Genomic DNA, 109352 nt, shown 5'->3' on the forward strand with positions numbered 1-109352 from the left:
TCTCGACGCGGAAAGGAGCCGAAGAAATGCTCGACGCCCAAAAGCGACTAGAAAACGCGGAAATTTAATTTTCCCCCAACGCTAAAGCCCAAGCGTCGAGCTCCTTGCGTCCAAAAATCACGCCTTTTGTAGTAGTGTTAGAGGCCATATATAGACTCAATGTTTAAAATGGTTAAAGGCCATAAAACATAATCAATGTTTTGATGACAAAATTGAAATTTTGTTGATTTGCAAGAATGGTTTACACCTATTGGTTGCAAATTGGTTTTAAGAATAAAAACCATCAAAACATGAAATTGTATTCACACACAAAGCTAGATTGTGTTCATGGTGTGGATTGTGTTGAAACCTCATGCAAAATTGTAATGTTCCAGTCTATAAATCAAGCAATAATTGCATATTGGTACATATAGCAATTGGATGACAAAATGAATGGGGTCTCACCTTTGCGGAAAAAAAAAAGTTTAGGTCCTTAACGGTGAAAAATCGCAAAGGAGACACCATTCTTTATCTTAACTATATATATCGAGCAGTCATTATGCTCACAAAATAGGGGGACCAATATGACGGAGTGATACCGAGGTACTATGTACTCTGGGGTTGTTTGGTTAACATATAAAAGTAGGGGGAAAATCATGAGAATTTATAAATTGGATAGTTGTTTGGTTGACATAAAAAAGTAAAAATGGAGAAAGTTGAAATTCATGGCAAGTTTGAGTTCCTATAAAACATGGGAATTAAATTACTTAGCCCCCCCCTTGATCGATCAAAGTTCATGGGAATTTCTAATTCTCATGTTGTCAACCAAACAACTTTAAGAAATAAGAACTAATTTCCCTTGAATTATGACTTCCTGTGTATATGGGATTGAATATAATTATAAGAAAGGAGATTAAATAAAATTGTAATAATCACATAAGTTCTCTCTAGTTCTTTCTATTTACATATTTCTAGGTAAATGAGTGTAATCAGCATTATTTGAGACATACTAATCTATATCCGAATTTATCTAAACTTATTACTGATCCACAACTAACAAAAACTATTTATTTTAGGAAAATTTGTCAAAAAGATCCTTTTAAAACACAAAAATTGTGAGAAATGACCTTTTAAAAAAAAAGTTGTCAACCAAGGCCCAAATTGGATTTTTTTTTTGTCAATCAGGACCAAGTGTCAATTTCTGGCAGTCAACCATCACTTTCCAGCGTTGACTGGCGCGTGACAAGCACGTGATTGACTTTTAGCCTTTTTTTATTTTTTAAGTTTTTCCCTCCAAATTTATTTCACCTCCCCCACTTACCCCAACTAACCAAAAAAAAAAAAAAACTGAAACACCTCGATTTTCTCTCTCCTGCTGCGCAACTCCTCAGCTTCGTCTTCCTCTTCACATCATTAATGGCAATTGATTGCTTGAGTCAGAAATCATTGAACCAAGGTTGTTGAAGTGTTTATTAAAGGTAAAATTCCCTCTCTCCTCTGTCATTAATTTTCTCATCTGTTTTGCCCTAAAAAAATCGAACGAATATTTCTGAAAGATTCGTCCTTTTTCTGTGCATCAATGGCGAAAGGTAATAAAGGCAAGGCAAGGGGGACCAGAACCAGCAAGGCAAGGGGTAAAAGTAAGCCAGTGATATTTACCTTCAAAGTTATCCAAAAATCAAGGTGAGTATTAGTTTAATTGCATAATTTGGGAATTTAGGGTTTGTTTAATTGCTAGTGGGTTAATATGATTAATTTAACTGATTAGATAATTAATTAAAGTATTATGTATGTTAAATAACCAATTATGTTGAAAAACCCCAAATTTTTGTCCCCAATTGAATTGACAGAAAAATTAGGGTTGCGCAATATTTGTTGTTAATTGGATTAAATAAAGGATGATATGCTTAGTGATTGTTAATTGGATTTATTTGCTTATTTTTTGTTAATTTGATATATATGGCTAATTAGTGTTAAATATTTCCTCAATTAGCTTGTTTGGTTTATTTAGTGGTATTGTATTTATTGGATCATGTTCCTAAATTATGTCATTTGTTGTTTGTTTTTTGGTAATGTGTAAACCAGATTTAACGGGAGGATACCGGTTGATTATCCCGTATATAGAATGAAGGATCCAATAGACATTAGGCTTTATCATGGGGGTAAATTTGTGACTCGTAGTGGGAAAACAACGTATGAGAAAGGTGAAAGTAGTAAGTACGGGTTAACATTGCACCCTAATGTCCAAGAAGTCTGTTATTTTGAATTTGTGGGCTGGATTAAGGGTGAATTAGGCTATAAAAATGAGGGGACAATTTGGTATAGGGAACATGGGAAGACTCTGTATACTGGGAGGAAATAACTGGTGAGTGATGATGATATACCTGATTTTCTTTTTAGTAGGGAGGCAGATGGATGGTACCATCTATATGTAATCGATGAGCCTGAGAAAGAGGTGTTTCAGAGTTTAAAATTTGGTCCAGGTGTAACATTTTACACTGATTCAGAAAGTGAGAGTGGGGGGCCTAGGGGAAGGGATTTGGGTAGCATTAATTCTGGTGACTCATCAATGGGTTGTGAGTCATCAAAGGGTGAGTCATCAGGAAGCATATTTGGGAGTGGGGGTAGTACTAGTGGGGCCCAACAAGATGCTAGTGACAAAAACCCTACCTCTAACCACCAAAACAATACAGCTGCTTCAATTATCACACCACCAACCAACCCCATTCCCACACCAGAAACTATCCCACAGACAACTCAAACCGCTGCAGATTCAGTTCCCACCTCACAAACAATCCCAGAAACTGGAAAAAAAACATCTGCAGCTTCTAAGGCAACTCAAAGCAAAAGGAAATTTGTTCCTAGTAGGGATAATATAGGGCTTGATGCAGTCCCAGAAACTGATGAACCAGGTGGTTTTGGGTCTGACCTAGATTTTGGGTATGACAGTGGGTCTAGCACTGATGAGTCTGTTTATTTGAGTGAGGGAGACTATGAGGATGAGAGTGATGATGACTTGTTTGCTGAGTTTGTTGACACAGAAGTGAGGGAGGTTTTGTCTAGTGGGTTAGTTGGTGGGGTTGAAAACAGACAGCCAGTGGAGGGAGAGGTGCCAGTGGAGCAGGTAGTGGTGCAAGATCCAGTTGCAGGGGAAGGTGATCATGGGGATTATCACTTAGCCAGTGATGAGGATCTGAATGACACTGATGAGGAACTACATAGTCCAGCTGGATCTGATGATGAGGGGGGAAAATACCCAGTTTTTAACCCAGATGTAGATTTTAAGCACAAGATTAACCTAACTGTTGGGCTAAAATTTCCTTCAAATAAGGTTTTTAGGAAGGCTTTGAGGCACCATCAGATAGATGCTGGTGGAAATTATTATTTTTTGCATAACAAGAGCCACAGAGTTAGTGTTTACTGTAAAAAGAAGTGTGGATGCCCTAGGAAAGCTGGTAGGATAGTGAAATGTACTTGCAATCAGAAGAAGAAGTGTCCCTTTAAGGTTCATTGTAGGAAATTAAAGGGTGGGGAGACAGTACAAATTAAAAGCTTAAACCTAAAGCATATCTGTGGTCATCAATATGACAATGATAAGGTGACTGCTGAGTACTTAATTAGCAGAGAGATATTTGGAAGATTTTAGGGATGAACCTTCAATGAGCATGGAGTACTTTATCAAGAGAGTCAGGAGGGAGGTGAAGTCAGATGTGGGATACTATAAATGTTACAATGCAAGGGGATTAGCTAGGAACATGATTAATGGTAGTGCAGCAGATGAGTACAAGAGGGTTTGGGATTATGTTGAGGCAATTAGAACATACTATCCAGGTAGCACAGCTGTGGTCAAGCTTGAGAGCATTGATAACCTCCCTCCCCTGTTCCAAAGGATGTACATTTGCTTACAACCTTGCAAAGAAGGGTACAGGGCTGGTTGTAGGCCAATTTTGGGTGTGGATGGGTGTCACCTTAGAGGTCCATACCCAGGGATATTACTGACTGCTGTTGGGAAAGATGGGAACAACAACATTTTCCCAGTTGCTTGGGCTGTGGTTGAGACAGAGAACTCAGACACTTGGATCTGGTTTTTGGAGCTGCTGGTTAAGGATCTTGGTTCTGTAGCAGATGCAGTTACTTGGGTGCATGAGAAAGGAGATGAAGCTGTGGAAGGAGAAGATGACAATGTGGCCTTCATATCTGACAGGCAGAAGGTATGTGGTTGTTTTTGTTCTTAAATTTGTTGGCTTGATGCCTGGTTGTGTTGTTTTTTATTGTTTTCAGTTGTGAAGCAAGTTTAGGGTTTAGGTGAATTTGTTTCTTATTCACGTTATTGTTAGCTGCACTTGTAATGGTATAACACTTGGACACGTACTCGAGTCTAACACTTGGACACGTACCCGAGTCTAACACTTGGACACGTACCCGAGTCTAACATTTGCTTCACTCACTGTGTCAACTTTGGTTTGGGGCTTCACTCACTGTGTCAACTTTGGTTTGGGATTTATGTGAAAGTCAACTTTGGTCACTATGTGAAAGTCAACTAAGTCAGTTTTTGGAAAGTGTAACACTTGCCTCACTCACACTTGTATCACTCACACTTGCTTCACCCACACTTGCTTCACTCACACTTGTATGAATGGTTCTTTGTAAAAGTCAACTTAGGTCACTGTGATAATGTGAAAGTCAATGTAACTAAAGCTATGTCTAATGCATCTCTGTGACAATGTAGGGGCTGCTTGATGCCTTCAGAACAGTCATTCCAAATGCTGAAACAAGGTTCTGTTGTAGGCATATATGGGCCAACTTCAAACTTAAATTCCCAGGGGAGGTTTACAAGGAGTTCTTTTGGAAGGCAGCAAGGTCATCAACCAAGGTAAACTAATACCTTTACATCCATTTCTTTTGTTGAGATTTAGTTTCTGGAATTTCTGGAAATACTTGGAATTTTTGTTGGTCTTAGTTTCTGGAATTTTTTTTCTGTTTTTTAATGTACAGCATGAATTCCAAGCAAACATGGTTGAGATTAAGAAGCTCAGTGTTGATGCTTTCAATTATCTCACTGCAATTCCTGTTAGTAATTGGTCTAGGCATGGTTTTAGTCCTAGGGCCAAGTCAGGAATGATGTTAAATAATTGTTGTGAAAGCTTCAACAATGTGTTGAAGGATGCAAGGACAAAACCTATCTTGTCTCTGATGGAATGGATCAGAAGATATGTGATGATGAGATGCTGTGCAAAGAGACAAGGCTTGCAAAACTTTGAGGGTACAATCATGCCTTCAGTTGTGAAGATGATAGAAAGGGGGCAGAAGGAAATATACAACATGAGGCTGATACAAGCAGATTTGCATGTTTTTGAGGTTCAACATGGTGGGGACTGTTTTGTTGTGAATCTGGAGAACAAATCCTGTGGTTGCTACAGGTGGACATTGATGGGGATCCCTTGTTGGCATGCCTTGGCTTGTTTAGCCCAAATGAGACTTGATTATGAAGATTATGTTCATCAAGCATATCATGTTGCAACTTATGCCAAAACTTATGCACCCAAGTTCAATGCAATGCCTGGACAAAATCAATGGGAAGTAACACCATATCCACAACCTCTCCCCCCATCTTATAAGATTATGCCTGGTAGGCCATCAAAGAGGAAGAGAAGAAAGGAGCCAGGGGAAGGAAAGAAGGGGAAGGGAAGCAGTTGGGTCAAGAGACCTAAGAGGCAAAACATGTGCAAGAGGTGTGGTGGATTGGGCCACTACCAAAAGAGCTGTATCAGACCCCCCATGGCTGATGGTGTTGTTCAAAACAGAGGGGGGAGGCCAAGAACAAGGCCACTGCCAGCACAGCCTGCACAGCAACATCCATCACAGCCACAATCATCACATCCTGCAGCACCTAGCCCCCAACCCACAAATGCAGTACCTAGGCCACAACCAAGGCCAATGAAGCAGAAGCATGTTGCAGGCAAGAAGAAGGCCACAACAGCTACCACCTCCCAAGCCAAAGGAAAGAGTGCATATGTCCCTAAAAAGAAGAAAACAACCTCTGTGAATGCCATACAAGGCTCACAACCTTCCCAAAAGAGTTGCATCTCTCAAAACAACACCTAAGTTTGTAAAAGTCAACTTTAGTTATGTAGTAAAAGTCAACTTTTGCCTTATTTTGTGTACTTTTGGTTAGTTTAAAACAATCAACTTTTTAAGTTATTTTGTGGTGACTTTGTAAAATTCAGGTTACTCCATCTATAATTCAAGTTCTCGGGTTTTTTTTAAGTTCTCGGTATTTTATTAAGTTCTCGGTTTTTATTAAGTTCTCGTTAATTTTTTTATTAAGTCCTTGGTTGTGTTATTAAGTTCTCGGTTTTTAATTAAGTTCTCGGTTTTTTATGTTGTCCTCGGGTTTTTATGTTGTTCTCGATTTTTTATGTTGTCCTCGGGTTTTTATGTTGTTCTCGGTTTTTTATGTTGTCCTCGGGTTTTTATGTTGCTCTGGTTTTTTTTGGTAAAACCTTGCCCATGAATTAAGATTAAAAACATACTTTACCATAATATTTCTAGAATTTATTCATCAAAACACAAACGCTTACATAACGTTTTCATTAAACTTTTACAACTACGCACTTCAAGCATCTTAATCTTAACCAACAAACTAAATCAACTAGTGACCACAACATTCTTAAGCATTGCTTAACCAATAACCTTAACGTACATTGTACTAACGATAATTGAAACGATAGCACAAACACATATCATAACTAACAAATGATCATTCCTAATCCCTTCCTTCACACCACCTTCTGTCATCTTCTTCATCTTCTCATACTTAACCTTCATCTTCCCATGCTCCTCGTGCACCCGGTTATTATCACGTTGAATACAATATGGAGGAAGAGGCAGAGAAGGGGTTCAGCAGGAGAGAGAGAAGGATCGATTTTTTTTTACAAAGTTTAACTGGTTAGTTGGGGTTAGTGGGGGAGGTGAAATAAATTTGGAGGGAAAAACTTAAAAAAAAAAAAAAAAAAAAAGGCTAAAAGTCAATCACGTGCTTGTCACGCGCCAGTCAACGCCGGAAAGTGATGGTTGACTGCCGGAAATTGACACTTGGTCCTGATTGACAAAAAAAAAATCCAATTTGGGCCTTGGTTGACAACTTTTTTTTTAAAAAGTCCTTTCTCACAATTTTTGTGTTTTAAAAGGACCTTTTTGATAAATTTTCCTTTATTTTATCAGTTTAGATGAACACACCCCTAAAATCACTCAAAACCAACCAGACATTTTATTCTAATCTTTGTAATAAACTAATAATACAACTGCTTCATTATTTGTTGTATTTATCAAAGGTGGGCCATAATGATTGATATTAAGAGCACAAAGGTCAAAAGTTGTCACCATTACGGAGAAAAAAATCAGATAAGGCTAATGTGGAATATAAATATTGGAAGGAATATTACTCCCTTCACCCTTGGTCTTTTCGAACCCATCAATTTTCTAAAACGATTTTTTTTAAGTGTAAGTGTGTAACACTTCTTATTTTAAAGACTTTATGCATTTTATATTATATCTCTTTTTTTTTTTTTTTTTTTTTTGAGGGATTATATCTCTCTTTTTTTTTAACTCGTGATTAATTTAATTTTTCCATCATGGCGGAATGCATTTTAGTTCATCCGTAGAGTGGGCAAAAAGATTGTTTAGTCCCATTATAGGATTTACAGTCTTTGAAACTGACACGACACAAACACAAAATTACTAAGAGAAAACACAGGGTCAACATGAAATAAAATTAACTCGAACGCGACCATTTAACTTAAGTAGACATGTTATTCAATAATCCTATACTACATAATTTTGATAAATTTTATGAAAAACAAAAAATAACTACAAAAGTAAATGTGAACATAACCCAACACGACATATTTGTACCGCACTATCTGAGTATGTTAAATGGACAAACGGATTTTGACCTGCAATTCCACAAAGATTAGGGTGAATTCAGTTGAGGTGATCGATTGCTAAACGAAAAAGGTCAATTAACAAACAAAATCATTTAAACAATTTTTGAATTGGGTTTTTGGAAATTAGCTAGACAAAAAGATAGGGTTTAGTTAATTAGTCAAAGTGACTGGAAAGGTAATTAATTGCCAACTAATTGGACATGCATGTTGTTGCATATGTACGTACGTGTGTGTTAATTTTAAAATTATTAGGAAATTGAACCCACGTCTTTATCCTACGAATTACTATGAAGTTACTGCAAAGTGCATACTTCTTCCTATCTCTAAAAAGACTATTCTAACACAAATTCTTATTTAAGTATAGCATATCATAAATATGGTAACACAAATGTAAAACGTATTCAAAATGTTAAAAATTATTCTTATATGTGTAAAAACTACTCTATATTACCACTTTAAAATCACCAATAATGTATAAAATTAACCATAAACTCTTTAAAAATTAATCGCATATTTGTTTGAGTTTGTCTTTGATGAATTGCAAGATTATTTAATAATAGGCTATCTTGTTAAATCTTTTTTTTTTTTCAAAAGAGATAATGTTATTTATAGACGTTAAGATTTATACTCCGTAGAGTAAAAGAGTCCGGATCCTCTAGAGTTTTAATAAAACTCTACAAGGTATAGTTGTATCTAAACCATACATTTTAAATCAATGGCTCATATTGATGAGAAAAAGTAAGGGGAATTTTGGAAAGATAATGTATGAACCATTGATTTTTTATCCAATGGTTGATATGCTCAAACTTTACATTTTAGAGTTATTTTAGAACTTTAGAGGATAAAAATATTAAGCGAAGCTCCGACCAACGCATGATGTTTTTCTTAATTAAGCACCATTTAGATATCACATTAAATACTTGTATAGTACTAGAACGATAAGATCGCATATATCCTTACATTTTTTTAGAAAGGGAAAACAGAGTGTGTTGTATGATTTATTTTTATTATTATTATTTTATTTTTTTTGGTGAAAGATGAGGGGCAAGCCCTTAAAATAGGATTTTGTTCAATATTATTCCATGTATAATAAGGGGAATAAACTGAAGTTGTAAGAAAAATAAATTATATCCCTCTAAAATTAAGCTCCAAGAAGAAATAAAATACGTGTACGTAGTTAAGAAAAGTATTCCTCATAACATATATGGACCATGCATTAAGTCATGCACCATGCATTTATCGACTTATAGTTATTCAGAGTCGACCTTGCATGATTGCTTAGGCATATAGATCGACAGATTAGAAGATAAAATTGAAGGATCGGGGATGAAGCAGTACGTAGGGTGAGCATGGATCAGGTATCTGAACCGATAGAATTTTCATATCGGATAACCGATTACTAATAATGTTAAAACTGATATCCATAAATCGCACTGTTAAGGTCGGGTACCCAAGAGGTCGAGTATATATGTGACCCAAGGCAAGTTACAAAGGTGTTTGATCGACGGTTCAAGCATATCAACATTGAGCATGTTTTGGCAGATCAAGTTGTAGTTGGTCTTCTACAAGCATGTCAATTGTTGATTATGTTCTTAAACGTATAATCCACATATGAGTATTTATTAGTTATTCCAGATTGGATAAATAAAGGTGGAATTGACTAACATATAAGATTGGTGCACTACTCTCCTATCACCAATTGGTTTAGGTAGGAACCCTATCAAATTTATATGTGGTCGAACTCTCCTCTTGTGGGTATTTGAGTTTTAAGGATCAATAAAGGGAAGGGGACAACCAGCAAGAGTGGTGGTGGTGGTAGCTCATCGATCTTGTGGGGGTTTTTGATTATGAGAGGTTTGGGGATATTTTCTTGAGGTGACCTAGAGGTTGACAATGTCGAAAGGTTAATGAGAGTCAGGGCCGTCTCTAGAAATTCAGAGGCCTTGTTCTTATTTTATTTTATTTTATTTTAATGCGGAGGCCCTTTTCTTAATAAAATGATTAGTAACACTAAAAAACAAATGCGGAGGCCCTTTTCTTAATAAAAAGATTAGTAACACTAAAAAACAAAAAAAAAATGCACATATTGGAGTCGATCTCGCAACCTATGAAATATTAAGAGAAGGTTGTACCATTGATCCACAAATCAATTAAGTATCTTCTATGTGCACGTACCATTTACTATATACCCAATAATTGGGCTATGTAAATTACCACTAATTTTTTTTGGGCCCACAAAAATTTGGGGCCCTGTGCTGGAGGTCCTATTAGACCTCCATATAGACGGCTCTGATGAGAGTGTTTGGTCATGAGATGTTGAGAGTTTCGAGATAAAAAGACTAACCTTGAAAAAGCTCAATATACTCTTCTTCCTTAGTATGACAAGTTTGTCCTAATGTTGCCTAAAATTACAACAATTAACAACCTACCTCACTTTATGGTCAATATTCTTAATGGTCATTTAACATTAAACAACTACCAACTTATTTTTCCAAATACTTTACACACATCCTCAACAAATTAATCAAATTAACTAATACAAACAACTACTTCGTGTCAGATAACTACGTAGAAGTATTCTTGTTGGGAAGAAAGTAGGTGCTTAGGGAGGAAGTCAAAATCGCGGGTTGTTATGTTTTTTTAAAAACATAACAGCAAAATAAGTCAATGAAATGGTACATGTTTTAATCGAAATGCAACTCTGTTTTTAATGAAATGATACTCTTTTAAACGAAATGCTACATGTTTTTATCGAAATAGTACTCTTTTTTTAATGAAACGATACTCTTTTTTAGATAAATGGTACGTAGTACATGTTTGGCGCTATAATGTGTTTGCTCACACATCACAGCATGTCGCCTCGCCGAACTTGGTGCTTAAGTGACGTCACATGTGGTATATGGTATGATAGTTTACAAAATTCTACAAAACAAAGCTTATACTATTTTCCTACTATTAAATACGGTGTTAATTAAGTTGATGTGATTGTCAAACTATACATTGAAACTTTTAACTTTTTTTATTTTTATAAATGTATAGTCCCTAAAAGTTTGAGAAAAAAGGGATAAGAAAGAGATAGTGTTGTGTAAAGATAAAATGAGTTGGCGAAGAGATGAAATGTCACCAAAATCCAACTGGATCTATAAGTCATTCACCTATTATTGGCATCACTATTTATTTGGAATTTTCAACAGTTTTCTTTTTGGTTGGATGGTAGAGATATTCGACGTAAGTGTAGAACTCAACATCATAAGCCCACCCAAAGGATCATGCACACTATTACTCAACCCGAAACACTGAGTTAGGGTTCGGATTTTCGACCCATTTACTTGAATGAAAGTATTTTAAGGCAGTTTTCTGATAACATTCATTTTGTTCCTAGATACACTCAAATGTTTATATGCTTTTGATCAATTTTGCTCATTTACAAAAAATAAATTAGAGACAAAAACTCCATTGAGGATACCGTCCCTTCACCTGCACTCTCTTGAATTTATTTGAACTTATTGTAATTTATTTGACTTAATTCGAAATTAAACCTGATTGAAATTTATTGGATTTAGTTAAAACTTATTTGATCTGTTTGAAACTTATTGATCATGATTAAATCCGATTGCAAGTGAATACGTGAGATTGAAATTTATTGAAACTTACTAAAACTAAATATTGTTTACATAAAAAGTTCGCACCCTTAATTCTACGATGTACTTAAAACAAAACAAATTTGTAATTTCACAATAGGTTACTCCTTCCGCATTTTGTTAAATGGTTCACCTTCTTAAAACGACCTTAGTTTATTTGTTGAACTTTCTATTTGTAGTATGATTTTACAATTTAAAAATATATCTCGATCTTCTAATGATCCATTGATCCCAAATCTCCCCTACGAAGTATTTTATTATTTTTTTATATATTTTACCTTCTCTGAATAATTTAATATCCTTATTATCCTTTATAATAATCATTTAATCTTTCTTACCTCGCTTATATCTTATTTATCGGTCAAAGTGCATCATATATAAAATGTGAAAACCTCTAAACGTATATAGGGGTGTGCAAAATTTGGTCCGGACGGGACCAGACATGAGGCAATCGGTCAGGTCCCGGGTCGAGAAATATCATTTTTTTTGTCTTCGGTCCGTTCCGATCCAAAACCCTTTAAAACCGAGTTATGGACCGGGCCGATTTTTCCTTAAAAAAATATAGCATAAACTATTTAAAAAGTTTATTCTCTCATTTAGGCTCTGTTCTCTTCACCTTATTTTCACTTATTTCAGGTCTGATAAGATAAGATAAGATAAAATAAGGGCCAATAAGATAAGATAAGATAAGATAAGATAAGATAAGTTCAGTGTCAATAAGATAAGATAAGATAAGTTCAGGGCCAATAAGATAAGATAAGATAAGATAAGTGAAATTCAGGTGAAGAGAACACTACCTTAATATGTTGTAAATATTACTATATTGTGATACTCCGTATATTTTATTTCAGCTTCTAAAAAAAGCCTTAAACAATTAGTTTTTTTTAATATATTTTTTCTTTTTTACCATAATTTAAAAAAAAAATAAAAGCTAGTTCTACAACCGGTCTAAACCGGCACGGTCCGTACTTTAGATCGATTTTTCCAATCCAGTCCGGGTTATATTCAAGCATAATCAGTCCGATCTCCGGATCTTAAATTATCAAAATTCCGATCTTCGACCCGGTCCGAATTGAGTTTAGACCGATAAACACCCCTAAATTTACATACATACTTCCTCCGTCCCGGAATACTCGATCCAGTTTGACCGGCACAGGGTTTAAGGGACATGAATTGACTTATTTAATTTAATAGGTAGTAGTTGATAGTGAGGTATTATTTTAATGTAGTTAGTGGGAAATGTGTAAAGGAGTGGGGTTGGGGGAGAGTAGGGGTTAAATTTTTAATTATTTTTTGTATGAAGTATGGGGTAGGTGGGTTAATAGGGGTGGAGTGAGAAATAATATAATATTGTTAGAATATTTTCATTTTTAGAAACATGTCAAGTATTAAGGGACGGTCCGATAAGGAAAACAGTTCAAGTATTCTAGGACGAAGGGAGTGCTCGTTTGGCTCATCAACACGGACACATCCCGAACCCGAACCCGAGTTATAAAATGGAAAAAGAGAGATAGGGGCCAAGCTGACAGTGGGGTCCAGCAAGAACCCCACCACCCATGTGCCCTCCTTCCTGTCTCCACCAGCTCCTGCTTCTCACTCTGTCTCTCTCTCAATCATTTCGCTTCTTTCTCTCTCTTATTTTCTCATACCTCTAATTCCTTCCCTTACATCCTCCTTTCTTCTTCCCTCCTTCACTTCTATACTTCTATCTCTCTCCCCCACTTCACTCCTTTCTCCTTCGTCGGCGGGCTCCCCTTACTCTCTATATCTTATTATTTCCCCCTATTTTGGGCCCCAATTTTTATCCCCAAATTATTTTATTTTATATTTTAATTTCTATTTTTTCGATAAATTCATTTCTTTCACTCTCAAAATCTTTCCCATATGTCGGCGATAGACGGAGCAACCAACGGTGGCGGCGGAGGCGGTGCTTTAATCGAACTCCCTCACTCTCTCTCCTCTCAACAGCAACAACAACAACGCCAGGCAACCACCGCAACCACCACCACAGCGTTAGCCGTTAAGAAAGCCCCCGCCAAAGATAGGCACAGCAAAGTTGATGGCAGAGGGAGGAGGATAAGGATGCCTATCATTTGCGCCGCACGTGTTTTTCAACTCACACGTGAGTTGGGACATAAGTCCGATGGTCAGACAATCGAGTGGCTTCTCCGACAAGCTGAACCTTCAATTATTGCGGCTACCGGTACCGGCACCACTCCCGCCTCCTTCTCTACCTCTTCCCCTCACTCTCTAGCTTCTCACCACCACCTTCGCACGGTGGGGCTGACTACTTCAGCTGACAACAAAGTATCCCCGTCGCCGTCCCCCACCCCGTTTCTATTAGGGAAGCGTCTCAGGACCACCGCCGAGGAAAACGAAGCTCAAAACGGTGGAGTTGAGAAGGAAGACGTTGTTACCACAGCCTCTCTTGGGCCGACGGCTGGATACTGGATCCCTACGCGGCCCGATTTTTGGAGCTTTGCTACCCCTGACATGGTCGTGGGCCCTACTTCTGCCCTTGGACAACAGGCGGCGGCTGCGGCGGCTATGGCCGGAAGGTTTCTATCTCATCAACAGCAGCAGCAGGTGACACTAGGGGAAGCTTCTAGAGTTGGGAATTACATGTCGATTGGTCAGGGACATCATCTTAATCTACTGGCTTCGTTATCGGGTGCTCCAGCTTCCGGTGGAGGCGCTGGTGGTTCTTCCGGCGGTAGGAGAGACGATGATCCTCGTTGATGAATTCAATGGTTAAATTCCTTATGAATTTGCTCCAATTTGGGGATTGTATTGTAAGTAAACAAAAAAAATAATTGTGCATTTGTTGTTGAATTTGGTGTGTGAGAGTAGTATTTTTTTTGGTTTAAACTTAGGGTTTATGATTATGTTTTGAGTGTGAGTGTGTTCGATCTTTCTCGAAGGGGAGGAAAGAAGAACAAGTAGGAGTTTGCTGTTTGATTGATTTAATTCAATTTTAGGGTTTTTAGGGTTTAGGAATCTGTTCCCTTTTTTTTTTTTAGGGTTCCTTGTTTTTTTGCTCTGTTGCTTTGTCAATGGAAGGAACGCGGGAGGATGAAGATGAGGAAGATGAAAGAATTGGGTTCTGAAATTCATTGTAATTGCCAACAGAGTTTTTGAATTTGTTCAACTGAATCAAAAAAAAAATGTGGGGAAATCCTATTGGAAGGTTTCATCCTCACTAATTATGAATATGAAGTTGCAATCTTTTTCTGTAATTCTCAACTTTGTTCAATTGCTTAATCCATTCCCAGCTTAATTTGACTCGCTTTTATCGAATTCACTGGTTATAGCCATTGTTGTCGCAAACAAACACCAGAGTTCATATTTGGGTACTACTGTGTGCTTAATTTTACTAAATTCTTGGCAATCTTGTTATGGAATTTGATTTGATTTCAGTTCTTTGTGATCTTAACAATCAAATCCGTTTTTAGAAAAATCATGTAATGTTTGTACACTGTAACTTGATTGCCTATCCTAATGTTGTTTTTATTGTGAAAGAATTGTGCATGCTTTGAGTCATGGTGAACTGAACTTAGTCTGGTATAAGGTTTAAAGAAAATGGTGGTTATTCTGGTGCAAAGTTTGAGGTAAACTCTGTAACTCTGTTTCACTTGTTCTGGTAAAAAGGGTTGAAAGAAAGTTATGGGTAAATTTGGTTTGGTACTTTACTTTAGAACTGTCATTGTGGGTTATCATATGGGCAGATTCTATATTAATTGATGGAGAAGACAGAGGTGTTGGTAAGAGATTACAATTTCCTGTTTTAGGTGAGAGTGATGATAAATTGTTGATAAGGAATGCTTGGATGATGTAGTTTCAACTTGATATTGTGTTTGTTGATTCAGTCAATATATTAGCTGTCAGGTTTCAGGAATTCAATTACCTTGTTTCTGGTGGCCTTTTTATTTGTGGTTGCTGTGATTCTGAAAATGACACCCTTTTTATGATCTGAGTATGGGAAAACCGACTCGGAACTGGATTATTGGTGTACCTTTGTTTCAACACCCGTTGATGGTTGCGAGGAGGGAGGATAAACCGATCACCCGGTTTTTGGATTGGTGATTTCGTGCACGCATGTGACTATCTGAGCTGATACGTGTCCCTCAGCCCGTGATTGGTTACTCATTGTTCTTTGTAGATTTTTAGGCCTTGTTCTTTTGAGCTGAACTGAATGTTACTGAACTGCAACAAAAAAGAGGTCATGTTCTTTTGAGCTGAACTGAATGTTACTGAACTGCAACCAAAAAAGAACAGGGCCTTATTGCTGTAATGTTTTGCACTGATGCATACAGACCGTGGTTCGGTACGTGCAAAGAAGCAACTTTGATCTGTACCCTTGCCACTCCACGAGGCTTCATGTTCAAGTCTCAGTACTGGAATACTGATAATGTGCATGGGATCATCCTCTTCCATCAACTTCTGACGACAGTATATTTGTGGATTTGTTTAGGTAGTGCCCATATATATTTATGATGTGACCAAATCCCTAATGAACCCATTAGTGGCTACTAATTATATGCCAGCTTTGCACTATGATTATAGTAATCATGTCATTAAGACTTATAATGTCTTAAGTCAATTTGGTAGTTTCAATTAAATGTTCATCTTACACTTTTGAGAGACTAATCGTGCACTGTACTAGATAGATGATGCCGGTTGTTTCAACATTATAGAAGCAACCCCTTCTAAAGTCATTGCACAAGAATTACGTACTTGTATAGCTTTCCGAGAAATTGTTTGGTTGATATAAACCTATTTTACGAATAAAAGTAACTTGTTATGTCCAATTAGATGACCACTTGTATCGGGGAACAATAGTAAGTGAATGAGTTGGAGGCCGGACTTCCGGAGAGGTCATATCAGATATGTGCCTCCAAACACATATTTAAGTGTGGTAATTGCAACATTATTTCGAAAGTGTCATTTGAACTTTTGAGTACCATATTTGAAAAATGAATGCTATATTTGAACTTCTGAATATCATATTTGAATAGTGGTACACCATATATAAACTTATAGTACCATATTTGAAATCCAACTCCATTTCCTAATATATTGTAACACTTTTATTTTATTTTGATCTGATATGTTTTTGTCAAAATATATCTGAGATTGAAATATAGTTTCTCGAATGAGTGGTGGTGGAATGTGTCTGAAAAACACGAGGCATGCTGAGGGTGAGCAGGCAGAAAGTAACTTCATCAGAACATTCAAAACCCCAGTAATCTGCAATGTATTTGGCTTTATTTACATAGTGGTGAAAACAGAAAAAAAGGAGAGGAAAATGAGAGAGATTCAAAGTGGGAAATGATACTCCAATAGTTATTGAGTAGAAGAATAGTAGACTGTGCTTTACTACTTCTTTATTGTTGCCTCTTCAATTCCTCATAAATCATAATCAATGCCAATGATTTTTTACCAGCTCATTTTACTTAAGTTGTTGGTTACTTCCCTCTTTTCCCACTTTTGGGTTGATTTTGTATTTCATTTATTTTCCACTTTTGAAAGTGTATATGTTTGAACATAGAAAGACATTAATTGGGGTAAAAAAAGACTAGTTTTTGTATCTTTATACGATCCATTCATACATGTATTATGAATTATTGACTCGTTTGGTACAGTGGCGGAGCCAGGATTTTGAATCGGGATTTGAATTGGGGCGTCAAAGAGTGGTGTATTTAGTCTGTATTAATTTACTTTTTATAATAAATATAAGGTATAAACGTTATTTTACAAAATTTGGCGATTGGTCGCTCACCCTTAACACACTGTGGCCCCGCCACTGGTTTGATAAGATTTTTACCTTATCTCATAAAGAATTGAGGGTAATTCAAGGTTTGAATCTTCGGATATTTCATGAAATACCCCGAGTTTTGAAGTAATTCACCAAATGCCCACCAAGTTTCAATAATTCACCAAATACCCCTGATAATTAACTTAATACCCAAAATACCCTTATTTTTAACGGTTCGTTAATCCGCCGTTAGCCTAGTTTCATAATTCACCAAAGATGGAGTTGATTGGGTAAATGGCACAATGAAGAATAGAACTGTTTGGTACGAAAGCACACTCACGTAGTGACTTAATTGCTCGTTTCCTTTTCACAAAACAAGTTGGAAAGCACTTAAAATTTAAAACTGTGTACATATATATAGTACCCCTAATTAAGTCGTAACTAACATGTGTGTTGTACTGGATGCATACTATGTCTTCATTGTTGTCCTACTTTCCACAACTTTCTTGGTTGCTACTCATTCATGCCATACAGCCATACAGCATGGCCAGCACGGGGACTGAGGATATGTAGGTGTATGTACGAGAGTACGACTGGTAAAAAATTACTCGTATATTTGTCTATTTATTTTTTATATAAGGAAATAAAATCAGGTCAGACTTTTGTGGAGGGCCAACTTAACTCATCCTTGCAGACGATGGGGGAAAGGAAGAGGTCAAAAGACGAAAATCAAAACGACAAAAACACAGGGGCGGATACGACATTTAGTTACAAGTTTTTGAAGTAGCTTTAGACCAAATAATTAATGAACACAAGAAGTTGGTAATTTTTATTTTTTTAACTAACAAGTTGGTAATTTGAGCGCGATTAAGTGTTGTGTAGCGTGTTCGAATCTGGTTACATCCGTATCCCAACACTTGCATCTTCTTTGTATCCCTTCTTTAATTTGCATAGAAATACAATAACTTCCTTTTGCCTTCAAGAAGTTCGTCGCTTGATTAGTCTCTCAAAAACAATGGTTAATTGAATTAGAATCAAACAGAATAAAATTCGAATTATTGGACTCAAATTCAATTTTTGTCCTAAATTTCCAAAAATTAAATTGGCAACGCAAGATAACATACATTGGCAAAAGATGCAAATATGGCAAAAGTTACTCAAATCTCGAGCTATATGATTCATTGGACGAGGAAGGCTTGAACTGATCTGATTCAAACAATACGGTTGCCAGTTGCCACACTTGCCAGTTTTGAACTATTATTTCTCTTTTTCTTTTTCTTTTTTGTTCACCAAACTTGAATCCATATCTAGTTGGGCCTAAAACCCAATTAATTAGCACCCTTACATGTTTGGTTCAATTAGTGTTGTCAAACCGATTCTGTGGGTTAGGTTCATAGTCATTTCGGATTTGTGTCATGCTAAATCATACGGAGTACTTCCTCCGTTCATTTTTACTCGCAACGTTTGTCACTTTCACGCATGTCAATGCACAACGTTAAGACGAATCTAACAAGATCCTACATGACTATGTTTTATCTTACGTATAAATCACCAACAATGGTCAAAGTATAGTATGTGAATAGAGTATAAATTACAAACGTTGCGAGTATTAAAAATCGGAGGAACTAGCAAACATGCTATCGAAGTTATGGTACACGCCACTTTGATTTTAGTCGGGTCAATTTTTTATTGATATACAATTACTCGGATAACCAAAACGCATCCAATTTTAGTTACACACGCAATTGTCAAGTAATGGAAAATATAATGAAAAACTTAAAACTAAATATTCCCTATTGAAAAAGGAAGACACGCGACTATATTGGTTTGAGTACAAAAATTATTTTGCACTCTATATGCAAAACGGAATCTTATTGTTTAGAATATTTAGTGTTGCAATTTTTTTGAAACAGAGGTTATATAAAAATATATACACTTACACAAATCAGCAAACACAATAAATTTATTGGCTAAGGATGAGTAATTGTGTATATATAGTTTGTTGAAGATTGAAAGAGTATACTTATAAATAGGAGAGACAATTGATTAAGATGTACGGAGTACACAAAATCATCATACCCATGAAATTAGTGGCGTACAACAAAGTAAGTTGAGCTTAGATGGTTGAGGATTGAAAGGTAAATCTTAGAATGAGGAGAGAGAATGAAGCTTATGCTAATAAAATGAGTTAGATGTCCTTTAACTTAGTGTAGTACTCCCTCCGTCCCTTAATACTTGCACCGCTTTTCTTTTCGGGCCGTCCCTTAATACTTGCACCGCTTTTATAAATGAAAATTTATACCAATATTATATTATTTCTCACACTTACTTACTAACCCCACCTTCATATTCCCTACAAAAAATCATTTAAAAATTCACACCTCCACTCACCACATCTTACACATATCCCACTAACTATATTAAAAAAAATACCCCACTATCAACTAACATCCGTTAAATTAATAAGTCAATTCAAATGTCTTAAACTCCGCACCGGTCAAACCGGTGCGAGTATTAAGGGATGGAGGGAGTATACCACTATACCACATAGATAAGATAAAGTATTTTTTAATTTTCTTTTGTTGAATGGCATTGACAATTATTGTTTATTTTTCCTTTGTTAATTGGCTACATCATTTTTTTCGGCAATTAATAATTGTATTAAAAACCAAAGGACCTTGAGGAAAAATAACTCATAGTATAAATATTACAGCCCAAAACCACCTAAACACCAACAACACAAGGCCAGCAACAACTAACTAACATCCACTAATACATAAGCTTATCTCTAAGCTCATCAGAGCATATACAAGAAACCTTAAACATGATTTCTTTTACAATGAGAGGGACAGATTTATTAGCACCATTGAACACAATGAAATTTCTATGCAGCCATATAGAGTAGCTAGATTGTTTCAAAATAGCACGTAGTGTAAAGCTGAGAGCAAGCACCAACTTTCCTACTATGGTGGGCAGTAATATGAAGTTCCTGATCAAAACCATAATTGCACCTGGTGATTCCTAATACAAGCAGGACTTTCTGCCATATTTCAACAGAGAGAGAAAGTACAGTACAAAAAAACAGGTTTTCAACTGACTCTTTACCAGAGTTGCACAAGACACACTGATCAAAACATTGAATCCCCAATGAGAGAAGCCTGTCAGCTGTAGCCAGTCTGTTAAGAGCAGCTAACCAAGTCAAAAAAATACCCCTTGAGCTAGCCTTATTATTGCATATCAACCTATTCCAAGGAACTTTAACATGATCACCTTGGAGTTGCTTATAAACTTTGCTAATAGAGAATTTAATTCCAACAATGGTGTTATGCCAACCTCCAACTTGTTGAATTAGCAGCCAAAAATTTTCTTCAATGCCCAAGAACAAGTGTTAGGAATCGAACAACTCAAAGGGTCTTGTCCTTTCATATAACTATCCACCCATTTCACCAACAATTTGTCTTTTTTATGAGCCAAGCTAGGCCCATAACAATTTACTGATAGCCACTTATATTTGAGACTGCTATGTTCTTGATGTTCCACCCACCTGCTGACTTAGGTAAATAGAGCTTGTCTCAAGCCACTAGAGCTTTCTTGGAACTGATAGTATCTCCTGTCCACAAGAAAAATCCGCAGAAGGCTTCAACTTCCTTGATAATTCTTTTTGGCAAGATAAGGCTACATCATTCTTAGAGAAACATTTATGCCTAACTAAAGCATGATCATTAATATCACAACAAACTAAATTGTAGTAAATATGCCTTAGTTTGGGATGAAAAGATTATAATAACGCGAGGTTGATATGCTAGAAAAAATAACATACTCCCTCCGTATATAATAAATGGTGCACTTTGACCGGCACATAGTTTAAAGGGGGTGAGTAGATTTAATAAAGTATTCAAAGAATGTAAAAGGTATAATTTTTTATAGACGCCTTTTAATAGTATGTATTTCATCTTTGATAAATGTGATTTGAATTAATAAAGTATTCAAAGAATGTAAAAGGTATAATTTTTTATAGACGCCTTTTAATAGTATGTATTTCATCTTTGATAAATGTGATTTGAAAGAACCCAAAAAAAACATCAATGCCCCCATGCAGGATCGAACTACAGACCTTCAGTTTACAAGACTGACGCTCTACCACTGAGCTATAGGGGCGAATGATGCTAATGATCTCTTTTTTAGTTATCTAAACGTTATAGAGTTTTGAAGTTAATCAGCAAATAAGAAAGGTGAAGAGTAATGGAAAATCGAAGGTGAAAAAAGAGGAGAGAGAAAATCAAACACAACCAATCAACAATGGCGAACAAGGGAGGAGGAGCGGCGGCACGAGCGGCGGAGATGGAGAAAATGAGCGTCGAACAGCTCAAAATGGTGAAAGAACAATCAGATCTAGAACTCAACCTTCTACAAGACAGTCTCACCAACATCCGCACTGCTACCTCTCGTCTTGAACTCGCTTCCACTGCACTCCAAGACCTCTCTCTCCGACCTCAAGGCAACTCCTTCTTTCTCTCTCCTTTGACCATTAATGACTGCGTCAAAAGCATGTTTGTTGATTTTGACGAAAACTGATGATGTTGATTATTGTTATTGAGCAGGGAAGAAGATGTTGGTGCCTCTTACGGCGTCTCTTTACGTCCCTGGAACTCTTGATGATGCTGATAAGGTTCTCGTTGATGTCGGAACTGGTTATTTCGTTGAGGTTGGTTTTGAGTTTCTCTCTCATGTTGTTGTTACTGTTGTTGTGATTATAATTTGCTTGAGTTAGGGTTTTTGATTGAAATTAGGCAAATGTGCAATCTTGGGTCTGATTATAGAACTTACAACTTAGTCACTGAACTGTAATTGTTTACTATGATGTGTAGTTTGATGAGCATTGATTATAATGTGTAGTTTAGTGATGATGGTTTCGATTACTCTTCAATTCTTCATATAAGAGCATACATTTTCCTACCTGTTCCTAATTTCTGTTATTTAGAAGAGGTATAAACTATAAAGGGGTGGTTTCTCCTACTCCTTAGTCATAACTTTGTTTTTTCACATCAATTGATTAGTCCCATGCCTTTATATTATTGCGTTAACAGATACTATTGAAACTATGGTCTGGTATTTGTACACTATTTTTCCTGCTGAACATTTAATTTGTGCATTTCATTCACATTCAAGATACAAAAGGGTTTGATTTTTTATGTATTGCATATGAATCAGAAAACAATGGTTGAAGGCAAGGACTATTGTCAGCGCAAAATCAACCTGCTTAAATCTAATTACGAGCAACTTGTTGAGGTATTTACTAATCATCATTTCCTGAGTTCCTTTTGTTGAAGTCCCAAAAATACTTGTTTGGCTGATGGGATCATGACAATAGTGCTGTAGTTTTATGTTGCGGAAGGTGTAGCATACCCTTCTGATGTACTCTTTATCGTTTTTTTCTGTAGTGATTTAATACACACTGAATTACTATTATTTAGAATGTGGGTAGTTGAGTTAGAAGGAAGTCAAGAAACCATGTGGTATGCGACGTATGTCTGACTTGTCTATAAATGATTTGACAACTATCTATTGGAAATTGGACTTTCACATGTCATTTGACATAACATTGTAAGTATTAGTTTAGTACTGTATTGATTTTTGGTATTATGGCCTTTGGCTCTCAAGTCCCAAATCTGATGAAAATCCACAAGCTTTTGTGTTGCCTATTGATGTCCAGTCCACTTACTAGTTGCGATTTGTAAGAATTGGAGAGCCGGGTCATAGACACGCAACTACATTCTAGCGCTGGTTAGTAAAGACATTACACTTTTTATGTTCGGATGAATTTTAGGTTTTTAGAAAGTTGTCATATGACCTAGTTTGTTTCTCATCTTTTACTTGAAATATCATATACTTCCTCCATCTCTAATACTACACCATGTTGACTTTTACACTCCTTAATATCTCGAGTTATGCATAAGTAAAAGTTATTAAAAAAATGATACGAAGTATTTAGAGAGTGTATATCGATAATCTAACAAGATTCCACATGACTTCATTTTTTCTTACGTATAACTAACAAAGATAGTCAAAGGTTATAGTGTGAATAGTGTAAAAGTCCAAATGGCGCAATATTTGGGGAACAAAGAAAGTATGCAATGTACTGTGGTCAATGATATGGTTAATGCGAATGAGTTACGTCAGTTACCTAATACCTACTGGATTGCAGCTAGTCGAATATAGCAACTTTTGGGCTTATATAGGTGTTATTTAGTCTCTTTGTTGATCTTGTAGGTCTGGTCTATTATGTGAGGAACCCAAGATCAACCTTGGTTTATTCTGCTTATACTAGAAGTTGTATCTGAGGAATTAGCTAGTCTATTATCAGTGACTTGATCAGATACTGCTTAATCCTGGCTTGTGAAACTCCATGTCTTTATCGGCCTTGGCTTTGCACCACATACAGTAGTACGAAGTATATTTCAGTAGTTTCCTCTTGGAGCCAGGGCCAATGACTAGTCTTCTACATTGCGATAGTGACTACAATGTAGTACAATCCTTATGACACCATCGACACGGCTGTGCTGCTTGAGAGAGAGGTCATAAGATCTTTAAGAACCTGTGATTTTTGTTTGCAATTTTGATGCTATTCTTTGGATGGAAGAATTAATAAGGTTTTCAATAAACGTACACGTCCGATTAGTCAGAATCAATTATCAACGCAGGGACAGTTTCTGGAAGTCTTGGAACCGTATTTATTGCCTCAAAATGCAACAAATCAACAAGTTGCACTCCTTTAGTCACCAGCTTCAACATTTCTCTACTCACTAGTGACTAACACTAAACCTTGTATCCAGCAACCTCCATTCAAGATTTTCTGCTATTTGATTTTAAGTTGTGAACCCTCAATTTTTTTTATATAGTTGATTCTCAAAGTTTAATTTTCTTTTTTAGATGAATTTTGAATTCTTGACAAAAAATTGTAAAACAGATGGTAGTTGACAAATAATTGCATCAATCTATGCTTTTTTGCCTTGACTTGGTACAAATAAACCATGAGCTTCTAAGTCCTTGACGGTAAAGATGTGCTCCGTAAATGATTTTGCTTATATTTAGTATACAATGACAGAAAATTTCTGAAGTTGACCTAGCAATTAGAAATCTTGTGAGACCAGTGCATTGTCAAGGGATTTATGGAATTCGTAAATCTCTGTGTTTTTCAAATATTCAATTTTATTAAACTCAAACAAAATAGTCCACCATGAGTGTGATGACAGTTATCCTGAGAACGGAACTCTCAGGCCTCAGCTAAGGGTTAATGAGCAATGAGGGCTATGACCACCAAAGTTGTATGTAGCCATATCAGTTTAAGATGACAGTATCTAACTATCAATTGATATGGTGTTTCCATCATTTTTATTGTCCAAAATCCTTTGCTAGCACATCTTATAGTCTGTTGGCCAGTTGGCCACTGTGGTTTTCCACTAATATCACCCATCCATGGCTAGGAACTTCAAGCTACTTATAGATTCTGTATTATCTCTGCAGCAGGAGATTTCTCAAGAGGGAAGTTGTTTTTTAGCTATTCTAAGGTGGTAATTTTTAAGCACGATTTATGGTTTAAAATTTTCTAGCAGTCTAGGTTTCTCGGAGTTACGTTTGGGTATTTTTTTATGCATTACCTGCATCACAAATCGGTGATTAAGAGCTTTAAATCTGGCTTTCATGCAACATTACATAGTCAAATAGCATTGGGTTATACTTATACCTATCAAGATAGTAGGTGAATGGAAGAATAGGATCTTTGTGGATGAACCATAAGTGATAGATTCTTGTTTCATGCAGCTGAACCCATCGTTTTAGGCTTTGGTTTTGTGGTGGTTGTTGTATTCAGGCGGATTTTATCATACCGCTTTCAGGCCTTTCTGATTCTGTCTTGTTTGGTTTCAGACAGTAGCTGCTTGTATATTTTGAGATACTTGGTTTTACGTAGTAATGAATGAACTTCATTATAGCAGTAGTATGGTAGAAAACGACTTATAATGCCATTAGAGGATACAGTTTGAGAAAGTTATCAACGTCTGATGATGCTAGTCAAGCATTACATCTTGGATTGGCGCTAGTTTGCTCCTGAAAGGTTTATGTCAAACAAGCAGGCTTTTGACAATTATATTACCTCTTTCTTTTGTTTCTGCCCTTGGTTACTCATGACTTCTTTTGCATCTTGTTTTTCCTCAATGTGACGTATTGACACTTGATTCGTGTCATTGTAAGTCAAATAATGCTGTCTTGCAATTGTGCTGTGCCTTAATGGCTCGTTTTGTAGCCGGCTATAAATGGTGTCAATGGGAATGAATTCATATGTAAATTTGTAAGGAAAATCAATATCCATTCCAATGGTAATGCTAGTTCACTCAAAGTTATCTCTTTTTCTTTATAAATTTACATTACCACGCATTACCATTTGGGGAGTGGTATTAGGTGGGAATGCAAATAAAGAAAAACACCAAGCTTGAGACAAAATTTCATTACCATGGACATCATGATGCTATTTTCTTGCCAAATTACACTTAGATTTATTTCCATTTCCACCGTTTATTACCGGCTACCAAACGGGCCGTAAAATTAATGGAAATGTAGGGGGAGAATTACTTAGTAAGTCAGTTGGAGCTAATCAAATATATGTTGTATGGAAAAATGCAGGTTTTTTCAAAGAAGAAGATTATAGCCGATGAAGCCGGAGTTGTATTACAGGCCAGGTTAAAGCAGCTAGCACCAACTTCATGAGAATTTGCTTGTAACCTCAGTTTTGTAATTCTGGATTATGGATCTGGATCTGGATCTTTAGAAATGATAGTTTGTTTCCAATTTTGTTTGTGTAACTGTACATTTAGCTCTCCCCTTATATGCTGGCGTGCTGCCTTTGGTAAATTATGAAACGTAATCTACACTGACTTTCGTCTAATATGAAGCGTAATCAGAGTTGTTTGTGTTGCCCAGTTTACTTTGCTGAGAAACAAAAATGTTCCCATCAACGAATTTGGAGCAGTTCTGGTTTGTTTAATGGTCATGTCTCTCTTTTTCTCTGGTTAGTTCCATAGAATTGGTTCTTTTTTTCATATATTTTGCAAAATCATACATATATAACAAAAACAAGGCTCGTCAATGGAGGTGTAAGAATGCTAGTGATTCCATGTTGTATAATATTTGTAAGAGCAAAATGTGTATGCAAGTTGGTTGGTGAGGAAGTTTGGTTTTATACAAGTCTATCGTACATTTGATGTATATTCCTCTCTTTCTACTTCTTTGATGCTATAAATTCTAAATTTGATCAAACTTTTATTTTTTATTTTTTTGGCAATTAAATTTGATCAAACTTTCACAACATACCAAGTACTATTAGGAATTAACTCGAGAGAAAGACATCTTAATCTTAATGGTTGTACCATTCAATTATCAGGAAAAATGGACAATGTCAATTACCGATATACTTTGTATACTACTATACTAGGTATACAAGTGAAACGAGACTATGTTAGCGCATTTAGTTTGGACAGTGCCATGTAGCATCCTACACTACACTGCATGAATTCAATAAATATGCTTAAGGCATCAACGGATGAATTAAGTATTAGCTAACTTGGTCCTAACAAACTTTTATGCGATGTTGCAAATGGTAGCGGCCAGTGGCGGACCTTGAACGATTTTACGAGGGGGCCGGTAGAAAAAATTAAGCAATATATTATGTAATTATACAATTATACACAAATGTTAGGGGGCCGTAACTAAAAATACACTACAAAAATTTTCGGCCGGAGAGCCAGGCCCTCCCCAGCCACAACAAAGATCCGCCCCTGGTAGCGGCGTCAACTTTGGGCTCTCCATTCCATCTCATGTTGCATCAAATATCCAACGTTTTTTCAAGAAAACTAAAAAGGATGCCGAATCGGGCCTCACTCTGCTGCTCTGTTTAAGCAAAATCATCCATTTAAGAAACCTGTTTTTAACAACGACATGATCATAAGGATTTAGTGTCAATGTGTCATAGTGTATTGCAACGACATCCTCTCTACTAAAACGATATCTCATATAATGACAATTAGGTCGATATAAAAGTAATTTTCCTAATAACTAGTTATTTTTTGTACTGTAGTTGCTAAAAGAATGTTTTATTTCTTGCCGTGATCATGGATCAAAGCCTGAAACAAGGGAGAAATTTCAAAACAATCTCCTTAATTAGCATATCAAGTGGCATTTTCGTAAATATAATGAAAAAATATACAATCTAAAGATTGCAATGTACAATATATTTGATACTAGATTATATCCCGTGCACGTACGGATTTTGATATATTTTTTCACTAAATATTTAACTGAATATCTCCCAAACTACTGCATAGTTATAACATTTTTAACATACTCGTTAAAATTTATTCATCTAATATGCATATTTAAAATGCTGCTATAATAATTTGACCAAAATATTAAGTAATATATTTTCTCATTATTAACATAGCGATTTGACTAAAATATTACAAATTCAGAATAATTATTATTACGTCGTATCTATTATTTCCATAATTTATAAACTAAAATTTGTTTTCATACATAAATAGTTATAAAAAAAAGGTGGAGAATAAAAATAAAATAAAACAGATACTCATTTTTTGAAAAGTGGTTTTTGGCGGGAAAAAATCGCACCCGGAATTGACACGTGTCATTCCTGGTGTCTCTTTTAGTATATAGTAATAGATAGATAATAGATTATAAGAAAATTAAAAATAAAAGAAAAAATAATTCTAATATAAAAAGATATTGTATATGTAAATATTTAGATTGTATATTTTAACAATTTATTTACAAAAATACTACTTAATACGCTTACCTTGCTAATCAAGGGAATTGACCGGACAGAGCTCCAAACAAGTCAACAATTTGATGCAGTGACCTCTCTAGTCCTAGAAGAGAACATTTCAGTTTTCTAACAAACGTCCCACTTCCTTCTTCACTTCCTCCGACCACCTTTCCCCCCAAAAAAACATGGAACCACCACCACCACCACCACCACCACCACCACCACCACCACCTTCTCACCACTGCAACCCCACATCCAACACAAACTCGTCCTCACCGTCACGAGTCCCAACACCACCACCACACCTCGCCACACCCCCTTGCTTCAAATGCGGTGCCCCCACCAATCTCCCACCACCGCCACCACCCGACCTCACCTCCCTCCCAGCATACATCCCCATCCGTCTACCCGCCGTTAACCTACCCCCGGAAACCGCCTCCCGCACTCAACAATCCATCATTCTCACCCCTGTCCCACAACCTCACCCGGTTCCACCCCTCTCCCCTCCTTACCACTTCATCACCCCTATCAAACGCATCACCTCCCCTTCCGACGCCTCCCGTTTCGTCGAGTCCAACTCCGGTAAATCATTCCTCTCTTTCGTCGCTTTCCTTTCTTATTCCATCCGCGGCCACAAGATCTCCGATCCTTGCCCCGTTTCCCATACACTTTCCAAGATCATAGCCGTTCTCGACACTTTCAGCTCCTGGGTCGACGAGATTCCCCCCGCCGTGCAATCCGCCAGGTATGGGAATCCCGCTTTTAGGGTTTGGCATGAGAGAATGACTGAACATTCTCATATATTTATGAATGATATTTTACCCCTTGATCAACCCGATATTAGGGATTCTTCAATCGAACTCGTTCCTTATTTACTTGATAGCTTCGGTAATGCATCTAGGATTGATTATGGTACTGGACACGAAACAAATTTCGCTGCGTGGTTGTATTGCTTAGCTAGGTTAGGTTTAATTCACGAGGAAGATTACCAAGCTGTTGTTTCTAGGGTTTTTGTTAAGTATTTGGATTTGATGAGGAAATTGCAGCTTGTTTATTGCCTTGAACCTGCTGGTTCTCATGGTGTTTGGGGTCTTGATGATTACCACTTCTTGCCCTTTGTGTTTGGGGCTGCTCAGCTCATTGATCATAAGTATATGAAGCCGAAATCGATACATAACGACGACATTCTTGAGAATTTCTCGAAAGAGTATCTGTACCTATCGTGTATCACCTTTATTAAGAAGGTGAAGAAGGGGCCGTTTGCTGAGCATTCACCAATGTTGGATGATATTAGTGGGGTGCCTAATTGGAATAAGGTTAATAGTGGTATGCTTAAGATGTACCGTGCTGAGGTACTCGAGAAGGTGCCCGTGGTTCAGCATTTCCTCTTCGGCTCTATCATTCCTTGGTATGGCTTTTTTGTTACTCCCTACCCTGAGATTATTTTTTCTGAATTGTGATCACAATTATATGAAGTATTTAACTTCTGTAGCTCTGTTATTGTGTGTGTGTGTGTTTGTATTTTTACAAGTTGTGGTTTTACTTGTTAATCATAAGTGTTTAGCTTTAGAGGCTGATAGAGTTTGAATTATCTGAGCTTGTGCCTAGTTTTTCTCTGTGGTTTTTGTATAAATAAGTGTCCAAATCAATAGTTGGTTGGATATCTGCTGCACATTTGGGCTTTTTAAGTCAATAGTTTCTTTTGGCGCTTGGGCTACTGGCACATTAAATTTAGGCTGGGCTTTGAGTTGGATATATACAAGTGTCATATGACATATCAATTGCGGGTATGAGATTGTGACTTGCACCCACTTGCTGTCTTTGTTTAGGACTGATTGTTGGATCATTGAAGAAACCGTGTATTTTATTGAGTGCTAGAACATGTATTTCGAGTAGTGTCAAGTTATCTACCTGTGAACATTTCCATGTTAACAAAGTGGTGGTTGACTGAAAAGGGTAACATTTGTTACAATGGAAGGAAGTGTTGTATACATTTTACTTTCCCTTGATATGCTTGCATGAGTTGCATCTAGAATAAGGATGTTAATGATAAACTGAAAATACTTTGGATGGAAAATACTTTTGTATGGATGATTGAAGCAGATAATCTGTGTCATCGATGAAGCTGTCGATAGGGCTGTTTTTACTGCTTCTGCAAGATGTAGACTGTTATTGAAAGCAGATTTTGGTTCCTTTGTCAAGGCCCTGTTTGGAAAAACTAGCGGTAGCGGGTAGTTTTTAGCGGTTGAGTAGCGGGTAACTGTTGAAGTAGCGAGTAACACTGTCAAAGTAGTGGGTAACTAGTATGGGTGTTCGGTAAAAGTAGTGGTTGAGATTTTAAAATACAGTAAAAGCTATATCTATTCTTCTTGTGTCTTCTCTGAGACAAGGGGCCGAGTTCTACCAATTTGGAAATTCTTTTCCTTCGGTTTTTGTCTGGTTGGTTGGGTAAAGGCCATAAAGCTTGGAGTTTTAAGTGATCAACTAGAAAGATGACACTTTTTGTAGCCTTAGGAGTTCCTTTTATGTGGAGTTGCATTTGTAGTACGTTGTTTTTCCCTCTATAGTTTTTTTTTTCTTTTTTCCTTTTTGAGCCAGTCGTAGGCTTTGTTCTTGTTTTCCCTTGTTACTTTATGAGCTGAAATCGTAATAGCTTAACCTCGTGAATACATTTACATCCTGGCTTGCATATTCCCCTCCTCTTGTTGAAGGGGTATGAGTATATGTCCATTTAGAAAGAGAGGTGTGTGCTGTAGGCCTGTACTAATGGAATTAGGGCCCAATGTGCACGATATTGCCTCTGTAGAAACTACTGGTAAAGATTATAACTTGGAATTGTACTTTGGAGAACGATGGCCATACACAGATCAATTTGCAATTCATCATTCATTTCTGGAGTAGCTCATGTCAAACAAATGGACAGAATCATGACTTGTTGTCATGTGTCATTGAAAGAATGCACATATAGTTTGGGTTAACTTCCTCTTTGCAATTGTTGGGGTATGTCCAAAAGAGCCTCCTTGTAATTGCAATGGGTAATCTTCCCCACAGCTGAAGGCCAAAACTGTGCCGAAAAAGCAGCCCATAGCACTTTTCACATAGGGATGCATGCCTTTTGTTTGGGATTTTTTTAGGAATAGTTAACCCTAAACCCCACATGGCGACTTGGTGTTAGGTGGGAGTCCTGTTTAAGGCGTTGTACTTTAGAATATGTATAGCTTGCTAATATGAGTTTAGATGATTCTTGCTAGAGTTAAAAAAAAAAAAAAAAAACTAGCTTTAAGACCAATTGAGCAGGAAGGTAAAATAGCAGATCTTGATACCGGAGACGGAGACGTTCTTTGGGAGATTTTGGTTATGGTATCAAAATGTTCAATTGGGAAACGGAACTATGACCTTTGTTCCGCTCAGCATTTATATGAATATTTCCTCATGATTTGCATGACTTTGTAGGATCATATTTATTGTCATAAGAAAAGCAAAACCTAATTTTGATTTTGTTGTTTTCTTCTACCTTCAGATATCTTGAAATCTAGATAGCTTAATGTGTGATTGACTGATGGGAAGTATTTGAAGTTTCCAATTGTCACATTGTCCGTAAGTCCGTAACGTATTATGTGCTGTTAGCTGGAACCTGTAGTTAGTTACATTGTCAAATAGTGCTACACACTGCAGTCATTTCAAGCTGATCAGACCTGGTCAAGCAAAGTACACCTTCCCATGTGCTTGAGAGTTATCCTGAATTTTTGGCCCAAGTTTTCTGGTGAAGACAATAGTTTGTTTAAACTGAGTACTTACTTCATCATCTGTATCTTACAGCCTGGAGGGTAGGGTAGACTCGTAACACTTGTCATAACCAAAAGTATCTTTAGGAGATACTTGATCTGGACTCTAGAGCTTCGTTTATTTTAACGGAAGACATTTAAATGGAAAATGATTCTCACAATTTTCAAGGGCAAAAACAGTTAAAACAGTTTTCCTTTGTTTGTTTCATTGCAAGAAAAGTTGGAAAATGGAGATAGAAGTGGAAAGGAGAGAATGAATGGGAGGAGAGAAAAAGAGATATAAGGGGGTAGAGAGGAAAATGTGCATTCCTTCCTTACAAAAGGAAAGTTACAAAATGTTTTCCACCTTCGGGGAAATTGTTTACGACTAATTAATAAAACAAACAAATAAAAATAGGAAAATAATTTACTAGAAAATGTTTTCCGTCAAAACAGTCGGAACCTTTAAGTATATCCAATATTCCAATTATCCACTCTGAAATCCTTGCCTTGAAAAAAAACTAGGAATGTTAATAATGTACATATACTATTTTGCATGATTTGTTGAGGATACCTTGTCCTTTTGCTCTAAACTTTTTCTTGGTTGATTAATACAGGTATATCATTCTTTCTTAGTCAAAAAAAGAAAAGAAAACTGTACCATTTGTGGGTTTTGCTGTTCCACTTTCTGGGAACCATTTGAATTTAACAGTGAGTGATGGCAGGTGCATCTTTCATGCCTCCATATACTTCTTCTTACTAGTTTCCAGTTTCATCTTCCCATGTAGCTGTTGAGCTTACTTCGTAGAAATGTTAAATCAGTAGCATTCTTCTTACTATTGGCGATAAGGTTTAGATATACAAGTAATATTTCTGGTTGAAACAAATAGGGGACTGCTGGAATATTGTGATTTGTGAACATTATTCAAGTTGATTTTATTATGTTCTTATTGAGGTCCTCTGGTTAACCTATGTTGCTAGAGATATTGTTTGACACTTAATTGTAATTTTTTTAACCTCATAGTAATCTTGATGCTACCACATGTACACGTGTTGAGAAATGACATTATACGGTTTTTTATTGGTCAATCGTCGTTAGTAACATAGTACTTCTTTAACTCCCATCTCTGTTTCTTCAGATTTTCTCCTCCGATACAATTGTGTGATTCTGCCTAGATTAAAATAAAATGTTGAACATGAATTAACAAAAAAGAAAAAACTCATTTTTAGCTGGGAAATTCTTAGACTTAAAGACTGCTACTGTTGCCCACATTTAGTTGATGGGTCTAAGTCTAATTACAATATATCCCAAATGCTGATATTTGTTTTCTTGTTTGTTCAGGGAATGAGGTGTTGCACCTGTTTGATTTAGACCTTCAGCAAATAGATGGCCTGCCACACATGTATGAATGTTAACTCGAGAATGACCCAGCTGATTGGAATGGAGAATAATGCTTCGGGTAGTATATTCTCTTTGTTTATTTGATACAAATTATTTCCAATTTAGCTACTCCATTATTCGAACATTTTGTAGTTTGTACATGCATAATGATGCCCGTGTGAGCTTGTTATCCCGAGATAACATAAGACTAAAGGCCGATAAGTAAAATAACGACTTTTTGTTGGGTAATAGTGATAGTGTTTATCATCCTCAAAGCTTTCGAGTATTTGGGACACCTTCACACGAGTACCCCGAACTATATGGATAAGTAAACATGCGATTGGTGGCTGCACTCAAGTTCACAGTATTTGTTGATTGCCGGCTCATGATGTTAGTTTCTGGTTTCATCTCTGGCTAGGAAGATTGTAAAATTAGATGCTCCTGTGATTAGTTAACAGTGGTAATGTTCTCCTATTGAGATGTTGATAGTTTTTGAAATGCTAATAAAGATTGTACGGACTACGGAGTATATGTTTTTTTCGATGTTGTTTTTGGGCAGGTTATTAAGTTATTCGAATACCAAATTTGGGATGGAGGTATAAGGGAAATCCTCCCAAAGTAGGTGTAACGAGAATCGAACCCAGTTCCCTTTTCACAACTCACCACGATGTTAGAGCATGAATCCTTGCTCTGCTATAGAGCATATTACATGCACCCGGATGCACAATGCATCTTCTCATATTTTTTCCTTACGTCATGAGGAGAAAATGTGGTAGGGGTATCAATGGACATAAAAATACCCTTATGTGCACGGTACATCCGAATACACCTAATAAATTTTCAACTCTGCTAAACCCTTAACAAGTAGTGAGGCAACATCTTGTTACTCAACACAAATGCTTCGCAACATGGCCAACATCTTTATCAAGCATTATGTTCGGGCTATAACCGAACCAAAGAATTTTTGATGAACCATGCCACTTTCATATAACACATGAACTTGCCTATCGAACGGTCTCGTTATTAATTCCGCGAATTTGAAGCAAATACAAACACACATAACGAGTAAACGAGAACGGTATGGCGATAGAAAAATAGTGATTGTGCAATCAAAAATTCTTATTTAAAGGTGGTGTATAATAAAATATTATAAATCGCAGTAAATGTTGAGTCAAACTGTTTAAAAGTTACACGGTACTCCCTCTGTATTTATTTAAGAGATACACTTGTCTTTTCCCCCGTAATTATTTAAAAGATACACTTGTCATTTTTAGTAACTTATCAACCCCACCATCTAATTAAATAATCTATCTACATCCCATCCCCACCCTCATGGTCTCATCCCCTAAAATGACATGGTCCCTACTTGTTTTACTTATAAAATATTTACTCAACCCCACTTGTTTTATTACTTTATTTCATTCAATTATTTTTCTTAATACCAGTGCCCGACCAAGTGTATCTCTTAAATAAATACGGAGGGAGTATAATGTAAAAGTTATCTATTTTATAGAATTTCCCTTCAAATATTGTATAAAAATAACCCAACAACCCTTTAAAAAATAAAAGTTAATCAAAACATGTTTAAAGTTACTAAAAGTTAGGTAAATATTATTACGATGTATAATAAACGTCTAATACGTGCAAGATCTATTGTTATATAATAACATATCATTGTATATAGATTGAGCAATATAAATGACATTGTAGTTCTTTTATAAGATGTGTTTTCCAACAATAAAGTATATATGAATGAATTTGTAAAAGGTTGCAATTTTTTTTGGTATGACAATACATTATAAATGTTGGAAAAGTTTGATAAAAAAGGTTAGTAGTAGTTTCTTTAAGTTTAGTGTAGTCATGGGCATAAAACCCCACATCACATGTCGAAATTTGAAAAAGGTTGAAGATGCAATTTTATGTGATTTGGCCACAAATACAATCATGAATCATAAATCTATAACTTGAAAAGGAAACAACAACGTTACTCATTATTATTATTATTAATATAAATGTAATATGCAGGATATTTGTTGAAATAAAATAATAATAATAAATGTATAAATCGAAACGTATGTTTGATAATTAATTAAAAGTAATTAATACTGACACCAAAGCATATTTGTCCTGCATGTTTGCCGGCTGTGATTAATTAAGTAATTTATTCAAATCTTCATTGTAAATCATCCTAGCTTCGATATTTTATCTAATGCTAGATTTTTTAAATAAAGTTGATAAACACTTCTCATAAGTCATACGGAGGAGTATGTGCACAATATGAGATCAAAATGCATGGTGACCGCTCATCAATCATCATTAATTAAGCTAATCATCAATTGTATATGAGTTCAGTGGTGATTAGGCATGAACTTGGTAGGGAGGATCCCATGTTCGATCCCCGCAACAACAATTGAGAGGGGACTGAAACCTATCCACCAAGAACTCTTCCCGAATCCGGATTAACCCTAAGGGTGAACCGGGTGCTAACACCCAAAATAAATTAATTAATTAAGCTAACCGGCATCTATATTACTATCCTGATTATTCAACTCTCTCTTAAAATGTGATAAATGCACATAGGGATGTCAATGAGCTGATACGTTCATGAACAACTCGTGAACAAGCTCGGTCAAATCTCGTTCATTAATAAATAAGCGAGTTCGAACATAATTTTGAAGCTCGTTTAATAAATGATAATAGCTCGGACAACTTGGTGTTCGGCTTGTTTAGGCTCGCAAACAGTTCGTTCATGTTCGTTTATAAGCTCGTCCGTTTTGTTTATAAGCTCGTTCAAGCTAGAAATTTAAGTTAGAACTAAGTTGCAACTATTTTGTTAGCCTTTGATTTTTAGATTTTTTTTTATGGGATCACAAAATAGCAATAGTAAGTATACTAAGCAAAAGAATATTTGAATTGGTTATTTTTTAAATTTTGAAAATAATATTACGTTTATATGTTCGTTTAAATTCGTTGTTGCTCGTTTATCAAGGCTCGTTTGTGAAAGATCGTTTATATTGAAATAGCTCGGCTCGTCTCGAGCTTGAATTTAAACGAGCTAATCGTGAGCTAAGCTCGACCAATGAAAATTTTTAACGAGCCAAGTTCGAACACGAAAATGAAAGCTCGTTTAAGCTCGGCTTGAGCTCGAGCTCGGAAATTTCTTATCAAGCGTAGCTCGAACAACCAAATACTCTGCTTGGCTAGGCTCGACTTGTTGACATCCCTAAATGAACACACATTAGACGTGTTCTTCTAAATTAGTTGCCTTAACAACTAGTGTTTTTAATATTTACGCGAGTAAATGTTAAATGTGAACTACGGAGTAGTAGTTCTTAGTTTTTTTTTGGTGTACTATCCGGTTCACTCTTAGGGCTAATCCGGATTCGGGGCGAGTTCTGAGTGGATAGGTTCCAATCCCCTCCCAATTGTTGTTGTGTGGGATCGAACACGGGTCATCCCTACCAAGTTCAGCCTCAATCACCACTGAACCAACATGCAATTGATTTTAGTAGTTCTTAGTGATACTCTGTTCTTATCATATTAGTTGTTTGATAAAGGGTTCACACACAAATTAATTAACAACCGAAATAGTAAAATACTCCGTAAATATTAAAAGGGTACGTTAAAGTTAATCTTGATAGTTTTGTTAGCTTTGTGAAACATTACTTTACAAACTAAAGTTACAATCAATCAATATTTTGCCAAACACTATTAATTTATTAAAGGTTTGTTTGTTTCAATTTACGGAGTATTTCACTTGTTTTGCTTATTTCACCAAAAATAAGTTTAGATAATTTTAAATATATTAATATACATTCAGCTAAATAAATTTTTTCGAAACAATTTATAAGTTCAGATAAATTAGTTTCAGTCAAATATATTTATCCAATACGACCTTACACCACATATATTTGAATATATTGACTATATATTCTGCTCAAACTTTAGTGCATAATTAGATGCTCTTATTCATTTTATAAATATTGAAAAGTCATTTGTCAATTAATTAAATAAATACTTAGTAGGAACAAAGAAGTGTTGAGATATCACCATCAACTGAAATGTTTTAGAGGCATTAAATTGATTGGCTTGTTCTCTATTAAATAGAACTTGTCAAACAAATGTTGCTTCATAGGTGGACTTTCCACACACCATTCAACCCCAAATTGTCCTCCAATTTAGACCACGATTTACCAATAAAAGCCACCCACATATTAATTTCATGTCTTTTTCTTTTTGTTATTCTTAAATTATAGATAGAGCCATATACTTTGGACTTGTATATTTTCCATCCCACAAAAAAAAAAAGAGGGGGTGAGGGGAGCTAGAAGCACCACTATGTTGTGGTGCATGATTGTTTATTTTGAGTGATGCTCATTGTTCAAATTTTAGGGATTGAAAGGTGATAAATTTATTTTGGATAAAAAGGCTATTTCACGAAATTTGTAAATTTATCTGAAACCTTTAACCGTCACCTTATAAAAAATGAAAATTTATGACAAAATAATACATATATATTAATCATTTATTATAATGTTATAATGTTTCTACTGTGAACTTTTACTTATTCTATTTTTAATAGTTTAGCCTTTACAAATATAATTAATAACTCATTTATCCTATCAGAGTACTATGTAAGACCTTTATCCATCACTCATTTTTTTGCTACATATTATTGAGATTGATAGTGTTAATATTTTTAGTTAGGGCATGGAGTGATTTGAACTTATCTTGTCTTTCTAATATTTTTTTTTTCATAACTAGGTGACCTATAAATAGATACTATGTACTATCATTGTGATAGACTTTCCTTTTCAAAGTACTTAAAAATTCATGATTATTATTAAGAATCATTGTGGCAAACAAATGGTGTTAAAACTATGTCTAACAATTTTTTAATGAAGAAGATCCTTATGTGGTACTGTTAACTGTGTAAGTGTCTACATAAGATCATGAGCCAAACACGGAATATGACTTGACTCAATTAAGCTCGTATATTTCACCATGGTCGAGAAATTAAACTCGGCTAAAACTACATTTGTCATCTCAAATTTTACATAGGCGCAACTTTTAGAGTTTTCCAATATGAAATAAGAATACGATAAAAGTACGTGTTGTCAAATATAATGCTCAGTACATAAGTAAATCAATCGTACAAGTAATTACTTACGTGGAGATTATATTCTTATTTTCACCATTTTATAGACCGAAATATTCAACATTTATTGAACTGTGAATTTGTGATTCACTTTCTACTCGTCATTGTAATTAATATTTGTTTTTTATTTGAGGAAAGAAACAAAAGGGCATCTACGAAGAAATAACCTCCAGTCTCGTACAGAAACAATTTGAATTTTTGATTTAGGTGCCGGCATAATTACACGCACCTCAGAATCTCCAGATTTGAAACGTAAACCAGAAAAATACACTAAATTTCTTTACTTTTTTTTCAAACCAACTTCCCATTTGAAATTCATCTGCATTCCATTCCCACAGTAGTAGAAAATAGGAGAGAGAAACTGAAACAAACTGCTCACTCTCACACGCCTTGGATTTCCTCAACTCTACTCTTCCCTCCATTTTTTTACTAATTCTTCCAAGTTTCACCCAATTTCTCAAGCTACATTTTCAACGATCTACACATAATTTTCACTGTTGTTTGTTTTTTGTTGGAATTTTGTTTCTGGGTATAAGAATTATCCTGATTTTATGGGTGATTTTTGAAGCAAATAGCTGTAATTGTTGCTGGGAAAACTCAGGTTTTCGTTTTAAACTGTCAGATTGTGAAGTCTGAGATCTGTTTCAAGAGATTTAGACCTAATTTTCTCCAAAAAGGGGTTAATTTGTGGTGGGTATTTGATCAAAGCCATAGCCAAGACTCCAATTTTGTAAGTTTGTAATCATTTTTTTGATTCAAGTGTTTATCCATTTTTTTTTTGGGAATTGTAAGATTTTTTCTGGGTATTTGAGAATAGTGGAGTATAATATTGCTTGTGTCTGCATCTGATCTTGGCGCGACAAGTAGTTGTATAGAATATAAAAGTGGGTCAAATTGGGATTAAACTATATGCAATTCTATTTTCCGTAGATATTAATTTTGGGTACAAAATTGTGGGGTTTGATTAAAGGAGACTACTGAAAGGTTGAAGAAGGTCCCTTATTGTGCTCACCAGATAAGTGATCAAAGTGGGTCCTTCTGATAAAGTTTGATAGTCCCTTTTACTGAAAAAAGCAAACTCTTTTTGAGGAATCATTGATCTTTTAGCATATGGCACCTGCCGGGACTCATTCATCATCAGGATCGAGGAATTCATCAGGTAAGAAGGCACCCAAGGGTCGGGTACAGCCTTCTTTCAACTCTATAAAATCATTGCCTGCTGAAATTAGGTTGATGGAGTCATCATCATCATCAGCTTCTCAATCATCTGAAAAGGTTGGGCACTCAAATGGAGGTGTTTCTGGCAATGGCAACTTAGAAGGGGTTGAATATGTTGCTGGACAAGGGGATCAGGTTATTGATGATTCACCTTACGGGGAGAGGGCTGTTCCTGTGTTGGATGAAGATTCTGAAATTGGTTCTTCGCCCTCGCCTTCCGCCCCATCTATTGCCGAGTCAAAATGGAATGACACTGTTTCTTATGCAAAGAAGAAGGTATATTGCCTGCTCCTTTCTAGCCTCACTTTTATGATTCATGCATAGAGAATTAGAGATTGTTGTTCTTGAGTTTCCTGCATCAACTTTAGTTGTTACTGATAACTTGAAGCTTAGCTTTGAATTCAGGTTATCTAGTCTTTTATTTTGTTTGTCGCATGTACTAGAATGCTTTGCTTGGTCTTTGGAGTTTGTGATGGCATTTTCAACTTATGATCAGGATGCTTATAATCCATTTCATTGTTGCAGTACCCTGCTTTCCGTGTCACCTATGAGTCTAGGACGATTGTAGCATGGCTTCCTTGGCTTTGAATGGAGAATCCACTTTGTTGTATTTCCTTAGTCGAGATTTAGTTGTACAAAACTAGTTTAGGTTATGACGGTTGAGTTCACTTGATCACTTCTAGAAGCCATTCTCACCGTCATCCTCTTTTTTCCCCCAATCAATTTTGCCGCTGCCACCTCCGCCTTATATCCCACAGATGGCGTCATGTTTGGACTGGAGTCACCTGCTTCAAATAGGATTTTCAGGTCCCCGAGGAAACTTCTCAGACAATTCTCGCTACCGTGGACATCATCTTTTGACAAATGACCTCCCATAATGATGGATTTGGAATCACTTTTGGTTTTGGACAAAGTGATAGATGGATTGGGAATCACTTATTGAGATTTTCCAACTTTAAGGAATCAATATAAAACCTGCAGCGTCTAATGCAAATAGTGGGAAACATATTTAGATAACCAACACATTTCTTTTCACAAGAAATATTCAATTTTCTCTGAAAGTTTCAATTTCAGGTAGGAGTGCAGATCCATAATTTCATTTAACTTCATATTATGAAAGGAAAACTTCTTCAGATGAACGGAAATTTGGCCATGAATTAAATAGTGATGACTTGTGCTTGAAGATTTGTCATTTAAAAACCAAATTCAGTCAATTGGTTCGAGTTACCCAGTTAACTCACCACATCTCTGATTTTCTGTATACGTTTTGTTATAGCAAGCTCTCTGATTATTATAAACGTCGAGCCACCTGGGTAAAACTTTTCTTTGGATTTTCTTATTTCTTACACTTGGTAGGTTGGTGGAGTGCTTGTTGCATACTTATTGTTTCCTAACTAATGTATTGTTTGGTCTGTATTGGAGTCTTTCTGACATTAGCAGCATTATATCTTTTGGATGATACGATTTCTTCAGTACCAATTTGTTTACAGTTATTCTTCGAGAAGATTTTAATATTTTAACAATCACGATTAGTTATTTCAATAGACCCTCTGAAAATAGTTTTTACTTTGTAAAGACATTGCCACTTTTGATGAACTCAGTTGCGAGACATATAGCTGATGGATTATTTTCATGAACAAGAAAATTTGTTGTTCTAATTATTACGTCTAGTCTGGTCATCACAGGTGCATATATTATTTTGTGAGAAGAAATAACTTACCAATTCTAGCTGGAACTTAAATAATAACACAGGATTTTGGTGGTGGAATCCATACGCTAAGGTTTTCCTGTTCTCACTGTAAACTTTGTTCTTTCAGAATGTTCAGGCTTGGTACCAACTCCCTGATGGGAACTGGGAGCTTGGGAAGATCATATCTGCTTCAGGGACAGAAAGTATCATTTCTCTACCAGAGGGAAAGGTAATTGATAATTAGAAAACGAAATTTCTTTGGAAAGTACTTCTTTCAAGTAGATTGATACTCTTTCTGGCCTCCATCTTTAGGTTTTAAAGGTGCAAAATGATTGCTTGTTACCAGCAAACCCTGATATCCTTGATGGCGTTGATGATCTTATGCAACTAAGTTATCTGAGTGAACCAACAGTTCTCTACAATCTTCAATACAGATATGACAGAGATATGATTTATGTAGGTGCTTTTCTTTTTTGGTTGTTTGCAAAGAATTAGTTTGCTTATTCTTTTTCCTCACAACCATTATTTCATTGTATATTTAGACGAAAGCTGGTCCTGTGTTAGTTGCCATCAATCCATTCAAAAAAGTTCAATTGTATGGAAATGAATCTATTGAAGCATATCAGCGTAAATCCATTCAGAATCCGCATGTGTATGCGATTGCAGACACTGCCCTTCGAGAAATGAAACGAGGTGATTCCCTTTGTCCCTTTTCCTTCCTTAATTAAGTGTAAGACATGTAAATTAAAAAATGTTTGTTCTCGTTATATTTCTCTCTTACAATCTTTATTTTCTCCTGGTTGACAGATGAAGTGAATCAGTCAATTATCATAAGGTGGGTGTTATCGTCTATTTGTATGTTCTTAGAACTTGTATGTGCTGAGACTAGTTTCTTCTTCGTCCTCATTTATGTAATATTTGTGTATTCTGGAGGTCTATGTTCCTGATGCATGTGAAAATTTCTATCTGTTGGCAAGCAGGTCAATGGATGGTTTAGTGGGGGCTAAAACATTGATCTGATATTCCTTTTCATAGTTGTTTGCTTGTTTCCGATTTCTGTTTGGCCTTTTGCTCTAGCACTATTTATTTTCATTTTCTCTTTGCTCGTAGCATCACAGATTTGACACACTACACTACATCACGACAAATTCTGTTACACATAACTGACAAATTATGTTTTCATCCATGATTTTAGTTTTTTCATGCAAGTTATATACTTCGTATGATATAAGCAAATTTCCCAGCATTTTCAAATATTGGCCAGCTTCATTAAACTGGTTCTGAATTGTTTTGCATGTGGTAATTAACACAGGACTCCTATCCTGCCCAAGTTATCGATTTTTTTTTTCTTTTGGTTTAAATCGCTACTTCTTTTATTAATGAATATTGCTTTCCTCTTTCTTTTTTAAATGCAAGTTACATCTTATCATTTTTACAGTCCCTTTATCTGACTTATACTTTTTACAACTTGCCTGAAGTCAACTATGACACTTTTGCCAGAATTGAGGGAGTAGTATGCTTAAAGTTGTTTGACTATGTACTTGGTGTTTTCACAAGCAGCTTGTAAAAGTCTTTGTCTGTCTTCTTCTTGAGTATATGAGTAGTTCAACAGAGTTGGATCCTTTTTCAGTCACAATTAACAACGGAATACAAAATTTTAATGAAGGAAGATGACCATTTTTTTTGGGATATGAATACTCAACTTATTCCTGCTGAATCTCATCACATGTTTATGCAGTGGGGAGAGTGGAGCAGGAAAAACAGAAACAGCAAAGATAGCGATGCAGTATTTGGCTGCATTGGGAGGTGGTAGTGGAATAGAGTACGAAATATTAAAAACTAATCCCATCTTGGAAGCTTTTGGAAATGCTAAGACCTTAAGAAATGACAACTCAAGTCGATTTGTAAGTCATTTCATTAATTGTGTGGCTTCAAAATTTCTGAAAGCGAGGCATTGAGAGCATGCAATGTTGACGTTAATTAACTTGCACCAGGGAAAGCTGATTGAGATCCTCTTCAGCGAGACTGGGAAAATATCTGGGGCGAAGATCCAAACATGTAAATTTCGCTCCTTGAATCTGTAGTTGTTTTGTTTATTTAATCTTAATAATGTTTAAGATCAACATAATTAGAGACAACTAATTTCTTTCTTTTTTCTCTTTCGTTCTTTGCTGTCGGTTTCCTAATTTATTTTGAGGATGCAGTCCTACTTGAAAAGGTTAGCTCATCTTCTGCTTTATTCCTGCGTTGGTTTGCTCAGATATCATGGTTTCTGATGTGATTTGATTTATGAACAGTCTAGAGTGGTGCAATGCGCTGAAGGTGAACGTTCGTACCATATATTTTATCAACTTTGTGCTGGAGCTCCAGCTGCTCTTAGAGGTACGTATGCTCTTGTTGTCCTTACATTATTCCCTTGTTCTTTTATGATTTCCCTTCTCTTTGATCTGTCTCAGCTGTTTATTGTTTACAGCTTCTACGGATCTTTACTTCTTAAGCACTTATGTGTGGAGTGTTATAGTTTTTAATACATTAGCATAGAATTTTTTTTGATAGAGGCGACGAGTTTCCTGCTCCAAAGAGTAGTTGGAGAAGAAAAGAAGTGAATATGTTATTTATATTGGTGAACCCAGTTTGGTGTGGTGAGGCATACCATGATCACTGGTCAAAGCCCGAATAGTAGGTTACTGTCTGCCAAATTTCTCCTCAATAATGTTTGATCTCTTGTTCTCCGGATATAATTAGTGTTCCATTACAAACACAATCCTTCAGATGAAGATTGTTACCTCGTCTTCTGCTTTTATTACTAATCCATCCTAGGATCTTGAACATATCACAGGTGTCAGTTTTAGGAGTTGCAATCTGGTCCAATGGGCTTGTTAACTGAATTTTTCAAAAACTTGAATTTTAGTTGAATATAAAAAGAATTGTGCAGTTATTGGTACTTCTGAGGATTTAGTGTAACATGATTAGCTTCTATCTGTTACTTATATGTTCGATTAAATGCAACATTCAAGTATGCACCCTTCACTTTGGGACCTCAACTATTTTATTGGTCTTCCCAAAGATTTAGCCCCTTAGTGTGTATCCAACATTATGGTACTCTGAGTGGCAACTTACCTCATTGCTATTTGGCCGCATGAAAAAAAAAAACCGAGTTATCACTGTTTTCTCTATAAATTTCATTACTTATGACCATTTTCTGTTCTTATGAACGTTTTGTTATACTTATGATATATACCATCCTTTTCTTCTTGACACAGAGAAATTGAATTTGAAGAGTGTTGGGGACTACAAATACCTGAGGCAGAGCAATTACACCATTACTGGTGTTGATGATGCTGAACAATTTCGTAATGTTATGGTAATTTTTTTTCCCTTTGTTTAAAAATAATTTTCAGATTGGTTTATGTTTATAGGCACTTGGACTTTGCTCTTGTTGTTTACGTGCATCATTTCAGGAAGCTTTGGATGTAGTTCATGTCACAAAGGATGATCAAGAGAGTGCATTCGCAATGCTTGCTGCGGTCTTGTGGCTAGGGAATGTCTCTTTTACGGTCATTGAAAACGAAAACCACGTAGAACCCGTGGCTGATGAAGGTAGGTTTGTTCTGGGATGTCAAAGTCAAACATAGCTTGTGTTATCTGTAACTCTGTTAACTGAAAGTATGAACACGAGCTTGTATATCGGGGCATTTGTATGCAGTCCATTCATGTTTTCCCTGCATTATAGTAATACATTTACTAATAATATCCACTATTGGCCAATCCACAATTCGACACCATTACAGAAGTTAACGTTGAAGGATAAAAAAGTAAAGAAATGAAAAGAAAACAACTATGCAGAGGGTTTTTTCTTATTTGGCAAGCACCTGTTTTAAATCCATACGAAATAAGTTTTTTTTTCTCTTCTCCACCTCTGAAAATAATTGTTTAATTTTTTTTTTGTTAGGAAGAAATTGTTTTTATTAATTTTTAAGAATCTTATTTGTTTGTGATTTTATTTCCTCTTATGTTATCTTTCCGTTTTCAGCTCTTCTTACAGTTGCAAAATTGATTGGTTGCGAAGTCAAGGAGTTACAGCTTGCTTTGTCTACCAGAAAAATGAAAGTTAGAAATGACATAATTGTTCAGAAGCTAAAGCTTTCTCAGGTAAATGATTCTCTTTCTTTTAAACATTACCAACACCACCTAATGAATCTTAGGCTCCTGCTGAGGCGAGGTATGGGATTTGGAATTGGATGCATACGGTCTAACCCCTACATTAAGAGTAAAGTAGTTTCTGTTAGATCCTTGATCCAACACACCAAGAATGTATACTACTTCAGAAAAGATAATAAGTGCATAAGGTTTTTTGAGCTATTTTTTATTTACCCGGTCATAGTCTGAATCTAAAGAACACCAAATTTAACATACACATTTATGTTATCTCGTTTATGTATTTCTTTCCTATGAGGCAAATTTGTGATAAAGACATTTTAAAACATAACTTTTGTGAGGGATAGTACCTTTTATAATTTTTTGTCAAAAAGTACCTTATAAAACATTATTATTTAAAAACACAACTTATGGATGATATCCGGCCAAAGAGTCAATACTTTGAGCTTTGACCTCCCTAGTTATTTTTCCTTTTAGGGCGATGTGTGCTCTTTGTCCTTCCTGTGATTTCCCCCCTCTTTCTCCCTTTCCCATCATCGAAGTATAAGGTTTAATTGTGTGATCTAATGGATTGAAGATAAAAAAAACGTTCTCCGGTGTAATTTCTGAAACCATGCAAATATTTGGGAGTTGGGACATTGATTGTATGATTAAATGGTTGGAGATAGTCATTATAATCTGACTGGTTATAGGTTAAATGTTTTGAGGAATCTGATGAGTGATTCTTGACTGATCAATTTTGACATTAATAGCAAATCAATGTCTTCAAGAACTTACCCAAATCTTTGCAATTCATTGTTGAAAAGCTTATGGATCTTTTCAGGCTCACATCGACACTTAATCAGATTCCTTTCATCTGTTTCATCTTTGCATGTATCTGTTTTCTCGTTAGAATGTCTTGAAACCAATTAGTTACCGCCTTTGATTTGGAGTTTCAGACACGACTAGATAATGGAAGAACCAGGCAAAAAGGAGGACTCTGTGATGAAATATAAACACGAGATTAAACTTCTTTAAACTTTAGCTGAATAGTTTAGACGGATTATATGAGGGACTAGGCTTCTTCTCATGTTTTATCTGACCCTTATGATCCTGTTGGATAGTCCATGAATTGTGTCATCCTGCATTTTAGATTTGGTTGGATAAATTTTCTAAGCAGTATGACTATTGTCAGAGCTTGTAAAATGACCTTGAGTTAACCTTAATGTACTTTCTTTTTCAGGCAATTGATACTCGTGATGCATTGGCGAAATCTATTTATTCGTGCTTGTTTGATTGGCTTGTAGAACAAATTAACAAATCTCTAGGTGTGGGCAAAAGGCGTACTGGAAAATCCATCAGCATTCTCGACATCTATGGTTTTGAATCATTTGAAGTATGTTATTTTCATTCGTGGATTTCTTTCGTTCTCTCTTCACCTTCTATTTCACTTCTTTAACTATTTTCATTATTCTTATTGTGCATTTCTGTTTCAGAGAAATAGCTTTGAGCAGTTCTGCATCAATTATGCAAATGAGAGACTGCAGCAGCACTTCAATCGTCATTTATTCAAACTAGAGCAGGAGGTTAGTTTGTTAGAAAAGTTCGAACATTCCAGACTATCATACTGAGTAGAAACATCTTTGAAAAATTTAAGGTCGGGCATTACTTCTTTTCTGCCCAAGTGTGTATACCATGCCCACATCGCCAGTAACTAACGGTGCTGTTTTTTTTTCTTTTCAAACATGGGGATATGAGTTGGTGATGTTAGTTTGCTTTGATATCTGTATACCAATCATCCTGTAGCTGTCAGTGATGACTATGAGGGTGGTGCAATTATGTGTTTACTGAGAATAGATTTGACGCATAATTTGTATAAGTTGACTAAAAAAGCGTTCTATGAACGAATATGATTATGAGCATAAACCTGATAATATCTTGATTTTTGTCCAGGAATACATCCAGGATGGAATTGATTGGACAAAAGTTGAATTTGAAGACAACCAAGCTTGTCTTAATCTTTTTGAAAAGGTAAGTTTTGTAAACATTTAAATGGCAATGAATATGAAATTATGACTCCAATGCTATTGGTGGAAGATCCTGTTTGTTGGTGTACTAAAAATCAAATTATCTATGTTTCTTAAATTTTACTGGTACATGACCCGTTCCTTTTTTTTTTTGCAGAAACCCCTTGGTCTGTTGTCTCTGCTTGATGAGGAGTCCACCTTTCCAAATGGAACAGACCTAACTTTTGCTAACAAGCTTAAGCAACACCTGAAGTCCAACCCGTGTTTCAAAGGGGAGCGTGAGAAAGCTTTTGCTGTGTCTCATTATGCAGGAGAGGTAATGAACAATATTATCCTTTTAGTTTCATGCACTTTCTTTTACAAATTGGCAAGTATGTTGGAGATGCTGAATGTTGAAAAGTGGTGCTTTTATCATAGTTACACTTTTGTTATTCATGTTTTGGATAAGCTAATTTGTGATAAAATCATCTCATTTCTCTCATTATTTTGCGGTGGACAAAATCTTTAATTTTCTGAAGAATAGATGGGAGGCATATAAGGTTGCAACTTATGAACTTTCTGCTGATATCTTCCGTTGGTGTGACATCACTATTCATTGCAGGTTTCATACGATACAACAGGGTTTTTGGAGAAGAACAGAGATTTGATGCACATGGACTCTGTTCAACTTTTGTCTTCTTGTAAGAGTTCCCTTCCCCAAAAGTTCGCATCAAGCATGCTTGTACAGTCAGAAAAGCCTGTTGTTGGTCCCTTGTTCAAGTCAGGGGGAGCTGATTCACAAAAGTTGAGTGTCGCAACAAAGTTTAAGGTAAATGCCTTTTCACTTTTCTGTAAATTCAATATATTGGTGGGAAAGTTAGTAAAATCTAGTTGCATTATCAAATTTAGTTTTAATTCAAGCATTAATTTGCTTGCTCCTTGATCTTTGTTGACAAAGAAGGTTATCTAACTTACCTGGTTGTTTATGAGATTGAACTTGAAGTTCTTGTGTAATTTAATCTCAAACCATGCTCAATTCTTACATCTCATCTCAAACCTGGTTCTTTTTGTGTAAACAGCTGCTAGTATAAGTTCCTTTTCAACTACTAAATTATTCTACTTGCATGTATGGTGTATTCAGGGTCAACTATTTCAGCTAATGAAACGTCTGGAAAGCACAACACCCCATTTCATTAGATGCATTAAGCCAAACAACTTGCAATCTCCTGGAAAATATGAACAAGGACTTGTGCTGCAACAACTTAGATGTTGTGGTGTCCTTGAAGTAGTTAGAATTTCAAGGTCAGGATTTCCTACCAGAATGACACACCAGAAGTTTGCCAGAAGGTGCGGATCTCTTGAGATTTCCAATTATCATGGAGTTCCCGATATCTTGTTCATTTATAGTTTTCAAAATTATTGTTAACTTTCATTTTGCTTTTGATTTAGGTATGGTTTTCTTCTTCTGGAGAGCGTTGCATCTCAAGATCCATTGAGTGTTTCAGTTGCTATTCTTCATCAGTTCAATATCCTACCGGATTTGTATCAAGTTGGTTACACAAAATTATTCTTCCGTACAGGACAGGCAAGATTACCCTTCTGTTTGCTTTTGTTCATTTTCTCAGTTGAACTATAATATCCATTATTGTTCAGTGGTGATTGGGGCTGAACTTGGTAGGGCGGACCGCGTGTTCGATCCCCCGCAACAATAATTGGGAGGGGACTGGAACCTATCCACCCAGAATCACCCCGAATCCGGATTAGCCCTAAGGGTGAACCGGGTGGTAACACCAAAAAAAAACCCATTATTGTTACTCCTTCCATCCAATTATATTTGTCAAAGTATTCTTGTTTAGATGCTTTAAATATTTGTCTAAGTGTCTAATACCGAGTAATAATTTAGATGAACATTTAGATCTCACAAAGGTGATTGGGTTCTTCTGAAAGAAAAAATGGGAGGCATCCTTTACTGAAACATGAGTGTAGTGGATGGAGGCATATAAATTTTATTTAGGCTATGTTCTGTGTCACCTAAAAGCTGAAAAATCCTGAAGCTCTGGTTTGAGTTCAGTTTTTGTTATAAATCGGACTTATCTGAGAAATTTAGACTCAGTTATTAAAGGTAAGGCCTTGCTCTACTTTTTCCTGGAAGTAGTGACTTGAATCATTTAGGCTAAAATGAGATAACAATAACAATAATAATAAAATAATAATATGCGATTTGTCTTTAAATGGTATAGTATACTTTATTACTCCGTAGATAATATAGGCAGATGGTTACAATGAATCGTTAAATTCACAGACCTTATATGTTTACTGCTATACTTTCATCCTTAACAAGGCCTTGCTCTTAGCCGTCTCACAGAAATACTAATTTGAGATACACATCACTGCATTAGCAACGGGATTATTATTCATAGCTAAAAAAGGCTCTTGGAAATATTCAAAAACCACCGAAGAGAAAGCTAAAAAGTAACCCGATGTAGATAAGGGTCATTCGTCAAGTTTTTATAAATCATAAAAATTAAAATGTAACCCGTTGTGCGGTTGTGCCACATTGTAAATACTGTGCAGCTTGAGACACGATGGAGAATTTTGGAGGATGCTCATTAATGGTGTTCTCATTTATCTTTGGCCTCTTTTTACATAACTAGGTGTAAGACTGTCTTATCTTATAATATGCCATCACGCTATTATCATACCATACAATTAGTTAATGAAGGCTCAGCATTGACAAGGACATACTACTGTGGAAATTTGTGGATTATTTACCTCACTATAATTTTACGTGTTATGTGGTATATTTCCAACATTAACGGAAGTATATTTAATGCTCAGATTGGTGTGCTTGAGGACACAAGAAATCGTACACTTCATGGCATTCTACGTGTTCAAAGCTGCTTCAGAGGTTACAAAGCTCGGTGCTTTGTGAAAGAAACTAGAAAAGGAATTTGCACACTTCAGTCATGTAATGTTTCTCCTTCTCAGCCTTTATTGTCATCTATCTGTGTTACCATGAAACTTGAGACATTGAGATGTCGACTCATCACTTCTTCACATTTTTAGTTCACGAGGCTATTTGAAAACAGATGAGAATGAGATGATAAGACCATACTTTGAAATGTTGAACACATTATTAGGAAAATACTCACTTTAAAAGAACTTAAATGATTGAATGATTCAATTGGTCTTGGCAGTTATTCGTGGCGAGAAGACCCGAAAGGAATTTGCAGTCTTACTTAGGAGACAGAGAGCTGCCATAACTATACAGAAACAGATAAAGGGTCAGCTTACGAGAAAACAATTTTTGGAAGCTACTAATGCATCGACAGTGATACAATCAGGTAATCTCAAATCTTATTGGTTCAGCTTGTTGTAGTTTTGTTGTTTTTTACTATAACTGGACCATGCATTGTATACGATCTTTTTGGTGATTCCACTATCATTCTGTCTTTTCTTCTTAACTAAAGAAATGGAAATGAAGATTAATCTTTTTGGTTAACTGCTATTCATGAAACATGCAATTAAAATTATATGTCCTTTTGGTTTGAATCATTGCAGTTATTCGTGGCTGGCTGGTCAGAAAATGCTCTGGAAATATTGGCTTGCTTAATTTGGGTGACAAAATGGTAACGCTTGCTCTTCTTTCTAAAACTTTAAGTTCATTCAATTGATTGATCCAATTTTATCTCAAGTAATTTTCTTGCTTTGGCAAGACTTCATTATTATAACCCAAATTTTGCGAGAAAGGACCTTTTATAATTTTTTTTGTGAAAAATCACACCTTAATGGTAATATATTTTTTTTAATTTTTTTTTCTGAAAATTCACACCTTAATTGTAATATTTTTTGCGAAAGAAAACCAAAGGGTACTTTCCGGCATTGACTGAGGTTTTCCGGCCATTGACTTGCAAGTGCTGCTCACGTGTGGCTTAAGTTTGCTAACCTCACCTAATTTTCCTACTGTTCTCCCCTCTTTATTTAGAATGCGTCACAGCTTTGGCAAGACTTCATTAATTTTAATGATTGGGTTTCCATTTAGCTAGTGTGTTTTGCATGAACTCAATCCTCAATATCGATAGTTTTGATGAAGTTAACCCATTCTTGAAATAACTGATAAAATGCATTTCTCATCTCAAAACAGGGCAATGAATCGGATGAAGTCTTGGTGAAGGCATCTTACCTAGCAGAGTTGCAGCGCCGGGTCCTAAAGTCCGAGGCAGCCCTTAGAGAAAAAGAAGAAGAGAATGAGATCCTTCATCAACGTCTGCGTCAGTATGAAAACCGTTGGTCAGAGTACGAATTGAAAATGAAGTCAATGGAAGAAGTTTGGCAGAAACAGATGAGATCACTACAATCAAGTCTTTCTATTGCAAAGAAAAGCCTTGCAGTTGATGATAATGATTCAGCCAGGAATTCTGATGCATCAGTGAATGCAAGTGAATATAGCGGTGATACTGGCGGTGGTAACGTAACATTCAAAAGTCACGAAAGTAACGGGGTTAGGCCAATGAGTGCTAGTTTGAGTGTGATTAGTCGGTTAACAGAGGAGTTTGATCAGAGAAAACAAGTATTTGGGGATGATGCTAAATTCTTGGTGGAGGTGAAATCGGGTCAAGTAGATGCTTCTCTGAACCCTGACAGAGAACTGAGAAGGCTTAAACAGATGTTTGAATCTTGGAAGAAGGATTATGGAGCGAGATTGCGAGAAACTAAAGTCATTTTGCATAAACTTGATAGTGAAGAAAGAGTGAGTGACAAGTTAAAGAAGAAATGGTGGACTAGAAGGAACAGCACAAGGATAAGCTAGGGTTTTAGTTTGTGATTTAACTGTCATGGCAAAACTTATAGATCCTGCCTCTGTAATTATGAAATGAAATTGAGTTGGTTTACAGTGCAGCATATGATCTGCACAAAAAGAAAAAGGAAAAAAAATGAAGTGTAGAATTTAAGGGTATATGTGTGTCATTTTTCGGTTTTATTTTTTTATTTTTTAACTTCTCTTTCAGAAATTGTTCTTTGTAAGGAAACCTTGAATACAGTCAAAAGGCTATGACACTGGTTTTTGTGTTGTCGTCTTCAGCCTGACGGATTAATAGAAGTGAGTTGAATGTTTCAGCTGACTATATTTTCTATGGGAAAAGCGTAACTAGGTTTTTTTTTCGTTTTTCGCTGTATATACTACGAGTACATTAGAAGACGCAAAAACAAAGTAGAAGTTTGCTGAAACACCTGAAGATTGTATGAAAGTATTAACAAAAGAAGGCGATGCATGTTTTAGCAGCTATATTAGCCACTATTTTCCTCCCACATTTTTTTTTTTGTTTTTTTGTTGTGACATTCAGAAAATGAACAAAAAAAAGAAAATATTGGAAAAATAATTAATCCGTCTACCTACAAAACGTAGTCATTGAAAAGTGGCAAACTCGTCTTCAATAGTACAAAAATTATACGGAGTATACACAATACAAAACCGATTAGTACAATATTTTTGAACATGCAGGTACCATAAAATCAACACAACAAGATGGAAAAATCATATACCTTGAATACTTGAATTCAACTATGAAAAAGAAGTTCTATAGTTAATGTATCGCGTAACAATATTACACTTGCCCCTGACCTAGCTATAGCAGCTAGAAAACATGGGATGGTGGCGTAAGTGTTGGGTTTGTTTATTCTTCTTGTCAAAAAAAAAAAAAAAAAAAACTAAGAAAAATAAGTGCAATTTGGTTTCGGTTTCATATTATAACATGTAAGAATTTTCAATTGAAAACTTTATATTAATTTTATAATTTTATAGTCTTTACTTTTAGTAACTCTTTTGCTCAATTTTTTTTTTTGATCTATTCAAAGAATTGGCTATTTTTCATGAACTATTATATAATAGTAAATCCGGATCGTACATAAATTTATTTTGAAATCGAATAATGGCCATGATTGACTTTACAAATCAAGGATATATCATATATATATGTATATTGAATATTTATTTACACTGCTAAAAATAAAAGAATAATTACACAGCTAAAACACAAAAGGACTATTATGGTTGCTTCTTTATACAAAGGAGAGGATGGATAGACAATTCGTGGACTATGGACCGTGGTGCACATAGAGCTACGTGCACCAAAAGAACATGTGTGCATAAGTAAAAGAACACGACACTACGGCAAAAAAACATGCGATATAATATTTCACTTTTTTTATTATAAAAATAATTTATTATTTTACTATTTATTAAAACCTAAATAAAAAAAATACTCATGTTCTTTTCTCGTAACCATATGTTCTTTCAATTATATACTGTGTTCTTTTGGTGCACGTAGCTCTATGTGCACCATGGTCCACCTTCTAAATTGCGTTGGAATATTGGCCAACGACTAGTTTTTTTTTTTAAAAAAAAATTAGATGTTGATTAACAGTTTTTTAAATGATCAACAAAATACCTTGTAAAAAATGGGGTATTTGGCTTTGAAACGCGTGCACATAAACACCATGACCCTCCTTATTAATTCCTGGTTCTTGATTACCAAACTTGTTAATGTGTGGCAAACATAGAAATATATGTGTGGGAAGCAATGTTGTTGCTTCATTATACAAAGGAGAGGATGGTTGGAATATGGGCCAACGACTAGTTTTTTTTAAAAAAAATTAAATGTTGTTTAACAGTGGTATATGGTGAAAATTTTAGATAATAGAGGGGCATATGGTGAAAAAATTACGCTCACTTAACAATATAGTCACGTCATGCAAGAAAATAAAACCTCAAAAATACACAATGAATCTAAAACTACAAGGGTATTTTTGGTAAATAAAGTTAAACCTCGCGCTATTTCATGAAAAACCGATAATTAAACCCCAACTCTCTCCAAAACCCCCAATTAGCTCCTGCCTCCTCCTCCCACCTCCGGAGTTTTAATTTCCCGCCTCTTAAAATCCTCCAACAAAGTGACCATATTGTATTTGCATCACCACCACTAGTCGGCGGCGCCTCTTCCAGTGGAGGAATTCCGATCACCTCTCTTTATCTGCCGCTGCTAGTTCGACAGTGTATAGCTTCTTTTCCTCATGCATTTTCTTTATTTTTCTATTTTGTATCCATTTTTTAGGATTTTTTTGTTGATTTTGTTTGTAATTATAGAGCCAAAAGGTGTTTCAATACATTCTATTGCCTGATATGATGTTTCAAATATTGAAATCTTGTTGTTGAATATAATTCTATTGAATTTTTCGGTGGCTTTGTTTTGATGTTGTTTTTATGTCTATGTATTCTATACACAGTTCATAACTTCTGTAACCGACTCGCCGGAGTGAACCACCAGGCAAGTAGGCGACCACCGTCGGTCACTAACCTCCACATTCGTGTACAAACTACCAACCACGACAAGCAGACGAGTAGATTGAAGGCTCGCCGTCGTCGCCGATTGAAGGAGAACGCTGCTCCGGTAGAACGGAGAACGACTCAACATCTCTAAACCCATTGATTCTCGAATTCAGGTACTTAATTTCTTCTAAAATTGAATTTAAAACAGTCAGTTTCTCAAAATAGTAGTTAGGGTTCTTCACTTAGTCTGTTAGTCATTACTTAATTCCTTGTAAAATTGAATTTAAAATAGGTTTTTTTTTTTACTTTGTTGGATGTTGAGATGTTGTTAGATTAGTATTTCATCGTTCTTCAATCCTGGTTTAAAAATCTGTTACTGATAATTAAATCGAAAATGCAGTCTAAATAGATTAATTAGTTACTGTCTTACATTTATAGTTGGCTGGATAGCTTGATAACTGACCTTGAGCTCCTGAACATGTTTAAGTAAATTATCAATCATTAGCCGCGGGCTCACATGCCACAGCTTTCCAACACTAATCAATTAATTAGTCACATGATCTAATTGTATTTTAGAACTAATATTACTGATGGACTACTTGTTGTTTTAATGGTAGAGTTGAACATTCCCTGATGTCATCATTTGTTTAAATTAAACTTTGAAACCATTCATGTTTGATCCTATAGTTTCTGAATTCTGAAATACGTGTAAAGTATTCTTATATATTTTCAACAAGAACAAGAACAAGAACATGGACATTGATATGTGTGATGCCAAGTTTAGTATCAAGTTTCAACTTCTGCCAACTACACACTTCACTGAAGTACACGAATGTCTTTGATGTGCCAGAAATATTTGAATACAGTAAAGGAAGCAGAAGAAAATGCAGTACTCGGAAGAATGGAAATCATTATTTCCGATTTCCTCGGTTCATTCCCCTCCCCTCCTCCTTACTCAAAACCCTCCTTTATTGGGACCACTGTTCTTCAACCCCGTCCCAGAGTCCTTATCCCTTCTCTTCTCTTCTCCCGATCTCTCTCCTCCTTTCCTCCCTCCTCCCCCCCATCTCTCTTTACCCAAATTTCTTAAAACCTCCACTTACTATGACTCCCCTGTCCTTCCTACTGCTGCCTCTGCTATCTCTGCCTCCTTTACTTCTGAAGAGCATAGTACAAGTTCCAACAGTCTCCCCCACAACCGTCTTGAGCCCCTCTATTGCCCCAACAACCAGGTTTTTATTTTCTTCCCAACAGGGTCCAATCTTGATCGTGTTGGATTTCTTGTTTTATCTGTAAGGGATTCCAAGTTGGTTGTTGATTTTTGTTCTGATGGTTCAGTTTTGACTTCCCAAAAATTTGATCATCGGATTGTTCAATTAACAGCTTGTTCTCTTACTGATTGCTCTTTTCCTGATGTGGGTGGTTCTGCTTGTGTTGGTTTCTTACTGGCTTGTAATATGTATGCTGCTAATTGGTTCAGTGTTCGAACTAGTGTGCACTGTTTAGATTCCAAGAAGCCTGCTTTGGTTCTTATGGGCAGTAAGAAATTCACAAGTAGCATGGTGGCTTATGCTTGTTGGAGCCCACATTTGCCTGGAGAGTGTGTGATCTTGTTAGAAAGTGGAGCATTATTTTTGTTTGATATGGATTCTTGTTTGGAAACTAGGTTTAGAGGGAAAAGAATCAGTGTTGCATGGGATGAACTTGGTGAGTCAGCAAGTAGTGGGTGGTTCAGCTGTGAATTTAGTTGGCATCCTAGAATATTGGTAGTGGCAAATTCAAAAGCTATTTATGTGCTTGATTTAAGATTTGGTAAATGTCACACGATCTGTTTATTGAGGATTGACTTGCTTGGAGAAAGTGACTTGCATGCAAAGGATAGGTTTGTTGTGTTTTCGAAGGCTGGAAGTGACGGTTTCTTCTATACCGTAGCTTCTGAGCAATGGCTATTTTTATGTGATATTCGCAAACCACTAATGCCGGTGCTGAGGTGGGCCCACCATCTCCGCGAGCCACGTTACATGACTGTTTTGTCTCTATCTGAGCTGAGATCAATGCCGCATGATAAGAATGCAGGGGCCTCTGCTGTTATCTTAGGATCGTTTTGGAACGACGATTTCAGTGTTTTCTGTTATGGGCGTCCTCATCCTACAACTACAAAATCTCTCTCTAGTAAAATATCTAAATTTTCGAATTCCTTTTATGCATGGGAGCTTCCATCACCGTTCTTGTTGGCTAGTCAGAATTGCCATTGTGGCAGTTGTCTTTTAAGGGAGGAGTTTGCGAAGGATGATCTTCTTGACTGGATCGTATGGCAACAGAAAAGGGAATCAGTTCTTGGTTTTTGCATTTTTAACAGGGATCTTTGTTCTTTATTTCCCAAAGCCGGAGAGCATGGGGGTTTTACACTTCTCCGATTGATGTCCACTGGGAAGCTTGAATCCCAGCAATATTGTGCGTCATGGAAAATTGCGAGGAATGTGGCAACGGCGCATGGTGAAGTGACTCCTCTCAAAGATTCTTTGCTATGCTCTATGGGTGATGAGACCTATAAATTTACCAGGAGGTTCCGCTACATTAAACTTGAGAACCTTTATAACCATTTGAATAATAATCTTGCCAAATTATTGTTCACAAAATTTAGGGACATTCCAGCTACTGCAGGTGTGAAGAAACGCTATAATAAGCGTTTCCAAAAATTCATGAGTGAGAAAATGAAGTCATTCGGTTGTGATCCCCCAATGTCACACCTTTCAATTGCCGATGTTTTCAGGGATGTTGACATGCCAACAAACCTGTACGAGATTGTTAGTAGAGTAATGTGGACCTCGTTACCTATGAATATTTTAGAGGTGGCTTTTCCTGAGTATAATGAAGTTCTTGAAGTTGAACATAAAAAATTTTCTCCAGATTTTCCAGCCATTCCTGACCAAGACCAGTCACCTCCTTTCTTTCTAAGAGACCCTTCCCGCTGCACTAATAAGTGGTCAAACAAAGTACGATGCAGTGAGGATTTTCTGGGTCCTGTTTTTCCTCTTCCGGCATTAGTTGTTCTTAATGAGATTTCAAGGCGTGGCTATTCTTTCGTGGGTGAAGTAAATGAATTCTCTCCTGAAGACATATTTTCCCATCAATGCAAATATGTTATGCGTTTAACCAAGGAAATGGGAATCCTGAATGTTGGTGACAAACAAGACAAAGAACATGCAGTCTCACTCAAGGAAGACAGGGATGAGATCTTGGATGACTTCTCAGAACCAAGACCTTTATTCTTGTATAAGCCATCTGCATTTTTGGATGAAGTGGGGGAGCAGGCGGGTTCTGTTCTAGGGGAAAGGTATAATACAGTAGTCTCTAAATTTGCTGAGGATGATGGTGATTTCTTCGCTGGTCTTTGCCCAATGGAACTTAAATTTGATTCTGACAAAAAGATTCAGAAGTTCTCTGATGAGGAATCGCATGTGTTCAATTTATTAAAGAAACAGTGTTCACGCTGGCAAAATGGCTTTATGCCGTATCAGAATCTTCACATGCAACTTCGTGAAAAACAGCCACATCTAAGACCTGGTAAGTGATTGCAGTTTCTGTGACATTCTGCAGATGGTTTGCTTCTTAGTTATTTTACATACATTTGTGGGAAGCATGCGTGAGATCATCCAGCATTAGATTGTGTCTTCCTTTATATCATAATCACAAGTTCTTAATTTTCTTATTGTACTTCCTCCGTTCATTTTTACTCGCAACGTTTGTCACTTTCACGCATGTCAATGCACAACTTTGATCACTAATATCTTTAATTCTCTTTAAGCAAAAATTATAAAAAGTAATATTTTGAAAATACATATTAAGACGAATCTAACAAGATCCCACATGACTATGTTTTAATTTACGTATAAATCACCAACATTAATCAAAGTATAATATGTGAATAGTGTAGAAATCACAAACGTTACGAGTGTTAAAAATCGGAGGAAGGATATCATAATCACTGCTTATTTTTTTTAATAATGGATAGTCAATGAATTGTGTCGCTGCATTTTGGATTTGGTTGGATAAATTTTCTAGGCAGTATGACTATTGTCAGAGCTTGTAAAATGACCTTGGGTTAACCTTAGTGTACTTTCTTTTTCAGACAATTGATAATCGTGATGCATTGGCGAAATCTATCTATTTGTGCTTGTTTGATTGGCTTGTAGAACAAATTAACAAATCTCTAGGAAAAGGCGTACTGAAAATCCATCAGCATTCTCGACATCTATGGTTTCGACTCATTTGAAGTATGTTATTTTAATTCCTGGGTTCTTTTGTTCTCTCTTCACCTTCTATTTCACTTCTTTAACTATTTTCAATATTCTTATTGTACTTTTAATGTTTCAGAGAAATAGCTTTGAGCAGTTCTGCATCAATTATGCAAATGCGAGACTGCAGCAGCACTTCAATTGTCATTTATTCAAATTGGAGCAGGAGGTTAGTTTGTTAGGAAAGTTCGAACATTCCAGACTATCATACTGAGTGGTAGAAACATCTTTGAAAAAATTAAGGTCGGGCATTACTTCTTTTCTGCCCAAGTTTGTATAGTGTATACCATGCCTACATCGCCAGTTACTAATGGTGCTGATTTTTTCATCCTGTAGCTGTCAGTGATGACTATGATGGTGGTGCGATTAGTGTTTACTGAATAGATTTGACGTATAATTTATAATTATGAACATATACCTGATAATATCTTTATTTTTGTCCAGGAATACATCCAGGGTGGAATTGATTGGACAAAAGTTGAATTTGAAGACGACCAAGCTTGTCTTAATCTTTTTGAAAAGGTAACTTTTGTATATTCTGCTCATTTGAGGTTGAAACATTTAAATGGCAATGAATATTAAATTATGACTCCAATGCCATTGGTGGAAGATCCTGTTTGTTGGTGTACTAAAAATCAAATTATCTATGTTTCTTAAATTTTACTGGTACATAACCCGTTCTTTCTTTGAGACTTGGAATGGGATTATGTGTTGAGGCTAAAATATTATAAAAGAATTTGCTGCTTCAAAAAGAAATCGAATAGCACGGTGATCCCTTACATTGTGGTAAAGATGGTAACTTTAAATCTGTAATTATTGCAGCCACAATCAAGAGTTTCTCAACACATTTCTACTAACTCTGAAGTTGAAATAGTGGTATTCTTGTTTGGATGTTAGCGTACTGAAAACGTATTTTACCTCTGCAAGTATGCAATTGGTGCAGGGGACTGACAAAGATAACAGATCATCCCTGTTTTCTTCTCTCTGTATCCTAAAGCTTCATTCTTATCCATTTTCAAATGTGCAACTCTGTTTAATAAAATACTTATCATATTATTAATTTACTTTGTTGAACAGCATAAATGCTACATGTGATCGTGATTTGAAGCGCAGGATTATAAAGGTTTGAACTATTTTTCTTTTCTTAATCCTGTGTACGGAGTAGTAAACTTTAATCATTGTGATCATCTTGAATTTTAAGTCTTAAAATATGTTTATCGATTGTCTTGTTGCTTTGAACACTGAAACAATTGGTTGAGCAGATCCCTGGTGTGTCTATTATGTACATGACAGGACACAAATATTCTATTGAGCAGCTGCCTGAAGCTACAATGGGGGAGGTAGGCTTAAACATACAGATTGATCATTTTCTATTCCCGTTTAATTTTTTAATGTAATTTTTCAAAATGAAATTATGTTTTCCATGTCTAATTTGCTTATTCATCTCTTTTATTTACGCTTACATGTTCTAACACTAAAATTACTGCAAACACAGGATGAATTACTGCAAACACAGGATGAATTGATATAGTATCTCTGGGGAATTGCTCGGCTGCTAAAGAGAAAAAGGAAAATGAATACATTATCATAAAAGCTTTGGACAAGCTACAACAAAATCATGGAGTAGAAGCTCCAGAAACAATCCCCCTCAAACAAGAAGATGATGAAATCAATGCACCAAAGAACAGTTATCCAGCAAGATATTGAAAATTAAACTTCTGAAATAACCACTACTGTGTGTTTCTTTCTTTACTACCATTGTTGGTTTGATGTAAAATCTCAATGCTTAGTAGTCACAACCGATCTTTTGACTATGTATAACTTCACTAAGCTTGGAGACATCCAACCTTTTGATCACGTACAAGTTTACTAAAGGTAGTCCGTAGGATTACATTTTTACTTTTGTACGCAAGGAAAACAATTTAACACACTCTATGTAATTAGGTGTAAGCTGACTTTTGAAGTAAATACGAATAATGTAATATAACTGTTGTAGTATTTGCATAAATGCGAATTACAATATCCTGGTGGTGAATTGCTGTTTCTTCTGCCCAACACAGATTGCATAACAGCTTCCGTTTACACAACTGCTTATGTTCCTAAGTATTCTTTACATTTTCATAAATCTGGTCTTTACATATCTACTTTATATAGTTATAAATCATGTCTAAGTATTGTCTACAATATACTCCGTAGTAGAGTTCTTCATGGACGAGATGGTCCGCTAAATTCAGAACACTGGGCCTGTTTAAGTAGCGGGCTTGGACAACGATTTTGAAAAGAAAAAAAAGTTGGGGCAGGCTAAGCCCGACCCGTTAATGTTAATGCACCTGACATGGGCGAGGTAATATTTGTCGTGGGCAAGCCGCCCGACCGTTCATATTATGACTTGCAAATATTATGTATTGCAAAGTAATCGTCATTGAGTAGTTCATCTTCATCATTGTTATCCATCGATATGTAGGGTGAAAGTAGAGTTCTTAATTTACAAGTAATTATATCGGAGTTATTATATAGTTTTTGACTGGAAGAAGATTTTATTAGAATAGGGGCAATTTAGAAAAAAATAATATTTAAGTGATATTAAGTTATTCTGCATTTAGATAAAATACTCTTTTGTGCACGGAGTCTGTTTTGTTTAGAAATTAGTGCACTTCCTAAACTCTAACCCGTTGTTATACATAGCCTCTTTTATGCGCCAAGTCTATTCATATAAATACATTGTTTATAATCAATTACGGAATACAAATCAAGCATTCATGTGCTAAAAATCTAAAATATTTTGTGTACAGGTAAACTTATCAATAGCCTCAATCAAGTTTTGTTGACCCAATTGCACCAAAGCGGACCTCAAACGTCGAAGCCCATAAACGTGGAGTGACCCGTATTTTGGATGAAACACAATTGGTTGAACGGTCCAGTATTTTGTTGTGGAAGTAGAAGTACAGTATCTCTTTCTTGTTTGTAGGAGAAAAGAAGAGAGGTTGAACATCAAAGCTAAACCCTTTTTCTAGAGATAATGATTTGTGGATGCAGAATTACCCAGCATCTCAAAGAGTGGGAAGGTTTTGGGTTTGGGACTCCCTTTTCTTCTCCCAAATTCAAAGTTTCATCCTTTATTAAACCCCAACTTTCTCAACCTCCAATTCACAAATTGCCCCATTTTCAATGGACCAAAGCTTCATTCACAAGATTATTTACAACAAATTCTACTTCTTCATCCTCTTTCATCACTTGTCTTCAATCAAAGTTCCCCCGTGAAATGCCCACATGCAACGATTCCTCCTTCAGGTTTTCTTTTATTCCCTTGTTTTTGTTTTGATTTCCATGCCTCTTTTTTTTGTTCTGATTTCTGGAGCGTTTGATGTAAGGATAATTGGGTTTTGTTGATTTTATTGCTAAATACTTGTATTATAGATTCTGTGTATTTCAGTGTTAGTAGTATTGATTTTATTTTATTTTGTTTTTACTTTAGATTTGTGGCTGATTGAATGAGTATCCTTAATGTAGAATTGTAATTTTCCTATGAAAATAATACAAATCAACCTTTTATTGATAACCAATCTTTCGTCAATGCGAAACTGAATGATTGAATGCGGAATTGTAATTTGTGGCTGGTTGCTAAGCATCAGTGCAAGCCTTCTGTTAGATTCACATAGAAGTTAGTTTGCGGGTTTTTTTTGGAGCAAGTAAGCTGTGAAGTGATGTAATAAATAGAGAAAGGCTTATAAGGAAAATCTGTGTGGAAGATGTAGCAACCAATAGTCATTAGGAGGAAATCCATCCTGCAAAGTGTGGTTAGCTTGTAATTGCTCTGATTACACTGATCGATCAATAAAAAGTCTTGATACCTTTCCCTAAATTCTTCTCTACTCGATAATTTTCTGCAATTGATCTCTCAAAATCTAGGTTGATTTCTGTAATTGCTGGGATTTGGAAACTTGATTCTTAGCAGGGTTGAGATATCCGTGGAACGGTGAGATGGTCATGATTTATCTTCAGGGCTAGTTCATGCCCTTGATGGTGGTGAGGATTTAGTGATTGGTGTGTAGTGGATTTACAGGGGTGCGTTTGTGTGTGCGCTTTTCTATTTTAGAGTTTTGCTTGTTCACATCCTTGGATTGGAGAGGATGAACGGCTGATAAGTAGGTGGTGGCTAAAAGAAAAGAGTCTGTAGCTTCTGTAATCATGTGGCAAACGTTGAAGTCTGTCAATTTCTCATAGATCATGAAGAACAGTGAGGGTTTGTGAATAACCAGTACGACGTTTGAGGAGATATAATAACATGAGAACTTATTGTGTGAGTTCTGTCGTGATATGTGCATGAGAAACACCTGATTCCCAGCTTGTGTGGGTGGCCTGGGTGTATGAAATGTAATTGGAGATTTGGAGGTTTATGTCGCAGAATCCATGGACAAAGTGATGCCTGCTTTATGATCTTTTCCATTAGACTATTAGACTATTTGCGATGTGGGATAATATTCTGGTTTATTATAGCCTGGTTTTGGATTCTAGTGTTTAGGCTGTTGAGCTCTAGTCTCCCCTAATTGTGGAGTTGATGGGACAACTTCCTGCTTCTCTGTGCAACTCTTGGGAAGTGTTTAGTAAGTGGACTGGTGGGAATTTCAGACAGGATTATTGAAAGATCTTTCACAGGATGGGGCCACTAAATTCAAGCAAGCCTTTTATGCTAACAACGATGAAGATATTGAAGGCCAAATTTTCAGTTTTGAAAATTGGTGAGTTTCCTTTGTTTGAAGAACAATTCCTGCTCTTATATTTATGCTTTCCTGGGAGGGGCTTTAGTTAATATTAAAATCAGGAGGGGACAATGAGATGCTTGAGCTGGCATAAATCTGCCCTTATTTAGATAAATCCATAGCTTCGTGAATCATGACTTCATGAGGATGTTGAAGGAGGTGATAGTACAATCTCTTGATCATTGGTGATGACGTGATGTTGTATAATCGCTATCTTGTCAGTGTGGCTCTAGGCAGTAAAGAGGTAGGTTTTTATGCATAGAAGACTAGACATGAATATCCATTCACACCACCAGTCTTAAGCAGGCTTTTTCGAGGTTTTGAAGTCAGGATAAAAGTTACTGATATCGAGACATTGCATTTTTTTGTTCTGTAATTATTATTTAGCCTGAGAGCTTGATGATTTTTGTCCCAGTACTACTTTTGTACATTGGAGAGACATTGTCGTTCCATTTTTCGTAAAGAAATATGAAGTTTGATATAAATATTGTCATGACCTTGTGTTTATTGTTTTAGCGACCAACTAGAGTTGTATAGTTTGTTTTTTGGGTCTAGGTTATGATGGTTCATGATCTCCTGCAGCAAGTGTTTGTTAAAAAGACCTTTGTATAAAAGTTCTTTATATTTTAGGCGGTTAACTTTGGATTTGAATATATTAGGCTGATTGGCTTTAAAGGCTCTTCAGAAGCGGCATACTTTCTGTATTACCTCTGCCTTCAAAGTCTAGAAGGTTTGTGCTTTTGTGTCTTTTTCAGTAACAGTTAGAGAGGTTCTTTTTATAGGGAGGTTGGGGGTTGGGTAGGAGGGTCAAGGGTGTGGCATGGGGGGATAACCACATAGCTGTCAGCTTGTATTTCTTCCTTTACACCTGGTGTATGTGTATACATGTCCACACAATGAGGTAACTAGATGCTAGGAAAAAGATAATCCACATTATGTGTTCTACACTACTATATACCATAGAAATGGCTATGCACCATCTAGCAGCCATCCCTTTGCTGCTTTCAAATCCTTTTCTTAATTGAAAACAAACAAAAGCCAAAACCCATAATCAGGTTTAAGATCACAGATTGTCTATATAATGTCTTGCCATGTCTTTTAATATAAATTAAATGCTAGTTATTGTGTTAACCAAGCAGTTCAGGCTTGTTTATGTTGGAACTCATTTAAACAGTGCATATGTGTTTATGTTGGAACTCATTTAAACAGTGCATATAGCGCAAGGGTTACTATTCCCACCTAGCTAATGTGTTGGACATCTTCTTTGTTACTAAGCTTATCAATCTGGCTAATGTGTTGGACATCCTCTTTGTTGATCTCTCTATGTCATCATGTTAATATCTAATTCCTTTTTTTATTTATCTGGTGAAGCCAGAAGGACGATGATCGTGAGCTTTCATCTGAAGGGGTGTCATCAGTAGCAGGTGCGCTTTAGCTTCTTCAAACCTAATTTAGTTGATATGTTTCTGATTTGGAAGGTTGAATATAATACGGCATTTTTGTTTTGTTTTTTTAATTTTTTTAAAGCCTTCCACCTCCTTTTGACTTCCCTCCATTGGCCCTTCACTCTGTCTTCATATATAGTTATATACTGATTGTTGTTTTTTGACCCACATGTCTGTTGCCCTCTTGATATAATCTTTCTCATTCTCTCTGCTTTAAATAAAGTTAATGTAGCATACACTCATACAGTCAAGAAATATTTATCAAGGTGCTTATTTTGTAAACTGAAAGTTGTCACCTTGTGTTGTACTCACTGGCGGAGTCAGTGGGGGGCGGTTAGGGGCAGCCGCCCTCACAAGACCTACAAAAACCTTTATGTAGTATTAAGTCAGAAATAAATTGCATGATGAATGATGGCATAGTGGTCAAGGGAATTGCCAATTCATATTGTTCTCAAGGTGTTGTTTAGGCCAGGTTCAATTCCTGGTAGTTACATAATTGTTTTTTTTTAATTTATTTTTTATTTTGTTGCCTTTTGGTTGCTTATACTTTCTTCCATTGGTGATTGCTGTTAGTTACGCTCATTTTATTTGTTTATTTGTTTTTCTTCTTCTTAAAAATTTGTAAACTCATTAAGAAAACCGAAGTATAGACAATGACAATGTTACATGTTTTTAGTAGAAACATGCTTATTATTATCAAAAAGAAGTTTTTTTTTAGTTTGAATTTTTAGCCCCCCCAATGACAATTTTCTGGCTCCACCACTGGTTGTACACAGTTTCATTCTTATCTAAATATGAGAATTGGACAAAGGATGTCTTGGTGTATGATTATTATGAGTTTCCAGTTGTGGATAAATTTATCTGTTGGGTTTGTAAAATATTGGAGGAAGGCTTTGTACGGTGATGATTGCTGTTGTTAATCTGGTGCTCAAGCAGTGGGCCAGTGGTCATCTTATGCATTATATGGAAAATTTGTTATTTGACACAAGGATGAAGATAATTACGGAATTTCGCGGATGCATAACTTATTAATCTATATTTGATTCTTAGCACAATGTTTCTCTATTAGGGATCTCTAAACAAAAAGTACAGAGAACATTAGACTTAGTGAGTGTAACGCTGTGATGAACTGATATTTTTGAGCATAAAAATAATGCCAGAAATTATATTAAGTTGCTTGGTAGATGATGAACACACAAGGGGATCCAAAAGGTAGTGACTTGAGGCCACCAATCTCTAGGTTTAGTGACTTGAGGTCACCACTCTCCAAAGCCTAAGCTTTACCAAATTCTCAACATGACTCTCATAACCTAATGTGCCCTTATTTATATCCTCTTTACTCTAACTACTTAATTTGTCATCTTCCTAAGGATACCAGTATTAATACTACTTGCACTACCCATTATAACCTTTACTATTTAGTTCATTACAAATGCGAAGGAAAATCCAGTCATTCTAAACTGAATCCTATGTTATAAAACAAAAATTTAAAGGTCTTAGACTCTAAGCTCAGCTAGGAACTAGTAGTTTATGTTATTTTGTTTTGTAAAAGAGAGGACTAGGTTGTAGATAAATGGTTCAAGGAGAATCATACAGCCTCGATGTGCAGTAAGGCATTTTTAGTCTGTAATATCAATTTCAAGATGATTAATTTTTGGTGCTTCAGCTATTTACTATTACCATGTTGTAATGCATATGCTCTTTCAAGGAAATTTCATCTTTAAATGTGAGACAAGTGTTGTCTTTTTTGTGTTCTTTTCTCTGAGTAAGGGGCTTTTTTTCTTGGTTGCTATTTAACAGGAGGAATAGTAGCATTGGGGAAGTTTGATGCCCTTCATATTGGTCATCGGGAACTTGTAATTCAAGCATCTAAAGTTGGAGCTCCATTTCTTTTGTCATTTGTTGGGATGGCGGAGGTGCTTGGTTGGGCACCTAGGTATGATATGCATTCTTGTGTATTTGTCTGCTTCATTTTCCCCCCTATTATATAATTCAGATTATTCAGTTCTCTACCTATGTGATTCATCTGTTCCAGTAAACCTTAGCTTCCATTTAATTTCTTTTTTGAGCACTTCTTCATGTCCACGGATAACTAGAGCTTGTTAGCATAAAATTTAAATTTGTGCATTGTAAATCAAAAATGATGTACTACCGCCACCTCTTGTTCTCTAAAATTATGCATCCTCATATTCTGTTTTGAGATTTCTGGGACACCTTTCTGTACAAAGAAGAGGATGAGAAAAATAAATTAAGAAAATACAAGTACATTTTGTTTATTTATTTATAGCACATTGGGACGTTTATACAGGCTCGGAAAACTTAACTTGCTAAGTTATTGCATCTATAGAACGATTCCATTTATTTGTTGTGCTCGGTTTTTACTTCTCGGGTAGTTGCTTGAGGTGTTTTGAAAGATTCAAGATTCTGGTTCAAAATATATACAGGCTTGCAAAACTAACTTGTTATTGCATCTATATAACGGTTTTTATTTATTTTCTTTGCTCGGTTTTCACTTATAGGGTAGTTGCTTGAGGTGTTTTGAAAGATTCAAGAGTCCTTAGTTTTGTTGAGCATTACATAATACATACAGCATGTTTTATACACAGGTCTCCCATTGTTGCAAAATGTGACCGCCATCGGATTCTTTCTTCGTGGGCTCCATTTTGTGGTAATGTTCCTCCTAAGGAATTTCTGATTGACTTTGCAAGTGTTAGGCATCTCACTCCTCAGCAATTTGTGGAGAAGTTGTCTAAGGAGCTTGGTGTACGTGGAGTTGTGACAGGTTTTCTGAAAAAAACTCTATCCGCTTCTTTTATTAATTAGAGTATCTAGTACTCCCTCCGTTCTCTTATGTTCTTCCCGGTTGGAATCGGGGAGAGGATTAAGAAAAATGGAATCTTGGTATGATTTGGTGTAAGAGTAATGATTAAAGTTAGAAGATTCTACTTTTAGAATAAATGAAAGAGAGATAAATGAAGAAAGAAAGAAAGGAGAGATAAATATATTACATAATTTAAGGTGAGTGAATGAATTGAGGAGTGTGAATGAATTAAAAAAAGGTGGGTGGGGAAACCAATGGGAATTATTGGATAGGCGAATGGAATAAAGGTAGGATATGGTAGTAAATTAAATTGTAGAATGATTTTGGAAAAAATGTTTTGCCAAAAAAGGAAAAGATTCACAATGGGAAGAACAAAAAGGAACGTCAATTCGGAAAACAGGAATAACTTTTAGGAAAGAGGAAGTGGGATTCAATCATCTTATATTGCTTTGTCATGGCAGGTGAAAATTACAGGTTTGGATATAAAGCAGCCGGTGACGCATCTCAACTAGTGAAGTTATGTGACGAGTATGGAATTCAGGCTTATATAATAAATTCTGTCATGGACAAAAATCAAGACATGGTTGATTCAACCATATCAGATAAGAAAGAAAGAGGACAAGTCTCATCTACACGTGTACGGTATGCTCTTAGCAAAGGAGACATAAGCTATGTTTCCGAGCTGTTGGGTCGTCAGCATCGCGTCATTTTATCAGCTGAAAAGAAAGAAGAGTTTGTTTGCTCTAAAAACCGTTTTTCTGCTCCAAAATCCTGTTTATTAAACCTACTACCTAAAGACGGCGTTTATGAGAACTGTTCACTTATAGTTGGTGACGGGAACCAGTTGCCGTGCAGGGTGCTTATTGATTCAACCCATATACACCTAGAATTAGATCAAAAGGATTTCTGTGTCCTTGATGCTGTTAACAATCATCATCTTTTGAGCATTGAATTCTGGAGCTGAATAAGTTTTGAGTGACTGGTGTATGGGTGACCAGATATGTGATGCATATTCAGATTTCAGAAGAAACTGATGATGATACAGAGTTGATGAACCAGTACTCAGGGTTAAAAAAAACCTGTTCTTGCATCAGAATAATTTGTTCTGTTCAAAGTTCTGGTGATCTAATGCTATTGAAAACCTGAAAAAGCAAGTACTGGTACGGGTGGTTGTTTTTGTTCTTCGATGATGAACCTTCAATTGGCATCAAACCTGCATCTGTTCGAGGCTGAAGGTTCAAAAGACGAGTAGTTTTTTCCCGTAATGGACAAGAATCTTGTGCTCATTGGTGCAGCTCCTTCTCAACACATACATTGATTCATTATTGTAAGAAAAATGCTGTCAATGTTGTATTTTTAATTTTGCATTAGTTGGTGAACAAATAAACACCCATGTAACTGTATTGCATAGTTAGTCTATAAAGCACTACATATTATTTTTATTTTTTTGGGTGTGAAAAAGGAAAAATAAAATAAAATTATAGATGTTCTTGAAAAATTACTACTGATGGATGTATTCATTAGTATTTCATTGATAAATGAAATTTATTTGCCCATGTATTGTTCAATACTTGTTGCTTTCTTGGATGCTGAAGGTTGGATGTGATATGATGAAAAATATTCTTTGGAATATACTCGTAGCACTGTTATTATTCTTATTATTGGCAAAAGAACTTGTGCGGCTATTTTTAGTTGACAATGGACTAGCCATCAAATATTAGAAGGATCTGCCTACATGCAAAGGGTTGCATAAGAGAGTTGAGAGTATATCTCTAATATGCTCAAGATGCGGTTTAACCAACATAAGTTGCTGGAGTTGGTGGAGAACTCACCTTATGACTTGGAGAGCCGAAGGTCACAAAGTTAAATCTATCAGCTGTAAAATGTTTGGGAGTGGCTCAAGCGTGTAGACCTGTGTAGATGCGTTGACTAACATGATATAGCTTAGGTGTTGGTTCAGTAGTGTTATTCCTACCTACTTAAAAGAATGATAAAGGCGTGTTGACACTGAGCTCCGTGCAATTTGGACACGTCCTTATGCCATAAGGTATGGTAATCTATTGATCTTATTTGTTACTACGAGTTTGGTGATGACCCGGTTTTAGAGAGTTTATCTCCAAATAACTTATATGAGTCATTGTTGAGAGTGACTTATATGAGTCAAGGAGAAAGCGTGTGATAGCTCCTAGGCTCGCATCTAGGTGTGATTAGTGGTCCAATTTTGGAGCATACCAGAATTTCTAAGTTTTGTTTCAGGTTTGTAGAGTCTTATTAAGTGGCATATGTCATTGCTAATTAAACTCCTCAGATTACTTTAAACGGGTTATGAGTGGAGGGTTGATCGTGATCCTCTTGATATCAATGATATAATAGCTATGTTTAAGCAATAACAAAACTCAAGCCTTTTGGCTTTTCAAAAATTAAAAAAACCTACAAAATTCTCCAAGTGGACATAGCAGAATAAGTACATCTTAAAATCTATTCCCTCCGTCTCTAAGATATTGTCGCAAATGATTTTTGTTTACTTTTTAAAGAGTTTTGCTTCAATAAGAGTTGAACAAACTCAAAGTGAGGACCGGTATTCAAATAAAGTACTTTGTATAAGGCAATCAGATAGATACTCACTTATGATATACGGAGTAAATCAAACCACCAATAACGAGTACGATGGAAATGCCTCTTCCCCAACCAACTAAGGGCAAGCACCTACTCCTAACATCCATTTATGATATCATATACAAATAATCTTTTACGAATGGAGAAAGTATACTCAGTTAAATATCCATAACGAGTATGATTTTTGTTTTCATCTCTACCCCGACAAATTACCCCCTTTAAAAGTTTTAATTAGGCTGAAATCCAAATAGGTTTTCACTAAACACACCTCATTTTATTCCATACAACTGTTTTTAAATGGAAGGGTATAAAGCAAATTGAACCAATTAACAGAAGGAATATTCCACCAACTGTCGTCTATCCCCAATTGTTTAGGAGGATTCGTGTAATCGTCGTATTAATAAAGACGTGAAATAAGGATTCTACTCATTCTAGTAAATCTTAGTTCGTCTGAAAAAAAGCCCAAATTAAAAAACAAATCAAATCAAATCAAATCTAATAGAGGCAGGGCTTTACTTCCACGCTAGGAGGCGCCTTTTCCGGCACCACCCACCAAATTCAAACCACAAGCATTCCCAAATTCCTCTTCCTCTTCGTCTTCCTCCTTTTCTCTCTCTTTCATTCTTTAATCAATCGAAGAACAGAGAAAACATTCATACCCTTTTCTCTATTTCAACTTCAGGTCTGTTCCCTTTCCCCATCTCTCCCTTTAAAGCTTTGAATTTTGTTGTCAGTGATTCAATTTTTGTAGAAAAATATTACATTAGGTTTAAATTGGATTAAAACCCATGTCAATTCTTGCTTCAAGTGTGAATTTTGATGTGAAAGTTTGACATATTTTTCATTTCTGTATTAATTGGTGTTGCTGCTACTTGTTCAATGTTCAATGTTCAATGTTCAATTTTGGGGTTTGTTGAATGTTTGAAAGATTTCAACCACGAATGTTCTGGGTTAAAAAGGAAAAAATTGTGATGTGGGTCTAATTGAGTTTGAATTAACCTGTGGTCCTACTTCTCTATTGCACATTTTATATTTGCGCTAATTCATATCGTGTCCATTCATCATCAATATTACCAATGTATCAATTCATGATTAGGTTTGTTTTTCACTAATGAATTCAGCTAAATATTCGAGGATATCATGAGCTGGTCTCGTGTAATTCAGTCTAAACAAATGTTTCTTGTCGAACCGGTTAACTTTGGTCACTATCTTAGTTTTAAGTTCTATTTAGGTTCTATGGATGTTTGTATTGCTTTTTTTCAAAGTTCAATATCAGGCTAGTGTACTGCTTCTTGTTTGACTAGTAGCCGTCAATCCGTCATACAGTCTTTTACAAGAATTTTCCGGATATCATATGAATTTTTTCAAGCTGTGGTTTTTATGATCCTCATACCAATATCTTAACTTCCTACTACTCTTAAATTTTCTCCACCCAAGAGAAAAGGAGAAAAAAGGGGAAGAAAGGTGGAGAAATGGTTGATGGTAGAGGGTTACTATTTATTAATGTCTTTTTCATGGTCTTTTTGTAAATGACTATAGCCAAGTTGGGTGATTACTCACATGTGTACGCGTCATCTTGTTGATTTTGATGTGTATGTGTGTTTGTGTAACATGACTCTTGCTTGTTTGATTACCCTTTTAATAACTGGCTGTGTCTTTTGGATATAGAATATGGTCCTCATGTTTTGTCACCTAATTTTGCTAATAGTTATCATCTATGACTTGGACGGTTGGACCCAACTAGTCAAATGCTATATTCTTTAACCAGTTTTGAATTTTGATTATCATTTTTAATGTACTTGGTGTGGAAATTATGGAAATAAACGTGTTTGTTCTTGTTCATGTGCCAGGAAGCAAGGCCTTTGACCGAGTTACGGAAATCTTCTTTTGTCATTTTGGGTTTGTTTATATAGCAAGGTCGGGCTGTCAACTATTGACAGCCCGATTTTGTTGAACTTGGTCAAAAAGTCCAGGTAATGATCAGTATCTATATATATGTCCTGTTTGATTAGCTTATTGTAGTTGCTTTTCCTTTATTCTCGGAATCAAGATTCCCTTTCCTAGTCATTCATCAGAAATCATATTATTTTCCCTGTTTTGGGCAAATACTTGTATGAAGGTTAATCGGTGATTTGATATACTTTCAACTACTCATTCTGTGTAGGTGATCTCACATTTTCTGGCTCTTATTTCCGCTTTGTGGGTCGTTTTGTTTAGTGATTGGTGTTGATGTTGTTTTTTGAGAGATTTTGAGCTTGTGCACCATGGCTTCCTTCTCCGGAAGCTTTCAACGACCTCTATTCACAGCTGCTGCTGTTGCTGTGGCATCTGTTACAACTGATCTTCCGAACAAGTTAACTAGTTCCAAACAATCTGAACCTTCTGTTGCCTCAGAAACATTAGCTTTACTGTCCTCCCATGACTCAACTCCAAGTTCAGAATTTTCATGGGTGTCTAACATTTCAGTCTCCAAGCTTGCTGGGTTGTCTTTTGTGAGCAGAATTCAGGTGCCAGTGCCTAATATTAACTACCGTTCAATACAAAATCCGAGCTGCGGTTTTTCTGGAAATTCAGTGGCATCATCTCCTGTTTTGATTGATCTTTACCAGTCTGCTGAGTTAGCCAAGAGATCAAACCCCAAAACATATACTTATCCTAGTCCAAGCGTGCCATCTGAGGATTTGTACAGGTGGCATTTACCCGAGCCTAGTGCTGTTGATGTTGGTGGCAAGTCAGATTGTTCTTCTGCAAAATCTAGGACAGTAGTGATTTTGCTGGGATGGTTGGGAGCAAAGCAGAAGCATTTGAGTAAATATGCAGAATGGTACACTTCAAAGGGCTTCCATGTAATTACCTTCACTTTCCCAATGTCGGAGGTTCTCAGCTACCAAGTTGGTGGGAAAGCTGAGAAAGATGTGGAGTTGCTTGTAAACCATCTTTCTGACTGGCTAGAAGAGGAACATGACAAGAACCTTGTTTTCCACACTTTCAGTAACACGGGTTGGTTAACGTAAGTCTCTATCTCTTTTTCTTACTCACCATTGTTATTATTTTCCTTTCAATTTGCTTGTTTTATTTTGCTTATTATATGTTCTTATTTCACCTTAAACAGATATGGAGTTGCTCTAGAAAAGTTTCAGAAACAGGACCCTTCTTTAGTAGGCAGAATCAAAGGTTGTATCGTGGATTCGGCTCCAGTTGCATCCCCAGATCCTCAGGTAATTAAGCCGAAATCCTTTTACTGTTCTCCATATGTCATATTTGTTACTTTCCTTGTATGAAGATGCTTCTTTATGCTTTAAACACAAGTTTGGTCTAAAACGACAGCATTAACTCAACAAGCATTTTGGGAGTTTTCTAATGATGATATATTAATATCACTTCTCTCTAAGCAGGTATGGGCTTCAGGTTTTTCAGCTGCTTTTTTGAAAAAGCAAAGTGTAGCAACGAAGGGGCTGTCAATCTCATATGATTCAGCCAATGAAGGTTCTGTTTCAAGAACCGTTAGTGAGCTAAAACCTGCAGTAACTGAAACAGCTTTACTTGTACTGTTGGAGAAGTTCTTTAAAGTTGTATTAAACCTTCCTCCAGTGAATAGGTAATTTCTAACCTTTTTCTCGCTTCTTTATTGACAATTACAATGCCTTAATAGATGCACTCATTTGTTCAAGGCTTGAAGCTGATCTGAATGCTTATCACTTTGTCAGTCCTCAACATTAGGATGGATATTCAGGAATTAAAACATGAAGTATTTGATAACTTAGGCTCGTTCGGTATCACTGCCAGTTTTTTGTTTTTGGGTTTTGAAAGTCATATGATTTGAATTGAATCATGGACCAAAAAATAGTCATACCTATAGTAATCAGGTTGATTTGAAAACTGACAATAAAAAATTGGAAGCTACTTTTTGAGGTTTTTCATATTTTGGTTTTTAGTTTTGTAAAAAAGCAGAAAACTGGAAACAAAAAATGATACCAAACATGCCCTAATAATACCTTCCTGTGTAATTTCTTAAAAATGTTCAAACTTTTTAGAAAATTACAATGTGTCCATTGATGTATGAGGCTTGATGCCTATATTATATTGTATAATATAGGCATCAAGCCTCATACATCAATGGACATACACTGATGTGTCTGAATGTCTTTCGTAATGGGTTTCTAGATGTAGCTTAGGTCTTTCTTGTTCAGATTGGCTACAATGTTATTGAAGTTTTGATGGAGGCAACATTCTTATCATCTTATATGTTAAAAATATTTACAGGAGACTAACAGACGTTATGGGACTGCTGTCGTCTAGGCAGCCAAGCTGTCCGCAATTATACATATACAGCTCTTCAGACAGGGTCATCCCTGCAAGTTCTGTCGAGTCATTTATAGAGCAGCAACGGAAATCTGGGCACGAGGTTAGAGCGTGCAACTTCATCTCCACACCTCATGTAGATCACTTCCGGAATGAGCCACAATTGTATACTTCTCAGCTTACCAATTTTTTAGAAGATTGTGTACTTAAATGTTGCAAAGGGTCTTTTTGAACATAACGTAACCAAACCCATTGATTTTGTCATACAAACCGTATTCAAGGTTTTACTTACAGGTGATAGATAGGTTAATCCTAATTGTTTGTTCCTAAAGTCTCTTGTAACAACTTTTTATACAGAGTACAATTGTACAATACAGATATATACAGTCAAAAGTTTTAGAATCAACAGTTGATGTTTTCCTGCAGCTAGTGTTTTGGTGCTGTTTATGGTAATATCCCCTGTTTAGTTACAGATCAGAATAATTCTGTAATCAGCCATTACAGGCTATTGAATCCACCCAAAGTTTTGGTCGAAACTTTCTGTTAAAATTGAAATTTCACATCAAGGCAGCAAAGGGACTACTTATTCAAGAACTTTTGGAATTTACGCTTCCTATGACGCACAAATCACTTGTTAACAATATAACAAGTCACCCCTGAATAAAATGTTCGATTTGGCCCATAATGTTTTCGTAACATGTATTTCCCCCTAGCTTATTCCTCCCTACTCTCTTCTCCAATTCCTCTTCTAATCTTTTTCCGAACCTAATGGCTCCTTTCGCCAGCCACCTCACCGAGTCACCGGCGGGTAAGCAGCAGGGTAAGCCGTGTTACGACGTAACTGCCTTTTCAAAGTGAACTGACCTCAATTATGAATTATGATCAGCCTACTGGGAAGTTACAACCACCAATATTTCACATTTGTGGTGTAACAACGTAATGATAAGACGTGACTATTCTTCTTGTTCAATTATTTGATGAAGTATGCCGACAAGTTAGTAATGATACATTGATACCATTCAAAAGGTCTTGCGCGCACAAGGTATACAATAAATTTATTGTACACCAAGATAACTTTTACCCATTTTTCTGTAATTTTAACCTAATTTTGATTAACTTTTATAATAGTACAAAAAAAGTTGATAGAAATAGTTAAATGATTAATTTTATACATTATTAGTAGTTTTGAAGAAATATGCTTAACTGAAATGAAAAAATTTATCACTAAAAAATAGATAACTTTTACCTATATACGCTTAACTTTTAAACATTTTGAGTTAACTTTAACTCCAGTGTACAATATTTATTGTACACCCTTTGTAAATAAGAATTTGTGGATACCATTACAGTGCTCCTCGTTTCCATTAATGTGCTCCTAGTTGTTTGGTCGACCTGCAAGTGGTACTACTTTCTTCATGTGGTCCATTTCTTTTATAGCTATAGAGATGAAATCATGAAATAAGATTCCTAGTTAATTGACAAGTGAATGGGCTGAGGCCCGGGAGAATGGCTACGTTAAATTCCAAAAACTGATTTTGGCACAAATCTATTTAAGCAGTCGTAGAAAAGTATTTTTTGTTTAAAGTTACATAGTACAAGTGTACAACTGTACAAGAGAATGAAATAAAAAATCTTTAGATGGCTAGAAAATCACACTAATGAATGGTAGAATACTAGAATGCATACTTTGCTTGAAAGATTTAAAGCTACTAGAGTTGCTTAATTATTGTTGTCTCTCCAAGTTAGAAAATCGCTTTAACAACAAACAAAGCATGCATTAAAGCCATTTGGGAAAACACAACCATTTTACATGGAAATCTTACGTATTCCGGGATGTATACAGTGGCGGAACTAGAAATTGAAGTTTGGGGGGGCCAAAGGTTAACGTACGATCGAATATATTATTTTTGTCTACAAAATAATACGAATGATAAATTTTATTGCACATAATATTTCAAAGGTTGAAGTAATATTCCTTTGATTTTCTTAAATTTTATTCAAAGCAGTAGAATATAAATTACGGATATGAATATTTTTACTGATAAGAGAATAGAGATAGAAATTAACAGATTTATAAAATATCATAGAGTTCTACAATATAGAGAAACACAAAAATTGTTCTAAATACTTTAAACATATTATACATTTAAGTATAACATATTTGTGAATTTTAGATAAGAGGTATTGAATTTATGAACTTTTACCCAATAAATTTAACCAAGATGTACGTATATTTTCCAAAAAAGCTGTAATACGGTTGTATAAGTAAGGTAATAGCACACTATTATATAACCCCTCAAATATTAAAAGTACAAGTGAAAAAGAATAAAAAAAAATGAAAAGAAAAGGCCGCTAGCAAGCTTCGAACCCAGGAGATTTGGAAAAGTTCCATCACATTCAAACCAGCTACGCTACTTATAACATGTAGCCTATTACTGCAAATTTTTTATTTATCGAATCATAGGGGGGGCCATGGCCCCCGCCAGCCCCCCATTGATTCCGCCCCTGGATGTATATTTACACGCTACTTGTTTTCTAGGTCGATTTAGCGACTATCGAGGCATATGTACGTGTATCTAAAAACATTAAAAAAAATTTAATTAGAAGGTGAAGTTAGGTGAGATCGTATAGTGTTCTTATTTTTAGGTACACCCTAATATATAATAGACATGTTAATTTTAAGTGGTTAATATATTCCACAACTTCACGATGCTTTACTATCCCTTTTTAAGATTTGTACGTAGTACTAGTGCCTGTTTACCCTAACCACAAATGAAATTCGTCAATATTTTGTTTTTCATAGCATGTTCTTTTGGATACAAACTAAAAAGTGGAAAAAACAACCTAAATACTCTCGTATGTTATTTTATGATATAAGTTAACTCCCATATAATTAGTTCCGTAAGTCTTGAAAAAATGATGCACTAATCATAATAATTTATACGTATAACAAAATTCTAACTATAGTACCACAGACAAAAAAACTATGTTTTGAGCAGAAGAATGTGACACAATCGAAAACGAATAACATGTTTTGTATATCATCGTATATTTTCTAAGAAAAATGGTTATTACGAGCGATCATACGATTCAATACTCCATAATTCGATATAATATAAGTCTAGTTTTCGATTTTCACTCTCAATGAGGATAAAAAAAAAAAACATATTTCCCATCAAATAAAAAAAAAAAGAAAAAAACCGAGTACTTTCGTACTTCGTACTTTGGTAGGAGAGTAGGGGAATACAAACTGATTAACGAAGTGATCAGTAATTAACACGAGTTACACGAGTTTAGTTAGAGTTGGACTTTCAGAGTTCTACTCCCTATTTTATAATGTTGTCGAGCTGTCGTCTTCCTCATCATCCTCAACCTATATCAACAAGACAACAACCATCAATTCCAATTGGGATCAATCAAATTAGGGTTTTGGAAATCAAATCAGGGCTTCTCTTCAATCCCTGATTTTCTCGCTCTCCTCCTCCACCACCAATCAGATCATCAATGGCGATGTCAGAGGAGAGAGAAAATCGCCACACCCACAAACAATCCACAGTGTGCATAAACGAAACCCTAAGAGACGACGAGCTGAGATCAATACTGGCAAAGATAGAGTGCGACAAAGACAAAGAAGTGTTCGGCTTAGTGTGCAAGAGGTGGCTCCACCTTCAGAGCGCCGACCGGAGGAAGCTCTGCGGTCGCGCTGGGCCCCACATGCTCCGCCGCTTGGCTTGTCGTTTCTCACAACTCCATGAGCTTGATCTCTCGCAGTCTCTCTCCCGTTCTTTCGGTGTCACTGATTCTGATCTCTCTGTTATTGCTACTGGTTTTCCTTGTTTGCGCATTCTCCTTTTATGCAACTGTAAAGGTACCTCCCTTTTTTGTATATTCTCTCTCCATTATTTTTGTATATTCTCCGTTATTGTGAAAGATTGGAAATTTATCCGTGTTTGGTTCAGCTGTATCTGGGATTATGTTAAAGATTCAACTTGCTGTAATTTCTGTGCAAATTTGACAGATTTTTGAAAAATTTCGCCTTTTCAGTGGTGATCATCTGTTTGGAATTTGAACGGTGGGGTAAAAGATGGAAAAGGGGTTTCTTGAGGAAATTTAATCTTTTTAGAATCTTAGTTGATTTGAAGGAAGTTTTTATAGGTGCTAATTGGTATTGACTTATTGAGATCAATGGCGCTTTGTGAAGTATTTTTCAGTTTAAACTGATAGCAATTCCTAGTTTTGTTTATGAGTGCTTTGGTTTTTCTCATTGAGGTTGGAATTAAATTGGAATTGTGTTAATTGGTTTACAATGGGAGATTTCTAAGGTCAAACTTGCACAGATAACATCTCTACCGTTTTAGCTCAATTATCTACTGGTTTTGGTTGAAACATTGGAAGATTTGTGCTTTGAAGTTATGTAGAAAGAACAAAATGAGAGAAGTGATGAGCAAAAGTGAGCAAGATCAGGTTTCTGTGCTGTAGAAACTTGAAAGATCCAAGCTTTTGTTATTATTTGAATTCTCATTGTCTCTTAGATTTGCTGTCTGTGGTTTAGAACACATGCGGCACAAATCCGTAAAAACAAATTTATCATTCATCAAAACTTGAAAGCTAATGACTTTATTCGTTGTAATTTTATGTATTCTCTCCGGTTGAAAGAAGTTTCAAAATTTAGAGCTCGTTCCGTATGGGTGCCAGGTTTTGGTTTTGCAAGTCATGTGATTTAGATTGAATAATGTACTAAAAAATAGCCATACCTATAGTATTCATGTTGATTTTCAACAACTGGAAACTACCTTTTGTGGGTTTAGTTTTGTAAAAAACAGAAAAATGGAAACAGAAAAACAACACCGAACTAACCCTTATCTTTCGGTTTGATTTAACTTCCATTATGGGTTGCCTGTAGACCATTGACAGGAATATACGGAATAGACTACAGAATATATACATTGTCACCCATAATTCTTACTGCAAGTTTGCTACATGATTTACAGGTATTACAGATACAGGACTAGCGGCCATAGGAAGTAATCTTCATTCATTGCAATCTCTGGATGTATCGCATTGCAGAAAAGTGACAGACAAGGGATTATCTGCTGTAACCCTCGGCTGTAACGACCTAAGATCCTTGCACCTTACTGGTTGCAGATTTGTTACTGACGGTACACTCAAATCTCTCTCCGAAAACTGTCATAAATTAGAAGAGTTAGTACTACAAGGGTGCACAACCATAACCGACTCCGGACTTGCTATACTTGTAACTGGATGTAGACAGCTCAAGCATTTAGATCTGAACAAGTGCACCCATGTTGGAGATGCTGGCATCTCTACCGTCTCGGAAGCCTGTGCTGGTTCCCTTAGGACGCTCAAGATACGGGATTGCTACAAAGTTGGAGATGATGCGATATCCATTTTGGCTAAGGTTTGCAAGAATATAGAGACTCTGATTATTGGTGGTTGCAGGGACATAACTGACGAGTCAATAAAATTATTAGCTTTTTATTGTCATTACAGTCTTAAGAATTTGCGGATGGATTGGTGTTTAAGCATCACTGATTCTTCGGTGTGTAGCATTTTGACGAATTGCAGAAATTTAGAGGCGCTTGATGTTGGGTGTTGTGAAGAGGTGAGCGATGGTGCTTTTGGTGGATTAGGTAGAGGGGATGATTATGCAGTGAATCTGAAGGTGTTGAAGGTCAATAATTGTCCAAAGATCACGGTATCTGGAATAGCTGTAATACTAGATTCCTGCAAACTTATGGAATACCTTGATGTTCGTTCATGCCCGCATATTACAAAGGCTGATCTTGATGAGGCTGGACTTCAGTTTTCTGAAACCTGTAAGGTGAACTTTAATGGAAGCTTAACAGAACCAAACGTGTTTCTTTGAGCATGACGTAGAGAGCGTGTTCCTGTTGGATGTTGGGATGTTCTAGCTCGTGAATTATAAGGTAAGGGTTATTCCATCCTTTTCCCTTGCGAATCTTGTTTCTATTATTATTATTTATTCAACTGCAGAATTCTGTGTATAGTTTGTTGTGGAAAATGTACATTAGCTTAGGAAGCATTGTTTGTTGGACATTATGGCAATAATATTATGACAATGTGATTTAATCATGTAAATTAGGTTTGGACCTTGTAAAAGTTATACAATAGAGTATCACTTTTCTGCCTCTGCTGCCATTTCTTTGGGCATTGAATTGTCAATTCATGGTTTAGTATTCAGTTGAATCTCCGCTTGAGAAACAATTTCCAGTGAAAATGTTTTTCATTCAACCAAACGAAGCCTTAGTCGTTAGTGTATGGCCATCTAGGTTGCAAGGGAGTGCTTAAACACCTCACTGAAAACCTTTGTTTTAAGTGTTTGTTTATTATAATTTCCATTGTCAGTATCTTATAGCAAAATTAATCATACTCTGCTATCCCGAATCAACTTTTACTGTGAAAATGACTTGACTCGAGTCGACCTGAAAGTGAAATTGACTTGACTCCACGCATAATCTGGAGTCGAATAACACATCTTGATCAGATTATGACATGAATTGTACTATCATGCGATTCGGAGTATGACATGTTCTTTTGGGTTGAACTGAATGATTCAGAGTATGACCCTGTTCTTTTGAGTTGAACTAGAATGTTACTGAACTCATAACTCATGTTCCAGTGTCATATGGTGTGAAAACAGCAGTAATTTAAATATAATGGTATGAAATGAAGACTACAGGACATTAAGCTGCTTATTCCTTTGTACAAAGGAACTAAAGATGGCAAAAACTAAGGATTGTAAGTAGACAACAAAAAAAACTCAAAACTGACAGCCCTGTAACTTGGAATATTTTAGAGTACAACCCTTGGACCCATTGGCGGGATTATGTCAGGTATCGGTGTTGACGGTGGTGGGAATATCTCCGGTGCGTTAGGAGGAACAACATCAGGCGGCTGACGCGGTGGGACCTCAGGTGGTGGGAATATATCAGGTCCAGGAGGCGACGGAATAGGCTGGTGTGGAATTTCTGGTCCTGGCGGATTCGGTGTGGGGTCAGGTGGCGGTATAGGCGGTTTAATCTCCGGTTCAGGCGGGATGATGTTGAACTCGTCGGGTTCTTTTGGAATCGGGGGCATCTCCGGCGGCGTGGCCGGGTCAATCTCGGGGTTCCGCCTCGAAGGGAACTCCGGCGGGGTGGTGGACATGGACATGGACGAGGAAGATAGAGGGGTTGAGATTATTGTAAGGTGGTTGTAAGGAGTTTTGGTTAGTTTGGCGGGGGTATAGAGTGGTATTGTTTTCTTCAAAAGATTGATTAAAGGTGATGATGAAGAAATGCAATTGTTCATATTTTCTGGTTTTTTTGTTGGTCTGTTTGGAAAAACCTAGAGCAGGATTTCTGTTGAAACAAAACTAGGAATTATGTTGCTTGGGAATTATGACACCTGGTTGCATACGTGTTATGTGGTACACGTGGACTTCAACGGTCAAGACAAGTGTACCCTTATTTCATTGGGGTTTTTAAATAGAAGTTGTCAAAATCTGAAACCGGACATGAAAAAAGCGGGTTATTGTCAAGGGTTCATAGTACTTTTAATTAAACGAATCAATATTGTAACACACATTTAATAAACAGGTTGGGTAGGTGTTGAGATTCCTAACACGAAACCGACGCAGCCCAACCCGCTTAAGAAAACAACGAATAATTTACTCCGTAATTTTATTTGGGGATAAACCTATACAAAGGGGTTAACTTTATTGAGAAATACGACAACACGATACGGACCGGACATGAAAAAATTTGGTTGGTGTTCAGACTAACACAATTAATTAGACAAGTTACACGACATTGCATGTTTATTTAAATGAATCAGGTTAATGTTAAGATTCTCTAACCTGTTTATATTTAACACGAAAAAATAGCATTTTTGCAGGCTCTTCTTTTATTTTTTAACTAGTTTTTTTTGACCCGGGCGATACCCTGGGTTACTACATTAATAACTTCACATTTAGTTAGATTTTTTTTGTAATAATAACATGAAACATGTCATGTCCTAGTGGTATAAGCTTTATTGTTTAAATTCAAGGTTGGGGGTTTCAAACCTTATACAAACCATGTTTAACATTTTTTTTTTTATGTATATGAAAATTACATTGAGTGAATGACTCATAAACAGAGCGCCACGTATCACGCATGCTTTCTTACAAACGCTTTTTAATACTTCATCTGTTCCGGAAATATCGCACCATTTGTTTTTAACACTATTCACACTACGACTTTGGCTATTTTTTGTGATTCGTACGTAAGGAGATTTTAATTATGTGTGGTCATGTTAGATTCGTATCGATATATATTTTCTAAATATTAATTTTTTATAATTTTTACGTACACACGATGTGAGAGATTAAGAGTCAAAGTAAGTTTAGAGGAGTAAAAGTCAACCATGGTGCGATATTTCCGAAACGGAGGAAGTATATAGTATAGATAGGAACTTCATTGGCCTTATGTCATTGGGCCAACCCTATACAGGCTACCATACGTTACCTTTGCATGTCCAACTTGCCTTAAAATATTACAAGCCAACTTTGATTTTTGGAAATCTTTCCATCTAATTTAGAGAGTTGGTTATAGGTATTGCTAGTAACCATATACGGAGTATATATTGTGTAAACCTATGCACTCTTGACATTACCGGTCATACACTTAATCTTTCAAAACATCTGTCATACAATACTGTATAAAATGAAGCAACATATATGTTCAGAATGGAAGCGAGAACACTAGCCTGATTATTTTCTGTTCTTCTGCTTCTCATAGTTGTTTCTGGCCATTTATAGCGGAAATTAAATGTGACTACAAAGACTGTTGTTCAATTAATAGAATCAGTCATGTTTTTTTTTTTTTTTTCAAATAATAGAATCATATATGCACATTAAACTAGCATAAAAGAACGAACCACTCCAAATTACATAACCAGAAACCCAAACAAAAGGTTAAACCATATGTTCAAAATGGTGCAACAAAAATGTATAGCTAGCTATATACTTCAAATTTGGGGCTATAGGTTGCTGCAAACGGATGACAGCAATTTCCCTAAGCAACTCAGCATTCCATTATTCTCAGCCTCAGATTCATCTTCATCTCCCATGAACTCAAAGAAAGATAGTGACGGAAAACTTTGCTCAATCAATATCTCATGTGTGGGAATGGGATCATGTTCATCATCACACACTGCCAAACCCACCTCATCATCATCATCATATTCAACATCAGAAGGGTTCTCAGAAAATAAGTTCCCAAGATTATAATCTAATAATTCCTCAGACATCATCAACTTCTGATTAAGCTGCAGTAATCTATCCACCTGAGCACGCGTGACTTGACTCATACTTAACTCGACTTGACTCATACTCGACTCAACTTGACTCACAACTGCAAGAAACGGGTGATTTAAAAGCTCAATTGCAGACGATCTAGCAGATGCAGGAGCAAGACACATATCAAGAAACTCCTTAATCTGTGGATCTGTCACTTTGTTTAGTACGTTTTGCTTTACACTACCCTTAATCTTTGCGTAAAACTCATCCTTGTTTTTGCATTCTATGTAAGGGATTACTCGAGTAACCATCAATATTACGCACATCCCAAAAGAATGTATATCAACCATCTCATTATAATTTCCTCTGTAAATTTCTGGTGCCATGAACAGTTTTGTACCATAACGACCCTGTAAACTACTCCCTGTTTCAATCAACTTTGCGAAACCAAAATCACCAAGTTTAACCGTACCAGAATCTCCATCAACAAAGATGTTCATTAACTTAACATCACGATGAGCAATGGGTGGATCATGAGTGTGAAGATAATTCAACCCGTTTAGAATCTGTCTACACCAATTCTTGGTTGATGTGTGATTTACAGGAACATGTTTTACGATGTAGTGATTCAAAGTCTCTGAAGAAAAAGGTTCAGTAATTAAGTGAATTTTACTGTTTGAATAATCAATCCAAAAATGATAGCATTTCACTATGTTTTTATGATCTAACAACTTCATCATATTAGCTTCTGCAATCATATGATAAAGATTTGAAGCAGAGTTTAATATTTTGTCTTTTAAAACTACCACACTCCAAGCAATTTCTATACCATTTACCTCATCAAATCCTTTGTAAACTCTTTTCTGAAGCCCTTTTCCTAACATCTCGTTGTACCTTACGTATTGCCTTGTCGGGTCTCTCTCTGCAACCTGTAAAACACTACTCGAAGACATTACTTAGCAACACCAAGAACCCAGAAATTTAGAAAAGATTTGAATTGGATGGGATGATTTCTTTGATTTTCTACTCGAGTTTTAATTGCTAGCTAGAAAGAATGTTTTCTTGAATGTGGTAGAAATATATGAAAGGGTTAATTTGAAGAATAAATGGAACTGAATGATTTGTGGATTGATTGATATTTATAAGTGATAGCCAAACTGATGATTAATCTGTTCTGGTATTAACGGGGTAATTAGGTTAAGTCGTTAATCAAGAAACAGAAAGTACCCTTTCTTGAATTTTTATTTAAAAGAAAATAATAATAAGAGGATTAATCTGTTATGGACTTATGGTGTTAATTAAGTGACACCGTTACAAGTTTACAACAGATAAGTTTAGTTATATGTATGTAAATCGCACTAGGATGAGTAAGTTGTCTATCTAAAATTTTGCTCCTAATAACTAAATATTTGTTATTCAAGTTTTTTTTTCTTCTTATGACTTATAATATACAAGTCATAAATCTTAAGTTCTTAACCATTACGACTAAACATCATTTATGCTAACTAGTTATAAGTTTAATAAATAGGTTATAGATTTATCATTGTAAGTTATTATATTTGTCAATAACCTAGAGATGATTCGACCTAATTAAATACTAACCGCCCAAAATTATTAATTTTGGATAGGCAACAACATTGTATAATTTTTGAAACATGTATAGTCCATCTAAACCATATACTTCATGGCTTATATACCCGGGTGTACAATGAAAACTATACACTCGGGCGCATAAACCTAGGATTGACTTTTCCAAACTTAAGGCTCCGTTTGGTAAGGCGTAAAACGTTTTCATTGTAAAACGATTTTCCATGAAAAACAGTTTTCAAAGGAAAGCACAATTCCAAACTAGTTTTCCTTTGTTTGGTAACTTAAAGGAAAATTGGAGAAGATGGTGAAGATTGAGGGGAAGAAAGGAGAGGAAGGTAAAGAGGAAAGAAGGAAAAGTACGTGGTTTCCCTCCCTTTCAAATGGAAAAGGGTTTTCCATCTTTGAGAGAGTAATGGAAATTTGTTTTCCATCCCTTACTCAACCAAACAACGTAAAATGATAATAAAGAGAAAAATCATTTTCCATGAAAACGTTTTACGCCCTACCAAACAGAGTCTAATTGTAGGCGAGTGCGAGTGATTTTGATTACCGTAGCTCAAATGCACTTAGCAATTGCGTTAGTTGGTTAAACCCTCGAGTAGTTGTAATCAAGTGAATGAGGAAATTCACTTAATAAGCAAAAGCAGAAGTTTGGCTCTAAATAATTATACCATTTTGCACTTCATTCATGGCTTAATATCTAATTGTGTACTTAACCAAAATTTCCCATTTGTGAAGTACGTTATTTGAAATTTGAGGCCCCTAAAATATGGATAATTTTCCAATAGCTACAATTAAATGGTAGACATTGCAATAGATTAAATCTCAACCCTATAATATATAAGAATAATGTTATCCATCCATTTCTTGGATTTTAAACATATTAGATGGCAGCTGTTATTAACAAAAATATAAATTATAAATTATAAATAAAATTTCCTCCAATTTAAATTTTTTAATCCCACGACCTATGCAATCCATCTTTCCGTTTTCTCTCCTCTAAACTCATTTTCTTATATCCGTTGTTAAACATTTACTCCGTAATTTGAAAAAATGTGATAGTCCATTAATTAGTCCGTTTAAGGAAGACAAACAGAAGATCGTGAATGAAGAGTGTGGTAATTTTAATTTAATATTTAATTGCAATTTTTATCATTTAACTGATCAAATTCTCTTTTAATGAATGGTTGAGATTAGTTAATTATAATAAAGAACTGAGATTTAAATAGTTATAGTGACTACCACTACGTGTAGCCACTCAAAAGTCTTCCCTAAAATTTAGGGATTTGCCCTGTCGCTCACCCCGTGCATGTCCGTAACTGCCTATGAACATATGTCGGTAGTCACTTGAGATTCCGGCACAGTAGAATCGTTGATCATTTGGTCGACAAGATGGTAAATAGGTGAGTGTATCGAATAGCTAGCTTATGGACGAATTAGCTGATATTTACGTCGAAAAGATAAACATCATGCATTTTGTAGCTTTTTGGTCAATAGACCAAATATGTTAGTGTTGTTGTCCCTTCTCCCGTGTCCCCTGATAGGTTGAGGGGGTATAAAAACAACGTAAACATTGAACGATTAAGATTAGATTAATTGGTGGTAATCGCAATCAGGCAACTTGTGATTAACAGCTTATTTGCATTTGGGTTATGTCCTTTTCAATTCCCCTCTTTTATTTATTTCTTTCCCTTTTTATCTTAACACATACACTTTCACTTAATTTTTCATAGCTTAATCGCATTATAAACAAGTATTTTCTCCTCTTTAATTCGTTCCTTTTTGCTTTTCTCATTAATTGTCAAGGAAAAAGAGGAGGAGAATGAAAAGGAGAAGTCTAAATATGCTTTTTTATAAAGAAATTTGTTTGTGACAAATGAAACATACTCCCTCTGTCCCGGAATACTCGACCCGGTTTGACCGGCACAGAGTTTAAGGGACTTGAATTGACTTATTTAATTTAGTAGGTAATAGTTGATAGTGGGGTATTATTTTAATGTAGTTAGTGGGAGATGGGTTAAGAGGTGGGGTTGGGGGAGAGTAGGGGTTGAATTTTTAATTATTTTTTGTATGGAGTAGGGGGTAGGTGGGTTAATAGGGGTGGAGTGAGAAATAATATAATATTGTTAGAATATTTCCATTTTTAGAAACAGATCAAGTATTAAGGGACGGCCCGATAAGGAAAACAGGTCAAGTATTCCGGGACGGAGGGAGTATTAGTTGTACAATGTTGTTGTAGTACTACTGTTTGGAACGAAACAAGCTAAGGGGGGAAGATAAGGACACAACTTTAAACTCACCAATGAACGTCATTGTTAGTGTATCGCAGTGATTGATGGTTGTCCAATATCCAGCATTCCAGCCAGCTCAATTGGACATGAACATCCATGCATCCTAATTAAAGCTAAAGGTTAACCCTTCATTTGATCAAGTGAAGCTAGGAAGATGAAGGAAGAAACATCTTTGAGACACCTTGATGTAGATCGATGCACTTACTTGAATGTAATTAGGTAGATTTTGTACTATTAATTGGTGGACAGGTGAGCTGGTCATTTGCGGGCTTGGATGGGTAAAGGGTCGGGCCTAATCTTACTTTTTTGTCCAATTGGCCTAGAATATATGGATATGTGGATGGTTATCGTGGATCCACTACAAGAAATTGTACTATTAACGACGGGAAATCCTGTCGCGAAAGGCCAATAATCGTTGATTAACGACGGGATTTCCTGTCACGAACCCGTCATAAAAGGGGGTCGTCGTTAATAGAAATCCCGTCGTAAATCCGTCGTAAACCCGTCGTAAAAGACATTTGCGACGGTTATTCCCGTCATTGTTTGGTTGTTAGCCCCGTCGCAAAAGGCTTTTACGACGGGATTTTTGAACCGTCGTAATTAGGTTGTCGTTAAAGATACAAATTCTTGTAGTGATCCTGGATGCGCTTGAAGACTAATTAAGGAGGGTCATAGAGAAGCAAGGTACGGTACGTGTGCAAAGGCACAAATGCGGCAAAGGATCATACACCGTAGTACAAGGACGCTTTGGGTAAAGTTAGGTATGTCTCATATGAGACCGTCATATGTCTGGTGTCAATATTAAAAACGTAACTACTCCGTATTTGATTAGAAAGAAAATATTTGATTGAACGGTAATTAATATATGGTAAACAATTTGTCTTATACATAAAAACTGTCTTATATAAGATTTGTTAAAAGAATGCACCTCCATAAATAAATGAACTACTCCGTAATTGATAAAAGATTTCAAATAACCCTTGCAATTGACTTGGGCTTTATTTGGTTCAATATTAGTAAAGGAAGGAAAGAGAAGGGAAGAGAAAGGAAATGAAATAAAATATATTCGCTCATGTTTGGTATAATGAAAGTAAATGATAGGAATCCCATGTTTGGTACGACATTAGCAAAGGAAGGGGAAAGAAGTAAAGGGAAAATGTGGGTTTAGGATTTAATATTTTGTTTGATAGATTTTAATTTTTTTTTCCTTCCAAATTCCTCCAATTTTGGAAGAAAAGGAAAGTAAAACTTTTATAAAGGGAGATTTCCTTCCACTTCCCATATAATTTTTTTGTACCAAATACATGAAACGTTATTTTTCCTTTCCTTTCTTTTCTTTTCCTCCCAACCAAATAAAGCCTTAATTTAACAAAGGACGGAAATTATAATTCCACCAGCGCTAAGGACAAGGTGTCGAGCTTCAAATGTCGAGAAAGAAGAACCGTCTTTTGCAGTAGTGTATATACTTCCTCTGTTCTTTTTTAAATGACACAATTATTTAGGCACGCTAGCCAATGCACAATTTCAAACATTAATATCTTTAATTATGGATAACAAAAATTATAAAAAGTTGATATTTAAAAAATATTTATTGAGACGATTCTAATAAAACCTCACACGACAATATTTTTTCTTAAGTATAAATCACAAAAGGAAGTCAAAGGAGTTTGTGTGAATAGTGTCGAAAATCCAATTGTGTCATGTAAATAAGAACGGAGAAAGTATAATCTGATCCTTACAATGTTAGAATTGTACGTATAGAAGGGTCGAATAAAGATTTAAAGCAAATAAATAATTGTAGGCTCAATATATATAGATAGTTTTATTTCGAATACTTTTTACAAATCTTAAATAGCAAGAATTCTATATCAATTCAATTACTACAAAGAATACAATACTATAATAAAGGATAAACTATAATACAATCTCATCTTCTACCTTAACCTATAAGGGATCGAAAACTACTATTTCTCTTACCGTCCTATTATCCTATATAGAAGAACTTACATAACTAGCCATACTATATTTACATAAGAACTCGATCAATTGATCTACTTGAATTATACGTAGTACTAATTAACTAGCTTGAAGTCAACAAGTTAAGTTTTGGTAGACTGCAAACTTGTTGAAGGCATTTGAATGTTTTATTGTACGATCGGAATCCCGTAAACCAAAACTCAAACTCGTCTGTTGTCACAATTTCTAGATACTTCTGTGATGGTTTTTTCATGCTCTCGTTTTGGTTCGATCTTTCTATCTTCCTTATTGGGATCACTATCTGCACGTACAAGAAAATTTCACGTTAATTACAAACTAATAAATAAATTGTTTTGACATAATAATTATATTAATTAAGTACGTATACTATAACTTTATGCATGTACATTATTAGTACATGCATGTATACGTACGTGTTTATAATAATCTTATTAATTAGGAGACAAATAAATTAATTAAAGTTTATTAATTTTACCTTGTAATGGAACCTAAGAGGTTCTCCGGCAGTAGCGGAGGAGATTTTCGCGATAGGCTTGTCGCTGCAGAAGGCGAGTTTCTCGGTGGAGATGAAGAGGCGGCCGGGTATGGGACCTGCCGTGGTGTACAAGCAACAATGAGAAGCCCTCAACAACTTCTCTCCTTCACGTACACTAAATATTCCTTTGAATATTTTATCAACCCCTCCAACGAAACTCAGTTTTCCTTTTACTGCAAAATATTTATATAAACCAAAATTTAATTAATCCCATATATCGCGTACTTTTTAAATATAATTATATTGCTAATTCAAATTACAATACTAACATAACCATTTATAAACTAATATTCGTACATATAGTGTTATACCATTATTATAAATAATACGTACCTAATTTGTTCATCATGGTAAAAACTGATTCCACTTTACGTTGTTTTGAAATGATCAAAGATCCATCCACTTTGCTTGGAGAAAGTCCAGGCAATAGTTTAACGGTGGATGTTTTTCTAGTTTGATCATAACTTAATCTTAACAAGCCATTCCGAAGAAGATGATCTCCAATCATACTCTTAATACTCCTCGATTTAAACGCCTCGGAAACATTCATTTTTGCTTAAGGAGATGAAAATGGTGGTTGATTATATTATAATTAGAGAAGATTACTAATTGTGTGTTTGGTGGTTGGTGGTGGTTTAAGAGTTTGTTGGGGAGAGATATATATAGACGGTAAAGATATATATTGTAGAGGCTTTGAGAATTTGAAGGAAATGAGTCATGCATGGCTCATCAAAAGTAGAATTTAGGGCCACCATAATAGATTTCTTGTTGAGTAAGTTGATGAATCCATGCATATTTTTATTAGCTTTTCAAAAGTGATGACGAGCAAATCTAATCATCTAATCCGATCCCATTCTTTTTTAGAATAAAATAATGGATCCAAAATCAAAAAACAATGTTTGATTGATAATCATGATAGGACCGATCAAACGTGAGCCTAAATACATCAGAAAAGAGATTGACCATATATAATTTCGTCGGAAGTTCATGTTAAAATTAATTGTGTACGTTGCAATTAATTGTGAATTTTATTAGTCATTCTCCATGTATGTTTCTTTAACACGTGATAAGTAGTTTCAGCTCACATGTTAGTTATTGTTTACAGTTTATGTTTTTTTTTTAAAAAGAAAACAAATTCCAAGTATATTTTAGTCAAGGGAGTTAACAAATAGTCTTGAGATGGGTCAATGGTGGGGTCATTGCAAGGTTTGTGGAAGCATTATTGATGGTTAAGCATAAGAAGCTTTTGAGTTGGCAAACAAACTTTGTGATGGTGCATAACTTTTCAACACTATACACCGGCAAGTGGTTTGCTAGCTTAGAGGTCGGCCGTCCTTAATTAACTCCTTAGTCCTTACTCTTTACTGCGTGCATGCATTAACCTTATCTACTTATGCCTAGCTAGGTGTACGTAGCCACGTCAGTATAAATTCAATAATACTAAGTATAACCTTTTGATTTTTTTTTTTTTAATAACAAAATAGAAACTAGGTTAGCTCTTAACACTAGGATTAATCTAATTCATCCTTTCAGATGATAGAGAAGAACAAATCGTTAAAAGAGTTAAACCAATAGAGTATAGTAGCATGATTTTGACCGTAATTAGCATGAAATCTGCTACCTAATTTACCCCCGAAAGCAGTGGTGAAAAGATACCGACTCGAACTTCGGATTATATATCCTTCAATTCTCCACATCGACACACTACTAGAATTTGAGTCATTAATGACAACCCAATAATAACGGGCCAAAAATTCCTCCACAAATGTCTTTTGTGACGGGGCTAACAACTAAATAAAGACAGGAAGAACAGTCGCAAATGTCTTTTGCGACAAGATAATTAACGACAACTTTTTCATCAATAACTTTGCAACAGGAAATCCCGTCACTATTGGCATTTAGCGACGAAATTTCTCGTCGTTATTGGTACAATTCCTTGTAATGGCAATAACCTATATATTCGATTGCGATCTTGTTTTATTCTTCTCGATACAAAACATATTATAATAAAAAGATCAAATATAGCAGTAAAGTATTATTGGACTTCAATTGTATTTAAAATTTTAATATTCGTTGAAGCATCAAAAGATTCATGAACGTGGTATTTGAAAAGTATAACTTAGCTAAAATTGTCATGACACATGCAAATGCACCTTATGCACGTATTTGTGTCGATTATCACGATGTGGACAACCAACTTCTTTACTTATAGCATTTCGTTTCCCTCAACAGTTTATTCAACAACTATATGCATGCATGCATGCATATCTCAGGCCTCCTTATAGTCATTCTTTGTTCCATATTACTACAACTGACTTGTATCATTTCACACCTCTCATCACACAACTTTCATTAATATTGATACTTATAAGATTTATAAAGGTTGATAATTTGAAAGTACATATATCACTACAAGAATTTGTATTTTTAACGACAACCTAATTAGGACGGGTTAAAAATCCCGTCGCAAAAGCCTTTTGCGACGGGCTAACAACCAAATAAAGACGGGAACAACCGTCACAAATGTCTTTTACGGCGGGTTAACGACGGGATTTTCCATTAACGACGGCCCCTTTTTATGACGGGTTCGCGACAGGAAATCCCGTCATTAATCAACGATTATTGGCCTTTAACGATGGAATTTCCCGTCGTTAACGGTACAAATTTTTGTAGTGTATGATATATCGAACTAATTCTAACAAGATCTAATTTGTTGCATGATTATGATTTTCCTTACATATTACGTAGTAGTTGATAAATGATCAAAGAAGGAGTGCAAGTGGTGTAAAATTAACTCTGCTACTATACGGGATGGAAGAAATAAATAGTTAAGAACCTATATATAATTCATATTTTTTTTGGAAGGTCACGTCTTGAAAATTCTTTTTCTTCCTCCTCAACTGCTATAAGGACCCTTTTCTAGATAATATCTCATCCAAATTCATTTGGTCGAAAGGTCTTCCTTATGGTTTTTAAAATCGAATTGTGACTTAAATTACATTATTCAAGTATAACATGCATGTATCAACGACAACAATTTGATATCTTTTTTTCTTCATAATAATCCTAATAAATTAAATATGCCACAAAAATTAGTGTGGACCAGATCCACTTAAGAATTGGTGTAATATTTATACAAATAGTAACTGGAGGAGTATTTGGTAAGAACTGTACCGTTAATTGTTATTCTCCTTATTATCTCCTAAGATCAAACTGTGGCCTTTTTGTCGTAAAGATAGTCACGTATTATTGTACTAAAGGCTAGCCGGAATATGATTTTGCCGTTTAGGCGGGCTTCTATCACAAGTAATTTACCAACTAAGTTAGTTGACCCCCTCAAGTATTCATCACATATCACAAATTTCAAAAAAAAAATAAAAAAAATTATTTGCCAAGTTTTATTTGAAAAAGAAAAAAAATACGAAGTATATATTTTAGATTGATGTATTTTGGCCGGTGACCTAATACATGAGAAATTATTTTTTAATAGTCTCACGAGACCTCGTCTTTGAGGGGGAGAAAAAAAAATTATCAAAGGTTTTTGAGCCCAACTAAAGGCTCAATAATTGTAATGCTTTAGTAACGTTGACAAACTAATTAAAATGTCGGAAGATGTTGTACTAAGGTTGTTATCGATCTAAAATTGGAATAATTGATATATTTTCTCATATAAGATGATTAATCTTTTTTACTTTTTCGGGTGAGAAGATGATTATTCCTTGATATAAGCAATGTTCATATTTCCACTTGATTTAAGTATATTTGCTGAGAGAGAATAACCCATGATTTTTTTTAGTTGCAAAGAGAGGGGGTGGCCCATGAGCCGATCCGAGCCGAACATTAATAAAACTCAGCTCATTTAACTATTTGTATATTAGTCTCAAGTTCGGTTCAAACTTCAATTTTGAGCTCAAGCTAGTTCAGCCCGATTGATAGATTCACAATTCGGGTTCGTGTTCGATCTTGGCTCAACTTGTCTCGATAACCGTTCCAGCAAGCCCCTAAAAGGATGAACAATACCCCCATGTATGTGTGAGTAACTATAAATTAGTGTTTCAAATTCTTAAGGGATCCTCCAGTTTATTTTTCCAGCATTTCATTCTTCTGATTAAGAATGGCTTTCGCATGCTACTAGTAGTTTGACGATGCAAACGAAGTCAAGTCAACAACAGGAGGGCCATTGGAGAAGAATTTGATATCCTTTTAGTGTTAATTAGTTTATTACGTAGTACTACGTATTAGTTACGTATTAGTTTGTTATGTAAATTGTTGTAATTTGTAAACTTTGTTTATTTATGCAAAATTAAGTCTATTTCAAAATAAAAAATAAAAAATAAATTGATCCACCAATTGAATGAATGTATAAAAACACGTACAATTGCGCAATATAAACAACGTAACTCCGAGGGGAAAATCTTCTTTCCGTCATATAGAATTACTAGTACGTAGATCAATTTACAATCAGCTAACAATGCATACACGTACAACACCGTCCGCCGCCGCGCGTCCTAAATTAAAATACTAGTACGGAGTCGTCGGAGTAATTAAGATCATTCATGTTGCATTATTCTACTTTTAGCTAGCAAATCAAGCATTGAGAGGACACTGCAGCTTGCTGTAAGCATTTGAAATTTTTGTTGTAATTAACAAATCCCATGAACCAAAACTCGAATTCATCCGCTGTCACTACTTGTATATACTTCTCTGACGCCTTTTTCATGTTCTCGCTTTTTTCCATTTTCTCTACCTTCCTTATTGGTATCACAATCTGCATAAACAATACAATTACATTGAGTTAATCAAAACAGAGAATGATTGTCGTATGAATTTTTATCAATGAATTAATTTATTATTATGTATTAAAAGAAATTAGGGATTGATTTATAATTACGTATTTATGTTGACGTCGAATAGCGATATACTTACCGGAATTTTTTATTATTATAAATGTTGCCGCCCACAAAAGGCGGCTTGAACCATGGTCCAGCCGCTCACAAATGGAGGCGGCGACAACGGCTCAGCCGCGCAAGATACGCGGTTGAGCCATAGTCTCAGCCGCCATTTAGGCGGCTGGCATGGACCATGGTTCAGGCCGCCTTTAGTAGGCGGTAGTGTGTTTTTTTTTGAAAAAAAAAATAATTTGTTTTTAAATTATTATTATTATGGGATATTTTTATAAGGGTAAAATCGTATTTTCATGTGAAAAATTGGGGAGATTTTAACGTACGCATACGTCGAATAGCGATACACTTAAATTAATGTCGTGTTGTATGTATATATGTAAGTATATATATTTACCTTGTAATGAAACCTAAGAGGTTCTCCGGTGGGGGAGGATACTTTTGCGATAGGCCTGTCGCTACAGAAGGCAAGTTTCTCCGTTGAAATAAAGAGACGGCCTGAAATCGGACCAGCCGTGGTGTACAAGCAGCAACGACAAGCCCTCAACAACTTCTCTCCTTCACGAACACTAAATATTCGTCGAAACACTTTCTCAAACCTTCCTACTAAGCTCAATTTTCCTTTCACTGCATTAATTAATTTGTTTTAACAAAACTTTAATCCCCTGTTACATAATCAATTTTCAAAATTCATAATAAAATGTAATAATTAAGATGCATACGTACCAAGCTTGTTCATTGTCGCAAAAACTGATTCTATTTTACGTTGTTTGGTAGTGATCAACGACGAGGATCCATCAACTTGGGCCGTAGACGAAGAAGGTGCAGGCAATAGTTTGATGGTAGATGTTTTTCTAGTTTGATCATAACTTAATTTTGACAACATGCCGTTTCTAAGGAGATTATCTCCCAACATACTCTTCATACCCCTTGAATTAAACGCCTCGGATGCATTCATATTAGCAAGCTTAATTAATTATAACGACTAATTAATTAATTAATCAGACTAATTAAAGTAATAATTGGTTTGAGATTGTAAAGAAGTTTGTTTAAGATGATGGTGGGAGGAAGGGAGTTTGTGAATGTAAGATTTAAACTATATATAGGGGTTGGGATTAAATATTTTAGTGGAATATTTTAAATTTGAATTAGGTGGAATATGTCATTTGTGACTAAGCAAAAAGGAAATCTATAAAGTAAAATAAAAGATTTGTTGCTAAACAAAGTAATTAATTAGTTGATTGTATATGATTCAATTCAATTTGTATAATTTGATTGGCTTTTCCAAAAGTGATGACGAAAATATATGTAATCTCTTGTGAATTTAAATATGGGTGGGGTTTGTGAATTTATCATTCATGTGTAAGCATGGTAGCTTTTGAGTCGGCAATGCTACTTTCTGATGCAACCACCCCATCACTTAATTGCATCTATGGAGACAAGGTTTAATTAACTTTTAATGACCCTCATTATTCTAATTAACTTTTTTCTGCTTAATTAGATTACTTTGTTTTGGACATGTATATCTAGTTTAGGTTGCATATTTCTTGCAATTGTTAGATCATTGGGTTGATTAATAAAATCCTTACTGAGTTACTGATAAAAAAAAATGTTATGAATTAAACAAAGGTATAATATTGAAGTAATATGTACATTCGCACCAAAAAAATAATTCAGTAATATGGTATGCAATAGAAGTACATTAATACATGTAGTAATATATGAACATTCGCACCAAAAACATACTGCAGTAATATGTACGTACGCACGAGGTTGTGGAGTCTTATGTGATTATACTATGTACGGTTGTTCAATTCGTATGTATTGTTCCTACATAGAATATACTAACAGTTTAACATGTTAGAAAGGCATGTAGAATGTACGGTCATTAAATATAGTACTACATAGAAATTAACCTAGTAATTGTTTTCGCCAAGTTTTGTTTCTTTTGATGAGAATGAGATATACAAATTACAATTAGGAGAGAAGAGATTATAACATAGACATATCATCCTCAGACATTCAGTCTTAACCAACCACTAGCAAGATCTCATTGGTTATACAAGTTAATATAGTGTGTTGTGTTGTAGGTGATGTATGATTGTATGATGAGGTGGAATAGTGGAAGATCCTAGTCATATAAGTGGCCTGTCATAAAGATTCAATTCATGCGACGCGGTTATTGTAAATCAAACTAGCTTAGCAATGACTTATAAAGGATGACACATGCGATTGTCCATGATGCATGATGCATGCTAGCTAGATCAACGTGCGTGAGCGTAGCTGCCAGCACCTATTCATATTTGCTAAATCATCTTATCCTCTCTGAAAATACACACTACATTTTATTTTTGTTGTTGACTAGGACTTGTGACATTTTTTTTTAATCCATTAACGCATGGATTCATATATTTCATCCGTTCCGTAAATATCACATTATGGTTGGTTGACTTTTACTCCTATAAATCTATAATCATTACTTTGATTCTTAATATCTCAAATCGTGTGCAAGTAAAAATTATAAAAAATTAATATTTAGAAAATATATATCGATACGAATCTAACATGACCCCACATTGTTGACAGCAAGCATGCTAGTAATATCAATAAGGAAGCTTCCTAGTACTAATCATCAAAAAGGAGAATCAACATGTAAATTTGTGCACATGACAGTTTTTGTCATCTTGTGTGTGATGTCCTATGAGGTGTACTAGGTTAGAATATTTGATCAATGATTGTAATGAATGAGCCGCACTATTTAAGGAGTGCTGTAAGCAACATTGAAGGCAGATTGAATGAAATGGAATCACTGCTTATTCTTCCCTACAATTCTGCTGTCTTTCTTCTTCTCTTTACTCATTCACAGTAAGCTTGTCTTCATGGTATCAGAGCTATGGCTCAGAAGACTGCAGAATATGTAGAAGCAAACGTTTTATATATTCAATCATAAACACACAAACACATTTCTGAATCTCTTCTCTTCTCTTCTCTTCTTTTCCTCTATCTTGAAAGCTTAAGCCTTTATCTGAAAAATGGCTGCAATAGATGTTAACAGTCCTCTGTACCTTCATCCATCTGAAGGTTCTCACTCAATAAATGTGGGAAAACTGACTGGACCATCAGATTACAGAACATGGAAAAGATCCATGGAAGTAACTCTCTCATCCAAGAGAAATCTTGGATTTTTGAAGGGAACTGTGATCAGAGAACCAGCAAAGGCAGAACAATGGGATACCTGCAATGACATGGTAATCTCCTGGATTTTTGCTTCTGTTTCTGATAATATAAAAAAAGTCTATTATGTTCCTTAGCACTGCAAGAGAAATGTGGGTTAATCTGGAACAAAGGTTCTCTGTTGTGAATGGATCTAGAAAATACAAGTTGAGTAGAGATTTGTATGAATGTAAACAAAATGGCATGCTTATTAATGACTATTTCACTAGTATGAGTGTGATATGGGAAGAACTGGAATCCTTGAACAACTTGCCTAAATTTACAGTGTATAATGTTGAAATCAATGCTTTTTTGAAAGCCTTGGATGCTAAAAAACAAGAGCAAAAACTGTTTCAATTCCTTAATGGTATAGATGAGGAATATGGGCCACAGAGAAGCCAACTGTTGCTAATGAGTCCACTACCCACAGCAGATGTAGCTTGTGCATCTTTGCAGCAAGAAGAACAACAAAGAGATGTTCTGAAACACACTAAATTAGACATTGAGTCTGCAGCAATGTGTAGTAAACACACTGAAACATCTGCTATGTACAGCAAAAACAGTAGTGACAGTTGCACTGCTTGTGGTGTAACAGGTCACACAGCTGAGAAATGTTGGACCATTGTTGGTTATCCAGCATGGCATCCAAAATCTAAAAAATCCCAAAGGGGAAGGGGAGATGGAAGATTCTCTAGTAATAGAGGTGGCAACTCAGGTCCATACAGTAAGTGGCCAAAGGGAAAGCACAATACAGGGTCAAACATGGCTCAGAATAGTCAAGGAAGTAGTGACAATGGAGCTATGACAAGTCAACAACTTCAGCAACTTGAACAACTTATCAAGTTGCTCCCAATTACTTCAAGAAACACAACCCAAGGTGGATCTGAAACTGAAGATGAAATTGATCACAACTATGCAGGAATAGTATCCTGTTATCTGGCAACATCAGTAATGAGTGAGTGGATCATTGATTCTGGTGCATTTGATCACATGATCAGTGACTTTGGAAAGTTGGATGATCCAGTGATGGCAAGAAACAGTCCAAAAATCAACTTGCCTAATGGTGAAACCTCTACCATTAGTCACACTGGAAATGTAACTCTCAGCAATGGGTTGAAGTTGAAAGATGTTCTCTATGTACCAGAATTCAAACACAATCTCCTATCAGTTAACAAGCTAGTATCTGAGGGTGATTGTAAAGTACAGTTCACACCATCAGCATGCATCATTCAGGATACAACTAGTGAAAAAGTGATAGGAATTGGAAAGGCACTACATGGTCTCTATTATCTGATAAATGAACCCTTGAGCTGTATTTTTGAGAAGATCAGATCTCAAGTGAAATACAAAGCTGATGATGAATTGAAGAGACAAACTCAAGCTAACAATGTAAATCTGAAGCTGGGAATTTCAAGTGTTGCTCCAAACACAGCTAAACACTCAAAATCAGTGTTATGGAATCACAGACTTGGTCATGCACCATTGGAAAGAATCAAGCATGTGATCACTATTGACAAAAATGATGCTCAAAACAATGGAATCTGTGTTACTTGCCCTCTAGCAAAGTTCACTAAACTACCATATAAGGAAAGCAAGTCTCAAGCTAAGAATCCATTTCAGCTCATTCACTTGGACACATGGGGTCCATACAAAGTAACAACAAGAAGAGGACACAGATACTTCTTGACCATTGTGGATGATTGTACCAGAACAACCTGGGTTCATCTGCTGAAACTCAAATCAGAATTCTTTGAAGCTTTGCAAGAATTTGTGAACTTTGCTGAAAAACACTTTAACAGGAAGGTGAAAATTGTGAGAACAGATAATTCTCTAGAGATGGATGATGAAAATGCAGAGAATTTTTCAAAGAAAAAGGGATCTTGCATCAGACCAGTTGTGTTGACAGGCCACAACAAAATGGAAGAGCAGAAAGAAAACATAAGAACATTCTGGAGATGTCTAGAGCTCTAAGATTTCAGGCAGGACTGCCATTGAGTTTTTGGGGGGATTGTGTGCTTGCAGCAGTGCATATCACCAACAGATTACCATCTGTAGTTCTGAACAATCAAACACCTTATGAGAGATTGTTCAATGCCAAACCTGACTACACTCAGTTGAAAACATTTGGGTGCTTGGCTTTTGCATACAATCCAGAGAAACACATGGACAAATTCAAAGCTAGAGGAGTACCTTGTGTCTTCTTAGGATATCCTATCAAACAGAAGGGATATAGAGTTCTAAATCTGATGAATAATCAGATGTTTGTGTCCAGGGATGTGAAATTTCATGAGCACATATTTCCATATGGTCTCACTGGTGATCAAATCAACAGCTTGCTACCTCAACAAAACATCAATGACACTGAGTGCAATACAGAACAAAGAAGAGATTGGGTTGACATTGATACTATTGATGATATGAATGGTACAAATAATGATGAAAATATTGAAGTGGAACCTGATACAGCAATACCAATCACTCAGAGTAGCACAGCTGCTCCTATTGTGAGAAAATCCTCTAGAAATACTAGGAAACCTGGTTGGATGGATAACTATGAGATCAATTATGCCTCCAAAATTGACCAAGTAGCAGAAACTCCAGCCAAACAATCTTACTTTTGCTTCTTGGCAAGAATCACTCAGGAAGACAAGAAACCTGATCCATATTACTTTAAACATGTTGTAAAGTCAGATCATTGGATACAAGCTATGAATGAAGAACTCGAAGCTCTTGAAGCTAATGGAACATGGGAAATCACTGATCTGCCCAAAGGAAAGAAAGCCATAGGAAGCAAATGGCTGTACAGAACAAAGTACACAAGAGATGGAGACACTGAAATATATAAATCTAGATTGGTTGCTCTTGGCAACAATCAAAGATATGGGCTTGATTATGATCAGACCTTTGCCCCTGTAGCAAAACTTACCACTGTGAGATCTCTTCTTGCTGTTGCAGCAATGGAAGGTTGGTATGTAGATCAGATGGATGTAAAGAATGCATTTTTGCATGGAGACATTAAAGAGGTTGTGTATATGAAGTTCCCTCAGGGATATAGAGGACCAGGTAAAAAGATAATCTCAAATCAGGGGGAGCATGTCAGCTATTGTGAGAAGAATCCCACTAAGGTATTCAAACTCAAGAAGTCACTCTATGGGCTTAAACAAGCTCCTAGGCAATGGTTTGCCAAATTATCCTCAGCTTTGCAAAGCTTTGGATTTGATCAATCAAAAACAGATTACTCATTGTTCGCCAAGTATACTGATGGTCACTTTGTTGCTATTTTGGTCTATGTTGATGACCTAATCCTGGCTGGAACATCACAGGAAGCTATTGATAATGCAAAGTCTCTCCTATCAGCTCAATTCAACATGAAAGATCTTGGTGAACTCAAGTACTTCTTGGGAATAGAAGTAGACAGAACTCAACATGGGATATTCTTGTCTCAAAAGAAATACACCATAGACCTTCTGAAGGACTTCAATGCATTGCATTTGAAGCCATTGAAACTCCCTATGCAGACTCATCAGAAACTTATGAAGGATTCTGGTGAACCACTCCTTAACCCAGAAATCTATCAGAGGTTGGTTGGCAAGCTAATCTACCTCACTCTTACTAGACCAGACATTGCATATACTGTGCATGTACTGAGTCAATTCATGCACTCACCAACTATAACTCACTATCAAGCTGCAAGGAGAGTCCTAAGATATCTAGTGAGTTGTCCATGTCAAGGAATACTTCTTGCTGCAAACAACAACACCATTCTATCTGCTTATTGTGATAGTGATTGGGCTGGATGTCCAGTTACAAGAAGATACACTACTGGATTCTGTGTTCTGCTTGGCTCTTCTCCTATATCCTGGAAATCTAAAAGGCAAACAGTGGTGGCAAGATCATCTGCAGAAGCAGAATACAGGTCAATGGCAACTTGTGAAGTTCTGTGGATTTGTGAGCTGTTGAAAGAACTAGGACTGAAGTGTCTAACTCCCACTATTCTCAAGTGTGATAACAAGGCTGCAATTTCTATAGCTGCAAACCCTGTTATACATGAGAAAACTAAACATGTGGAAATTGATTGTCACTTTGTGAGAGAGAAGCAACAATCTGGGCAGATACAACCAGAATATATCTCTTCTAAGGAGCAAGTTGCAGATGTTCTGACCAAAATCCTACCAGTTCATCAGCATAACTACCTTTTGCACAAGCTTGGAGTTATGCCTAAACCTCCACTCCAAGCTTGAGGGGGAGTGTTGACAGCAAGCATGCTAGTAATATCAATAAGGAAGCTTCCTAATACTAATCATCAAAAAGAGAATCAACATGTAAATTTGTGCACATGACAGTTTTTGTCATCTTGTGTGTGCTGTCCTATGAGGTGTACTAGGTTAGAATATTTGATCAATGATTGTAAGGAATGAGCCGCACTATTTAAGGAGTGATGTAAGCAACATTGAAGGCAGATTGAATGAAATGGAATCACTGCTTATTCTTCCCTACAATTCTGCTGTCTTTCTTCTTCTCTTTACTCATTCACAGTAAGCTTGTCTTCACACATGACTAAAATCCCCTTACGTACGAATCACAAAAATGGCCAAAGTCGTAGTATAAATAATGTAAAAAACAAATGGTGCAGTATTTCCGGAACGGATTAAGTATAAGAAATGATGATGTATTCGGTGGCAGATCAGAAATTATTTATAATGCGTACATTGCGGTATCATTTAAAAGCTAGTGATAACTATTCTCTCCGTTTTTTTGTTCTTCTTATTTGGAATATTTTTATGTAATAATAAATTCAAATCAAGAAGAACACAAAAAACGGAGGGAGTACTGTATAAATAATGAATTAATGAGTATTTAAGTGTACTACGTACATAGTTAGGAATTGAAAATGACGATATGTTCACTACCGGCCCCTTCGTGTAAATTTCATAAACCCTTAGGATAAGAGATTACGCGCGCGCATTTTTGACTTAAGACTTAAGAGCGCACAAAGAGATTATGTTTTGCATGTCTGGATAGTTAATACACTAGCTAACTACAATACATGAATTAGTTGAAGCTATAATCCATTTTGGTTGTTGCAAACGACATTATATTACACGAACTAGCCAACTAGAAACACTATACTCCGTATTACATAGAAGATTATACTTATCCTGTTTCCTATTAGATGATACAATTGAGTTTTTGACGCTATTCACGCAATCTCTTTTAATTTTTTTTTTTGTGACTTTGTACTTAAGAAAAAACATAGTCGTGTGGATCTTATTAGATTCGTCCCAACAAATATTTTTAAATATCAACATTTTATATTTTATCTTAGATATAATTGAAGATGTTAATGTTTGAAATCATGCATTAGCAAACGTGCTTAAATAACTGTGTCATAAAAAAGAACGGAGGAAGTATATATATTAAGGCTTTGTTCTGATTGACTTATTTCAGAAAAATTACTCCGTAGTTCAGTTAAGTTAAGTTCAGTTCAGTTCAGTTCAGTTCATGATAGTTTTGTTATATTCAGATAATTTCAGATAATATTAATTCAGACAAATAAAGTTAAATAAAACGAAGCCTAAATAGGATACACACTTGTTAAGACAAGTTAAGACAAATTAACTGACACGTTATGGTGTGTTCACTTATCATGACATGTTATGTGAGATTGATAAATTATTATTTTAATATAAATCGTTATCTCTTATTGAATTTTTATACCAGGTAATTTTTTTTTTCTTTTTTTTTGACATATGCTAAAACAAACAAACAAACTAAGGGAAGCAAGAAAAGGAAATAGATGCCGAAGCCGCTTTGTGTGCAAGATCATGCGCCTCTTGAACCTGCTGTCGACTTACCTTCTTAATACTGCACCAGCCCATGGTACTTCCCAGTCTATGTATTTCCTTCACAGTCCAAATATTTTGAATATTATTGGTCTCCCGCAGTAGTAGCATCTCAACCAACGTCTGAGAGTCAGTAAGAATTACGTAATAAAACGAAGATTGGCAGTAAAAATCCATTGAAGAGCAAATAAACATGCAAGTGCCTCTGCTTGCAGAGCCGACTCCGTTGATCCCATACGCGCCCCTCCTAAAACCCTGTTTGTGGAAGGTTGTTGATTTTCAAGGAACCAACCCATACCAGCAATTCGATTTTTCTTCTTCCACGAACCATCTACTTGAATAAAGCAACATGGTCCTTCTTTTCCTGTATCAGCAAGTATTGCTCTAAAAAAACCCGGAGGATATAAAGGATCAATTTCCGGAGGATGAAGAAAGCGCAAAGTAGACAAAGGACCATTGGAGAGAATCCCTTGTTGACGTATTGCATCCGTGATAAGAGAAAAAACTTTAGATATATTACCATGATCATTCATGAAAACTCTGTTGTTCCTTGCCAACCAAAGACCCCACATAGTAGCAATAAAGTAAATAGCCCTAGAGCTATTTTTCCCATCATGGCGTTGGAAAAGTCGGATATAGTAGAGAAACCAATCTACAAAAGAAAGGTCCTCATTGATTTCTGAATGGAACTCAAGAGATCCAATCCTCCACACTTGTTTGCTAGGTCAAAAAAGCGAAATATGTGCTGAGTATCCTCATTACGATTTGCACAAAAATCGCAAATAACAGACAACTGAATCCCACGTTCTACAATATTAACCATTGTACGTAGCAATTCCATTGTACAACAATTTTCATAGGAAAAACTTCCATTTTGGGAGGATCTTGAGAGCCCAGAGTATTTTAAAGAAATCTAGGCCTTGGTGAGGTGCAGCAAGACCATAGTCTTCAACTGCCAACATAGCGTATGCCGTTTTGACAGTAAACTTTCCCGACTTATGAAAACGCCAGTATTGAAAATCATCAGCAGCAGCAAAAGGTAATTCCATTACAGCAATCTCTTTAGCATCATTAAACTCAAAACATGAATTGACCTTATGAAGATTCCAACCAGTCCTAGTGGGAAGAATGAAATGATTGACTTTCCATTTCATAGCATTTCGGAGGGTCACATTTGATTTAAACTCTGGAATTCTGTCATTTACCCATCTATCTTTCCCTGCCCAAACTTCATTTCCATTCCCAATTTTCCACTCGCAACCTTGTAGAAGGAGATTACTAGCACGGCAAATACCGTGCATACCCCAGGATAATTTTCGACCTTTAAATGTACATACCTTCTCGGCCACGAGAGGGGATGAAAACTTCCTCATATAAACTTCGGCCAACATTGTGTGTGGATTCTTATAAATACGCCATACTTGTCTCATCAATAGAGCTTTATTCAGGGAAACCATACTACGAATCCCCAAACCTCCTAAACCTTTAGGGAGTTGGATAATCTTTTTCCTAACCCAGTGCATTCCTGAATTCTCTTTATTAGCCCAAAAGAATCGAGCTAAAATTGAATCAACCTTATAAGAAATCGAAAGCGGAATTTCCATACAGTTCAGGATATGGGATCGACACCATTGCAATAAGAACAGAATTGATAAGAATAAGTTTCTGAGCTTGATTAACTGAATTCCAGGAGCTAACCTTGTTAATAACCATATCGACAATGAAATTGAAACCATTGCTCTTTTTCCCTGTATGTCAATAGGAACTCCTAAGTGCGATCCCAAATTTAAAACCATCTTCATCTGCAAGATATCTCTAAAATCTTGTTGTTCTAATAGGGGGGGGGGGGGTGTTAGAACTAAGTTTAAAGTGAGATTTCTGGAGATTTAGTTGTTGTCCTGATATCCTACAAAATCTGCTGATAATGTTGGTGACATGAGTGCAACTGTCCCTATTTGCCTTGAAAAATAGAAGGGCATCATCAACAAAGAAAAGGTGTGAAATTTGAGGACATCCTCTAGTGAGACTGATACCCTGAAAAAAAAGAAGGTCCGTGCCTAGCTGTAACATTCTGGAAAGTATATCCATACAAAAGAGGAACATGAACGGGGATAAAGGATCCCATTGACGGATGGCACACTTTGGTCGGAACTAATCCGACGTATTTTCGTTGAGAAGGACCTTGTAAGAGACAGTGGAAATACATTGATGTATTAATTGAAGCCATTATTTCGGAAACCCATATGCCCTGAGAATTTGAAGTAGGAAATCTCAATGAACTCGATCGTAGGCTTTACTCATGTCAATTTTGATCGAGGCCAAGTAGTCATTTCCTTTCTTCTTATTGTTGATCTTGTCGAGAAGTTCATGACTGAGAAGAATGTTGTCCGTCATAAATCTTCCAGAGATAAAGGCATGTTGAGAAGGTGAGATGATGTTTGGAAGAATAGATTTCAGTCGATTGACCAAACACTTTGAAGCACATTTGTAGATAGTATTGCAGAGGCTGATCGGTCTGAGGTGACCTACCTCTTATGGAATATCACACTTCGGAATCATTACCAGGAGATAATGGTTCCATTCTTTCAACAGAAAACTAGTTGTTAGAAAACTACTAACCGCAACACAAACAGATTGTCCTACCTTATCCCAATGGAGTTTAAAGAAAGCTGCAGTGAAACCATCCGGACCGGGGGACTTTGAATTATCCATAGAAAACATAGCCATTTTAATGTCAGAATCCGAGAATGACCTCATAAGAAAAGCTACATTACTCTGATCAATTTGAGGCAAGCCTAGTTCCTGTAGTACCATGTCAAGCTCTTCGTTAATAGGTATATCAATGGTAGATTTAAATATTGGAGGCAAAGAATGAAAGAGCGTTGGACTGTTGAAGGTGATTTCCCACCTAAGCTCTTTTATTCAAGGGTGAAAGTTAGGCAGAAAAAGAACAAAATTTTGACCATGAAAGATCAAACAGGCCTATAGGTTAAAGGTTAGCAACCGATTCAAGATCTTGTGGTTCATTCCTTTAAATCCATTTTTAAATACAGGTAATTCATATATTAAATAAAAGGAATCCGGTTATATTTTATAAAACGGGCCAACTAATTTGAGGCAAATTAAAAAGAAAGTTAACATTGATATTGTATGTTGGGTGGGTCGACATATACCACCGGGCACCGGCCCTTGGTTGTTGGGTCAAATATGTAATATCGTCCAGTCATCACTTAAGCTTTTGAGCTGGTATTGCATCTTTCTGATGCGACCATCCACTTCAATTCCTTTTTTCTACTAAAGACCACACCATAATTTATAAGGAATATTTCAATATTATATAGGATCTTGCCTACCTCTTCATGAATCTTTATTTATTTACTCACTTAGCTAGCTCCATTTGTTAGGCATATAGCCATATACAGACGTGTCGGTCTAGCGGAAAAGACTGAGTATTTGGGACAATTTATCACACTTTTCTTTTTTACATAGGTTTAATATTGTAGAAATAAAAGAGTCGTTACAAAACTATAAACTACAATCTAAAACTAAACTAAGGCAGTGTGTCCTTCTCTTCTTGCCCTTGATTGTTGGAAAAGCATTTCGTACACCATCTTCTCGTTGTTGTCTTACCGAGGCAATTTGTGGTTGAGTTCCCTTTACGGAAGATGGCTCTGATGTTAAGGCAATTACCACTAGTAGTCTCCTGGAAGTACCTGTTGAACTTGAGAAACAAGGAAATGAGCGAAAGAGAAACAAGGTGACAGGGCAGGGTAATAGACGTTTTGTATTTCTCACAAGCGTCTAAACAAGACTTGAGTAGCATGCTATGGAGTACTTTGACAATATGGAAATTTTATAATTTTTAACAACACTTAGTTAGAGATATTAAAGATATAAAATACGCATTGACAAATGTGTCAAAATGAAATGGGAAAAACATTTAGATTTGCAGGGAGTAGTTGGTTGGTTAATTGGTTTAGGCTCAGGCAATTTCAATCATAGATGAAAATTCCTTATTTAATTTGGATTTAAGATTTAGTCTCGATTGGATATTTGGATAATCGAGTAGGATAATCCACTTTTGCCAAGTACACTCAATGTAGACCTGTGCATAATCTTAGATACATCTCCCTACCCACGTAAACTAGAATATCCAGTTGCATGCATTTGTGGAAGATCATGGAATGTTTTGAATATCATATTAAGCATTTGGTCAATCGAACAGTTTAATTATTATTGGTCAAACAGAATCATATTTTTATTTTATTTTTTTGTTAATAAAAATCATCCCTTTCCTCAATTTTCAATATGCAGTATCCTTTGTAGGAACTGCGACTAAAAATAACAATAATTAGAACAAGCTTATCTGTAACAATGTCGTGGTATGACATCAATCACTGTATTAAAGTCGAATTTGTCCCGCTAAATACACGCGAACTCGTAGTAACCGACCCTAGGGATACACGACTCTAACCCTTGACGAAAAATTAGATTGAGAATGCCTTTAAGCAATGGCTGCAATGTCCAGAACAATGGTGGTTTTATGTTTTCATTTCGGAGAAGATGAAGAGATTAATTTTTTGTGTTTCTTTTGTGGAAGGGAAG

At 35.8% G+C, this 109352-nt stretch overlaps 13 protein-coding genes, 1 long non-coding RNA gene and 1 other non-coding gene across 18 annotated transcripts; 10 read left to right on the forward strand and 5 right to left on the reverse strand.

The window, feature by feature from the left end:
• The first annotated feature begins 3644 nt into the window (after window positions 1-3644).
• Window positions 3645-6219, forward strand: LOC110782210 (uncharacterized). Its single transcript, XM_021986336.2, has 3 exons — window positions 3645-4190; window positions 4709-4852; window positions 4975-6219. The coding sequence occupies exons 1-3, from the start codon at window positions 3645-3647 to the stop codon at window positions 6082-6084; spliced, it is 1800 nt and encodes a 599-aa protein (XP_021842028.2). The 3' UTR covers window positions 6085-6219.
• A 6952-nt stretch (window positions 6220-13171) lies between these two features.
• LOC110782159 (transcription factor TCP21) lies at window positions 13172-14802 on the forward strand. Its single transcript, XM_021986272.2, has one exon. It carries the CDS (start codon window positions 13451-13453, stop codon window positions 14303-14305), a length of 855 nt encoding a protein of 284 aa, XP_021841964.1. The 5' UTR covers window positions 13172-13450; the 3' UTR covers window positions 14306-14802.
• Window positions 14803-21407: 6605 nt separating this feature from the next.
• On the reverse strand, window positions 21408-21479 carry TRNAT-UGU (transfer RNA threonine (anticodon UGU)). The gene has a single exon. It is a non-coding gene; the product is annotated as a tRNA-Thr (tRNA).
• Window positions 21480-21556: 77 nt separating this feature from the next.
• Window positions 21557-26296, forward strand: LOC110782158 (prefoldin subunit 5). The gene is made up of 4 exons (XM_021986271.2): window positions 21557-21819; window positions 21923-22026; window positions 22533-22610; window positions 26001-26296. The coding sequence occupies exons 1-4, from the start codon at window positions 21621-21623 to the stop codon at window positions 26082-26084; spliced, it is 465 nt and encodes a 154-aa protein (XP_021841963.2). The 5' UTR covers window positions 21557-21620; the 3' UTR covers window positions 26085-26296.
• A 1923-nt stretch (window positions 26297-28219) lies between these two features.
• Window positions 28220-33826, forward strand: LOC110782157 (uncharacterized). The gene is made up of 2 exons (XM_021986269.2): window positions 28220-29560; window positions 33259-33826. The coding sequence occupies exons 1-2, from the start codon at window positions 28338-28340 to the stop codon at window positions 33263-33265; spliced, it is 1230 nt and encodes a 409-aa protein (XP_021841961.2). The 5' UTR covers window positions 28220-28337; the 3' UTR covers window positions 33266-33826.
• Window positions 33827-38640: 4814 nt separating this feature from the next.
• Window positions 38641-52641, forward strand: LOC110782156 (myosin-1). Of its 2 annotated transcripts, XM_021986268.2 has the most exons (24): window positions 38641-39185; window positions 39426-39949; window positions 41491-41592; window positions 41676-41819; window positions 41906-42056; window positions 42171-42198; window positions 43102-43267; window positions 43358-43421; window positions 43568-43581; window positions 43661-43745; window positions 44627-44727; window positions 44825-44963; window positions 45397-45515; window positions 46744-46896; window positions 46997-47086; window positions 47454-47531; window positions 47685-47843; window positions 48129-48335; window positions 48648-48853; window positions 48956-49091; window positions 50345-50474; window positions 50704-50850; window positions 51068-51135; window positions 51651-52641. In XM_021986268.2, the coding sequence occupies exons 2-24, from the start codon at window positions 39566-39568 to the stop codon at window positions 52314-52316; spliced, it is 3537 nt and encodes a 1178-aa protein (XP_021841960.1). In that variant the 5' UTR covers window positions 38641-39185; window positions 39426-39565; the 3' UTR covers window positions 52317-52641. The 2 variants fall into 2 exon arrangements, with proteins under 2 accessions (XP_021841960.1, XP_056693720.1); XM_056837742.1 differs by having other exon boundaries at window positions 38641-39949.
• A 1714-nt stretch (window positions 52642-54355) lies between these two features.
• On the forward strand, window positions 54356-59110 carry LOC110782154 (uncharacterized). Its single transcript, XM_021986267.2, has 4 exons — window positions 54356-54559; window positions 54791-55006; window positions 55684-58400; window positions 58966-59110. The coding sequence occupies exons 3-4, from the start codon at window positions 55718-55720 to the stop codon at window positions 58971-58973; spliced, it is 2691 nt and encodes an 896-aa protein (XP_021841959.2). The 5' UTR covers window positions 54356-54559; window positions 54791-55006; window positions 55684-55717; the 3' UTR covers window positions 58974-59110.
• A 1150-nt stretch (window positions 59111-60260) lies between these two features.
• LOC130468089 (uncharacterized) lies at window positions 60261-61174 on the forward strand. Its single transcript, XR_008928497.1, has 2 exons — window positions 60261-60471; window positions 60627-61174. It is a non-coding gene; the product is annotated as an uncharacterized lncRNA (long non-coding RNA).
• An 857-nt stretch (window positions 61175-62031) lies between these two features.
• LOC110782153 (FAD synthetase 1, chloroplastic) lies at window positions 62032-69655 on the forward strand. Of its 2 annotated transcripts, none has more exons than XM_021986262.2 (5): window positions 62032-62422; window positions 65263-65315; window positions 67137-67272; window positions 67943-68118; window positions 68619-69655. In XM_021986262.2, the coding sequence occupies exons 1-5, from the start codon at window positions 62151-62153 to the stop codon at window positions 69119-69121; spliced, it is 1140 nt and encodes a 379-aa protein (XP_021841954.1). In that variant the 5' UTR covers window positions 62032-62150; the 3' UTR covers window positions 69122-69655. The 2 variants fall into 2 exon arrangements, with proteins under 2 accessions (XP_021841954.1, XP_021841955.1); XM_021986263.2 differs by having other exon boundaries at window positions 62087-62422; window positions 65267-65315.
• A 1463-nt stretch (window positions 69656-71118) lies between these two features.
• On the forward strand, window positions 71119-75611 carry LOC110782152 (uncharacterized). 2 transcript variants are annotated; one of them, XM_021986261.2, is made up of 6 exons: window positions 71119-71455; window positions 72624-72746; window positions 72938-73783; window positions 73886-73991; window positions 74169-74371; window positions 75037-75611. In XM_021986261.2, exons 3-6 carry the CDS (start codon window positions 73038-73040, stop codon window positions 75305-75307), a joined length of 1326 nt encoding a protein of 441 aa, XP_021841953.1. In that variant the 5' UTR covers window positions 71119-71455; window positions 72624-72746; window positions 72938-73037; the 3' UTR covers window positions 75308-75611. The 2 variants fall into 2 exon arrangements, with proteins under 2 accessions (XP_021841953.1, XP_056693721.1); XM_056837743.1 differs by lacking the exons at window positions 71119-71455; window positions 72624-72746 and having other exon boundaries at window positions 72795-73783.
• Window positions 75612-78355: 2744 nt separating this feature from the next.
• On the forward strand, window positions 78356-81255 carry LOC110782151 (uncharacterized). Its single transcript, XM_021986260.2, has 2 exons — window positions 78356-78943; window positions 80067-81255. Exons 1-2 carry the CDS (start codon window positions 78580-78582, stop codon window positions 80960-80962), a joined length of 1260 nt encoding a protein of 419 aa, XP_021841952.1. The 5' UTR covers window positions 78356-78579; the 3' UTR covers window positions 80963-81255.
• Window positions 81256-81909: 654 nt separating this feature from the next.
• On the reverse strand, window positions 81910-82407 carry LOC130467705 (protein TRACHEARY ELEMENT DIFFERENTIATION-RELATED 7A-like). Its single transcript, XM_056836299.1, has one exon. The coding sequence runs from the start codon at window positions 82405-82407 to the stop codon at window positions 81910-81912; it is 498 nt and encodes a 165-aa protein (XP_056692277.1).
• Window positions 82408-84117: 1710 nt separating this feature from the next.
• On the reverse strand, window positions 84118-85329 carry LOC110782209 (probable serine/threonine-protein kinase WNK9). The gene has a single exon (XM_021986335.2). The coding sequence runs from the start codon at window positions 85327-85329 to the stop codon at window positions 84118-84120; it is 1212 nt and encodes a 403-aa protein (XP_021842027.2).
• Window positions 85330-90045: 4716 nt separating this feature from the next.
• LOC110781980 (GEM-like protein 4) lies at window positions 90046-91441 on the reverse strand. Its single transcript, XM_021986024.2, has 3 exons — window positions 91124-91441; window positions 90731-90963; window positions 90046-90535 (listed from the first exon to the last, which is right to left on the reverse strand). Exons 1-3 carry the CDS (start codon window positions 91338-91340, stop codon window positions 90338-90340), a joined length of 648 nt encoding a protein of 215 aa, XP_021841716.1. The 5' UTR covers window positions 91341-91441; the 3' UTR covers window positions 90046-90337.
• Window positions 91442-95102: 3661 nt separating this feature from the next.
• On the reverse strand, window positions 95103-96766 carry LOC110781978 (GEM-like protein 4). The gene is made up of 3 exons (XM_021986023.2): window positions 96418-96766; window positions 96089-96318; window positions 95103-95558 (listed from the first exon to the last, which is right to left on the reverse strand). The coding sequence occupies exons 1-3, from the start codon at window positions 96647-96649 to the stop codon at window positions 95370-95372; spliced, it is 651 nt and encodes a 216-aa protein (XP_021841715.2). The 5' UTR covers window positions 96650-96766; the 3' UTR covers window positions 95103-95369.
• Between the last annotated feature and the right edge of the window lie 12586 nt (window positions 96767-109352).

Source organism: Spinacia oleracea, chromosome 2, assembly GCF_020520425.1.
Source record: "Spinacia oleracea cultivar Varoflay chromosome 2, BTI_SOV_V1, whole genome shotgun sequence".
In the NCBI taxonomy this organism is placed as follows: Eukaryota; Viridiplantae; Streptophyta; class Magnoliopsida; order Caryophyllales; family Amaranthaceae; genus Spinacia; species Spinacia oleracea.

Bases quoted from the DNA above. Each gene is read 5' to 3' on its own strand.
- LOC110782156 (XM_056837742.1), top strand. From the start codon at position 39,566: ATGGCACCTGCCGGGACTCATTCATCATCAGGATCGAGGAATTCATCA. The intron at 41,593-41,675 runs GTAATTGATAAT...CTCCATCTTTAG, and splicing joins TTTCTCTACCAGAGGGAAAG to GTTTTAAAGGTGCAAAATGA. The intron at 47,087-47,453 runs GTTAGTTTGTTA...ATTTTTGTCCAG, and splicing joins TATTCAAACTAGAGCAGGAG to GAATACATCCAGGATGGAAT.
- LOC110782152 (XM_021986261.2), top strand. From the start codon at position 73,038: ATGGCTTCCTTCTCCGGAAGCTTTCAACGACCTCTATTCACAGCTGCT. The intron at 73,784-73,885 runs GTAAGTCTCTAT...CACCTTAAACAG, and splicing joins AGTAACACGGGTTGGTTAAC to ATATGGAGTTGCTCTAGAAA. The intron at 74,372-75,036 runs GTAATTTCTAAC...AAATATTTACAG, and splicing joins AACCTTCCTCCAGTGAATAG to GAGACTAACAGACGTTATGG.
- LOC110782209 (XM_021986335.2), bottom strand. From the start codon at position 85,329: ATGTCTTCGAGTAGTGTTTTACAGGTTGCAGAGAGAGACCCGACAAGG.
- LOC110782154 (XM_021986267.2), top strand. From the start codon at position 55,718: ATGCAGTACTCGGAAGAATGGAAATCATTATTTCCGATTTCCTCGGTT.
- LOC130467705 (XM_056836299.1), bottom strand. From the start codon at position 82,407: ATGAACAATTGCATTTCTTCATCATCACCTTTAATCAATCTTTTGAAG.
- LOC110782159 (XM_021986272.2), top strand. From the start codon at position 13,451: ATGTCGGCGATAGACGGAGCAACCAACGGTGGCGGCGGAGGCGGTGCT.
- LOC110782151 (XM_021986260.2), top strand. From the start codon at position 78,580: ATGGCGATGTCAGAGGAGAGAGAAAATCGCCACACCCACAAACAATCC. The intron at 78,944-80,066 runs GTACCTCCCTTT...CATGATTTACAG, and splicing joins CCTTTTATGCAACTGTAAAG to GTATTACAGATACAGGACTA.
- LOC110782210 (XM_021986336.2), top strand. From the start codon at position 3,645: ATGGAGTACTTTATCAAGAGAGTCAGGAGGGAGGTGAAGTCAGATGTG. The intron at 4,191-4,708 runs GTATGTGGTTGT...GTGACAATGTAG, and splicing joins TCATATCTGACAGGCAGAAG to GGGCTGCTTGATGCCTTCAG. The intron at 4,853-4,974 runs GTAAACTAATAC...TTTAATGTACAG, and splicing joins CAGCAAGGTCATCAACCAAG to CATGAATTCCAAGCAAACAT.
- LOC110781978 (XM_021986023.2), bottom strand. From the start codon at position 96,649: ATGAATGCATCCGAGGCGTTTAATTCAAGGGGTATGAAGAGTATGTTG. The intron at 96,319-96,417 runs GTACGTATGCAT...TAATTAATGCAG, and splicing joins TGCGACAATGAACAAGCTTG to TGAAAGGAAAATTGAGCTTA. The intron at 95,559-96,088 runs GTAAATATATAT...TTGTTTATGCAG, and splicing joins CTCTTAGGTTTCATTACAAG to ATTGTGATACCAATAAGGAA.
- LOC110781980 (XM_021986024.2), bottom strand. From the start codon at position 91,340: ATGAATGTTTCCGAGGCGTTTAAATCGAGGAGTATTAAGAGTATGATT. The intron at 90,964-91,123 runs GTACGTATTATT...AATATTTTGCAG, and splicing joins TACCATGATGAACAAATTAG to TAAAAGGAAAACTGAGTTTC. The intron at 90,536-90,730 runs GTAAAATTAATA...TTGTACGTGCAG, and splicing joins CTCTTAGGTTCCATTACAAG to ATAGTGATCCCAATAAGGAA.
- LOC110782157 (XM_021986269.2), top strand. From the start codon at position 28,338: ATGGAACCACCACCACCACCACCACCACCACCACCACCACCACCACCT.
- LOC110782153 (XM_021986262.2), top strand. From the start codon at position 62,151: ATGATTTGTGGATGCAGAATTACCCAGCATCTCAAAGAGTGGGAAGGT. The intron at 65,316-67,136 runs GTGCGCTTTAGC...GCTATTTAACAG, and splicing joins AGGGGTGTCATCAGTAGCAG to GAGGAATAGTAGCATTGGGG. The intron at 68,119-68,618 runs GTTTTCTGAAAA...TTGTCATGGCAG, and splicing joins TGTACGTGGAGTTGTGACAG to GTGAAAATTACAGGTTTGGA.
- LOC110782158 (XM_021986271.2), top strand. From the start codon at position 21,621: ATGGCGAACAAGGGAGGAGGAGCGGCGGCACGAGCGGCGGAGATGGAG. The intron at 21,820-21,922 runs GCAACTCCTTCT...GTTATTGAGCAG, and splicing joins CCTCTCTCTCCGACCTCAAG to GGAAGAAGATGTTGGTGCCT. The intron at 22,611-26,000 runs GTATTTACTAAT...GGAAAAATGCAG, and splicing joins ATTACGAGCAACTTGTTGAG to GTTTTTTCAAAGAAGAAGAT.